We start from the raw sequence: 144,179 nt of genomic DNA, 5'->3' as shown, positions 1-144,179 counted from the left end.
AGGACAGGTCAGAAAGAGGAACAGCAGGTGAACTTGAAACATACAGCATAAATGACCAGGGTCAGGGCATGCACTTTATGCTGGAGCCTTGAGGAAGACAGGACAGACGGCTGACTGGATGAGGTCCTCTGGAGAGAGTGGTCTGCTTAGGGAATGGGGCAAGCACCATTTTGGATGTGGTGGGTTAGAGGGTCCCTAAGTTGTTAAGTGCATATGGCCAGTAGCAGCTGGCCATGGGGAAGAAGTCAGGGGAGCCCCCAGGCTGCAGAGACCCAGGAGAGCACAACTAGATGGGAATTGAGACCAGGGAGTAACTACTTTCACCCGGAGAGAGAACAGAGGTCAGGTCCTCAGGATACGCACACTGGGGAAAGAGGAACAGTGGGGCTCAGGACACCTGCATCAGAATCTACTGGGGGGGCTTGTGACAAATTGAACTCTGTGTATGGGGCCCCCAAATCTTCACTTATAACCAGCTCTTCAGGCAATTCGGATCTGATATGCTTGAGAATCACAGCCTTAGGGAAACTGAAAGGGCAGAGGAATGGAGTGGAGACAGTCAGTAAGTGAAGACCTAAAGACTTTTTTTTTCCCCAAAAAAGTTTGATGCAAAAAATTAAAAAGTGTGAAATTATCAAGTGTTGGTGAGGTTATGACACAAGAGGGACATTCAGGCAAGGATGGTGGGGGGTGTAAATTGATACAACCCTTCTGGAAAAGTTGGGCATACGTTTGGACAAGCCACTCTGCATATACACCCTAGAGAAACTCATGTCCCAGGGACACAAGGGAGATGTGTGCAAGAATGCTCAGCACGGTGTGGGTGCAACAGCACCAGAAACAACGCCACTGCCTATCAATGAGCACAAAGTAGAAGAGTCATAAAATGGAATTCAACACAGCAGTGAAAAAGAAGGAAACAGAGCTGCCCAATAAGGATGAATCTTTCAATGAGGGGGTGGGGAGGAGGCAAACCACAGAATATAAACCTCACATTTCCATGCACATGAAGCTTAAACACACCCCAAACTATATTTTACCTGTGTGTTTACTGCCTTGCCTTGCCCTGCTAGAACATGCAGGGATACATGCACATCTGGTAAAACTACACAGAAAACCATGGAACTGATTGACCGAATGCATTGCAATGATTGCCTCTGTGGGGAAGCAGTTGAGAGGGGGAGGGCCATGGGGGTCCCTAACATGTTGGTCACATTCTATATTCTACCGAGCCTGGGTCTGGTGATGCATGTTTTGTTTTATTGCTTTTCTTTCTACCTTACACACAGAAAATATTTGTAAGTTTAAAATATGAAGGAACTTCAAAAATCTCGTGGGAAGATATGTATTATTGTTTAATTCTATATTTCCATGAACTTTCTGAAGTACCCCTGGTTTTGTTTTGTTTTTTTAAGACAAATTTAGCAGTGTGTGGGGGGTTGTATACCAATTTTAGTGACAATGATGTTAATAAGTTCTGATAACCCACTACCATGGGACCAGCCTATTTTGTCTATTTTTGATTTGGGAAAGATCAACTATTTGCTAGAAGGAGATTTGGAGGTCACGGAAAAGGTTATTTTTGGTTTTGCTGTGCAAGATGAGAGGGATTGGAGCGTGCATGGAGGAGGCTGGATCAGATAGACAGGATAATCAAGGAGGCAGGGCCTGAAGGAAGGGCATGGGATGCAGGACTGGGACTAACGCTGACCACAGACAGGAAGAAGGCCATTTTATCATGGCACTAGCAGGAAAGCAGAAAAGGATGGACATGTTAGCAGATAAGGCTGTGGGAAGCGACATCTGGTGGTTTACATGTTCTCTGCAGGGTGGTGGTGAAGGCATCAGTGGTCCAGCCAGCAGCCTCTGATCAACACAGCAATGGGGGTGTAGGTAAGAAGAAATACATTTGATCTTTTTCCCCTTTCCAGGCACACAGCTCCTAAAACCTTTGGAATTTCCTGAGTGATGAGGAGTGGGTTTTTTTATTCTTTATGAGCCCCTTTCATCACACCAGAGTTTATGCTAATGAGATGACTCTCAGGAGCCCCTCACACAGTGTCAGGATGGGGTCTGGTCACCAGAAAGACCAAGGTGTGATTAGAGGGTTGGGACTTTCAGCCGTATTCCCTCCCCTCCCCTGCCCCAGGGAGGAGGGAGGGGCTGGAGATTAAGTTCATCGCCAGTGGCCAGTGCCTATATAATGAAGCCTCCGTAAAAAGCTCCAACAGTGGGGTTCAGAGAACTTCTGAGTTGCCGAACATGGGGAGGAGGGCGCCCGGAGAGGGCATGGAAGCTCTGCGCCCCTCTCCCATACCTTGCCCTATGCATCTCTTCCGTGTTCTATATAATAAACTGGCAAATGTAAAGTGTTTTCTTGAGTTCTGCAGTCATCTTAGCAAATAATTAGACCTAAAAATGGGGGTTGTGGAAGCCCCCAAATTTACATCCAGTGGTCGAAAGTCAGACTTGCGAGTGGCTCCTGAAGTGGGGGCAGTTTTGTGGGACTGAGCCCTTAACCTGTGGGATCTGTACTAACTACAGTTACTGTAAGAACTGAATTGTTGGACATCCAGCCAGTGTTGAGAACTTGTTGGTGCCAGAAAGAACTTCAGGGTGCTTTCTGCTGTTTAGGGTTCAGAGATACAACTAATGCCCTAGATCAGTTTCATCCTGAGATTCAAAGGCTTTCACAATCCTGTTGGGAATCTGACCACCATTTCCCCGCTTATTTCTGAGTTACAAACTCAGACCAAGCAAATTTCTGGAACATGACCATTTATCCTCTGCCAATTAAAGGACTTAAGGACCATGGACATCCTGTGTGCTGTGCCCCAGCACTTGCCTCTGGGCTCACCTGGATTTTGAGCCTGAATTTTCTGATGCCAGAGAAAGCTTTAAGTGTGTTCAGAGCTTGGATTTTGACACTGTTGTCCTCGTCATCCAGCATGTAGCCCACCAGCCTGATGTCATCAGTAGTACAAGCAGAGGCCTGGAGTGTGGGGACAGATGGAAGAGGCAGAAGAGGGTGTCCTGAGCCCACTGCGCCCATGTCACCAACAGCCCTCAGCATACCCCTCCCGCCATCAGCCAGAGAGATGGGATCAGCTGTAACCCCCAGGGGCCAGGCTGGCTAGGAGGGGCCTCCTGCTTCCCTTCCCTCACCTCGGCCTCCAGCAAGTACACACAGCGAGTGATACTGTGCAGGATCATGCTCTTGGCGTACTCATCCTGTTTGCTCTCCAAAGAGTTGAGGAGCCTCCGGATCTCACCTGAGTCCCGCCCGTGCCGCTCTCGCTCGATTGCCAGGCCTAGACAGCCATCCCAGCCCAGTTCAGACTGTGGACTCAGAAGTAATGAAAGAATGGGGTTGGGAAGAGGGGGAGAGGGACCTGGGGACAAGGCTTCCTTGCCTTTTCTGAGGAGGCCTTCTTACTATAGGCAGGACCACCATTTACAGGTGAATATGTGTTAATAACATTAATATTAGATATGGTACAAGGGCACCATATCTAATGTTGTATTGTCCATATCATATTGTCATAGATTTGTCTATTTAATAATCTTCCAGCATATGGCACTAACAAGTAGTGTTTTATCGTAGAGAATATGGCAACGATACTCCAGCAGATGGCAATAAAGAGTCTTGCAGAAGGGGTACCATCCCGCTCTGTAAAAAAAGTACCATTTGGACTAATGGAAGCTCTGAGCATGTAGGTCTCCCAATTTTCCCTTTCCTTAAAATCTTGGGTTCCTGGGGCAGGAAAGGGATGGGGAGAGCTGCTGATGCCATTTCTAAGAAGTGGAATTCTGGGAGCCAGGGTGAAAATGTAGGATTTGGAGACCTGCCAGACAAGTCTGAGGATCCACTTGAGTGAGATCCGGGAACCCTGAACTAGCATCAGGGCTTTGCTTAGGGTGCTGTAGGGTAGGCTTGAAGATGGAGAAGAGAAAGAAGAAGGAGAGAGGAACTTGGAGGCATCACCTTTGGGCCCTCCCACAGTGGAGGCCTCGGGAGCAGGTACCTCCTGGGGCAGAGCCCTCTCCCCAGGGCCCGCACACTCACGGGCGATGCAGATGGGAGAGTTGGTACACAGGGGCGGTTGGCATTTTATGCCAGCCTTGATGGCCTTGTAGAGCAGGTAGACGGCCCCAGCACCCATGGCCAGGCTCACTACACTTTTGCGGATGTCCAGTTGCCCCAGGCATCGGGGAATGCACTTGCCCATGTCTTCAGCAGTGCCTCGTGCCCGGGTGAGCTCGGCCCAAGGCACCTGGGAGGAACCTTCCGGAACCAGAACTCTGGCAGGGCCAAGAACCAAGGTACCAGATTCGGAATCCAGGCAACAAAGGAAACTGTAGAGATGGCCTGGAGGGTGGTGGTTGGGAAATGGGGCAGCCAGAGGTGCTTAAAAGGAGGTGCAGCTTTAGAGGCTGCAGGAGATGATGCCTGAGACTTTAAGGGACCAAAAATGCAGGGCAGGAGAGTCATTCACATCCCTTTTTATTTAGGGGAGCCAGGTTGGTGGGGCCCCAGCAGGCATCTCAATGCTGCCTTTCCTCCAGTAGAGGGCAGCAAAGGTTCATTCTCAGGAGGGGTGTTTGGGGTGTGCCCACTGGCGGCTCTGTTCCTTCACTTCTCTGGCCCTCCCACCTTTGATCTTTCCACCACAGACCTAGCCCTGGACTTCAGGCTGTTTCTTCAGGCAGGGACCTCTGCCCCACTGGAAGATGAAAAGGAGGGGAGCACCTTATAATGTTGTACAGAAGTCTTGAGGCAAATCCATAATTTTCCAGCATCTGCATGTTGTTCTGGAGTTTACCTGTCTCATGAAAAGCTCTTGAAGACAGTTGTCTTTGTGTCTCCAGCATCCAGCACGGAGTCCAGCACTTAATACTTAAGTCATCTTCTGTCATTTGAGAATTTGGGGACGGAACAATGACAGAGAGTCTGGAAACTGGGGCCCATCTAACCAGAGTGACCCAGGAGGGACTGGCCTTGCCTGGGTCTCATTTTCTGCATTGGTAACCCGAGGGCATCAAGATTCACCATTCTAAAACTCCAAGATTAAAATGTGGTTAGGTCTGTGTCTTTCAGCTATGGGAGGCCTAAATCTGGGAGTACCACCCCCCAGCCTCCCCACAGGGCAGATGAGGATTGAGACATCCTCTGGAGTCAGAAAATGCTACCACCCCAGAATATGGGAACCCACTTTCGGAGGCCTTGATCTCTACCACTAGGATGGGGCAGGTGAGACCAGACCCTTATCTCCTCCCCACTAGTCTCCCCACTCCCTCCGGCCTCACTCTCTGGTGAACAGGGAGATGGCAAGCCCCAAGCTAGAATCAGGCCCAGAGCCAGGGCTGAGCACAGTTGCACCAAAACAAGGCTTCATCTGCCTGGCTTTGAGCACCTGTTAGAGGAGAACTGGGACAGAAGGCTCTGGGTCCTTGGCTGCACCTGGGGTGGAGGGAGGTGGGGCAACAGGGCAGCACCATCTCCAAGGCCAGCCAGGCCTGCCACCTCAGAGCCTTGGCCCATCACACCCTCGGCTGCAGGCATGGAACTCCTGGGCGGCCATTCTCTTCCTGTCCTCTCTTCCATCCTCAGCCCTCCTCAAAGGTCATTCCTGGCACTCTACCCAGCCCCAAGGTGGGTGACCACATGGACTCTCTGAGATGAGGGATAAGTAGAGGTCCCCAGAAGCCTCCTCACTGCTATGGAATCACCCATCATGTCCCATGAACTCTGCGCAGGAAATGGCTGCCCTGTGGGGATTGTTGTTTTAGGTTCCAACACTACGTTGGTGAACCTAAGAACAGATCCCTCAGAAAAGGTCCGCACTCTGCCCTTCTCCAAAGTGAGGCCCATAGTTACTGCCCCCTCCATGCCATGGAAATGATTCTGAAACCCTCACATCCTTAACAAACATGATACTCACCTGTTCTTTAAAGACCTCCAAAGAGAGTTCTTTCTTGGCTGTAACCTAACTCCCTCCTGCTACACCTAAAGCCCTAGTTCTGCCCTCAAATGATGCAACAGGATTAGAGGCACTGTCATCCCCAGGGTGACACTTTCACTAGTCCATAGCACAATGAAAAAATAAAGACAAAGTAATGCCTGTTCATTGGTGTAAAGTCACCGATTGTCCTTCCTTGAGAATGACTGTTTTTGATTCAGGTGTTGTTCCTATTTTGAGAATGAAAATGTATTTTCTTTTGAAATGATGGTGATAACAGATGGTAGGTGTGTTTTGAATTTTCTCAGGGAGCATAAATTAAAAGCTGCAACTCTTTGTGGGAACTTGGCTTTTGTTTGTTTTGTTTTTTCTGTCAAACCCAGAAATCTGGAACCACTGGCTAGAGAGAAGTCTGAGAGTTAATATACACACAGCCAGCCATGAGTTTCTAACCTGCCCTCGCCAAGGAAAAGGACACACTTCTTTGCCATCTGTGCCAGCTTTTTACCTTCAAGCCTGACGTTCTCATCATTTTAAGTGCTGTTTAGTTTAGTGAATGAGTGAGTGTGGCCTTTAGCCAGACTGCTAGGGTTCAAAACCAGTTCAGCAAGTGACTTAGCTTTGTGCCTCATTTTCCCCACCTGTAAAATGAGAATAATAATAAAACCTACTTCATGGGGTTGTTTGTGAGGATTAAGTAAAGCACTTGAAAGCAGTGCCCAGGACACAGAGCTCAACAAATGCTGACTACAATGATCTGAGGGTACTTCAGAAAATTCATGGAAAAAATAAAATTGAAAGATAATACAAATCTGTCCGTGAACTTTTTGAAGTATGCTAATTATTATAAGCAGGTTTCACCTGGACAAAAATGTTGGGCATGGAAGGCAGTGAGAACACTGATGGTAGGACTCCACGCATCCTGGCCTGAAAAGCACATTATTCAACTGCTCTCACTCACCCACTACCCCTCACCCTGGTCTTTTTAAGGCTAATCAGTCTCAACTCCTGTGACCCATTAACTGCCTTGAGTGACACTGAAGCCCTTTTTGAAGCCTCCACAAATACCTAAATCAAGAGCTTCCTCCCTGCCCTTGCCCCCCACCAGCCCATTCCCCTGAGCTCCTAGTGTTTCTAAAAACCATTCAACCACCCGTGAAACCCTGAGGCTACTTCCTCGTTCTCTTTACCAGTATCCTGGCAGTGGATGTTTCAGACTAGTTAATTGGAGAAGCTCCAGCTGCTATCGGGGGCCTGCTATGAAAGACACCGCGCTAGGCCGTTACTGACGGTGACCGTTCCATGGCCCGGCGCGTGTGCGCACAAAAGCTAAGCGGAAATTACCCTACCGTACACTTCAATGAAAAGCCCTTTGGAGTCAGACGGGCTTGAGCTCATAATCCCAGCATTGTGGAGTCTGGACAAATTCCATAATCCGAGCCTCAGATTCCTCCTCCAGAATACAGTCTATTAATACCCATCTACTACCTGGAAGTGCCGCTGTCAGGAATGAATGAGAACGTGTGTTGTTACTCTCGGTGCACAGGGTACGCTCAACACGTGCGAGCCTCCCCCGGAGAAAGCGAGAAAGCCGAGAGATGAAAGGCTGGGGGCCGCCCGCGCCCTGACGTGGATGCCACACTCTCCGAGGCCATCCTCTCCCCAGCTAGCGCTCACCCCGGCCCTGGCACCCGATTCAGGCCTCTGGGTAGCTCGTTACTCCGACGAAGGCGTGGGGATCGGGAGAAACTGAGCGAAAGCACGGGGAGCGGAAGGGCCAGAGCCCCCAGAGGCGTTGGCGCCGGGGCTGAGCCCGCGCCTTTCCCCGCCCCGAGCCTCCCCACATCTTGCTCTCCCTCCCCGGACTACCTCCCCCCGCGCGCATCCGGCGGCGGGCACAGGATGTTCTTTCGCTCTGTCCTCCCCGCCCGCCCCCGCTCACTTTCTCCTCGCTCCCTTCCCCCACTCCCGCCGCGCCCGGCGCCGGCACCTTGTTTAACTCCTTCTCTCCCGAGCGCCTCTCGGGGGAGGGGGTGGCCCCAACCGCCCAGCCAGGACGCGGAGCGAGCCCGCGGGCTGCCCGGGAAGGGGTGGGCCTGGGCTGAGCCCCGGCCCGGGTTCAGGATCCTTCGGCCCGCCGGGGGTGCAGGGGTGGAGAGAGCTCCCTGGAACCGAGGCGGACCCCCGCTAGTTCACTAGTGCGCGGGGGGTGCCTGCACCCTAATGGGCCCCGCGACCAAGGGGGCGGCCCCGGTGGGCGTAGTTAGCTAGTCCGGGTCTGGCGGGGGGAGGGTTCACTCGAGGGCCCTCAACCCATGCTGCCCCAAGGTTCCCGTAAGGTGGGCCCCGGACTCTGGGGGAGCATGAGGGGCCACGCCCATGGTGCACGTCACTGTTTCCAAGGTAACTGGGGACAAGGGATGTGTGGGCTAGAGGAGCACAGGTAATGGAGGCTGCGGGACTCTCTGGGACCGGGTCGGGGTGGGGTGGGGGTGCGGGCTTTCTTTTTCTTTACTTTTTTTTTTGCATATTCATTATTACAAATCGTAATTCTTCTTTATTCCCCTTATCCGACCAATCACTTCCCCACCAAGGGGCGGGTTTTTCAATCTGCTTCTTCACTCGCTCAAGTCCAGGAAACCAAGTGAGGGACAGCTTCTGTTCACTCGTTCACTCAACAAACGTTTACTGAGCTTTGACTGTGCCTGGCGCCATGCTTGGGCGCTGGGATAACGTGCTCGGGATGGCCTGCTCTCACCGGTTATAGAGAACTTGGGTAGTGTGGCCACCCGTCCAGGGTGACGTCCCTGGAACCGGCGTTATTATTAATAGTGACCCTTTTCACGCTTAAAGTATCCCGGTATGGGCGGTAGTTAAGGAAGACCTTGTCCCCCAGTTCAGGAAAGGCCCCAACCGTGCCATGCCGGGAAGGAAGACAAACTGTATGCTCACCGTGCAACAGGCACTTTCCTGGCACTTTGGTTTCTCTGTAATTTTTGCCCCTCATTCTACATGGCAAGTATGACTAGTGCCTTTTACAAATTAAGAAACTGGTTCAGAGAGGCTCAGAGGTTTACTCAAGGCCAAACAGCTAAGGGTTGGAACAAGGATCTAGACCCAAATCTATGTGACCTCCAAAGTCTGAATGCCCTCCCTCATGCTTCCTTCTAGAACTAAATAGACGATATAAAGCAAATAAGAGACATTGTCCCTGCCATGAAGGAGCTTATAAGCTACGGGGAAAGGAGATGAAAATACTACAGAACATAACTAAGAAAAAAACTATAGAAAAGATGAAAGGCAACTCATAAGGCTCAGAGGGAAATTGATGACAAAACCATCAAAGTGGGGTGGAGATTATAAGAGCCTTCCTGCAGGAGGTAGACTTTGAGCTGGATCATGAAGTGGTGCTGGGGTCAGTATCACTGGGTATTTGTGTGTGTTGTGTGTAAGATGTGGTGTCAAGGAGGAGAACAGTCTAGGAATATAAGACCAGGGATCCAGGCAGGCTGGCATCTCCCAATGGCAAGATCCCTCTGTAAACCCCAAAGCCACTGGTTGTGCTACTCTCCTTTCTGCCTTCTACCCACCTCTGGCTTTGTCTCTTACTGGAGCAGAGGCTCCCAGCAGGCAGCTGCACTCATTCCACTCTGCACCCAAGGTCTTTGCAGTTTGTATTGGGAACAAACTCCCTGATGTTATCTGAAGATTTGGGGGAAATGAAAAATAGTGGCTCCTCAAAACAAGAGGGCCTGAGTGAGCATCAGGAAGCCAGTAGGCTTGGCAGGAATGGGGAGATCAAGTCAGGAGAGAGAACTGGAAAGATGAGAAGGGAACGTTACCAAATGGATGGGTTGGGGAACATTTGCTGCCCTCCTGCTGTGCAGCAGGCACTATGCTAGAATCTGGACACGCCATGAATGAATCTGGGTCTCTTCATACAGAACACACAGGCTAGCAGCTGGTGTACCCAGTGTGCTTGGTTGAGGAGTCTGAAGTTGATAACATGTACATAAATGGTGTTTGAGAAAGATTATTCCAGCAGGGTGTGTAGGAGGAAGGAAAAACCTGAGTCAGAAAGGACAGTGTGGCAGCTGCTGCGGGAATTTGGGCCAAAGGTGCAATCTATGGGGTTGGAGAAGAAGGTGTGAACAAGAAAAGTAATGAACAAACAATATTTTTAAATAAAAGCAACAAAGGGAAGAAATTGCAGAATTTCTTAACAGATCAGATATATAGGATGGTGAAGGAGAGAAAAGTTAAATATTAATCCACCTTCTTAGAAAGTTTGGAGGACTGGGAGGGTCACCGTGGGCAATGGAGAGGAGCTGATGTGAAGGGCACGAGGATGAGTTCAGTCACTTCTAGGCCATGTGAGGGCAGGTGTCCTGTGGGTGACTGGACTTGGAGATAGGGAAGTCCAGAAGGGCAGCAGGCTGCTTTTTGAGTGTCCCTGCACAGCTTCAGAGCAATCACTGACCTGGGACATCATGGACAGATTTCATGCATCACAAAGAAGGTTGGAGTAGATGACAGTGAAGGTGCTTCCTCACTGGGAGATTAGCTGAGCATTTGCTGGGTGAGAGCAAGTGTGGGAAGTGTGCTGTGTGGTGGGAAGGTGGTCCATGGCCCAGGCCTGCGTTGGCATCCATCTCCTTACCTTTGGCTACAGAAGGTGCCAGAGATGTCATCAGATGGGCCAGGGGGCATGAGGCCCAGGTGAGGCACTGCAGCAGCCTGGGGTCCCTCTCCCAGCCCCACCCTCGAAGGCCCTGGATCCCAGGCCCGTGCTGCCTGCCAGGGCCTTTCCGGGAACCAGGCAGAGGACAGAGCCCCTCCCTGCCTGCCCTGGCACTCTTCAGGCACAGCGAGTCCCTCAGGGCACCTTGCAGACACCCCAGGAGGCTGGGGCATGAGAGAGGTCCCCGCCCCGCAGGAAAAGCCCTGTTCTGCTGTCATCCTCACAGTGGCCCCACGACATCACAGAGGAGGAAGGGGAAACTATGCCGCTGGGTGGCAGGATTCATGGGTCTTTGCTGTGGCTTCGGTGGGAGGGTGGGTAAGGCAGAAAAGCAGGGTCTCAGGCTTCAAAGCATCACCCTACCTGCTTCACCCTCCCTCTGAGGAGGAAATCTTCAGGGGCCTAGTGGTTTTGAGGGGAGGGTACAGGAAGAGACTCAGAACTCCGGGTCAGATGAGGACAGAGATAGAGATCTTGCCCTATTATCCCATTTTTCCTAGGATCCTCTTCCTCTGCTCCCTACCCTGCCACCATCACCCCAGAACAAACTCTGTCTGCAACTAAGAACTATATTCCCCACACAAAGACCTCCAGAGGCGTCCCAGAGTGGTGGAATTTGGGGGAAACACGGCATGTACACAGCCGCTGTGTGCCCGGCCACACCAGTCGGGTGGGGGAGAGGAGAGCGCCCCTCCCAGGTGAGCGGAGCCTGCTCTGCCCAGGCTGGGAGCCAGGAGACGCTTTAACGGAGGGGCGAGAAGGCAGAGGGCTACGCAAACGGGCCACGTGGAGGTCCCGCGCGGCAGGCAGGCTGGGGCGCGAGCCGAGGAGCGGGCGGCGGTGCGCTCGCCCCTCCCGCTCCGGGGAGCCGCCGAGTGTCGGGTCGTCGCTGACCGCAGGCTGCAAGAGCAGTTGATCTGGTGAGCGAGCACACCCACTTACCCAGCTGCTGAGTCAGGCTGTTCTCCCTCGCGCCCGCCCGCTCGGGACATTGTGTTCCAGCCCCGGCGCGCTGGCAGCGGGCCCAGGCGCTCACACCGGCCTCCTCGCCCTGTTTGTGCTCGCGGCGCGGCCTCCGCGCCGCCGCAGCCCCACGAGTGCGCGGTGAGCGAGTGCGCGCTGGGGCGGAGGCTGGCGAGCGATCCCGGGGACGCGCGCCCCGGCAGGGTGGGCCCCTGCGGCCCTGCCCACTCACCAGCCTTGGAGCGCCCGGACCTATCCATCCCTCATCTGACCAAGCTTGGAGCCCCAGGTTTGAGAGAGGCCCGGACTGGCACATTGGGGAGGCGGGGACAGGTCGGGGATTCGACGAGGTAGAAGGAGCCACCCGGGCGGCCGCCCATGCCCAACAAACGCTCAGCCCAGGCGTCTGGAGGAGAGGAGCTGGCAGCAGGCTAGCCCTAGAGGAGAGACCTGGGATGCGGTCACGTGACAACGGAAGCCCGTGTTGAGGGGGCTAATTTAAGCGATCCCCAGGAGGAGCCTCCCCTTTCCTCGTCCCTTTCCCTGATGCTTCTCAGAAGACTGGAGCACGGAGACTTCAAGGATTCCCGGGCTGGCAAACCAAGCCCAGCCCCTTTGGACAGCTTGGGAAACCCCTGGCAGGACGCCGGGAGGAGGCAGAGCCCGGACGCTGGCGGGTGGGAGGGACGGCAGCGTGGAGGAAGGGCGGGATGAAGGAGGACGACCCCAAACTGCCCCTGAAGCCTGCCCCTTCCCTTTGTCCAGCCCCAAACTCTTTTATTCAGAGCCACGTTTTGCCCTTACCCATTCTTCTGCAGAAAGATATCTCTGAGTGCTGGTCCTGAAGGTCCCACCCTTTCCATATCAAGGAGGGGAAATGGATTTGCATACTGAGTCCCTACCACGTGGAAGGTTCTGTATTGGGTCCTGCTAAGGGTGTCGTTAAAAGCTTAAGACACAATTCCTAAAGTCCTTTGTTCTTCCGCCTTCCCACTTGCAGTTTGCTGTGCTCTTTCCCATCCCAGGAGTGCCTGTCCTCCGTGGCTTCCCGTCTCCCAAGCTCCAGCTCATAAAGCTTCCTAAAAGTGCCAGCCAAATCTGATTGCTCTCTTCTCTCAACGCCCAGCACACTCAGTTTGTACCTTTTTCAGGGCACAGCACATGGCCTGTCTCCTAGTTTAGTGATTTGTTTGCTGATCCTGTTCTTCTAACCAGATTAGAAAATTCTTGAGGCAGAAGCAAAGTCTGCTTCTTCTTTAGGCCTCTTCCCTGCCACTCCAACTCATCCCCCACAGGCCAAGCTTCACACCGGAGTTGTTCAATAAATATTGGGTGTACTGAAATTAGTTCCTGCCCTTGGGCAGTTTGCAGGCTAGTGGAAGAGACAAACACGCAGTGTGTGAGGTTAAATAATATCCTAAGCCAGCAGGTGGTGAGTACCCAATGTGTGTAACAGCTATAGGGACTCAGAATAAAGAAGGTGGTCATATGGGAGAAAGATCCCAGGAGGTTCTAGGCCTTGAGCTGTGTGCAGAGGAGACAGGAGGGGTGGAGGTGACTCATACCGGTTGACATCACCATAAAACAGCCTCCATGCATGCCACTTTACATGCATTATCTCTAATATTTAAGTGGGGGTTAGGTTTGGGAGGCTTGGAGGAGACAGTGCCCAAGCAAGGCCCACCCGGAGCCAACCAGAGCACAGAGGCAGCGTTGGGTCTGGGCTCTCCACCCTTAGTCCCTGGGCACTGCCTGTTCCCTGGCCTGCCACTCCTATACTACACCCAAGAGAGCTACCCAAGAGAACTACCCACTTCTGGATGCACTCTGGTCCCCACCCTGGTGAACAACTGGCTGTCTGACCTTGGGCAAGGCACTTCCTCACCATCATTTGTGCCTCCCTTGCAGCCCTGACAGACTGTGACTCTGTGAGTCAGTGTCCAAGTGATGCTTGCCGCCTCCCCTGATGTTACCTGGGCTGCTGCTGCTGCCTGTACCACCTCCTTCCCCACGCACACACACTCATTGCTCCCTCCCAGTTTGGAGCTACTGAGAGGAACACTGGGTACAGAGTGTGAGCAGGGATAGTAGGTTTCTTGTGGTTGCAAAAGGAGTATCAGGACTTTCCCTGCGGCGCCTGAGCTGTGGGAGAGAGAGGGCGGAGGAGGCAGGGCCAACCTCGAAGGAACTTCTGCTCTCTTCCCTCCCCTCCTCTGTGCTTCCAGCTCTCAAAAAGGCTGGTACAGTTTGTTACGCTGGGGCCGGAATGTACCGTGTGTTTCATATGGCCTCTGTCCAGTCCTACACCAGCGGCTTTATATTTATACTTCCTTCTCCAGCCGGGGCATCCCGCTGTCACTCACTGCTGCTCTCCTCTGACCACATCCCCCTGGCCCCCTGCGCCCCACCCCCAGTGGGTCAAGAAGTGAGTCTCCTGCCCCCTAGTACTTGGATTCTAAACTCTTGTGGGGTTTGGAGGGTGGGATGCAGAGAGGGAGCCCTAGAGGGGAGAAGCTGGACACCAGAAGAGTGAAGCCCCTAGTCCCTTTTGTCTCTTATCTCCCAGCCCTGCAACTGCCTCCAAAGCTAGGGAGTCTTCAACCTGGGTCTGAAAATTTTCTGGGCCTTTTTTGGTTGAGCCCACTCTTCTTGCCACCCTTATTTTCCAAGCACATCAGCAGTAATCTTGAAGCCAGCTAGGCAAGTGAAGGCTTTGTGTAAACTGACTCCAGAAACTTGGCAGACCTGGTAATCCATGATTCTCCCCCATCAGTCACAGAAACACGGGCTGAGGAGGGGGCCTGGCAGGGGTGGGGATCTACCCACCTTCTCATCCCCATGAGTCACATGTCCCTAATAGAAGCTGCAAAATGGAATTTGACACTTGGTGATTTCTTAATGATTTTCCGAGTTGTGACCAGTTTCATCTCCTCAAAGTGGCTTAGGTATTCAGAGATCAACATGTTTTGATCTGGCCTTCCTTCCCTAGGAATGTGTGAAGTTATCATTCACAATAATAGCTAATATTGGTTGCTTATGGGGGGGGCTCTCTCTGCTCTCTCCTTCCCCCACCCCCACAAGATTTTAGAACCAAAGGACTGTGGGGGCAGGAGACTACTAGGGACCAAGGCTTGGGCTCAGGGATGTATATACAGGAGCTCATTTACTCTTTGCAATAACTCCAAAGGGTGACTATTAAGGAACCTCAGGCTCAGAGAAGTGACGGAGCTGAGATTCACACCAGGTCTGTCTGGCGTCAAAGCCAGCACTTATGATCTGCTAGATTGCTTAGACCATGCACATAAAACGTAAATCTTCCATTTCTCAAGCCTCACAGTTTTACTCCCTTTAAGTGTTTCCAGGAACTCTGCCTCCTTGGAAGCCATGCATGCCTCCAGGTGTGATCTGATGGCTAGAAAATTGTTTTTAGCCCATTTGACAGGCTGAAGTCTGGAGGCTAGCAAGGCCCCAAAGAACACTCTCAGTAGTGGAGTGGGTGGGCAGGCCTGCTGGCTGTGGGCTCAGCTTGTCTCATGCCTGCTGCCCCTCACCCTTCACCCAGAAATAAACTGCCTTGTTGTATTGATTTGGCACTGGGGTCCAAAAACCAGGGGTTGAGCCTGTGTACCAGAGCTCTGGAGTCAGGTCTGTCTGCAGTACCCAATGACATGGTGACACGGCTTCTCTTAGAACTCATGCACGACAGGGCTTCTGGAGAAAACACCACCATTATATCAATCCCCAGCATTTGGATCAAGCCATATATGTTTCACTTACATATTTTAACTCAGTATGATTTTTTTTTTTTTTTTTGGCAGCTGGCCTGTACCTCTTACTTTAGAGGAACATTAAGATCATGCTGGTTAGGCTGGCCAGTTAACTCAGTTGGTTAGAGCGTGGTGCTGATAACACTAAGGCTCAGGGTTCGATCCCTGCACAGGACAGCAACCAGCTGCCAAAAAAAAATTAAGAGAAATAGTACCCACTTTCCTGCTGAGAGGTAACAGCAGCTAAGTTGCTTACCTAAGGGCAAGAAACTAGGTTTGCGATTGCTATCTGGGGTGCTTTGTTTCCTATCACAGGGCTTCTTCTGAGCTGAGAGAGGAAGAGATTCCCAAGATGTCCTGAAACCTCGTGACATGTGGCCTTTCAACCAGCCCTATCATCCTATGAAGGGATCACAGCACCACATTGCCCATGCCACCCTTACCTACCCCCCAGGGATGAAGTAAGGGCACCAGACATCCTGTATTCAGTTGTCTGTCCTGGTTTCTGGCTTCCTGTCCTCTATGGTTCTCATGGGCACATTTTGTCCCCTCTGGGCTTCTTCTTCCTCTGAGTTCTTTGTTCTTCCTCTTTTATTCTTCCTTCTCTCTTTCTCCTTGCTCACTATGAGTCTTGTTTATGTGTCTCCATTCAACTGTGTTTACTTTGTATTTTTGCTTTTTGTATTTCCAGTCTCCTGGGAAGTTTCCCATGGTCTCTTTTGCCTTCTTCCCTCTGACAACATCTTGTTTCCGAGGAAGCATCTTCCATCCCTACCCTCACCCCCCACTCCTCACCTTGTCCCAAGCTTCTGCCAGTGTCAGATTGCTTAGGTTCATGAGTTCAGTGGGCACTCACTGAGTACCTACTGTGTGCCCCAGGAATTGTGTCAATGTCCTGGGATCCAAAGCCCAAAAGCTGTGCCTGAGCATTTATTAAGCACCTACTATGTGCATCAGGCATTGTGCTTCAACCTAGGGACCCCAAAACTGGTCACTGCCCCCAAGATCCCTGGGACAGTTGGGAAAATGTACAAAAACAGATCCTTATAACATCCTGGGAAGGTGGGGATTGGGTGTGGCCAGAGCAAAGGGTTCAGGGAAGGCTCCTCCAAGAAGGCAAGTCTTCAAGTCTGAGAGGCACTGGTCAGGCAGATTAAGGGTGCAGGATGTTCCAGGTAGAAGGAACAGTGTTTACAAAGGCATGTGGGCGTGAAGCAGCCCTATGTTCTCCAGTGGGCACTCAGAATTGTTTGGTCTGGCTGGACATGGAGTGCAGGTTGGGGAGCCTGGGGAGAAGAGGCCAGAGGCAGGCAAGTCCAGATGGTGCAGAACCTAGTGTTCCAGCAAAAAGGTTGACCTTTATCCTGGAGCAGGCAGAAGCCCAGGCAGCCTATGGCTCTCTGCAGCCTGGTAGCTTTAGGACTGGACCTGAGCCAGGCCCAAAGTGCTTTCCTTTGAACCCCCATTAACTCACATTTACTCAGCAGGGCCTGCAGGAGAGTCAGACACTTAAATATAATGGTATTTCCAAAGCACATTCATTCATTCATTCATTCATTCATTCATTCATAAATGTTTAGCAAGCTCTGGTGTTTGCCAGGTGCTGCTCTGAGCACCTGGGATGGACCTTTGAACACCACAGAGGTCCCAGCTCTCAAGAAACTTACATCCTTGGCAGTTGGAGAGGGGGACAGACCATAAACAAACAAACAAATGAAACATATAAATTAGCAAGATTATTTTATTTTATTTTATTATTTTTTTTTTTAGAAGATGACCAGTAATGGGATCTTAACCCTTGGCTTGGTGTTGTCAGCACCACGCTCTCTGAGTGAGTTAACTGGCCATCCCTATATAGGGATCCGAACCCTTGGCATTGGTGTTATCAGCACCACACTCTCCCAAGTGAGCCGTGGGCCAGCCCTAGCAAGATAATTTTAGATCATGATAACTGCAAGGAAGAAAATAAAACAGTGATGTGATTGAGAGTGACAAGATGCGCTAACTAGTCAGGGAAGGTTGCTCAGAGGAAGGTTATGTTTGACCTGAGACTTGTGCAACAAGAACAAGCCAGTCATGTGAATATTTGGAGACTGAGGGTTGCAGACACAGGAAACAGCACATGCAAAGTCATGAAGGAGCCTAGTGTTTTTCCAGGTTAAAAAAATGGTTGAGTTCAAATCCATTACTCCCCAGCAATCCCATGCAAAGATTATTATGCCCATTTTGTAGAGATGGAAACTGAGGTTCAGAATGGTTAAGTTCCTTGGCCCAAATCAAAACCGGTAGTACAAATTTTGGCTCTAAAGCCACTGCTCTTTTTTCTACCCAGGTATCAAGTACAGCAAACCATGTGTGCTAAATCATCTAGGAAGGTCTGATTTCTAAGACTCTGTTTTTTTTTTCCCCCAGGACAGTCATTCTGGACATTTTATGTGTTCCAAATCATGACTGAGCCTGATTTTTGTCATGTACTACCAGTGGGATCCTAGACAAGAACTTCACCACTGTAAGCCTCAGTTTCTTCATCTGTAAACAGGGAGAGTAAATAATTCCAATATCAGGCTTGCTGGGAGGATTGAATGAGATCATCCACGTGAGGGTCAGCAGAGTGCCTGGAACATGGCACACAGTCAATTAATGGTGGTTCTTTATTGTTCCCTTGGAAAACGGAGGCCAACTGCAGATAATCCTGTGCCCAAGCCATTGAGGACCCAAGACATGCACAGAGAAAGAGAGACCAACACTTGAGGCCTCTGCTGCATGAGACGGATGGGAGAGTGGTGGCAGGAGAGTGGTGGCAAGAGAGAGCAGCTGGGAGGGACTCTTCCCTTCCCTTTGCTCAGCCTCTTACTCCTTTGCTGGGATCCCACATTGACACATCTTGTACTTCCCATTTCCAGGGAAATTCCTCGCCACTGGACCGCACCCGCTCTTGAGGACCTCCCAATCTCTTTGGGCAGAGCAGAAACCAGATAGAAATGGGGACTAGGAAGCAACAATCCCCAGCCCTGTGTGTACCAGGAGCCCGCAGGGGCAGGCGGCCACGCTGCAGGAAGGTAGCCCCCGACCCCCACACATACCCCTACAGGGAGTCTGGCGTGGGCTATGACAGAGCACTTCTTAGAGGAGATGGGGACCCCATGGAGTATGTGACTTCTGCCCTTCCAGCTGCACGCTCCAGTTAGCAGGACAGAGACCACTCCCCACCCATCCCTAGCCTTCCTCTGCTTCCTGCTGTGCTGCTAGGAGGCCCTGTCACCACACATGCACGTGCACGGACACACACACACACACACACCCCTCCTAGGCACCCCTGAGAAGACCAGCTGCAGCTGGGGCATGGGGTGGGGGTGCACTGGGTACTGACAGGATTCTCAGATCCCTAGCCTCATCTTCCCCCTCCCTCATCCCCAACTGCTGAGTTGCTTCTAGGTTTAGAGAAAAATACCACTCTGTCCTTCCTGCTGCTCAGTGGCAGCAGCACTGCCTGTGGTTATTTTTAGCAGGCATACAAGGAAGGCACATTTCTCCTTGACTTTTACTGGGGACAACCCCCACCCCCCAGCCAAGGCTTGCCTGGGGAGGCTGGTAAGAAACCCCCCCCTCCCAGAAAGGGGAAACTGGTGTGTTTTTTGTTACTTCAACTCACCAGAACAGGAGTAGCAGTCAAGCTTGGGGTTGCATTGCAGGGAAATTCTAGGTTCCAAAGCCCATGGGCTCCGCCTATGTCTGGTTTCTGTGTTCCCACAAATCTGGGAAGCAGGAGGCACATAGTGTCTGGAGTTGAGGTGCCCAGTAGGTGGGTGTTGGGGTCCCGGGGAAGCTGCTTGGTTATAGCCAGGCACTGTGGAGTACATGGGGACACCAGGCATTGTGGATAGTGGGTACACAGGTACTGGCTTTATAATTCGTTAAACTGAGCATGACCGTTCCATGTATTTTTCTGTGTTGATGAATTTCGACAAATGTATATGCCTGTGTAACCATCACTTAGATCAAGATTTCAGACATTTTCATCACCCCCAAGTTCCCTCATGCCCTTCCCAGTCAGTCCTCACCCCAGAGGCAACCACGATTCTGATTTCTATCATCATAGATTAGTTTTGTGTGTGTGTGTGTTTTACAAAGTTGAAAGAAATACAGCTGCTGTTATCATGGAAGAGGGAAATGAGCAGTAAAATTCTTAACATGAAAAGGGGACCTCAAAAAAGGAGAGTTATTTGAACTCAAAAAAACTAAGGAATCATTGGCCTGGGAAATAGGAGGTTTCAGAGCCAGCCCAAATCCTCAGGGTTGGGACCAGAGGGCCTGGGACACTTGTTGGAGCAAACAAGCTGTGAGTGGGGAGGGGGTGGTGAAGGAGAGGACCACTCAGGGTTTCTCCAGGTCCAGCGGCCCCGTGTTCTGCTAGAGGCCCCCGTGCCCCTCCTCCAGCCCCTCATCCACTGGCTGCAGACGTTTTCAGCAAAGCCAAGGCTTGTGAGGAAGGGCGCTCTCAAGGGCCTCTGCCCAGAGACAGGGAGATGTCAGGCCCTTGTGCAGTTAGGTTATTTGTCTTTCCTGCCTTCCCTTTCAAAGTCTTTATGATTCTGGGCCTCCTTCACCCTTTGTCCTGCCTGGGGAGGGGAGAGGCTGAGCCTCTCAAAGTACAGCGGTGGGGAAAGTCATGGAGCCCATCTTGCCCTTCCTTCCTGCCTTCAAAACACTTACTTGAGCACCTGACCTGTGCTGTAGCTTCTGCCAGGTGCTAGGAATAAGAGGATAACTAAGACAAATCTTAGCTCCTTATCGAGTCAGAGTTGGCACTCCCAGTTGTAGTGGATTGAATTATGTCCCCCCAAAACTCAATGAAGCTTAAATTGTATCCACAATGTTTTATGTCTTAGAAGCTTAGCCCCCACTGTGACTGTTGGGAGGGTGGGAAATCCTATTATGGTAATTGAAAGGTGGAGCCTTGAAGAAGTGATTGGATTGTAGGACTGTGCAGTAGTGAATGGATTAAAAATGGTGGTCAGGGTTGTGGTTCTGAGGGCTTTAAAAGAAGAGGAGAGTCTGTCTCTCTCTCTCTGCTTCTACCATCTTGCAATGTGAGAGCCCTAGGTCACTGTCACCACCACCAGATGGACTTTGGACTTCCCAGCCTCAGAAACTGTAAGCAATAAATGTTTTCTTTATAAATCACCCAGTCTCACATATTTTGTTATAAGCAACAAAACTGGACTAATACACCAGGTAAAGCCAGGCCTTATACCTCCTTCACGTTGGAGATAAGGGGACCAGAGAGGTGAAGTGGTTTATTCAGCATCACACAGTGAGCTTCAGGCAGGGGGAGGCAAAGAACAGGGACCCTAGATTCAGTTCTAGCTGGGGATAATAAAACAAAGGAAGCAAAATCAGCAGCCTTACTCCCCAGCTTTCTCCCTTGCAGGCTTTCTGGGGTAGCAGAAAGAGCCCGGCCCAAGAGTCAGACCTCATTTCTGCTGCTAGGTCTTAGAAGCACTTCCTCTCTCTGGCCCTCAGTTTTCTTCCATGAACATGAAGGAAGCAGCCTCCAGAGGACCTTTAAGGGTCCTTTTCACTCTAACTTTCTGGAGCATAGTCTGCATTTTCCTGCCTCAGTGCCTTTGATCAGGTGGTTTCTGTTGCCTGGAATGTCCCCCTTTCCCTCCCACTTCCTTCCTCTGACATTCTCCTAATCATTTAGGACCTAATTCAAATGCCACCCGCCCCAGGCCTCCAGTCTTTGGAGATCACCCAGATCTCCACTACCAGACCAGACAGAGCTTCCCCCAATTTGCAACCCTCCCATCCAAGGGCAGAGCCTCCCATGGAGAAGACATCTGTTTTGTCAGCCACTATTGGAGGAGTTTAAGTGAATTTTGCTCCCACTCCACAGTTGCACTGGCCCCTTTTCCCCTTTCAGAGACTGACCTCATCCTTTCTCAGGGCATCCAAGGCATTGTGCCTTCCTGCTGGGCAGGCCAGTTCAGGCCAGAGCATCAAAAGGGGTCACTTTTGGCAAAGGTGGATGCCCTGGCAGGTGACACCAGGAAAGATGAGAGGGACAGATTGGGCCTCAGCCAGCAGGATGGTTGCCCCACCTCACCTGTCCCATTCTCATTCACAAACACCTGGGCAGAAATTCTCCCTCCCAACAAACACATGGCTCCTGCTCCCACAACCACACCCAAACCCGGTCCTACCTACCTGCCACAAACAGACCAGCAAGTTTGCATAAATGTACCCCACTGCTCCCCTGCCCCTCCCCTGGGCAGGCATCACTCACACATGCATATTCATCAAACACAGAAAAACAGGCACACGCAGACACACATGGGCACATAATGGGCATGTATCCGCACAGGTGCTTACATGGGCATCACGAGCATACATGTGGGCATGCAGGTCCACACACACATGTGCACATTGAGGGCACAGTCACAGTGCATACACATGTGGGCACACAACTACACATGTACACACAGGAGTACACATGTGTGCACATTCCGCATGCAGGTCCACACACACGTGCACATTGAGGGCACAGTCACAGTGCATACACATGTGGGCACACAACTACACGTGTACACACAGGAGTACACATGTATGCACATTCCCACTCTCCCATGATAGGGGGCTCCTCTCTACCCTGCTCTGTCAGTGAGCTCAGCTCATGCTTGTGGAGCTGCGGATGCTATGGGGGAACATGCCATGAGGAGAGTGTCCAGTTGCTGGCTCTGGCTGCCTCTGGATTTATATCAGTTGGGAGTCTTTTCTATTAATTTTCCAGGCACTGTTCTGGCTGCCTTACACACACACACACACACACACACACACACACACACACACACACACACACACACATCCTAGCTTGTTTAATCTTCATGACAACCTTGACAGGTACTATCATTATCATCTCCATCTTATGTATGGGAAAACTGATACATGGAGACTTTAAGTGACTAATTTATCTAAGCAGACATGCCTAGTAAGTGGTGGAGAGGAATTTACACACAGCCAGTTTGGCTGAGGAGTCTGTGCAGTTAGCCCCTGCACTACAATGCCTCACTCCCTGTTATAGGTATTCGTCAACTTATATAGCTTTGAGCAACGAGAATCAGTTGATGTCTGAAGAATGAATGAATTGAACTCATTAAAATTTAATGGAGTAAAGAAATAAGGCTCATCTTCATTTATGTAAGATGTTGGCCATGCCAAAGCTATTTTATTTTTATAGAACACAGAATATTTTAAATATAAGCCTGGCCAGTTTCTCAGTTGGTTAGAGCACAGTGTTATAACACCAAGGTCAAGGGTTCAGATCCCCTTATCAGCCAGCCACCCCCCAAAAGTAAGTAAACAAACAGTAAATTTTGAGAGTAAAATCCCATACATCTTCCTGCCTTTTAAATGGAATTCATATGAATCTCCAAGCCCAAGTTTTTTAAGACAATGAAGAGAGATGTCCTCAAGAGCCCCTAACGACCTGTTTACTTATGGGCGGTGTCAGATGCATATTGAGCAATCCTTGTGGTTACGCCCCTAGGGAGACAGGCTCACCAGGAAGTGACCTAATGAAAGGTGAATTGTGACCAATGCTGAGACAGCATCACATCTCAGTGGGGCTGAGAACATTCATTCCAACCAGGGATGTCCATGAGGGCTTTCTGGAAGAAGTGAGATTTGGGCTGAGTCTGAAAAGATTTTGATAATCAGAGGGAAGGGAAAAGGGCAGGAAAGTCCTGATAATGTTTGGATCCCAGCGTTTGGTGGTAGAAAGGGCAGGGCAGGAAGGCAGAAGAGAGAGAGAGAGAGAGAAGATGCGAGGAGTGGTGAGACAGGTAACAGTCAGGCAACAGCTGCATGTTGGGGTGGCAGGGGCTGAAATCACCTTCACTTCCACCCTGGGTGGCTGTGCAGTTTTGGACAAGTGGCTGATTTTTCATACTCTCTGATACCCTTTATACAAATTGAGCATATAAGCTTGGGTAAAAGCTCAAATGTGAATTCCTGGAGCAGGAGATTTTGTTGATCCTCCAATCTAACATGGTTGGCCCCCCACCCAACCAGCTAGCCACTTCAGCCTCTCTACACTCGCTTTTGAGAGGCAGCTTGGCTTACAGGGTTCTAAGCCACAGTTCTGTCACTTGCTAGCTGGGTGGGTCATTTAGCCTTTCTTTGCCTTGATTTTCTTAATTGTCAAAGGGCGATAGCATCTACTCCATAAGGTTGTTGTTGAAGATTAAAGCAGTTAAGGCACACAAAGCATCTAGAACATGGTCCCGCTTCTAATTAGTACCCATTGACATAAGCTAATGATGGTCACTGTAACCAAGGATCTTGAAAACAAGGGAGAATTCCACGTGGCTATCCCTCTTCCAGGCCACAGGATTTAGCCTTTGCTACTGCCCCTCTCTAGTCCCATGGTTCTCCCCAAATGTGTAGTTCCTGTTGACCTGAGCAGTATCCTCTTCACCCACCAAGTGCCCCAGTCAGTCACCCCCTCTTTTTGCCCCTGCCCAGTTATGCTTGCTATTACCGATACTGGCTTCTTGGGATAAGATTAGTTTTGCTTTGTATCCACGGGGCCTGGACAGGAAAGCAAAGCTGCAGTGAAACCTGACAATCATTTTGGGGAGTATGCAGGCACATGGCCAACTTCAGCTGGAGGGTCAGCCAGGCTCCTGACATCAGAGCCGAGTCCCAGTTGAGTAGGCTCTGGTGCCTCAGCAGCTCTTTGGGGTAAGGGGTAGAGGGGAGCTTACACTTCTGCTTGTTGCCAGGCTGGGGAAATACTGTTGACTATTTGCATGACGGGGTGAGAGCAGCATCCACCTATGCCAGGATGGCCCCCAAATTGCTGAGAACTAAGCTGCGATAAGATACAACTCTGGCTCCTTGTAGTGAAGAGGCAGGTGGAAAGGGGATTGGCTTACAGAGCAGATTGGGTCTTTTCTCAGTGCCAGACCCAGCTAGCTGCTCCTTAGCAAACTGTGAGGGCCTGGATGATTTTCTTTGAACTACCAGGTTCACCTTCCCCCTCATTTTGCCCTTCTTACCCACTTCTGGGGCTTTCTCCTAACACCCACCATCCTGCAAAAGCCTTCTCTTAGATCCCCTGTAAAATGCAAATTAACATTTCTGTGACAAGGGCTGAGATGAGAAGACAGTCTCAAAAGTTAGACATTCTGAGTGACAGGCTTAATTCATCTTGGGGTAGGGGATAAAGGGAAAAAAGAAGTGACCAGGTGAGAAGTGATTATTTGGAAGCTACTTTCTAGAAAATAGAGGGAAGTGAGAGATAACGTGCCAGACTAGTGAGTGAGCACACAGTGTGTGTGTTTAGGATCAACTTTACAGAGGCATAATTTACATACAATTCAATGCACCCAGGGAAGTGTAAATTTTTATAAGTTTTGACAAATGTGTTTGCCTGTGTAACTTCTATCATAATATAGATCAGATCCTTCGCTCTAATAATTTTCTTGTTCCTTTTCGCAATCAATCCCCACCTGGCCCAAACAACCCCTAATCTGTTTTCTGTCACTACGGATTAAATTTGTATTTCCCAGAAATTCAGACAAATGGAATCACACACAGTATGTACTCTTTTGTATCTGGCTTCTTTTGCTCATAATGTAAATAAAACATAAAGTTTTGGAGATTTGTCCATGTTTTTGCATATATTAGTAGTTTATTCCTTTTTATAGCTGTATTGTGTTCTTCTGTGTGGCTATACCACAATAGATTTATCCATTCTCCTGTTGAGGGACATTACAGTTGTTTGTCATTTAGGGCTATTATGTAAAAGTTACTATGAACACTTTTGTACAACTCTTTCTGTGGACACATTTTTCTCTTGGGAGCAGACTTGCTAAGTTGTACAGTAAGTGTGTGTATGCTTAACTTCAAAAGAAATTACCAAACTGTATTCCCAAGTGGCTGTATGTTTCTACCAGCAAGTGAGAGACTTCCAATTGTTCCACATCCTGATCAGCTCTTGCTATTGTCGGTGTTTTTATTTTTAGCACTTCTGGTTAGGTGTGTAGTGATCTCTCACTGAAGCATACAGATTTCTGCTCCTCCAACATTTCTGGAGCTACTCTTCTTGCCCCATGTTTTATCACATTATCCTATTTGCCCCATGAGAACATCAGCTCCCTGAACAAAAGCATCTTATCTGTTTTGTTTACCTAGAACAGTGCCTGATAGATAGTAGGTGCTCAATACATATCATTGATGGATTTGCAAGTCCAAAGTATATGTTTAAGACATTGATCTTTTGAGGTCCTGGTAATTAAAGGGTATGTGTATCATCCAAACAGAAATATTTGAAGCACAAATTATTTTTATTGTCTGGGGTTGTTCTATTTTGCATGTAAATATCTTAGAAACTTAAAAATATAAAAAATGAGAAAGAAGGCTAAAATCAACCATAGTTTCATCAAATTATTATGGTTTAAAAATATAAATAATTTTTATTATTAAATACTTTCATTTTTTATTATTTTTAAGTTAGCTTTTGAGTAAGTAATATTTGCACCTAGCAAAAAATTTCAAGATATCCTTCCAGAAAAGTCTGCCCATATACAAACATAAATATCTGCCTATTAGCTTTTTTCCAAAAATAGTACTGTATACATTGCTGTATACTTTGCTTTTTTCATTTAACAACTAATCTTAGAAATCATTCCACATCATTACATGTATCAGTTAAGATTAGGTTCAGCTGCAAGTGACAGAAAATTCAGAATATAAGTACCTTGCAAAACCAGACATTGATTTCTCTCTCTAATGAAGTCCAGAGGTAAGTAGCCAGGCAATACTAGGACTCCACAATTATCAGGGACCCAGGTTCCTTCTGTCTTTTGTTATGCCATCCCCAACATAAGACCTCTACCTGATGGCCCAATATGGCTGTCTGAGCTCCTGCCATTACATCTGCATCAAGCCAGCAGAAAGGGGAAAGGAAAGAGAGGGATATGAGCTTCCTCCCCTTGTCATTCCTATAACATTTCTGCTCACTTCCTATTGGCCAGAACACAATGACACATCTAGCTGCAAGAGAGGCTAGAAAATTTATTCTTTATTTCAGATAGACAAGTACCCAAATCAAAAGTCAGAGGGGAAGAGGAAAATGGATATTGGGGGATGACTAACAATCTCTGCTACAGTATACATAGAATTGCCTTATTTAAAAAAAAAATGCTAAATGCAATTTTATTATATGAATGTACCACAATTCATTTAACTAATTGGCAGACCTTAAGTTATTTATATTCATTACAAATGATGCTGCAATGAAATATATCTTTATACTTATCTAATTCTTTGGCATATATGGGAGTATTTCTGTAGGATAAATTCCCAGAAGTGGAATTGCTAGGTCAAAGACTTTGTCAGTTATTGCCAAATTTCACACTGAAGAGGTTTCATCAATTTTGGCTCTTACCAATAATATTTTTTTCCCACACCCTGACCAACCCACTGTATTGCAAAACTTTAGCAGTCTCTTAGGGAATAAATAATTATCTCTTTCTGAAAAATGTAAAATCGTTTCAGTTTACATTTTCTTATTAAAAGTTAGGTTGATGGGAGAGGGGGATTAGAGAGAAATTGGGTAATGGACACAAAGAATAATTACATTTTGTAATGATGGACATGCTAATAATACTGATTTGATTATCACATATTATAAACAAATGCTGATAGACAACTCTGTACCCATAAATATGTACAATTAATTGTGTTTCAATTAAAAAAAAGTTAGGTCAAGTGTCTTTTCACACTCACAATAATTTAAATTATTAGAGTATGGAGGGCCAGTTAGTTCATTTTGTTAGAGCATGGTGCTGATAACAACAAGCTTTGGGGCTCGATCCTTGTATCCGACAGCCAAAATAAATAAATAAATACATTAATAAATTATGAGAATAATTCAAGTGTCTGGTAAAACATTCAAACAACATAAAGAATGCAATAAAAACCAGTCCTTCTTCCTACCCCAGATTCCCAGGTCCCATCTCTTTAGGAATAACCATCATTAAGAGTTTCCTGTATATTTTTCCATAAATTTCCATTGGAGTATACATTATACATAATTTTTAATTATATTCAATTATAAATAATTTTTTAAAGTAGAAGGGAGAGTATCCACTGTACTCTGTTCTACACTTTGCTTTTTCACCTAATATATTTTGTAGATCTTTCCATGTCAGAACATAGAGATATATCTTATTCTTTTAAATTGTTGCATATATGTTGTATGGAAAAAAACATAATTTATTAAGGAAATATTCTGCTACTGATGATTAAATTCAGTTTCTTGCTGTTACAAATACTGCAGTGAACACCCTTGTTCTCATAGCTTTACTGATATGTGAGAGTATAGCGATAGAATGAATTCCTAGAAGTGGAATATTGGGTTATTGAGTATGTGGGTTTTAAAATTTGATAAACATTGCTAAATTTCCTGCCAAAGAGGTTACACAATCATCACTCCCACAAATGAAAATGGCTGTGCCCTAATTCCCACATTCGTGCCTGCATTGCATGTTATTAAACTTTTAAATAATCAGACAGATGAAAATTGTATATCATTGTCTTAAATTGTACTATTTTTATAATGAGTGAGGTTACGTATTCTTTTGTGTATTTTTAAACCATCTGTTTTTCTTTCTGAGAACTGCCTATTCGTTATTTTCCCATTTTCTTTTGTGTTGTTGGTCCTTTCCTACTAATTTGTAAGAGCTCTTTATATATTAAGGAACTTGACCCTTTTTCATATGTATTATAAATATTTTCCAAGGTTTTAATTTGTCTTTCAACTTTGTTTATGGTGCATTACATTTTTAGACAGTCAAATTTATTGGTCTTTTTCTCTATGGACTGTTATGTCTTGCTTATGAAAGCCTTCCCCACTATAAGCTTTTAGAAGTAAACTCACCCTTTTTAAAAATATTATCTTTATATTATTTATCTTTTATTATATTTAAAAGTTTCATATTTTACCTTTAGATCTTTGATTCAACTGGACTATTTTTGATGTAAGAAATGAGGTTAAAAAAAAGGAAAGTAATAAGGTAAGGATCTAGCTTCCCCCTAATTTCCCTGCTCCCCAAATGGCTAATGAGTTTTTACAACAAAATTGGTGTGATATTATTTTTATACTATGTTACATTATTTATTGAATACAAATATTTCTCCACTGCTCTGATATGTCTATAGGTAGTTAGGCTATTTCTATATTTTATATTATTTCATTTATATAATTTCATTAAAATATATTTATATTTCAGATGCTGGAATGAAACTGTTTTTAGCAATAGTAGTTTTGTAGTATGTTTTGATATTTCTAGGTCTACATTGCTCAGCTTCTTTAGAATTTTCCTAGCAATCTTCACATGCTAATTTTTCCAAATGAATTTTAGAATCAGTTTATCAAGGCAAAAAAAAAATCATACTGCCATTGGGATTGCAAACTAAATATTTTTATGTCTCAGTCTACAAAAATATACAGTTCCCAAACAAAGGCCTATAGGTGATATATGACATCTACAAATCCCCAAAACATGCTGACATGCTATCAGCCCTCCTCCTGATGCTCTCAATGTCTTGGTATCTTAAGGAAGCTTCTGCAGTTGGGAGGTTGTCTCAGGAGCTAAATCTAGCTACCTAGATTATGCTCCTAGTTTTTTGAGCAATAAGGATGGGAAATTATTCTGTCCTCTTGAGGTATCACTGGGTCCTCAGGAATGGTACAACCAAGTGAAGATAGCAGGTGCTATGTTGGAGCTAAGCACCTCAGGAAGAAAAGGAAGAAGCAGCTTCAGATCTGGCAGGGATCACCCAGAAACCACAGCAGCCAACAGGCCTCGCTGGGACCCCAATTACTGGTCCTTGAACTCTAGACTTTGCGAGTCTGGAGAACATTTCTAGATTCCCCCCCCCCCCACACACACACACACACTCTAAAGAGGTGGAAACTGAGGTTCATAGAGGGGAGAGGAATTCTCAAGTTTGCACAGCTATTTAGCGAAAGATCAGAACCCAGAACCCAGGTGTATCATTAGTGGATCATAGCTGCAAACAACAGAATCTTTTCTGACTAGACTGAGCAGAAAGAAGGCTTATTTCAGGTTATTATGTAACTTACAGAATCATTGGGAGAGGTGAGAGAAACAGATTCCAAGCTACACTCCCAGGGGCAATGCCTAAAACCACATTGCAGAGAAAATGGTTGTTACCATCATTGTTGAACACTGGTGCCAAGAATTTGGCATTAGCATAGCCACTCCTGCTTCCAGCTCCAATGTCAAATTCTGCTTACTTGACTTTGTAACCCCTGAGAAACCACCTCTGTTGCCATTGTGATCACCAAGCCCCCTGATGTGCATGTCCAAACTGAAGTCTCCCTTAGGCGTGTGATTGGTAGAGCTAGGTCACATGTCTGTGTTCTAGCTGCAAGGGAGGCTGTTAATTTGAGTTTTGACTTCTAGTTTGAGAGGCAAAACTCATAATAGAGGAATTTCCTTGAGTACAAAAAGACCATTTAGAATTTGGACCAATCCTCCTGTCAAAGACAACTACATATGCTAGACAAATATTTTTAAATCTTAAAAGCATCAAAAACCTAATGAGATAGTGAGGATTACTGTATCAAGATACAGGAGTCCAGAGAGGTTAGAGCTGCCAGATAAAATATGGTACTCCCAGTTAAATTCTTATCTAAATTTCAGATAAGCAACAAATAATTTTTAGTGTATGTCCCAGTTAAATTTGAATTTCAGATAAACAACAAATTATTTTTTAGTGTAAGTATGCTCATGTAATATTTGTGACATAGTTATATGAAAAAGTATATGTTGCTTATCTGAAATCAAATTTAACTGTACATCCTGTATTTTTATTTATTAAATCTGGCAACCCTACCAGAGAGATGTACCCAGCACTTGGGGCTGCTTTTGCCCAGAGGCATTGCCAATCAGGAGGAGCCATCAGAGAGGTTGAGCTGTGCTTTTGAAAGCTTCTTGGGATTAAGGGTACAAAGTTGGAGTTTAGGGCCTACCAAGATTGGAGACCCTGGCAAACAACCCCTGTGGTAGCCTGTTTTTGCTTTCATGGCCCCAAATAAGCCAAGGCTATGGATAAAGGTGTACTCCCCTTGACTCTGGGCTGCCCATGTGACCGCTTTAATCAATGGAATATAGCAGAAGTGCTGGTGTGCCAGTCTGACTTAAGCCTTAAGAAGGCAGCTTATACATTTTGGCACTTGGGAAAGCCAATTGCCATGTAATAAGTCCAACTACCCCGAGAACTGGGACCTAACTAAGGAATTGGTAATGTGCACAGAACTGGACTTCAGAATTGCTATGGACTGTGGCTGCTATGTGCCTGCCATTTCCTCCTCTTTAGTGAGAATATTGTTATTTTCCTTTCCTTGCCTCATCATTGGGTGTGGGTAGCAGATAACTTGTCTCTTCAGTCCAAAGATCTTCAGATGAGAGGTGCATCACTTGAGAAGCCTTGTTCATCCCTGGACCTGATTTAGATAGGGAAATTATGGACTTTGAGCTCAATCCTGGTATGATAATGGGTTGAGACTTTGGGAGTCTTAAAGGGCAGTGAGTGTATTTTGCATGAGAACAAGTGAATCATTAGGAGACAGAGGGTGGACTGTGATAGATGGTTACTTTGGTGGCCCCAGTGAACCATGTGTCTGAGTAGTCACACCATTGTTAGTTTTCTCCCCTTGAACCTGGACTGGGCTGTGAACCTGCTTTAACCAATAGAATGTGGTGGAAGTGATACTGTGTCAGTTACAGGCCTAAACCGTAAGAAGGCCTGGGAGTCTCTACATTTGCCCATTGGGATTAGCCAGTCACCATGTTTAGAAGTCCAACTGCCCTGGGACCATCATGCTGTGAGAAACCCAACCTAACCTCATGGAGAGACCGTGTGCAGAAGAACTGAGGACCCTGGCCAACAACACAGCTGGGTTCCACTTGCCTTCCATGTGAGTGAGGCCATTTGGGAAGTAGATCATTCAGCCCTGGTCACTCCAGCTGATGCCACATGGGCTAGAAACCAGACATCTCTGTGGAATTCTGTCCAAACTGTGGAGTCATGAGCAAATAATTACAATAGCGATTATTTTAAGCCAAGAGTAAGCAAACTATGGCCCATGGCTAGCTGCTTGTTCTTTTGTTGTTTTGTTTTTTTTCAACCGCTTTATTGAGATATAATTTACATACCATACAATTCACTCATTTAAAGTATACAACTCAATTAACTCAGTGGTTTTTAGTATTCACAGATATGTACAAACAACCACCACCACAGTCAACTTTAAAACTTTGTATCACCTTAAAAAGAGATTCTGTATCCTTTCCTATCACGCTCCTATCCTCCCTTCCCCTAAACCCCTAATCCTAAACAATCACTAATCTACTTATTGTCTCCTGTCTTTTCTGTTACGGACATTTCATGTGAATGTAATCATATGAATTCTTTTGTGACTGGCTTCTTTCACTTAGTATAGTGTTTCCAGGGTTTATCCATGTTGGGCACTATTAGTACTTCATTTTTTTTTATGGTCAAACTATGTTCCGTTGTGTGAATATACCATTTTTTGTTTATCCATTTATCAGTTGATGGCCGTTTGGGTGGTTTCCACATTTTGGCTATTATGAATAATGCTGATATATACATTGGTGTACAAATATCTATTTGAGTCCCTGTTTTTAATTCTATTGGGTATATACTTACTAGTGAAATTGCTGGGGCAAAAGATTATTCTATATTTAACATTTTAGGAACTGCCAAACTGTTTTCTACAGAAGCCACACCATTTTACATTCCCACCAGCAGTACATGAAAATTCCATTTTCTCTACATACTCACCAACACTTGGCAGCCCTGTTGAAAATCAGTTGCCCACAGATGTGTGGGAATATTTCTGGAATCTTAATTCCATTCTTTGATCTATATGTCTATACTTGTGCCAGTACCACACTGTATATTGATCACTGTTGCTTTGCAGTAGGTTTTGAAATCAGGAAATGTGATTCCTCCTACTTTGTTTTTCTCTTTAAAGACGATTTTGGCTATTCTGGGTCCCTTCCAATTCCATACAAATTTTCAAATCAGCTATAAAGAAGTCATCTGGGATTCTGATGGGGACTGCATTGAATCCGAAGATCAGTTTGGGGCATATTGCCATCTCAACAATGTGAAGTCTTTTGAATTGTTTGTCCAATTACTTAAATTTTCTTTAATTTAGTTCAACAATGTTATATAGTTTTCAGAGTATAAGTTTTGCTCTTCTTTTGTTAATTTATTCCCAAGTATTTTATTCTTTTTGATGCTATCATAAAAGGATTTTTTAAATTTCATTTTTGGATTGTTCATTGCAAGTGTATAGAAATACAATTGATTTTTGTTAATGATCTTGTATCCTGCAACCTTGTTGAATGTGTTTATTGCTTTTAATAGTTTTTTAGTGAATTCCTTAGGATTTTCTATATACAAGATCGTTTATCGTGAAGAGATAGTTTTGCTTCATTTCTAACCTGAGTTCCTTTTATTTGTATTTCTTGCCTAATTGCTCTGGCTAGAACCACCAGTACAATATTGAACAGAACTGTATAGAGTGGGCATCCTTATCTTGTACTTGTCTTGTGTCCTGGGGAAAGTATTCAGTCTTTCACTGTGGAGTATGCATAAAGCAAATGTATTTCACAGGGCCTGGTTTTCCAAAGCCTTGCAGTTTCAAATACTGACCTTGAAAAGGACAAGAAATTTTCCCCAGGCTATAGTCGCTGTCATAAGATAAAGAATTGTAACATAGCAAGGTTGCTGGCTCAAAGACAGATGGGTTACTGATTGATATGTAAAGATACTGGGAAATTGCTGTAAGAAGAGAGTGTTTGCTAAAATCAAGCTTTTCTTAGTGGATCCACTAACTTAATTGCATTATAGAAGGTCACCTTGCTTGTCTTACTGAATGTGACCAGCTTCTATTGTTAAACTTGTTAAACTGTACTTAGAAAAAAACCCCACCTATGTTCTCTTCCTGTAACTTCCTCGTCTGGAGAATAAATGAGGGAAGAGAACCCCAATTCGTGGTTAATTTCCCAAATGAAAGGAATGCCTCGCTCTTGAGGGTTCCAGGAGATTAACCCCTTTTCAGGGCTTCTCAGTGCTCAGAAGAGATGGGCTTCGAGTAATCTTTGGTAGCTCCATTACCCAGGGGAAAAGGGGTGACAAATCAGTGGGAAGCAAAGCAACATTTCACCATTACATATGATGTTAGCTGTGGGTTTTTCATAGATGCCCTTTGTCAGGTTGAGGATGGCTGTCTGTTTTTGTAAATAAAATTTTATTGGAACACAGCTATGCCATTCATTTATGTATTGTTGATGGCTACATTGAGCTATAATGACAGAGTTGAATAGTTGTAACAGAGATCATATGACTTGCAAACCTAAAATATTTACTATCTGGCTCTTTAAGAAAAGTCTGCTGACATCTGTTTTAAGCCACTAAATTTGGGGATAGTTTGCTGTGGAGCAATACATGACTAAAAAAACTCCCAATCTTAGACTGGGACCCTAAAGAGTTGTACCATTATGAAAGGGAGAACCATAAATAAACAAACGCTTCCAGAGACTGTAGCCCAGCTTCAAGTCATCTGAGTGGCTCAGAAAATCTGGAGCCCTGAAATTGGGTGAAGATGATTCCAGACTGCTAGTGCCTCCAGATGCCTGGCAGAAGCAAATGGAAATTATTTCCAGAGGAAGATATTATCATCGTTACCTCACATGATTTTTTCAAATACAATATCTAAAACATAACCAGGTAAATGAGGAAATAAAACATGAGAAAGAACCAGTAGTAAAAACTGACAATGGAAGCAGACTTACAGGGAATGCAGATTGGAATGATCAGACACAGACCATAAAACAACTACATTTACTATGTTTAAGAACAGAAAAGCCAAGCCTAAAAATTATAGCAGAGCACTAGGAGAAAAAAGAAGTGGCATAGCATATTTGAAAAAGAACCAAATATAAATTCTGATAACTAAAAAATAGAATAACCAAATGGAGCTCAATGGATAGTTTAAGAGATTTCTTTTTTAAAGCTGAAAGGAGAATGAGTGAACTCAAGAATAGTCCAAAGAAACTTATTAGGACAAAGCATAGAAAGACAAAAGATAGAAAAAACAGAAGAAAGGGATGAAGTGAGAAGATCTAACATGCGTTTCAATTGGAGCACCAGAAAGAAAGCGGAAAAGGGACAGAAACAGAATTTGAATGTATAATGGCTGAGAATTGTTCAAAATGGCCAAAAAACTTTTCAAAAGGTGATAGGTAGCCACAAAATGACAGATACCTATTCTACCATGTATCCTGACTCTTAAAACAGCACATCTTTCATGTACAAAGCTGCCTGTGAAAGGATTCTGAAGCCAAGATGAAGGTAGCTCCATAGTGGGTGAAATAGGGTTTGGGTGTGCTGAGTTCAAGTACAAGTTCTGCCCTTTCTTAGCTGTGCCACCTGGAAGCTGCCACACTTCAGTTTTCTCAATTAATAAATGAGTATAAAAAGTAATATCAGCCTACCCCACGTTGCTATTGTGAGAATTAAGCATATAGTCCATGTAAACAAACCTAGTGAGTGCCAAATGCTTTAAAAATGAGATATGGTTTGAGCAGTATCATAAGCATGCCCAGGGACACTAATAGTGACAGGCAGGACTGACTATATAATTTGCAGGGCCCGGTGCAAAATGAAAATGTGAGGTCCCTTGCTGAAAAATTACCAAGAATTTCAAGATGGCGACATCAGAGCATTAAATAAAGCACAGGGCCCTTCTAAGTGTGGGGCCCTGTGTAACACACAGGTCACACACCCATGAAGCCAGCCTTGGTGACAGGTCCTGAAAAGAACTGCTCCTTACGTTAGTAAAGGGTTGCTCATCTCACACCCAGGTGTCTGCAGCCAGAGTTCACATCATCTTTGAATTCTGAAGGGCAGCAATGTTAGGGAAAATGCAAGCACACGTGTTTCCAAATGCCAAGGAGGGCAAGTGCACTGACCAGAGTGGTTTTCTGGGGGAGTGGGTGGGGCTAGCCAGGCTGCCATTGGAACTGTGGAACTGACTGTTCCTCACAGACTCTGGTCTAGGGAAGAAAAAAAAAAGCCTGCAGCTGTATCTACAGGGCCTGTTGTTGTTTGCTGCGGTGTGTTACAACACAGCCTGGCAGCCTCCCGGGCCTTTCTGTCTTCCTCCTGGAAGAGCCTAGCCCCAGAGCATGTGACACGTCCCTACAGCCCTGCAGATTTACCCACACTGCTCCTCACTATTCCCTCAATTACTAGGCTTTTCCAGGTCTGCATGCTTTTTGCTCATGCTATCCCCCCTGCCTGGGAGTCCTTTTCCTTCCTTATCCACACCCCTGAGCGTGGCAAACACCTACTCCATCTTTTAAGACTCAGCTCTAGTGTCACCTCTTCAATGAAGCCATCCTTGCCTCTCCCAGGGACAACTGATTCCTCCCTCCTTGGAGTCCTCCACTGTGCCCTACGCAGACATCTGTCACAACCCCTGCAACATGAGGAGCACTGACATGTTATGTGGATGTCCCCATCTCCTAGGCTGAAGCCCTTGAAGGCTGAGACAATGTCTTCTCACCTTTGTATACCCTGCACATGGCACAGTGCTTAATACCTGCTGTTATTAAGCATAGTAGGTGCTTAATTGTTGTTAGAGTAGTTTTGATCAATATTGTTTTGCTGAATTAATGCAGGAATAAATTGTTTCGGTGATTCTCCCTGGCAACTGGTAAAAAGGGAAGCTTCTAGGCACTGATAGACAAACGACTAAGATAGGGCCCCTGCCTTTGAGGAGGTTTCAAGGTTGGCTCTGTCTTTTCTGCTGACACCACCTCCTGAATGCAGGGAATGACTACAATAGTACTCAGCGTGGTGATTTGAAGAGGCTCTTCATAATACTTGAATGTGATATAGGGCAAAGAGAACAGATTTGGAGCCAGAAGACATGAGTTCTAATCTAGCTATGGGACGTTAGGTTTCCATAGGTAACTATATGTCCTGTGGGTAACTCGCTATGGGACTTCAGGTTTCTGTTTCCTCAAAATTGAGGGGATTGGTGGTCTGGCTGGTTAAAACGTGGTGTTGTAACATCAAGGTCAAGAGTTCTGATCCCCTTACTGGCCAGCTGCCAAAAAAAAAAAAAAGCTGAGTTTGCTAAGCAGCTAACTCTGTGGAGTTGGGGCCTTGGGGGCCCAACACAATCCTTTTTCAAGGCCCCTTCCTGTCTTAATCGCCTGGGATTTCATGTTTGAAATAAAGAAAGCCGTGGGAAAGCACTGTCTTCACAGTCACTGGGAGTCTAGAAGGAGGTGCTATGTGCTAAATTGGTTCTGGAGGTGGGATTGCCCCAGTCCTGACTGGGTATCTTTGAGTTCACGGAGTTGTTTCCTGAGGCTAACCTGGCCTGCCCCTCTCCAGCCTCAGGTCAGGGCCGGTGGACAGGCAGGAGAGGCAGAGCTTTAAGAGAGACGATGCAGATGTGAAGTCAAGCAGCTTCTTCAGGCATTAGTTTCTCTGGAGGTAAGGGATAATGAGAGGGTGTCGGTCAGTATCCTTCATCCCTCCTCTCCGGCCCCCACAAAGAGCAAGGGCCAAGACACGTGGGCTAGTGGGAAGGCGGAGAAGAAAACGAAGGGGGCGTGGCCTTATTAGCATGGACGGCGCGCGGCTACCAATCCGAACAGGCGGAGAGACAGCCCGCGCGCCTTTTGGGGGCGGACTGACAGCCACGGGGTCCTATGGAAGTCGGGTCCTGCGGCCGGCGGGGGCGGGACGGCGCCCGGCGCTGCCCCGGGCATTCGGACCGGCTCGCGGGCGCTGCCAGTCTCGGGAGGCGGTGTCCGGCGCGCGAGCGGCCTGCTGGGCGGGCTGAGGGGTGAGCGGCGCGCGGGCGAGGGGGAGAGGGACGGAGCCAGCGAGCCACCGTGGCGACAGGTACCGGCGCCATGGCCGTAGGGATGGGGCGGGCGGCCGCGGCGCCGCGGGAGCCCAATTCCCTCCTTCCCGGTCACCCCGCGTCCGCGCCGCCTCTCCGTCCCCTCAAGCGACTCCCTAGCTCGGGAGCGGCGCGTCTGGGCTAGCGGGGCCAGGGAAGCCTCGAGGTGAGCGCGCGGGAGGCCTCCACCCCAGAGCGCGGAGCCGGCGGACGCGGGAGACGCTCCCGCCCCCGCCACGCTCCCCCTCGCGGAGGCAAGGCCGGTCGCGCCCGCTCGTCCTCACTCAGCTTTTGTTTCCCGCCCGGGTGACAGGTCCCGCTCTGGCTCTCGTCGGCAGTCCCCGACTCGCCCGAGGCCCGGCGGGCCCGTGACCGCGGCCGCCCCGAGCAGGCGGCAGGACCCTCGGAGACACGGGCGGCGTCTGAGCAGCCACAGTCGCGGGCGCGAGCGAAACTTCACCTGGCGGGGCCCGAGGAGGGTGAGGATAACGGAGCGCCCCGCCGCTGCCTGCCGCGCTCGGGGGTGGCCGCCCGGTGGGTGTGGATGGGCGTTCACCGCCTTCACCTGCCGCCCTGGGACAAATGACTGGGAACAGCATCGCCGCTCTCGGCCACTTGTTGAAGGTGTCCGTGCAGCGCCGTTCTAACAGGTGATCTGTATTATAGTGCCAGAGGAAAGCCAGTTAAAAGTTGTTCCTCACTCAGTTCAGTCCTGGGACCTTCTAACTAACGCTTTGCGTCTGAAAAGGTGTGTCGGCGACAGTATATGAGTCAAAAACCAGTATTGCTAAAAAGTAATGTGAGGATCAAGGCGTTAGATTGCCTTTTTCCCATTAACAAGCCAGGAGGAACGTCTCAGTCTCATTTAAAACATCGGTTTCTGCAGTGGTGGCGAAAGCATGGTGAGGTACAAGTTGTAAGCGGAGAACGCAGAACTCTAGATAGCCTTCAGCGTAGCTCAGGACAGTGTGTACAGAGCTTGGCCGCCATTCAGTGAATTCTGCATGGAGCAGTTTCAGCTCGTGGTTTTGGATTTACTTTTCAGGAGTATGTTTTCCAGTGGAGTAAGACTTGGCGTTGAATGGTCGCTTTCTTTGCCTCTCTGAGGGGGTAGACGGGGCTGCTTATTTTCATTGTCCTCCCATTTTGTTAGATGGGGAAACAAGGGAAAACTTAAGGCAAATTGTGATTAAGTATTTTTTAATAGTCTTTGGGAGTTCTGTCCCCCTGTTTTACTTTAGGGAATGATAGTAGCGGCTTCTCTTGGTGTTTGAATCAAAATTCAAGGAACGACTTGAATAAATTCTTATTCTGGTGGGAAAGTTTTACTCTGTCATGCTTTCACTTACCATTACCTCTCTCCCAACTGACCTCCGCTTAGCAGTCTACAATTATGGCCCTGACCAATTCAGGGATTCCATAGAAATAATGTATTTTTAAAATATATTTTTTAAATGAGGGTTATTAATAACACTCATTTGTGAGAAGCACTTTAGTTTACTCAATTTTTTCTTTAAATGTGTCTTGTTTAATATTCGTATTGAGTATGATTTATACTTCAGAGATATAAGTTTAACTTCTTAAGAACAAAGTTACTAATTTTGATTTAATTATGCTAATTTGTTAGTGTTTCATTGAATGGTCATTTTGCTTATTTACCTAGCTAGAGTTAGCTAATAGCTAATAAGAGTTCACCACTGAAAGATAAACTCTTTAGTCAATAGTTGTGACTGCTTGAGATTTTTTTTAAAAATCAAAGATGGTCTTTATAAATTGTTTTATTTCTTTAAAACAATAAGCTTATATATTATGTAGTCTTGCAACATTTACAAAACAAGTATGTTTCCGAATCTTTAATTTTTTTTTGTTATGGGAATTTGGGGTGATTTTCCTTTTAAAAACATCATTTTAACCAGTTTAGCATAAAAAACTTAAAATATTAGATTAGGCAACTAATTAAATCTTCAATTTTCTGTTTATTCTTAGATTGGAAAAGAATGTATATTTTGATTTTGTTTTTTTTAGCTTCTCACTGAGGTTTCATTACAACATGTTTCTGTTAGAAGAAATAGGATTCTGAAAATGATTCAAGGTAGAACCGCTAGCAAGGAAACCCTGCTTTATTTTGTTATCTAATGCATGTCACCTAGGGAATGAGACTGATACCTAGCACTGCTTTCTGGGAATTGAAGGTGGTGATTATTCCTGTTAAAAGAGTCGCACACCTACAGTGTGCTATGTTTTGCACAGACATGTATATATAGTCTTTATTGTTCTGGAACTTACCAAAGAAAGAAGAGGAGGCAAACAAATCTGTTTTTCATTTTGGGTAGTGCTCTTTATCATAGGAAGAAAAGTTTAGTGCATCTAAATCTTGTAAACTATTCTTGATCGTCAGTAAGTGGTAAATCTAAGTGGTTAATCTGCTCCTGCTGTCTACTAATTTTAGCATTCTCATAGCCTCAGTAGTGTGATTTGATTTAAATTAAATCTGTTTAAATCATAGCATAAACAATGATAATTGTTAAAAAAAATTTAACTTTTTCCCTCATTTACTATTTTATGTAATTTTAAATATGCTGTTTTTACAATTTAGGATTAGTTATAATTTATGGATATTGGTTCATTTTTTAAAATCTGTCTTTTTTTGCATCCACATCAGAAAGTTCTTTATTTGGTTATTTACTAGAGTGGGAGATGTTTGAAGTAACTGGAGGGCTAACTATATACTTCAACAGATTAATCATTGGTATTTGAGATAAACATTTATTTTGCCTTTACTAATCAAAATCAAACATGTATATGGCCTATATATTTTTCAACAAAAATGTAAGTTCATTGAACAGAAAAGTGACAGGTCTAATCTCAATCAACATGGATGAAAGGACTAACTTTTTCCATTTAATGAACATGTTTATGTTCCTCTGAAACAACAGACTAGGCTTTTCTCCCTTTTATACACATTAAATTTCATTGGTCTATTGAGAATGAAGAAATCATTATTTGAGAAATATTTATCTGCTAGAATTTTGTTTTGTGTTGTCAGTCTTTACTGAAGATAGAATTTAAAAAATATCTGTAGCCATCCCTCTTTAGACTTTTTATTATGAATGTTTCACACACACACAGAACTGGAGAGAAGAGTATAATGAACCTCCATGTACCCGTTCCCCAGACTCATTAATTGTCAACATTTTAGTTAATGTGCATTTTAAAACTGTTAAATTCTCACAGATATTATAAAACAGTGGTAGTATTGGTGTGCCTGATTTTTCTCCCAATTTTTTTCAAAACTTGTTATAAATAGAGAAACTTAAAAAGCAGTGTGTTTTAGGTCAGAGATTTGATTTTGGGCAAGTGGCAATTATGAAACTATTTTTGTCTTGAGTTTCTTTCTGCCAGTTCATAGCCTGGAAAAGAAAGAAACATGAATTTTTAAGTTTTTCATTAGAATAAATTAGTACAAATACTTTATATCTATAGAATAAGGTACTATTCATCTGGAAAGTTAGTTTATCTTCAAAGTATAGTATCTGCAGAATGCAGTTGTCTAAATGTTCTTCTGTTACCTTCTCTTTCTCTGAAAACTCAATCATTGCAATGCTTTAACTGCCACCTCTTTTTAGGTCCCAAATCTATATAGCTGTCTAAACTTGAGGTCTAAATTTTCATCTGTATCTTGAAGTAAAATGTATTTAAATACCATCTCTTGTAGCAGTCGTACACCGACATCCCCTCTTTCCCTCACTTCAGCCAAACCACTTCTCTTCCTCATTTCCCCCTTTAGCTGTTAATGACTCCATTATTCTTACTGGTCATTTTTGACTCTTCCTTTACTTAAGCTCAGTGAGTCACTGAATCCCTTTGTTACTAACTTTCTTTTTATCTTTTTGTCCCTTTCATTTCTACTACACTTGTCCTAATTTGCTTAATATGTTAGAGCAGGAAGTTTATCCCTAATCTATAATGAACTTCACACATATCAAAATTAAGGTGTGTTCCAGAAGTAAAACAGGACATTTCTTCCCTTCCATAGAATGCTTCAGCCAGCCCGATAGGTAGACACATAATTTTTAAGGCCTATATAATAATTATATTTAAATGAAGGTGATGGAAGATTGCCAAGTCACTCGGCTCAGATAACCAGGTGAATGGTGACTGGCAAGGCCCACAGTTTTTCAAGGGGTTGAGCATCAGACTTTCTTAGACAACAGATATGGCCTAGGATGACTTCCTTCTGGCCGAGAATGTCTGCAAGTTTGCAGTAGGGGAAATGCTGAATTGAATGTATATAACACATTTTCAGGACTTTCTAGTGTTTTTATGGCTAAAAGTACAGGTCTCTGGGTTTACCTGAAGACTCTTCTCCTATTTCCTGCCAGCATAGTTCCCATTAAAAATCCACCTTTGCTGACAGTAACATGATACTCTATTTCATTATTTTGCCTTCTCTTTACAGGCTTCTGGAATTGAAGTTTGTCAGAAAAATAGGAGCTTGAGATTATTTGGGAGGATATAAAATAGAGAGGGGGAAAATAAGTGGTATTCATTGTATTTCCCACTAGTAGTTGTCTAGCCTCTAGGAGTTGTGGGCCTGATTCATTTCCAGATGGATTGTAGTTTATCAACTTGGCTTGTTTTTGGTCAGCTTTTGGGATCTTTCTTCTTTCTGCTCTTCTGGGAAGTGTTTGAATTTCCTCCTGGTAGGACATCAAGACCCAATTGAAGATTACTGATTTGGAGGATAAGAGAATGAAATACTATATTGTACCTGGTAACCCAGAATATCTGCTAATTTTCTTCTAAGGGCACTATGAATAATATGGTGATTCTGAAATGCTTATGCAGAAATTAATTTAATGGTTATTAAGGGTGGAAAAAGGAGAAAAATAGCCATCTCTAAGAAGCCTGATGTGGTAGTGTATTAGTCTCTTTGTGTTGCTTATAGCAAAATACCTGGAACTGGGTGATTTATAAAAAAATGAAATTATTGCTTACAATTTCAGAGGCTGGGAAGTCCAAAGTCCAGGGAGTACATCTGGTGAGTGTCTTCTTTGGTGGTGGCTTTACAGCAATGCAGGGGTCTCACATGGCAGAAAATGGCAGAGCAGGGAGAGACTTTCATGTGCTCTCCTTTTAAAGCCCTCAGAACCACACCCCTGACCACCATTATTAATGCTTTATGCCACGGTCCTACAATCTAAACATCTCATCAAGGCCCCACCTTTCAATTACCAGAATAGGATTTCCCACTCTCAACACTGTCACAGTGGGGGCCAAGTTTCCAATACCTGGAACTTTGGAGGACACAATTTAAGCTTCAGTGAGTTTGGTGGGGAGACATGCAATCCACAGCAGGTAGGAATAGACACGAGAATGAGATTGAGGAGTGTTGCTACCAAGTAGCTTTATGATCTTGGGCACCTTAAAATTACTTAACCTTTGTGAGCCTTACTTTAGTTGTAACATGGATGGGTTGTATTAGATAGGGTCTTAAGGTACCTTTGCACCTCTGGAATTCTAAGATGTATGGTTTCTCAGAAAAGAACTACTAATTTATATACTGTTCCTAGTTAATGATTTTTCAGTGGCTGTTTCACATACACATTTTTCTGTTTCCATTAGAGGTTAGGAAAAGAAATAATTAAAAGAGTCAGCATTCATAAAATAGATTAGATTTTAGTGTTTCATTTATCTACAACTTTCCACTGAATTTATTCTGTACCCTTACTTTCACCTTCTGTTTGTATCTACTTTCCTGTTCTTCTTGCTTTTTCTTCTTATCTTCACTTTACAATGTGACTTTCAGATCCTTCTTATCTCTGCTTCTTCTTGCTGCTGGTTTTTTCTAGTCCTTCATTACCAATATTTCGTTATGGACAAGGAATTCCTCAGATAGACCCTTGAGTCCAAGCTATTACTAATTTCAGTTCAGATGTCCCAATAGTTGTGAGGATTAATGGGACTCTTCTGTTCTATAATACAGCAGCTAGAGAAATGAGTCCTAGGGTAAAGGGAGTGGGCAAGTCTGAAGGGAGAAGGAATGGTGTGGAAGAGAATTTCCAAGAATTATTTTGATTTTGTTTCTAAAACATAAGTTAAAATCTTAAGCTTTGATGATGGTAACTGTGCCAGTGATGTCAAAGTTGGGTCCTAAAGTCTTAATGGACTGTGAGTTTCTTGAAGGCAGCAGCTGTACCTCCAATTCTAAGTCCTCAGCATTCAGTTATGTTGAAGTACTGATGCAAGTACTGATGTAAGTGCAAGTTGAACTGAATTGTTAGGACTGATTCTCTCTTCAAGGTGTTTTGTGGTAGGCTGGGGGCTAAGAATATAGCATAAAGTCTTAAGTAAGACTGTTGGGGCTTGAATCTTACCATTACCACTTTGTGATATTGGACAAGATATTTAGTTTATCTAAGCCTCAGTTTCTTCATCTATAATATGGAAGAGGGACAAGATTAATACCTACCTGAAAGTTGTTGTGAGGATTACATGAGATAATATGTGTAAAGCACTTAGCTCAGTGCCTGGTCTATGTCTTCAATAAATATTAAATATATTATAGTTTCATTAATGAGCACTGCTGTGTTCCAGATATTTATTAAGTTCTGTTAGGTTCTCAGTAGTGTTACAAAATAAGTAAGACACAGTCCTGCTCTCAGAAAAGATAGAACGTATGCACAAAAGATAAATAACCTAGCTCCCACGTTAAGTGGAAAATGAGTGGTTTATTTAAGGGCTTAAGAGGCAGGAATAATTGCTGAGCAGAGGAGAACTGCAGGAAGGTGACAGAATTTGACCTGTGCTTTGAAGGACTAATTAGCAAGTTGACAGGCTCCTTGGAGCCAGACTGCCTGTATTTGAATCGTAGCTCTGCTGTGGCGTAAGTGTAATCTTAATAAGCAAGTTACTTAACCTCCCTCCTAGGAGGCTGAGAGAATGAAATGAGTTAATACATGTAAAACACTTAGAATGGTGTCTCAAACATTGTTAGAACTTGATAAATTATTATTAATAAGTTGAGAAGGGAGAATGCATTTTAGATAGAGAGAACGTTGAGTGATCATGAAGGGGAGATACCTGAGGTTTGTTAGAAATTATAAAGCCAGATTGGCCAGAGGGATGGCCTGTTGGAAAATAGTGGGTGATCATGTTGGGGCAGAATTATGAATGATTAAGCTAGGGAGTATGTCATCTCTTCTATATATACCCACGGAACTTGGGAAGATTTCTTGGGTAGTCAAGGGCTCTTGTGTGTTATAGATTACATTTCTTAGTCTGCATCCCTAGCATTTCTCACTATCTTTCTTGATTTCAAAATAATTGAAACTTCTATTCAAACTAATTTTGGCAGTGAAGCTCATGATCTTCTATCCTAAAACCACTATGCCTCTTTAATTTGCCCATTTCTTTTTGTAAATGTGTTTTTTGCCCAACTTTTTCCCTCAATATTCTAGTTGTTTACATAATCGTATTCCTTTTCTCCAAAGTTTAGTGGGTTTCTGCTACTGTTTTTCTCTCTGTTCTCAAAACCCTAGTCTGTATCCTAAATCACAAAGCCATAAAGTAGAAAGAATCAGGGAGAGGAAGGAAGGAAGGGAAATATCTTTCTAGATTAACTATATTGTTTTACAGGTGAGGAAATTGAGGTCCAGAGGAAGAAAAGTCATACTGAAGATCCATATCTTGAGCAAGCCTGCACTTTTCAGGGCTATACTAGGGCATTTTTTTACTGTCATCTCAGTGTGATTCAGGCATCTGGGTGGGAATTATAGTAGGACCATCAATAATTTTAATGCCATAGCTATTAAACACCAAGATAAAAGTAATTTTACTACCAGGAACAGTATGATAATAATCCATCCTTATTAATGAGAAACTCATGATTATATTACTTGGAGAAGCAACACTATTCTTAAAGTGTTTAAAACCAAGACTCCAAAATCTGCCTTGAGAAGAAAAGGGTTTTTTCTTTCATTTTTAGAGTTGTAAATTATAAGTATAATAGCGTTGTAAACATAAATAGAATTCTCAAGAAAGTGGACTTTTTATTTCTATCATGGTGGAACATAGGTTCTTTTACAGAGCAGGATGTTGATAGGATGGTAATATTAGCACAAAAAGTTGAGAACCATTGTACTTTTGCCTCACAGCCCCTGACCCTGTACATCCACTATTGCAGTAGTCTCTAAGCTTACATCAGCTGTCTTGTCTCTTATATTTTAGTATATGTCATGCATAATGGTGAGAACCTTATTTAAGCATCGTTTTCATGTACGTTGTTTTCCTACCTAGATGCAATGTGATAGAATATAAAACCCTAAGCTTAGTGTCTGGCCACACCAGTTGCTCAATAAATATTCCCTTCCCTTTTTAAAGAGCAGTTAATTTTTTCTCATATATAAATAAGGTCATTTCCCAGTCACCAATTCATTATTACATCACTTTCTTTTCTTCTCGAAATGTATTGTTTTAACTGTGGCAGGATGCCCTCTCTGCATTTTAAACATTTGCATAGTGTACAAATACTTCTTAGTCACTAGAAGCATAATTTTATCGTGAAATTATTTTGTAACTGGTAATGTTTTCATGTTCTGTATTCTTTCCCATCATTAAAGAAAGAAAAAGTGGCCTGGGATACCTAACAATGCCCCAGACCTCTGCAAATTCTGCCACATTCCTTACAAAAAAATAATAATAATAATAATCAGGCTTCTGGACTAGATTAATCTTTACTGAAATACTAATTTTTAAAAATCACTTTTAAACACTGAAGTTGAATTGTACAATCCACACATCTATACAAAAAAATTTTTTCCATGTCTTCAGTGCCTTGTATCAGATCACTTATTTATATTTCTCATGGTTTGGTTTCTTTTTCCTGTCTTCAATTTTCTGAAGGGAGAAGGGATTTTTTTTTCCCTCTTCTGATCTGTGACTTGTTTTGTATTTGGATGATTACCCTTTATAACACATTTTGTCTTCTAATTGTGCTATTAAGAGGGAAGATAAATGTTTTAAAATTAGATTTTGGTTTATTTACTTTTTTTTTCTTTTTTTGAAGACTGAGCGTGTGTACGTAGGTTTCTCTTGGCTCCTTCATGTAATATATAGGAACTTCTGTTTCTATTTTTAAATTTTTTATGTTGAATTTTTTTTTTTTTTTTTTTTTTTTTTTTGACCAGTAAGGGGATTGCAACCCTCGGCACGGTGTGGTCTGCACCATGCTCAGCCAGTGCAGATATATATAGGATCTGCACTGGCCATCCATATATAGGATCCAAACCTGCGGCCTCGGCACTACCAGCGCCGCACTCTCCTGAGTGAGCCACGGGGCTGGCCCTATGTTGAATTATTTTATTGTTATTTTTTAAAAAATCTGTTAGACTATATTTATGGGTGGTTCCTAGCCTTTCCTTCTAAATTTATATAGTAATAAGTTTTGCTGTTAACTCATTCTTTGAATGTTGTTTGTAATTTAACTTCTTTAGATATTAGCCCTGCAATTCTCATACCTTGAGAGAGAAAGGGCGAATTGATTTTTGTCACTTTCTTTATATATATATATTATTTGGCTACCTGCTCCTTACATTTTATAGTTTTTGTGTCTTCTAAAAGGGGGGAGTTTTAATATTATGTTATACATTCTTATAGACAGATTATCACCTCTGTTATAAGATCTGTTCATTTTCCTATTTTTAATATGACTATATTCTAGATTTTCTTTGCATAATTCAGGATATATTTTTGTTTGGTTTTTGGCTAGATTTGTCAGTTCAGGTTGTAGTTTCTTTTCATCTTCATATTGTTCATTTAATTAATATCTCACTTTCATCTCCACTTAACAAACTTTTTGGTGTTACCATATACTAAACATTTTCATGTGTATGTGCATATTTATAATTTCTAAACAAGTGTGACTAAGTTTTTTCCCTTTTCTTAGATTTCTAGACTATTTTAATATTTTTATACCTGTTGTCTATTTTGCTTCTAAGGATGATGATAACAGTATATGGGAATTTAATACACTATACGTGAGTTCATTTTTTCTGACAATTATCTAGCTTTGCCAGACCAACATTAAAAAATTTCTACTCCTCCTAATCTAGTGATCCTAATTTACTAATTTAAATTTTGATTCTTATGTCATCTTATCATTCTTTTATTTTAAAAAATTGTCATTGGCTTTTCTAAAAGTGAATCATGAATTATGTAAAATAATTAACATTAAGAGAGGAAAATAAAGATACATTTTATTTTATTTTTTTGGTGCAAGTATGGGGATCTGAACCTTGACCTTGGTGTTAAAATACCAAGCTCTAACCAACTGAGTAACTGGCCAGCTGGTTAAAGATGTATTTTAGAACCTATATTTTATATAAATCGAATTAACAGGTTATGAAGTGATGTGGAGATATGAACTTTTAAGTCATTTAGTTTCTTTTAATGATATTAATTTCCTTTAATTATATTAATCTATTCATTGAAAAGGATTTGATAGTTTGTAATTAAAACAAAAAAGGCTAGGACCATTAAAAACAAAATCAGAAAATGAGCATAAATCATTTGAGAAATAATGAGTAGGATGAGGGAGTGGGAAGAAATCTTTACATCAGTAATCTGAGGCAAGATACTTTCTGTGTTTGAACGTTAAATTTAGCTCTGAGCTTCCTGGCAAGAAAGAGAAAAAAGGAAACAGGATGGATTTTATAGTTATTGTCTGATAAAGCTTATCATTTTTGCAGAAGAGAGAAACTTTTTCTGAGTCCTAAGTTAAAAAAGAAGTTTTTAATGTGAATTCTTATATAAGTAACATAATTTATATTTCCATTTTTGTAAATTATTAAACTTTTGCTGTTGCTGTCTTAATCACCATCTACTATTATATGCACTGTAATTATATTTGGTCATATTAAGTTTACATCCACTGTGTCGAAAGTGGAAATACCATGGCTATGGTGTGTTTATGTATTGCCTCTAGAGTTGTAGCCATTGACGAATAGGAAACTGAAAGCTAAAAGTTCAGGAAATGCATTGTGTTGAAACTGTATGGAAAAAATGTATATGATACTTTACTGAAATCCATGGCCATTTGAAGACTGAAATATTTATGTATTTAGTTAGAGATGAATATTCTTATAATAATGCTGTCAGATGTTTAAATATGATAATCGATACAGTATGTTCATTGTAGGCCAGGAACATTGTGCAATGCTAGGAAAAAATACAACAGATTATTATATGTGTGCAGCTATACTCTTTCAAGAAATAAAACAGCTGGCACATCAATTGAATTCTTCAAGGATGTCTTATTTTCAGAGAATTACAGAGTTTTAGTTTAGTTCAAAGGAAGGGGAGGTCCTTGTTTTACAAGATAGCCCATTTCACTCTTAGGAAGTTCTGATGGTTGCATTGTATTTTTTATATTAAATTGAACCTAGTTTTCCTGTAATTTATTAATATACTCTATAGTTTTCTTAGTATTGAGAGGATGATTGATCAAAACTTTTTAAAAAGTTAAATGTATCTCAAATGTTTTCTTAGGTATTGTGACATTTCAGATGCCTCATAAAATACTCCCTGTAGGAGTCTATTTTTTAAGTTATAAAAAATTTCTGTCAGGAGATGTGATTAATGTATATATATGGTAGACCTATATTTTCTTACCATTTCTATACTCAGCTATTTTAACAGGATGTAATTTATAAGATTTAACATTCTTATTCTTTGAGACAAGCATGTAGTTTTAATAGCTTCTTAGAAATGGAATTTTTCTAATATTGTATTTTTATTGCTGTTTCATTGTTGTATATTTTAAAAGAGGTAACTTATGACTGTTTCACTACCAGTGTTATGATTTGAAATTATCGTGACACAAAACATTTAAGAGCCTTATTAAATGAAAATTCTACTCATTACTAAGTTCTTTTTAGGAATTTTAGCTGTATTATGTCTCAGTAATTCTAATAATTGTAATAGCTTTATTAAAATTAGCTTGTCTTTGCAATTGTATGTGTAACTGCAAATACATATGCAAATTGATGTTAGACCTTTTTAAAAATGTTAAAAAAAAAAAGTAGTGTCTTTTTCAGATTGATTTTGGTTTGGATCTGTTAGGGTCATATATTGTGGTGGTGACCAAAGGTATAGAAAGCACTGGGTGGCAAAGACTGGAGACTGGGCTTAGCCTGGAAGGTGAGGAGCAGTGGTTTCCCAGAGCAAAGTCCCAGAATGTTGTTTCCAGCAGAAAGGGGGAGTGGGCTGTGGGCTGACAAAAACAAGGAATCTCAACAACGCCAGACCTTAATAAAGGACCTGGTACAGTGGGAAAAGGAGTTGCACTTTATGCGGTAGCTGATCTGTTGTTGCAATAGAGGGTTCTTTTCAAGAATAACTTTTACATTCTTCTTATTGTATTACACATTCATTGTAGAAAAATTTAGTAGAAAAATATAAATCAGTGAAGAAAATTTTGAATGTTCTTAGCTAATTTCCCTTAGAGGTCATTTAACACCTATGTTACTTTTTATTTGTTTATTTGAAAGGGTTCTTGTTGAATTGTTCTTTCCACAAATTATGCTTTTAATAACTTTAAAAATTAATTATGAAGGAAATAGGGGTTAATAATGATGGTATAATGATTCCATTAGTATCTATTTTATGGGAAGCCATAGGCATAATAGGCATAATGAGAACATAGACCTTAAGTCTTACAGGAGAAACAGGAAAACAGACCTGCAAGTCTTACAGGGGAAACAGGAAGCCATAGGCATAATAGGCATAATGAGAACACGGACCTATAAGTTTTACAGAGGAAACAGGAAAACTGGAGACTAAAGGCCTTCTATAAGCTCTTTGGGAGCAGGGACCAGGTCTTTCTTGTTCACCATTGTGTCAGTGTCATTAGGCACAATGCTTGACACGTAATAATTATTCCAGAAATAGTTGTTGAATGAATGGATGAATTTCTTATTAAGTGCTTTTAGTAGTTCATATTTCCTACACTGTGTATAAGCAAGTTCAATTATATTAATCTAAGGTTAAGAGCCTTTGCTTGTACTCAGCCTTTTCTTTATTAATGAAAACTTAATAAATGATTTTTTTAAAAAAGTATCTATGTATGTACACACACACCAAAAATTGGAAATTTCATGTTTTTTCCCCGTCCCATTCTCCAGAATCAGCTACTTTCTAGCCATTTTCTCTGCATTTACAAATGCATATGCATTTTCTTGACACAAATAGGAAAATTATTTACATTTTGTTCTATAAATTGCTTTTTTTCTGTCGTTTTAAAACATCTTTTCATATCAATTCACATATAGCTGCTACTTTGTTTTTAATTGCTGCATAATATTCTATTGTAGAGATGTATAATAACAGTCCATTAAGGAAATTTCCTATTTTTTTACTATTACAATAATACTGTGTTTAATAGCCTTCTGCAAATATTTTTGCTTGCTTCTGTGAGAATATCTATAGGTAATTTCCTGGAAGTGTTATTGCTGGGCTAAAGGATATTTGCACTCAAACTTTTTATAGATATTGGCAAATTCACCCTTAAAAACATTGTACCAAATTGCATTCTCACTAAAGATAGAAGTGTTATTTTCTGATAACTGTACACACTTTCATTTTGTGGATTAAATGGTTAAACTTTTGAAAATGAATCCTTATCATTGTAACTTGAGATGTTCAGAACACTGTAGATTAAGTAATAGATTTCCATTGCCTGATGTACTCAGTTGAAGTTAAGTGAAAGGTGGTGTATTGTGTCTTCTACAGACCTGTAGTATGCATTGCACTGATTCAGATGTGGAAGATCACGATGTTGGATTCCTAGGTTTTTATCTTCTTAAAATATTTGACATAAACCTTTACTAGTGGCATTCCAATGGGGTAGAAAGCCCTGAGTGACGGTTTGAGAAGTTTACATTTGTTGTACTGGGGAACTATTTAAAGTCTTTGAACTGGGGAGTGATATGGTTGAGAGAGGTTTCACTGGCAGTATGTATAGAATGAGCAGAATTGAATAGGCTGGAGGTAGGCAGGTCAGATGGAGAACTGTGGTAATTCACAAAGGGAATGAAGAAAACCCAGAATATGGTGACAGGGAGTTGGAAAGTGAGATAGTAGGAAACATAATGAATAGTTGGCAGGTCCTGTTGATTAAAAAGAGAGGAATTATATTAAAGTTGTAGACCTAGGAGAATGGCCAGATAATGCAAATAATGAAGTAAATAGAGAAGGGGTCAATTTTGAAAAAGTTAATTAAAAAGTGTATAGATATAAAAGGGTCCTGAGGTACCTATAGGAAAGGCAGTTAGAGAGCGGTCAAAGATTGGAGAAGGGGAGAGGAAGCAATTATGGCTAGATTTGGGAGTTATCCTAATTTAGGTAGTAGTTGAAATTAAGAGTGGATGAATTATGGGCTGAGGTGGTTGACGGGAAAAGCTGTTGATCAAGAACTGCATTTTGAAAGCACTCATGATAATGGGAGATACTATAAAAAAAAACAGGAAGAGAAGAAAATAATCTTAAGAGAAGGAAAAGAATCAAGAGAAATGTTTCATTCTTTTATTCTACATATGATACTATATTTACTGGATTTTTTCAGGTAAATACCATGTTCTTCCTTTGGGAATGATACCTTAGAAAATTTTTATTATTATTTTGAAGACACAATTAAGTTTTATTTCTGAAATTGAATATTATACATGAAAAACGTCTTGGAAAAGTAGTTTTGGAATCATGCTGTGTTCCTTCTACTTTATTTTATAAAATTTTCATCTTATTTGAATATCTGTGGGTCTAAGACAAAAAGAAATACAGCTAATTGTTGGATAAATAAAAATATAGATACCTGTGCATCTTAATTGATCATTTAAAAAATGTTTCCTGACTTTTAAAACTTGGCTAATAACAAACTACAAGAATCTGTATCTTTTTAGAAGGACATAGTGTGAATTCAGAGATTTTGTTATCTTAGTGCTTGTTAGCATGGATCCTATTCACAGGAAATTAGCCAGAGTCAGAGTCAAGGACCTGTGACACTACTAGAGAGTCAGTATGTGAAATGATTATAGTGCAGGCCCAGGAGTCATTCTACCTGATTCCACTGTTCACTAGCAATAAATACATGGATAAATTACTTAAACTCTCTGTCCCTTAATGCTGTCTGGAAATGGCAGTAATAACAATTCCAGTATCATAAAGTTATTGAGAGGATCTGTGGTGGAGCTTACATTCTAGTAAGGAGAGACAGGCAATATACAAATAAATATATGTGCCAGGTGTTGAGCAGAAGAAAAAAAGTAGTGGAGCTGATTACAGTAGTTTCTTGCTCTCTTATATCAGGTATCAGGGAAGGCCTCCCTGATAACAAAGTATTAGATCAGGGTCCTAAAGGAAGGGAGGGAGCAAGATATGCAACTGTCTGGGGGAAGAGTTCCAAGCAGAGGTAACTAGGGCAAAAGCCCCGACGAGGGGCATATTGGAGGGTACAGCAAGAAGGCCAGTGCAGCTAAATCAGAGGAAATGAGGGAAGAGTGATAAGAATAATTTCAGAGATAGCCAGTGATCAGCATGTAAGGTTTTAACATAAGAAGACTTTGGATTTAATTTTGCCTGAGATAGGAAGCCATTGGAGTGTTGCCAGAGTAATTTTTTTTAATGCCAGTCTGGTTATCACTTCTTTTCTTAAATGCTTTAGTTCCCTATTTCCTTTGGAATAAAGTTCAAATGCTTTATTCTGGCACACAAGGTACTTCACAGTCAGGCCTCTGCCTATTTATTTAGCATCATCTGCCTCTTTCCCACATACCCTCTGCTTTAGCCAAATTGGATCACATGCAGTTCCCTGGATGGGTCATGATGATTCATGTCTTCGTGTTTCTGCAGTTTGCCTTGTGAGAAACCCTCCTCCTCAGCTCACATGGTCACTGGCTCAGTTTTAGAGGGTCCTTGTTGTGCTCTTGTTCTCTCAGCATTCCCTCCCATAGCCACTTTGTACTCAAGCCACATGGTCTTGGGATGTGCTGTGTTCTTTTACCAGCCTTGATTTTACTCTTGCCACACCCTTGCCAGCTGAAATTATGCCTGTCCTTTAAGAACCAGCTGAAACACTGCCATCTTTTCCCTCCTTTGGACCCTTAACACTTTGTAGTTGTCTTATACCTAATCATAGTTCTCTTGAATTAAAATGTTTCTTTGACTTACTTCACAAAAAATCCCTGGCCTAACTTATTTTGGTTTTCTTTGTAGCCCCTAGTACAGGGTCTTATGTATATTGCATATCCAGTAAGTATTTATGGTGTGTAGGATTGGTGGGATAATTAGAAAACTATTGGCTTTCAAGCTGCTATGTGCCAAAAGCAGCAAAAAATGAATAAACCATTAAAGTGAGTGCCTATTAAAACAAATTTACTAAAATAAGATGTTGATGGTGGCATGGTAACCCTCATTCTCTCATATACTTACTCTGGCACCAAAAATTAGTGTACCCATTTTGAGATGTAGTTTGGTGAAATATATTCAGACACAAAAATGTTCATGGTTTTGACCCAATCATACCACTTCTGGAAATCATCTTAAGAAAATAATACAAACTAGAATGACAATTACAGTAGCTGCTACTGCTACTAATGTTGAAAGTTTGCCATGTGACAGGCACCATGCAAAGCCCTTTATGTGCATTACTTAATTTAATCCTCAGAATCCCAAAAGGTGTTAATAGTGCTCTTTTGTGACTGTCTCTTTTTTATTTAGCATAATGTCTTCAAGATTCGTCCATGTTGTAGCATGTTATCAGTTCTTCATTGCCAAATAATATTCTACTGTATGGATATGTCTGTCATATGTTGTTTATCCATTTATCAGTTAATGGACATTTGGGTTGTTTTCATTCTTTGGCTATTATAAATAATGCTAACATAATAATTATATGTTATAATTATATATAAAATAATATATAATATATAATTATATTATTATAATGCTACTATAAATAATAATGAACATTTGTGTAAGTTTCTAAGTGGGCATATGTTTTCATTTTTCTTTCTTTTATAAAGAAATGAAATTTATTTTGTACAGTTTTGGAGCCCACAGTACAGGGGACACATCTGGTGAGGGCCTTCTTCTATAGCAACACAGGGTGTATATACCTAGGAGTGGAATTATTGGGTCAAATGGTAACTGTTTACTTTTGAGGAAGTGGTACTGTTTTCCAAACTAGCTGCACCATTTTACATTTCCACAAGCAATGAATGAGGGTTTCACTTTCTTCACATCTTTGTCAATACATATTATCTGTCTTTTTGATAATAGGTATCCTATATGTGTGTAGTGATAACTCATTGTGGTTTTGATTTGTATCTCCCTAATGACTAATGATGTTGAACATCTTTTCATGTGCTTATGGCCATTCATACATCTTCTTTGGGGGCTGGCTGGTTAGCTCAGTTGGTTAGAGTGTGATGCTGGTAACACCAAGGTCCAGGTTTCAATTCCTGTATTGGCCAGCTGCCAAAAAACAAAAAACTTCCATCTTCTTTGGAAGAATGTCTATTCAAATCCTTAGCCCATTTAAAAATTTTGTCTTTTTATTGTTGAGTTGGAGGAATTCTTAATATATTTTAGATACAAATTTCATTATCAGATATATAATTTGCAAAACTTTCTTCCATTCTATGTGTTGTCTTTTCATTTTCTTGATGGTGTCCATTGAAGCACAAATCGTTGGTCCACCAGTGCAGACCTTCTGGAGAGCAAGCAGTTCAGCTGCAGATTCAGGCCTGGTGTAGTCTCCTGTCTAGAGAGAATGAGAAGAGAGCAATGCAGAAGGACACTGGCCCACTAATGACTTTACGTTGGTTTGGCTTTGGCTATGTAGCATTGGTTGCTTCTGGTGGGATAATTGGCTATGCAAAAGCAGGTAGCATGCTGTCTCTGGATGCCAGGCTCCTGTTTGGGGGGTTAGCAGGCCTGTATGCTTACCAGCTGTTTCAGGATCCAAAGAACATCTGGCTTTTCCTAGCTACATCTGGGATCTTGGCTGGCATTATGGGAATAAGATTCTATCACTCTGGAAAATTTATACTTGGAGGTTTAATTGCAGGTGCCTGTTTCCTGATGGTCGCCAAAGCTGGAATTAGTATGTTGAATAGACACCCCATCAGTAGTAATCATGTCCCAGCTTAGACTCATGAAGAATTAAAAATCTTCAAACTTCCACTATTTTAAATGAATTAAGAGAAATGAGTGCAGCATTTTAACATATTGTGACATTTTACTTAAAAAAAAAAAACAACAACCCAAAACCAAAAAATGTTACCGAACTTGGCAGGGGAAAAAATTAGTTGTTACCATTACAACCCTACAGAGGTGACAAGAGTATATAACACAAGAGCTTAATGATACCCTCATACAGTTTGATTCTTGTATATTGATGTTATCTCTTCTTTCTGTATCTGTAGGTAAGATCTCAAGAGGTAAAATGTTAGGTGTCAACATTGAGGGCCCTGAAACCCCATGCCCTGCTCAGAGGAACAGTGTGAAAGAAGCATCTTTATGAGATTTAGGATATCTGTTCTTTTGCTCATCTGAGACCACAGACCTTTGAAATTATGTTAAATGAAATATCAATGAAAATAAAGTTTACTATAAATTAAAAAACAAAAATTTTTAATTTTGATGAAGTCCAGTTTACCTATTTTTTTCTTTTGTTGCTTGTGCCTTCAGTTTCACATAGGAAACCATTCCCTAATCCAAGGTCAATGAACATTTACCCCTGTGTTTTCTTCTAAGAGTTTTATAGTTTTATATTTTACATTTAGGTCTTTTATCTGTGTTTTTGAGTTACTTTTTGTATATGGTATGAGTTAAGGTGTCCAACTTTGTAATCTTTTGTACATGGAGACCTAGTTGTCCCAGTACCATTTGTTGAAAACTGTTTTTCCTCCCTTAAATTGTCCTGGCACCCTTTTCGAAAATCAGTCAACCATCCATAAATGCCAGAGTTTATTCCTGACTCTCAGTCCCACTCTGTTGATCTATGTGTCTGTCCTTATGCCAGTATCATACTGTTTTGATTTCTGTAGCTTTGTACTGTTTTGAAACCATGAAGTGTGAGCTCTACAACTTTGTTCTTTTCAAAGTTGTTTTGGTTATTTTAGGTTTCTTACATTTCCATATGAATTTTAGAAGCTTGTTGATTTCTGCAACAAAGCCAGCTTAGATTTTGGCAGGGATTTTACTGACCAGTTTGGGGAGCATTCAGTAGAATATAATACAGTCATTTAAAATTATGGTTATGAAGAAAGCCGTAACATTTAAAAATGTATATAGTTTTAAGTTGAAAGAAGCAGAAATATAAACTATGTACACTGTGATTGCAACCATATGAAAAATGCATATTAAAAAAATGTTTAAAAGAACCCTTATCAAGAACATGAGAAGACAAGCCACAGACTAGGAGAAAATATTTGCAAAAGACGTATCTGATAAAGGACTGTTATCTAAAATACACAAAGAACTCTTAAAACTCAACAATAAGAAAACAAACAACCTGAAGAAAAAATGGGCAAAAGACCTGAACAGACATCTCACCAAAAAAGATATGCAGATGGCAAACAAACCAATGAAAAGATGCTTAAGATCATGTGTCATTAGGGAATTGCAAATTAAAATGAGATACCACTGCACACTTATTAGAATGGCTAAAGCCCAAAACACTGACAACACCAAATGCTGACGAGAATGAGATACCACTGCACACTTATTAGAATGGCTAAAGTCCAAAACACTGACAACACCAAATGCTGACGAAGATGCAGAGCAACAGGAACTCTCATTCACTGCTGGTGGGAATGCAGAATGGTATAGCTGCTTTGAAAGATTCTTACAAAACTAAATATACTCTTTGGCAGTCTCTTACAAAACTAAATATACTCTTGCCATTCAATCCAGCAATCATATTTCCTTGGTATTTACCCCAATGTGTTCAAAACGTATATTCACACAAAAATCTGCACACATATATTTATCGTAACTCTGTAATTGCCAAAACTTGGAAGCAACCAAGATGTCTTTCAGCAGGTGAATGGATAATCCGTGATACATCTAGACGATGGAATATTATTCAGCACTAAAAAGAAATGAGCTATCAAGCCATGAAAAAACATGGAGGAAACTTTAATGAATATTACTAAATGAAAGAAGCCAATCTGAAAAGGCTACATACTGTATGATTCCAACTATATAACATTTTGGTAAAGGAAAAACTATGGAAACAGGTTAGGGTAGAGGGAGGTGTTGAGTAGGCAGATCACAGAGGGTTTTTAGGGCAATGAAACTACTCTGTATAATACTATAATAGTGGATACATGTCATTGTGCATTTGTCCAAACCCATAGAATGTACAACACCAAGAGTGAACCCTAATGTAACTATGGACTTTGGGTAATAATGATGTAGGTTCGTGGATTGTAATGATTGTCTGTGTAGGTTCATTGGTTGTAACAAATGTCCCACTCTGATGCTGGATGTTGATAGTGGGGGAGGCTCGAGGCAGGCAGCAGGTATATGGAAACTCTCTGTACTCCTCACTTTTGCTGTGAATCTAAAATGCTCTAAAACAAAGTCTGTTTTTTTTTTTTTAAAGTACCCCTAAATTGTAGTATTTAGATTATGTTTAATTCTTTTTACCTTTCTTTATTTCCCAAACTTACTGTAATATGTAACTATGTTACATTCATAATTTTAAAATTTTAACTAAGTTTTGGCTAATAGAATAATTTTTTAACTTGAGATAAACTTTGTAGATAAAAACCAGAGTTACTTAACTTTCCAGGAAGAATGTGTGAAGCTGGGCTATAAGGTTATGGTAGAATGAGCCAGTACCAGATTTAATGCTTAGCTTTTTGAATTCTCCTTTCTGCAATCAGTTTCATTCATTTTCTCCTCTGCCTTCTTGCTCCCAATTAAAAGCCTCTCCCTCACACCCTAGCTTAGGGTTTTCTTCAGAACCTTTAGATGAAATTTTGGGAGTCTGACTAGTTTGTATAATTACCATTGATAAGTGGAATGAATGGTGGCAGAGTAGCATGAAGGCAAGGAGTCAGACAGTGTAGTCTGAGCCACAGAGACCACTTTTGATAGAAAGTGATTTGGGGAGTGGGGAAAGGAAGTTTTCCAAGCAGACCTCTTTACTGCCTTCTCTGCCCCTGTTTGTGTTCTACCAACTTCTTTTCATCTTTATTCATTTTCTTATGAAATTATATGCTCTTTAAGGGCAGAGAGCTGCAGATGGTGCTAGAAGTTGTTAAAAGTTTAAGTAGGCACACAGAGAAGCAAGCTATGTGGCTTGGTGACAGACTCCTGTTCACATGTTTTTAAGTGCCACTACAGAGTGTTTGTGTTCTAAATAGTTTGGGGAGTTTCTTACTAGTTTAAGCAGTATTAAAATCTCAGTATATTGAAATACTTAGGGTTTTGCATATAATGGGTGGGCATTTCAATTTTATTCCAGATCAAAAACAATATTTAAAGACTTCCTAAAGTCTATTAATATTGTCAACTGAAACAAATTTTTGTAGCATTATGACTTTGAAGTATTAAGATGATTTCCCCTGCTTATTTTTTAGTTGAATTAATCAAAAGAAGGAAAAAAATAGTGTTTAACTCATTTTTTGTTGTTTTGGAACTTATTTATTAATGGCCTTTTGAAATGTAAAATCACAGTTTTTCTTTTTTTCTTGGTAAGGTTTAAAACAACAGTTTTTACATAGATTGGAGAAACAAAATAAGATGGTACAAATATCCAGACTTTCAGAAATAAGCACAAAGCCATAGTTTTGACTACTGTTTTAAAACAAAGTACCTGCCACTTTAGGAGAAAGATTAATTTTTATCAGCTATAGGCTTTGACTTTCGTAGCATAATGGAAAAACTATACCCTTCAAATTTCAGACTGTCAAAATTTGTTCAAACAGTGTTTATTTTATAAGACACTTTTTTCCCTACTGAAACTCCACTCATGATACCTGTGTCTTTTACTGTGTTTCCCTTTTTCTGGATTAAAAATATACTCGTGGATTTGTGCTTCTGGCCAAGATGGAATAACACATTGGATTTACTATCCTGGCTGTAATCACAAAACAAACAAACAAAAACCTCAGACAAAATATATGAAGCTATGGTGTCAAACACCAACAGACAGCACAGAAACAAACAAGGTGGAGCCTATGATTATACTAGTTTACTGCTTGGGGAGAGTTCCAGGCTGCAGAGTAAGGAGGTGGGCAGAGCCCAGCAGTCTCCTTGAGTTGAAGAGATGGAGCTAGAGTCCAGGGAAGTTAAGGTAGCTAGAGTTTGGAGAGGAGAGAGCTGTACAAAGAGAGAGCTCCAGAGATCTTCAGAGGGTGCCTCTCAAGTCTTCAGATGAACACTATCAGTGAATGTGTTGTGTGGAAGCTACCCAGAGCTAGAGAAAGAACCATCCAAAAGGATTAGAGAGAACAATCCCTGGTTCTTTTTCAGAGTCAAGAATAGTTTATGTTCCCACCAACCAGACCAGAAAAACCTCATAAATCACAGGACATTGGGTAGAGTACTCCGAAGGGTTACCGCCATAGTGGGGCAAATGTAACCAGACCATAAAAACCTCATAAATCACAGGACATTGGGTAGAGTGCTCAGAAGGGTATTACCTCCATAGTGGGGCAAATGTAGCACTAGACTGAAGACTGCTCTGGTCCCCCCCTCAACAAATATTAAAAGCATGCCTCAGAAGGATCAAACTGTTTCCAAGTAACTTAACTGCGTCCTAGAACAAAGCTCAATATTTATAGGAATACAAAAATAGCACTCACCAAGGTAAAATTCACATTTTGTCCTCCAGTCAAAAATTACCAGGCTTGCAAAGAAGCGGGAAAAATACAACCCATAAGGATGAAAATCAATGAATAGAAACCGACCCAGAAATAACAAAAATGATGGAATTAGTAAACAAAGACATCAAAACAGTTATTTAAACTATATTCTCTACATTCAAGGAAGTGGAGGAAAGATTAAGAATGTTAAATACAGATATGAAAGTTATGATCCAAATTGGACATCTGGAGATGAAAATTACAATGTGTGAGACAAAAAATATACTGCATGATATTAACAGCAAATTAGACAGTGGAGAAGAAAAGACTTTAGAAAACGGGAAGCCATAGCAATATAATCTGTTCAAAATAAACTCAGAGAGGGGGGGGGAAAAAGACTGGAAAATGTGAATGGAGCATCAGTGAGCTGTGGGACAACTTCAAGTGGCCTAATATACATGTAATTGTAGTCTTGAAAAGAGAGTGTACAGAGAAAAATTTTAAAGAAACAATGGCCAAAATATTTCTAAATTTGATAATCATAAATCCAGAGTTCCAAGAAGAAAATAAAGAAGGGAAAAAGAACAGACATGATTAATAGAAAACAAATAGCAAGATGGCAGATTTATACCAAACCATATCATAATCATATTAAATATAAATGGTCTAAACACCCTGATGAAAGGCAGAGCTTAGTGAACTGGATAAAAGAGCCAGACCCACTACAGACTGTGTACAAGAAACCCACTGTAGTAATTTCAGACAAATGAGATTTTAGAGCAAAGAAAATTGCCAGGAATAAAGATCATTTAATGAGGATAAAGGGGCCAGCTCATCAACTGAAATTAATAGTTCTATGTGCATAATAACTTCAAAATACATGAATCAGAAACTGATAGAACCAAAAGGAAAAATAAATCCACAATGACAGTTGGAGACTTCACTACCTTATATCTCTCTCAATAATTGATAGAAGAATAAACAAAAATCAGTAGTGATTTAGAAGACTTGAACAACACTGTCAACCAACTGACCTAATTGACATTTATGTAAAATTCTACACAATACAAGCAGAATACATATTCTTTTCACACTGGATATTTACTAAGATTGACCACATTTTGTTCCAAAAAAGTGTCAGTAAATTTAAAATGACTTAAATCATACAGTATATACACTGACCAAAAGGGAATTAAATTAAAAGTCAGTAACAGATACCTGGAAAACTCCTAAATATTTAGAAACCAAAACACATTTCTAAGAAATGTCAAAGAAAAAAAGATGAATTTAGAAAATATTTTTTACTGAATGAAAATCATATCAAAAGTGTGGTTTGTAGTTAATGCAGATGCTCAGAGGAAAATTCATAGCACCGTATTGTAGAGAAGTGAAGTCACAAATCAGTGTCCTCAGCTTCCACTTAAGAAATTAGAAAAAGAAGAGAAAATTAAACCTGAAGTAAACAAAAGAAATGAGTTAAAGATAAAGGCCAAAACCAATGGAATAGAAAACAGGAAAATAGTAAAGTCAAGGAAATCTAAAGCTGGCTGTTTGAGAAGATCTATAAATTGATAAACCTGCAGCCTGATTGATCAGAAAAAAGAGAAAGAAGACACAAATTACCAGTATCAGGGATGAAAGAGTTAACAAAGCTACAGATCCTATAATTATTAAAAGGACAAATAAGAGAATAATATGAATTACTTTATACCAATACATGAGACACCTACATGAAATTGGCAAATTCCTTGAAAGATACAAAATACCAAAGCTCACTCAAGAAGAAATGAATAACCTGGAAAGTCCTATATCTAGTAAAGAAATTGAATTCCCACAAAGAAAACTCTAGGCATACATGGCTTCCCTGATAAATTCTACCAAACATTTTAGGAAATCATAATGCCAATTTTACACAAACTCCTTCATAAAATTGATGAGGAAGGAATACTTAACTCATTCTATGACACTGGCATTACGCTGATACCAAAGCCAGACAAATACATTGCAAAAAAAGAAAATTATATACCAATATCCTTCATGAACGTAGTTGCAAAATTCTAAACAAGATTTTACCAAATTGAACTCAACACCATATAAAAATGATAAAATACAATTACCAAAATTGGGTTTATCCTGGGAATGCAAAGTTGGTTTAACATTTGAAAACAATGTCATGTGCCATAATAACAAAGTAAAAAAAGAGGAACCATATGATCAATTCAGTATATGCAGGAAAAGCATTCAACAAAATCCAACATGCCTTACTAATGAAAACTTAGCAAACTAAGAAAAGAAGGGAGCTTCCTCAGTCTGATAAAAAAAAAAAAAAGAGCATTTATGAAAAAGACAGTAGTTGAAATACTGAATGCTTTTACTTTAAGATCAGGATCAAGGTAAGATGTTTACTATTACCACTTCTATTCAGTGTTGTACTGGAGGTTCTAGCCAGTGCAATAAGACAAGAAAAAGAAATGGCATCCAGATTGGAAAGGAAAAAGTCAAACTGTGTCTTTATTCACATATGATATGATTGCCTATGTTTCCTACAAAAATGCTGCTAGAACAGTTAAGTGTGCTTAGTAAAGTTGTGGGATACAAGATCAATGCAGAAAAGTCAATTGTATTTTTATATACTAACAAATGAACAATCAGAATTTGTAGTTTTAAAAGAATATCACAGTAAAACTGAGAATATTAAATATCTAAGGATAAATCTCATAAAAGATACACATGACTTCTACATTGAAAGTTATAAAACATTGCTGAGAAAAATTAAAGAAAACTGAAATAAATGGAGAGATACTGTGTTCAAGGATTGGAAGACTCAGTATTGTTCTCAGTTTTCCCCAAGAATATAGATTAATTTCGATCCCAGTAAAAAAAAATCCCAACTGGCAGTTTGTAGAAAGTGACAAGGTGGTTTTAAAATTTATATAGAAATGCAAAGGACCTAGAATAGCCAAAAACAATTCTGATAAAGAACAGAGGTGGAAGAATTAACACTGTTTGATTTCCAGAACTTATAGCTGTAGTAATCAAAACAAATAGATTCATGCAACAGAATAGAAGAGTTCAGAAAAAATATGGTCAATTGATTTTGAAGAAGTTATCAAGGCAGTTAAATAGAAAAAAGAGCATCTTTTCAAAAACAAAAGGCTTTGGAACGTTTGGTCTTTGTACTTTAAAAAATGAAATTTATCTATACCTTACATCATAATATAAAAGTTAACTCAAAATTGATCACAGACTTAAATTTAAAACCCACATGTATAAAATTTCTAGAAGAAAATTTTGGGACTTTGGATTTTGTAAAGATTTCTTACGTATGACACCAAAAGCATGGTTCATAAGAGAAAAAATGATAAATTGGACTAACTCAATATTAAGTATATGTCTTCAAAAGCCACTTTTAAGGGAATAAAAGGACAAGCCACAGATTGAGAGGAAATATTTGCAAATCACATCTGATAAAATACTTCTTTGTTCATTATCTTGATTGTGGAGATGACTTCATGGATGTGTGTGTGTGTGTGTGTGTGTGTGTGTGTGTGTGTGTGTGTGTGTATATCAGAACTTATCAAATTGTATACTTTAAATGTGTGCAGTTTATTGTAGGTAAATTATACCTCACAAAATCTGTAAAAAAAAAAAAAAAAAAAGTACTTGTGTGTGTTCAACATTTATAGCATGCTGCCCAAATTTCAGAGTCACATATGGGACTCAAGCTAATTTTATTGTGTTTTATTGTTTTATTTATTTATTGGTGGCTGGCCAGTACAGGGATACAAACCCTTGATTTTAGTGTTGTCAGGCTAATTTAAAAAATAATTTCTCAGTGATTGAGTTTGATGAGGTGGTAAAACACATGTATAGTGTATATCAAGTTTACTTATAATTTTAACTTATTACAAAGTTGAGAAACCAAATATGTGTTTTTCTGAAATTCTGAAGGAATTTTCAGAATAATATTAATCAAATGTTAGATTTTATTTTACTGTCAGGTTAGAACATTGTTATCCAACTGGATGATAAAGGGAAAGAAGGGAAAGAATGTTGTAAGAGCACTAAGTACAAAATGGAGGAAGTTAGTGGAATTCTAGGCTTGGGAGAAATTTTCATGATCTTTATTGGATGACTAGGTATCTATGGTAGGTAGAATAATGGCCCCTCAAAGATGTCCATATTCTAATCCCTGAAATTTGTAAATATGTTACCTTAACGGGACAGAGGGACTTTGCAGTTATAATGTTAAAGACTTTTCAGATGGGGTGGTTAGCCTGGTTTATCCAGGTGGGCCCAATTTAATCATAAGGGTTTTTAAAATTAGAAAAGCTTCCCTGGTCAGGGAGAGGAGTGAGAACAAAAGAATGATCAAAGAAATACAACATTGCTGATTTTGAAGATGGAGAAAGGACACTATCAACCAAGAAATTTGGACAGTCTCTACAATCTGGAAAAGGCTAGGAAATGGGTTCTCTCCTAGAGCCTCCAGTGAGACCCATTCTGGACTTCTAACCTACAGAACTATAAGATAATAAATCTGTATTATTTTAGCTACTAAATTTATGGTAATTTGTTACAGCAGCTATAGAAAACTAATACTGCATGTTTTGCCAGAGATTTACAGTGAAAAGTGAACTCTAACGCTAAAATAACTTTTTCCATTTCTTGGGAATTGTTTTCCCTTTCACATATCAAACCTCATTTTCCCATAAAGTAAAACATGTATTTATTCATTAAAAAGTAATTCTGAATATAAAATTTTGCAGTTGGAATAAACCTTAATCATTCTAGTCTAATCCACTGAAATTTACAGATGGAGAAACAGTGATGGCCTAAGATTCCATAGCTACTTACCAGCAGATCTAGTTTCCTGGCCTTTGTTCCTTCCATACTTTTATGGTGGGGATTTAAGGTGAACAAGATATTTGTTCTTTCTACGTAAGGGTTTGTTCACATACCCAAAATGCTATTCTTGTACAGTTTTTCTCTTGGACATATAGTGGACTTTAGAAAACATACAGTGAAACCATGTTTTAAATCTGCTTAATTTATATTATAGTGCTTTAATGAGACAATACTATGTTGTAAGAGGATATAATATTATACAACACTTTTATCCTAGGTTTCTTTCCTCTACATCCTAACTCTCTGAACTGTCTCTTCCTCCAGTTGCTAATTAATGTATACCCAGAGATTCACAGCTAGGTATGGTCCTCTGTTCTTGACTCTATGTGTTTAAACCACACTAATAAAATTAATGAGAAGATAAATCTGCTATGTATTGTGTATGCACAGATATATTCTTATAATGCACTTTAGAAATAGATTTTAATTATGCTTGAGTTTTCTTAATTACCACTTCTGATTAGAACAGAATCTTATTTTTACTTCTGTAATGGAACACTCAGTACAGTGTAATTCTCCAGATTAGATTTTTCAGATTAAATTTGCAGAAGAAATATAGTCAACTTGTAATGGTATTTCAGCACTGATTCTCTGTAGTGTCTGATATTTTACCATCTTCATATAGACTACTTTTGAAAATCACAGTTCATTTCACCCTTTATTGAGTACTGTTTATATGCCATTTACTTACACTAGGTGATGGGGGTACAAAAATGAATAGGACACATTCTCCGTATATTCAGTGTTTACAGACTTTTGTCATATATTATCATCATTGGACTTGGAACCAAACTACTTGGCCCTGATGAATCAACTCAATTTAATAATCTTCCACTGTGGCACAGGTAAAAATCTCATTTTTTAAATCAGAAACATGGGCAAGTAAGGCTTGCTCTTACTATCTTTACCCTTACCAATATGTATGTTCCATGGAGACAAATTGTTTTCTGTTTTTTACTGCTTTATCTTCACTGGAAGAGTACCTGACACATACTAGGTGCTCAATAGATATTTGTCAAATGAGTAGGTGAATGGCTCCTACTTATCCTTCAGCTTTCAACTCAGATATTCCCGTCTTAGAATGTTCTTCCCCTTGAGCTGGCCACTCCCTCCTTCGAGGATTTTTTTTTTTTTTTTGCTTATATCCCATTGGCCAGAATTTAGTCTCATTGCTACACTTAGCTGCAAGGGAGAAAACTGGGGCTTCATTCTGGGAAGCTTTGTGTCCAGTTAAAAAGTGCAGGTTTTGATACTAAGGAAGAAATGGAGAAAAGGATATTGAGAATTACCTGCAGTCTGCCACAACTTAACAGTGATGTCTATCAAATGTACCTTTCAGCTGTACTGTCCCATGACTTGGTGTGGAGCTGGATACAGCTTGTGAGAGATGAGACAATGCATCAAGTTAAGAAAGTACCAGAGAAAGATGCAAATGCTTGCCTCAGGAGGCAAAAGAGCAGTAAACAGTTTTATTTGAACAGTGGCATGGTATTGAACAGTCAGAGGAATAGTGCTACTTACTATACTTTTACTTACTTACTATATTCTTCCTATATGAATAGCACATTTCATATGCTTTCTAAGTGCTGTAGATCTTTTTAATCTATCATAGTTATATTCTCACTTCTTTAGTGATGGTTGGAGTTTAGAAACTGTTCAGCCAAGCTGCCACATATACAGTGATCAGAAGTGAGACTTGGATATTAAAAGTTTGAGAACCACAGTTTTATTTGTTTAGTAGTAACTGCAGCAATACTTTTAATTACCACGTAGAATCTGATGACTCTCCAATGTATAACTCACTCAGACTTCTCTCCAAGCTTAGGCCCTGTCTCTGATTGCCTTCTGTACATCTCACTAGGCACCCCTTGCTCAACATGCCCCAGTCAGAGTTCTCTTGCTTTCCGCAGAAGGTACTCCAAAATGTTTGAATCAAATTGAAGCAAAAGTATAAAAAATCCTGATGAGTGGAAACATGAATTGTTTTATCTTTGTCCCCTAAGTTCAAAAAGATCATGAAAGTAATATACGTTTACTGTTAAACTATTTAAATAATACAAAAATAAAATTTAAGAAGTGAAAATTTCTTCTTATCCCTGCTTCTCCCAAATCTCATTCTCTAGAGGTAACGCTCTTTTAATAGTGGATATCTGAGTACTGTATCCTTGAAAACTTCTTGTATATATAAGCAAATACAAGCAAGGGGTCTTGAAAAAGTTCATGGAAAATGCGTATTATGACAAGACTGCATGGATTGCAAAATTTTTTTGCACCAAAATAAGCTCATAGTAACTTATTATAACATGTCTGAACGAGATCTAGTTTGAAGCACTCAGAAGGATAAGACATCAGTTTGAAAAGAGCCACTATCAGAGCAACATGAATTCTGCTAAAATTTAAGAACAAACACCAAACTTACGGCAAAGTGTGGGTGGAACAATGGTGAAATCATTGATGTTTTACAAAAAGCTTATGGGGACAATGCCCCAGCGAAATCAGCAGTTTACAAACGGATACTTATTTTAAGAAAGAATGAGATGATGTTGAAGGTGAAGCCTGCAGCAACAAATCATCCACATCAGTTTGTGAGGAAAAAATTAATGTTGTTCATGCCTAATTGAAGAGAACCAACAATTAACAGCAGAAACAATAGCCAACACCGTAGGCATCTCAATTTGTTTAACTTACACAATTCTGACTGAAAAGTTACAGTTTATCACACTTTCTGCTTGGTAGATACCAAAACTGTTGCACCCAGATTAGCTGCAGACACGAGCAGAGCTTTCGATGGAAATTTTAAACAAGTGGTTTCAAGATCCTGAAGCATTTCTTTGAAGAATTGTAAAGCCAATACGATCCTGAAGAGAAAGCACAATCAAAGCAGTGGCTACCAAGAGGTGGAAGCAATCCAGTCAAAGCAAAAGTAGACTGATCAAAAGCAAACGTCATGGTAACAGTGTTTGGGATGCTCAAGGCATTTTGCTTGTTGACTTTCTGGAGAGCCAAAGAATGATAACATCCGCTCATTATGAGAGCGTTTTGAGAAAGTTAGCCAAAGCTTTAGCAAAAAACGCCAGAAGGTGTCACCAAGAGAGTCCTTCTCTACCACAATGCTCCTGCTTGTTCCTCTCATCAGATAAAGGCAATATTGTGAGATTTCAGTGGGAAACCATTAGGCATCTACCTTACAGTCCTGATTTGGCTTCTTCTGACTTCTTTTTCTCTAATCTTAACAAATCTTTAAAGAGCACCCATTTTTCTTCAGTTAGTAATGCAAAAAAGACTGCATTGATATGATTAAGTTCCCTCCTCAGTTTTTTAGGGATGGACTAAATGGCTGGTATCATTGCTTAGAAAAGTGTCCTGAACTCGATGGAACTTATGTTGGAGAAGTAAAGTTTATATTTTTTATTTTTATCTTTTAACTTCATTTTTCCACAAACTTTTTGAAATCTCCTTGTAAACATATATATACACTTTTTTCCTCCTAAAAACAGGATCATATTACACATTGTTCTGCATCTCACCATTCACATAATAGTATATTTTGGACATTTTTCCATCTTTTTATGTCAGTATTAGAAAATTATTTATCCGGAATGGCTAAGACCTCACCTGTTCCATATTAATGATATTTTCATAGTTTAGCTGGCTTAACTCTAAGGGAAAACAATGATGAAAAAGACATTTTGGTGTGTAATATGTAATATTTGAATAATTGTAATCTCATACTCTAAAATGATTGCAACCACCAAAATCCACAAACCACTGGAAACCATGGTTGGTTGCTGTAAGTAATTACGATATACCATGTTGTTTGTATCACCTGTATTATCCCATTGTGACATTGTCAACTGGCACCATGACAATACACTTCATTTTTACAATGGAAATCTTTTTTAATGGATGAACACTTACAAAATATTTTCCCAATTCAGGTGTTTAGATGTTTTGGTGTTTACACTCTTAACGAAATGATTTTCGGCTGTATAGATTTATCTCATCCTTTTCAAAGACCACATAATATTTTTTAGTATGCATTTGCCAAATTTTATTTAAACATTCCCATGACCATCGTCTTGAGGAAAAACTTTGAAATACTTTTATTTACTCATACAGTTAATTTAGTTGAAACATAAGCAATCTGTAAATGTTTAATTGATGAATATATCTGTGCCTGTGTTCTTCCTACTCTTGAATCATTACTTTTTCCTTTCCCCTTGACTCTTTTCCCTATGCATTTAAGTGCGTCTGGTTCTTTCCTCTTCTTAAGCTATTGCTCTCCATTCCCCTTTCACCCAAAGCATTTCATTTTTTCCCTTATCCCTTAGTGCAAGAATCAAACCTCTCATCTGTCACTTTTGCATCTTTATACACCCACCTTCTACTTAACTTAGCATTATTCACAATATTATACCTTTCTTTTATTTCCAGTTCTTCCTTCTCAACCTTTACCACTGCCTAGTGCCCTTAGGAGACTCTAGGAAATACACAAAATCAGCATTTTTTTTCCTTAAAAAAAATAACTTTTAGCCAAATATTTATTCATAGAAAATGTCCCATTTTAAGTGGTATCTTCAGAAAGATTTGAGAGGTAATTGCATCCACAAAATAAAGTTCTAAGAAAAATGAGCAATCGGATAATAAGAGTATGTACAAATGAAAAACATTACCAAATTTTAAAAAATCCCTTGACCAGACTAAACAATATTATGAACATAGCTGATGACTAAATGATGATCTAAAAATCCCTTCAAAGAAAATCTCTTAGAATATAGAGCAACAAGACAAAGATGGAAAACAAGAAAAGCCCAATTGTTCTCAGCCATATGTGGCTGCCCATTAAAATCATCTAACCTGATTTTTAAAAACACTGATGCCCTGGCCCCACCACAGACTAGTTAAATCCATACTCTCTGGGGGTGGGGTCCAGGCATCAGTACCTTATATCCTAATGGGTTTGAAGTGGTATCTCATTGTGGTTTTACTTCGCATTTCCCTAGTGACTAATGATGTTGAGTATATTTTCATGGGCCTATTGGACATTTTAAAAGAGGTTTCTTTCTTTTTAAAAGAGAAAAAATAAGTATATAGATGTGTATGGGAGTATTGTTCTTAATCTCCCTATTCCCTACTCCAGTATGGAGGAAAGAAATTTCCTGGGGAAAAGTAGTTGAATAAATGTAGTGCACAGGTTCATATAGATATACAATCTATATTTGGTCTTATTTCCTCTGTGTGCCTATTTATCTCTTTGTATGTATGTCTTTTTTTGAATCATAATTGAGTATACATATTTTGGGGATTCAGTATTGACATATGTTGATCAAATCAATATTACTAGTATGTATATTGTTACAAATTGCACTTATTCTTGATGCCTCTTGTCCAATCTCTCCCTATCCATCCCCCTCTCCCTCCCCACTCTCACCACTGATAACCCTAGATTTCTTCTCTCCCTCTGAGAGAGTAATCGTTACTCTGTTGATTTGTTGCCTAGATGATCTGTCCAATGCTGACAGGTATGTTCAGGTCCCCCAGAATTATCATAGAGCAGATGCTTCTTCTGTCACTCTGGAATGGTCTTTTTGTATGTAAGTCTTATCTATGAGTAGATAACTTCTCCTGACACTTCTGTGATACCAGACTTGAATGTTTGAAGGAGGCATGGGGTTGAAATTTACTTGAGGGCTTTCCAGTCCATCCTTACACAGATATTTTGAAAATTAAGGTCCACTTATATTGCATTCAATTACGAGGCTCAGGTATACCTCCTCCCTTGAGTTTTCTTTCTCTTTCTTTGTGTTTTAGTTACAGGAAGCTGAAAGTCTGTATGGCCCAGACATCTGTGGTACTTAGAAAGAATGCTGCTGTAATTTTCTGTGCTTCTAACAAAGTAGCCAGTTCCTATATTCTTTTGTCTTCTTCCTGAAAACTCTCCTGTTAGACAGTAGTATAATCTGATACAAGATACCTATATTCTAACAAAGAGAACAAAACAACACATTAAGTAGAAACATATATGGAAATTAGTGGGTAGGGCTTTAAAATGACCTCATTTGGGGGGATCTAATAATTTAGTTGTGTTAACTGAAGTTTTCAGTACATTGTTGATGAAATATTAAGCATATTCTTATTTTTCTGTTATGTCTCAGGTGTTTGCTCACTAGCACTTTGGAGAGTGCATGCTTATCTGGCACATCCATAGCAGAATGAACTGTGTGTTCTCTTTCCGAGATACTAGATAGCAATTTCCCCTTTTTGATCGGCACAGTAAGCTTTATCATATACTAATATCCCTAGCTACATAGTGATTTAAAATCCAGAATAAACCTAGGATGGGGGAAAGAAGAAAAGTCTGTCTTATAAAAACAGTGAAATTTTCTCAGTGTGTCTTGGAGGTTTTTAGGAATTGTCTGTTGTTACTGTGTTTTTCTTATAACAATCAAGGGAAAAGGTTTTTCTATTTGTTTTGTTTGTTTACAAAAACATACTCCTAATGGCTTAACTGGAATTAAGAGGAAATATTTGGAAAATTCAGTTTTTCTTTATCTGTGCAGATTATCTGCTTTTGAAAGTTCAGAAAAGTTTTTCTTGTTGTTTTTATCTTTGTGTTTTAATTATTCATGGTACTTCTCTTCATATGGAATCAGTACTGCTGACAAGAGCCATCCTTTGAGATTACTAAAATTACTTGCATCTCTTAAAAGTGTTGGAAACAAAAATGAGAAGCAAGTTTCTTTATCAAATGAGACTTATAAAGCTAGCAGATCTACTTATACAAGTTCCCTATTTATTTGAATGTAAGCAAGCCATTGTTTCCAAAGCAGCAAGGTTAGAACCAAAAGAAAACATTTCTTGATGGATAGTATTTTCATTTAAATATTTAGTTGAACTCCAAATGATGAGCATTCAAAAGAAAGCGTTACCTTTGGATATGTTGTAGTCATGTTTGCTCAAAACACACATACGTATCTCTCTGTCTCAGTGATTTGAAAGTGGCAGGCATTATGGTACCTTACCCCTAAATACTTCAGCATGTGTCTACTAAGAACAAGGATATTATTCTGCATAAAACCACAATACTATATCACACTCCAGAAAGCTAACATTATACAGTAATTATATGCTAATATAAGTCTGTTTTTCTAAATTTTTCTAATTCTCCCCAGAATGTTCTTTTATAACATTTTGTCCCCTTAACCCAAGATCCAGTCACGGGTCTCTTGGTTGTAGTATCTCTGTAGTCTGTCTTAATCTAACAGGCCTCCTGTCTCTCTCTTCTCTCTGTCCCCCCTCCCCCCTTTTTTGGTCGTTTATAACATTAACATTTTTGAGGAGTCTGGGCCAGTTGTCTTGTAGAATACTCCATAATATGATTTTGTCTTTTCTTCTTTATTAGTTTCCGGTTAAGCATTTTTGACAGGAATACCACATAGGTGATGTATGCTTCCCACTAGTACAAGACTACACTGTATCAGTTTGTCTCATTATTAGTGATGCAGTTTGGTTATGATGCAGATCACTTGTTAAGGGGATATTGGTCAGATCACTTAATCGGAAGGGTCCCTTTTTAATAATAAGTAATATGTGGGGTGGTACTTTGAGACTGTGTAGCTGTCCTTTCCTAGTAACCTTTGACCTGATGATTTTAATTTGTTCAGTGCTTTAAACCAGGGTTTCCTCAGGGGTGTATTGATGAATGTGAGTGTATCTGTGAAGTCCCAGGAAATTATTTTGCATGCATGGATTTTTCCAGGGATATAGTCTCTGACCCCAAAATATTTAAAAGATTTTTTCCCTGTATTGTTTAGGTGCCTTCTACAAGTTTCTTTGCATCAGAGAAGTGTTTTAAGTAGTGGGTTTCTAGAAGCTGGCAACCAACCCTCTTCATCTAATATTTCTGATTATCTAGCCCAGTATCATGTAGAGCTACGTACTTAATCTTTGTTGTTTGAGAATGATGTGTTCTGGCCTGTTGCTTATCTTGAGCCAAACATTTGGATCTTTTATGTTCGGTATAAACTGTACTAGAAAATAAAGCAAAAGGGGCTTAGCTCCTGGTTTTTGGTGTTCTTTTTGAAGATTTTTGGGCATAGCAGTTTGATTTGTGTCTTTGCTGACACTAAAGTAAACTTAGGTCATTTGGAAATGAGTGAAAACACTGCAATATATGTTTTAGTTGTCTAATTATTAGTTGTATCAATAAGACATTTTTCACAAGTTCAAATGACTATGTAGACAAAAGGGCCCAGGAGGTGACTTTAGGGAGCCTTAAGTCTGTTATTAGCCAACTGTGGAAAGCTTTAGAAGCGGTTAATTCTTGATTTTCCTTGCTCAACCAGGGAGCAGTGTGGAATTAATCATAGTGGTGGCCAGGTGTGTTTTGTTTAGCTTATTGATTAGCCTATTAGTAACATTTGTTTGCTTTGCATAAAAAAGTGTCAAAAATAAACTATTTTGTGGGAGAAACAAGTCACAAATCTTAACACAGACTATCTAGTAAGAATACTCCTTTTTTCTTGCAAGATTATAATCATAACTTAAATTGAAAGGAAATCTGAATTTTATCGGATAAAATAACATAGAAATCTCTAGGGCAGGAAACTGGCTGCCTTATCAATTATAAATTATAAGAAATTATAAATTATAAAAATTAAGCAAAAACATTTTGCATATGAAAAGAGCATTCCTTAGACCAAGCCCCAAAGCCAAAAGAAAAAAGTGTCTGTCAGGGGACTGACAATAAGAGCTAACATTTGATTAGTATATATTAAAAATATACATTATACCACTTAATCTAGAAGATCACCGTGTGAAAACTAGATACAAGGGTACTTCAGAAAGTTCACGGAAGAGGGCTGGTTGGTGGCTCACTTGGGAGAGCATGGTGCTGATAACACCAAAGTCAAGGGTTCGGATCCCCATATCAGCCAGCTACAAAAACAAAACAAAACAAAAGAAACCCAAAAAGTTTATGGAAGGATTCATATTATCTTTTAATTCTATTTTTCTGTGAACTTTTTGAAGTATCCTTATAGTCCATTCTAATTCCACAGGTAGGGAAAAAAGACTTAGAAAAGTTGAAGTAGCCAATAACGAACAGCTTGTAAGAAGCAGAGGAAGAACCCCCAAATTCTGTTTCAAATTCTTTGTTCTTACCATTCTAAAAGGTAGAGGCATTCTAGGGAATCTAAACATGAACTTGCTCTTAAAGATGTTTTAAATCTAACAGGTGCGTCTTCATATAAATATATTATAGACAGCAAATTGAGGGAAGAGCTGAGGAAGTACAGGAGAGGGCAAAGTGACCTCCAAATATAGGATCAAGGTTGGTTTGATGGAGGTAGGATTTGGGGTGGAAGAATATTTTGGGAAGAAGAGAATGACCAAAAGCATGGATATGAGAATGCACAGGGTTTGTTATAGGAGAGAGATTGGTCTACTTAGGCTAGAGCATGAGCTGCGTGAAAGAAAGAAAAAGGAAGTAGTAGAAGCTTGACCTGAAAGATAGATTAGGGCCAGGTTCTGAAGGGCCTTGAATGCCATAGGGACGAACTTTATTCTGCAGGTATTTTGAGCAGGAGATGAAAAACATGGCTCTACAGAAGACCCCATAATAATGATAAATGGTTACATTTTTAAGTTATGAGTCTGCTAATCTCTTAATATACATTATCTCATTACTACCTCACTGTAACTCTATGAACAGTGTACTGTGTCCATTGTACAGAGGAGAAACTAAAGCTCAGCAAGATTAAGTAAATTGCAAATGTCAGGAGCTGAAGCTAGCACTCAGACTCAGGTCTGTCAGATTCTAAAGCCTGTTCTGTTTGCCAATATGATTTATTGTCACTTCTTTGATCAGATCACCTAATAAGTTCCTAATTCTCTGTCAAGAATATGGCTATAGGAAAAGGACATTTTCAAAGTTCTGAGAAAACTGTTTCTCAACTGTGTAATCATGTTAAGGAATGATGTCACTACCAAACCTGACTTGTAGTGCTCTCTAATTTAGGACCAGAGATAGATGGGAAATTAAAGAATTGGATAATGTTTTATTTGTATACCTGTTATAACATCAATATGCACATATAGCAAGTGCTTTTGTTTTCATTTTCAGTGTCTAATGTTATTGGCCCTAAGTAAATCTTAGGTTAGGTAAAGCTCAGTTCCCAGGGGCATGTAAGATGCATGAAGAAGTGATATTTTTCCTAGCTAAAATATGTTTTCTTCTCAGCAGGTTTTCTACTTGTAAAAGACAATGACTACTGATGAAGGTGCCAAGAACAATGGAGAAAGTCCAGCAGCCACTGTTGCTGAACAGGGAGAGGATATTACCTCCAAAAAAGACAGAGGAGTATTAAAAGTGAGGCCACAAAGATAAGTGATATACAGGGAAATCTGCTATCTGGAAAGATTGTTTATAAAAACCTTTTTTTTTTTTTTTTTTTTTGAGGAAAGTTTGGGGGTAGATAGTGTTTTTGAGGCTTACTAAGTGCCAGACATATAGCTAGATTCTCATTTCATCTTCATAACTCTGAGATTTTTATTTTTAAATCCCGTATTATAGATGGTGACACCAAGGCTGGGCTAGGTAAATTAACCTGTCCAATATCATATATGTTAGTAAATGCAAATCCTGGGGTTGAGGTCCAAGTAATATTTGACTCCAAAAGGCTATGTCTCCCTGTCATCAGAGTATACAAATATATTACTATTTTAATATATCATTTTAGTATATTAAAGCTAGCTATTGAAAATTTTAAAGACTTTTTTAGAGAGAAGGAAAGTTAATTTGCAGAGTTCAAAAGGATTTATTTTTACATAAAAATAGTGTTCCTGTGTGCACTGAATATATTTTTTGAGGTTTCATCAGAAAATATATCTTACTTTTGAATTAGCTTTCCTACTTATTAAAACACTATATTTATTTTTTCACTCTGTAGTTAATCATTTTCACTTTTTTTATTTGTATCTCACAACTGTGTTGTGAAACACTCAAAGTGCCTCTTGATTCTTCCATTTTATAAGTGAATAAACTGAAGCTGAGAGGAGTTAAGTGGCTTTTGTCACATTAAGTAGTCTCCTACACGATTGTTATACAGACAAGTTTTGTACAGTTATGTTTTGCTTTGTTTTTCCTGAAAATATCTTACACATTCTAAATATTACCACTATGCACAGTTTTAATATCTTCTGTGTCAGCAGTAGCAAATAGGAATTTTTTAGTTTTTTTGTCTAATCTTGCTTATGTGAAATTCTTTCTTCTGTGCCTAGATCTCTTCTGAATATGCATGTATAACTACTAGCTTGCTATGTGCCAAGCCAAATTTTGGAAACTTGCAGCTATAGTAGAAGGGCTTTATGCCATAGATTTACATTATATCTTCTTTCAGGGGGCTTCTCAACTTTCTTGCTGTAATTATTCCCCCAAACTCCAGGATGCTCATAGAGACAGTGGAGATTCTTCAGGCCGTCCTAAGAATCTCCCTACCGCTATTTAAGACTCTCCCTTTCATCTTTTCAGAGTGCCCATACACAGAGAACACAGTCCTCAGACCTGTTTTGTTCTAGAAAGTAAATCCAATAACAAGATTTTTATAAGCTTATAAGAAACATTTGAGATTGGAAGCCCTTTATTTTATTTTGTGGCTTTATTTATCACTGTCTAGAGACTCAGGTTTCACCATGGGGCTTTTGGTTATGATTAAATAGATCTAGATCCCTATACTGGTCAGCCTCCAAAGTAAATAAATAAATAGATCTAGTAACTGTGTGACTGAGGGCAATTAACTTGACCTGTGATTTAGTTTTCTGTTTGTGAAATTAGAATAATAATACCACCAATCTCATAGACTTATCAGGATTAGGTAATGCACTCAGCACAGTGCCTGTCCTATACTAATCTCTCTCATTAACTATATATATATATATATATATATTTTTTTTTTTTTTTTTTTTTTTTTAACCCCTAAAGACCAAAGCAGGTCTGCAAAGTCAGTAACTATCCCAGGAAGATAAAATTTGGACTTATATTTTTAAAAATGAATTGAGACTAGATTTTATCCTTAAGGCAACTCCAGATTTAGGTACAAGTTCATCTTGCTGGGGAAACCAGAAGTGATACCACAGTATCACTTGCTGGTGTGGATGGCTGTCTGACTCCCTGGTAGCCATTCATCCCATTTGCCCAATTATTTGTTTATAGTCCTAAAAATGCAGATTCCCCCTCCATTTGAGGCTGGTGATTGGGCATAGGCTCCCAAATACCACATGCAGTTCATAAACATGAGCACTTTTAGAATATCATATGCTTTCTTTTAGATTTTAGATTAATTTTTTGAAACTTTTTCTTTTGAAGTCCTAGAAGAGCAGTAATGTTTCTTTTCCTTTAAGGAATGTTGAGGCTTTTAAGCTAAGAAAGTTATGGAATCTGAGTTCATAGTGTTTATATGGAGTGTTAGGGATACAATTCAAAGAAGAATTTAGGAGCAAATAATCAAATTCTTTAAACAAAAACTTAAACTTTTCACCCAAAAAGAGGTCCATTGGATGTCAGCTGCCATCATCTGTTATCTACTAAAAATGATTAATTTGGCATAGGTGATTGACAGAATGAATTACACCACCACATGCCTGGATTTGATTTTCTTTTCCCAGAACTGACCAACTGCATTAGCAACTTGCTTTGCCAAGAACAAAATAAATATACTGGATTTTACAATAGTTAAATGCTTTCAGCTTGGAGCTTTTTTGGTATTTCCTTTACTAGAAGACAAGTTATTCGGTATCGTATCAAACTGAGCAATGATACTAATGTTTTTTACAATTTGAATATTTTTGAAATAATAGGAAGTGTAACCTGTTATACCAGGAAATCTAGTGTGATGCTAATGTTTTTAGCAAACGAGGGAAGTAAATAAAATCACACCTTTGAAACTTTGCTTTAGACTCCTTTTTGAATGTTTTTAAAAGTCCACCAATCTTTTTGGTCTAATTCAATTTGTATATGGACTAGTTTACAAGTCTGTACTTTGAGAGATTTTAGTGTCAAACTCTGGGGCATTAAGCCAATGGAGCAGGATTTATTATTAGTTAATGCTTTTGAGGGAATAAATAGTGTGATCAGCAATAAAATTAAATATAACGTATAAGATTAGTAAAGGATAGTTTTCTAACACTGAGGGTTATTAAAAGAACTATGAAGAAAGCCTTTAAAAAGAACAGATAATAGCGTATTTGCAAATTTGCCTAGGTGACTTGGAATAGTGATCATATTCTCTGAATATAAGCAAAGAGTTTCACCTCCTTTTTCTTGATGTTTGCCTTTCTAGATTGTCAAAAGAGTGGGGAATAGTGAGGAAATGCCAATGATTGGAGACAAAGTTTATGTTCATTACAAAGGAAAATTGTCAAATGGAAAGAAATTTGATTCCAGCCATGATAGAAATGAACCATTTGTCTTTAGCCTTGGCAAAGGTAAGAGGTATTTTTTGAATTGTGTTTTGCTTAGATTTATAACTATTTGTATTATATAGGAGCAATGGATCCCATCCTTGCCAAATGTAAAAAGTAAAAATATTTTAGAGCAATAGTACTCAAAGTATGATCTGCAGATCCCTGGGGGTCCCTGAGTTCCTTTCGGGGGGTCCATAATGTCCATTATTCTTATAACAATACTAAGATGTTATTTGTCTTTTTACTGCACTGTTAACTTAAAAGCTGTAGTGGTAAAAACTGCTGGTTCCTTAACACAAATCAAAATATGAAAAGTTCATTGATGGCTTTCAGATTCCACATTGCAACTAATAACCTCTAAGAAACTTAACCACTTGTCCAGTTATGATGTAGTATCAGATGATTATATTCACAATTATCTGAAAAGGTTATTAAAGTGCTCCTACCTTTTCCAACTATCTATCTTTGTGGATTTGGATTTTTTCTATATCCCTCCACCAAAATTGCAACAGGTGATTGCAGAAGTAGATATGAAAATCCAGCCGTCTTGTATTAAGTCAGACATATTTTACACTTGTAAAATTATAAAACAATGCCACTCTCTCTTCTCACTGATTTTGTGTTTTGGAAAATATAATTTGGTTTTTTAAAATTACGTTATTTATGTTAACATGGGATTATTGTCTAGTTCATTCCTAGATAAAGTATGGGGGAAAAAAGAGGTAATCTCCCTATCCACCACCATGGTTCAGTGTTAACTATAGTTCCTTTCTCTTTCTGACTCTATACCTAGCTGAACTGCTAACTAAGCACAGATCTGGGAAAGGAAACAGAAAGTGAGGAACTAAGGAGTTAAACTCTTTCTGCCTTTCTGCCTTCCCTGGTACCCATGGTCATTTGTGTGTCGTGGTGACTGCTGCTTCCTGTCTAGCTATGCTCTTTCCAAGTTCTAGTGCTTGGCTGTGCCACTGCTCCCTTCACCTTTAGATCCTTAGTGAGTTAATGGCTTATGTGACATTAATCTTGTGTTTTAATGAGGTAGTAATATAAATCAAATACAGAGTCCCTTTCTTGACGTAGCAGATAATTATGAGTTATTTTAGAATTTTTTTCATTTTTGTTGATTTAGGGATGTGAACCTCCAGGGCTACCAGAATGGCTGTGGCATCTTTATTTAATTTAGATGACCTCAGAGTGACTGGCCTCATCAGACCTCCTTGGTCCTGCTGCCCCTCAAATCCTTGCTCTACCCTTGGAATTTGTCTTAAAGAAGTTGATTTAAAATAGATTGACTCTCAGCAGTTACCTTGGCAAGTAGAATTGCTGAGAATTTATACTGCCACCTGCTTTACCTAGATTTTCTCAGTAAAACACTGTGGTGAATGAATCTTTCTTGTTTCCTAGAATTTTGAGCAGAGTGAAAAGATTTTCTGAGTTCTTTTTTTAAAAATACAACTTGGGGGGCTGGCCAGTTAGCTCAGTTGGTTAGAGTGTGGTCCAGGGTTCGATCCTCGTACTGGTCAGCTGCCAAAAGAAAAAAAACAAAACACAAGTTGGGAGAGAAGGCAACTTTCAGCTGACATTGTACCTACGACATACCTGTCCAGAAAAGTGTGGTCTCATGGGAAGAGCACCCAGCAGGGTATTAGGAAGCCAGGGTTCCTGTCTTCACTATTCCCTGTGGTATAACATGAGTAAGCCACTTAACCTTCTCTGATCCTGTAAAAAGGAGGAGCATAGGCAGCAAAAGTAAAAATAGATGAACTGGACAAAATCAAAATTAAAAACTTCTTTGTATCAAAGGATACTGTAACAGAGTGAAAAGCAACCTATGGAATGGGAGAAAAAATTTTGCAAATCATATATCCAATAAGGGGTTAGTATCCAGAATTCATAAAGAACCCCTAAAACTCAACAAAAAACAACAAAATAATCAGATTAAAAGATGGACAAAGAACTTGAATAGACTTTTCTCCAAAGAATATATACAAATGGCCAACAAGCATCTGAAAAGATATTCAACAACACTAATCCTTAGGGAAGTGCAAATCAAAACCACAATGAGATATCATTTCACATCCGTTAGGTTCTATCAAAAAACAGAAAATAACAAGCGTTGATGAGGATGTGGAAAATTAGAACCTTTGCATACTGTTGGTGGGAATGTACAATGGTGCAGCTGCTGTGAAAAACAGTATGGCAGTTCCTCTAAAGATTAAAAATTAGAATTACCATATGATCCAGCAGTTCCACTTCTGGGTTTATATCCAAAAGAATTGAAAGCAGGGTCTTGAAGAGATATTTGTGCGCTCATGTTCATAGGAACATTATTCACAATAACCAAAAGATGGAAGCAACCCAAGTGTCCACTGAGAGATGAATGGTAAACAAAATGTGATACATACATACAACGGAATTTTATTCAGTCTTAAAAAAGAAAATTCTGACACATGCTACAACATGGATGAACTCTGAAGACATTATGCTAAGTGAAATAATACAGTCACAAAAAGACAAAAACTATGATTCCACTTATATGAGGTATCTAGAGTAGTCAAACGCACACAAACAAAAAGTGAAATAGTAGTTACCAGGGGATAGGGGGAGGAAGAAATAGAGACTTGTTTAAATGGGTATAAAGTTTCAGTTTTCAACATGAAAAAGTTCTGGAGATTGGTTGTACAACAATGTAAATATACTGAACTGTACACTTAAAAGTAGTTAAGTAAATTTTATGTGTATTTTATCACAATTAAACATTTTTAAATCAAAGACAAAAGTTATATAATTAGAATGTTCTAAAGTGGTCATTATAGTCTTTTATAAATGAAAGTGTTAAGGGATTAAATTAAAATGTTATAGTTTGAGAATTTCTTTGTGGTGGCCGGTCGTGGGGGGTGACCACCACTTTGCCCCCGGCAGGAGAGGCTGCCTCATTTACAGGCAACAGCTTTGAAGTGTGGAGCAGGAAAAGAACTGTTTCTTAGCTGCAAAAGCGAGTCTCGAAACAGGGAACACGGCGCCAGGGCTGCTGTGGATGCAGACAGGATCCCGGAGGCCGGGGCCGCGCTGAAGGAGGCCAGCTGCCCTATTCAGGATTCGAGGTTTCAGGCCGGCATTAAAGAAGATTCCTGGGAGCGCCCGAGCCGCGCCACGACTGAACAGCCCAAGGCGGCAGCGGCCGAGAACAGGGAAGGCGGCAAACCAGAGGCAGAGAGTGAGCGCCCGACCTGGCACAACCCTGTGAGTGACCCCTGGCACAGCCCTGTTTGGGGGGCTGACGCCCACCCGGCTCCCGCCTGCATCACCAGGCCACTCACCGCCCCGGGGCTGCCTCCATTTTCCCAGGTGCTGGCAGCTCCGCCCGGCTCAGCCGTCACTGAGCCTTCCCACTTGCTTGGCCCGGCGCGGGGCTTTCCAGAGCCTGCGGGCCGGCCTCCCCTCCCACTCCCTCCGCGGTTCTCTGGCGGGTTGGTGGCGTGGGGCGTCCCCGGCCAGTGTCGGGAGGGCAAGGAAGTACGGGCGGGCCGACTGTCATTCCACCATACCCTGGACTCCGGCCCCCGGTAAACTTCCTGTTACTGGGAGGCAGATACCATCTCTGCGGCCACCAGTTCGGAAAAAAGCCTAACAAATTTCTGGTTGGGAATAGTGTGGTAGGACAGTTCCCAGGTCCGCTTGAACCTGCCAGAGAGCTGGCTGCAGGCGGGTGCTAGACTCAGTTTATACTGGGGGGATACAAAGGTGAACAAGTCCCGAGAAAGATCTACACAGTGCTACAAAGGCACCCAGAGCGACCGGTCGTCTGTGCCTAGCAGAAACCTGGTAGACTTCCTGGGCGAGGCGGTGCCGAGCAGGGTCTTGAAAGCCCAGCTGATAGACGAGGGTTGCAGAAGACACGCCCCAGCCCAGCACAGGGCGCAGAGTGGGGAGACGTGCGGCCAGGGAGGCGGAGACTCGACAGAAACCACACACCCTGTGGGGTCGCCACTGCACGATCCAACAGCCTGGGCCAGAGCACACGGAACAGGGAGAAGTCCTGCACAGGAAGTGAAAGCTCAACAGCAATCACACACCCTGTGGTACGTGATCCACCAGCCCAGCAGAGTCCAAGCTGACCAGAAAGGTGGCTCCCCGGAGAAGCCCAAGACCCGAGGCAACCACACACACAAGGCACTAGAGGCCAACTGAGCAGCCATGGAGGTAGCCATACGAAATTGGCAACCACAGCAACATCCTAGTTATTCATTAGTCTCAAACCGGTGGACTGTGAAACCCCCTGCCACAATGAATAAATATCAAAAAAAAGGTACCAGAAATACAAAAAATCAAGAAAGTACACCACCAAAAGTTAATAAATCTCAAACTCTAGATCCTATAGAACAAGAAGCCCTTGAAATGACTGACAAGGAATTTCGAGTGATAATTCTAAGGCAACTGAATGAGATACAAGAAAACTCAGCTAGACATCATGATGAAATGAGGAAAAGTATACAGGATCTGAAAGAGGAAATGTGCAAAGATATCAATGTCCTGAAAAAAAAATGTAGCAGAACTTGCTGAACTGAAGAAGTTATTCAGCGAAATAAAAAACACAACGGAGAGTTTAACCAGCAGGCTTGTCGAAGTTGAAGAGAGAACCTCTGAACTTGAAGATGGGCTGTTTGAAATAACACAAGCAGACAAAAAGAAAGAAAAAAGAATCAAGGACATTGAAGAAAATCTGAGAGAGATATCAGACAACGTTAAGCGCTCAAATATCCGAGTCATGGGTATTCCAGAAGGGGAGGAAAATGGAGATTGCATTGAAAACATATTCAACAAAATAGTGGCAGAAAACTTCCCAGGTATAGGAAAAGTCACAGATCTTCAGATCCAGGAAGCTCAACAATCTCCAAACGTATTCAACCCAAAAAGGCCTTCTCCAAGACATGTCATAGTCAAATTGGCAAAACTCAGAGACAAAGAGAGAATCTTAAAAGCTGCAAGAGAGAAGCGTCAAATCACCTATAAGGGAGCCCCAATCAGGCTAACATCAGACTTTTCATCACAAACCCTAAAAGCTAGAAAGGAATGGGATGATATATTCAAAATACTAAAAGACAAAGATTGCCAGCCAAGAATACTCTACCCTGCAAGGCTATCCTTCCGAAATGAAGGGCAAATAGTATATTTCTCAGACAAACAAAAACTGCAGGAGTTCACTACCACACTACCACCCTTACAAGAAATCCTCAAGGGAGTACTGGGTTTGGTTACTGAAAAATAACTACCACTGCCATAAACACCCAAGAAAAATCAATACCCACTAGTATAATAAAAATGGCATTCATGAAGAGAAAACAAGCAAATAAAAACGCTATCTACAACCTAAGGAACCAACAAACACAGAAACCAAATAGTAAATCAGAAAGCAAGGAACAAAAGACACCTAAGACAACCAAACAACCAATAAAATGCTAGGAATAAATCAACACCTTTCAATAACAACTCTTAATGTAAAAGGCTTAAATTCCCCAATCAAAAGACACAGACTGGCTGACTGGATCAAAAAGGAGGACCCAACTATATGCTGCCTACAAGAGACCCACCTCACCCATAAAGATTCACACAGACTAAGAGTGAAAGGATGGAAAAAGATTTACCATGCAAACAGAAAAGAAAAACGAGCTGGAGTAGCTATTCTTATATCTGACAAAATAGACTTTAAACTAAAAACCATAAAAAGAGACAATGAGGGACACTACTTAATGATAAAAGGACTGATCCATCAAGAAGACATAACAATCATAAATATGTACGCACCCAATGTTGGAGCAGCCAGATTGATAAAACAAACTCTATTAGACCTAAAGAAGGAAATAGACACTAATACCATAATAGCAGGGGACCTGAACACCCCACTGTCAATATTAGACAGATCATCTAGGCAAAGAATCAGTAGAGAAACACAAGATCTAAACAAGACTCTAGACCAATTGGAATTGGCAGATATCTACAGAACATTCCACCCAACAACCTCAGAATATTCATTCTTCTCAGCAGCACATGGATCATTCTCCAGGATAGATCACATATTAGGTCACAAATCAAGTCTCAATAAATTCAAAAAAATTGGAATTATCCCATGTATCTTCTCAGACCACAATGGATTAAAACTAGAAATTAATAACAAACGAAACTCTGGAAACTATACAAACACATGGAAATTAAACAGCATTCTACTTAATGACATATGGGTCCAAGAAGAAATCAAGCAGGAAATCAAAAAATTTATTGAAACTAATGAAAACAATGATACATCATACCAAAACCTGTGGGATACTGCAAAAGCAGTTTTGAGGGGGAAATTTATTGCATTAAACGCTCACTTCAGAAGAATGGAAAGATGGCAAGTGAACAACCTAACACTTCACCTTAAAGAACTAGAAAAACAAGAACAATCCAAACCTAAAGTTAGCAGATGGAAAGAAATCATTAAGATCAGAGCAGAACTGAATGAAATTGAAAACCAAAAAACAATTGAAAAGATCAACGAATCAAAAAGTTGGTTTTTTGAAAAGATAAATAATATTGACAAACTATTAGCATGGCTAACAAAAAAAAGAAGAGAGAAGACTCAAATAACAAAAATTAGAAATGAAAAAGGCGAAATTACAACTGATTCATCTGAAATACAAGGAATCATTCGAGACTACTATAAACAACTATACGCCAACAAATTTGAAAATCTGGAGGAAATGGATAAATTTCTGGACACACACAAGCTCCCAAAACTGAACCATGAAGACGTAGAAAATTTGAACAGACCAATAACAATAAAGGAGATTGAAGCTGTTATCAGAAGGCTCCCAACAAAGAGAAGCCCAGGACCAGATGGATTCACAGCAGAATTTTACCAAACATTCAAAGAGGAATTGACACCGATTCTTTACAAACTATTCCAAAAGATTGAAACGGACGCAAATCTCCCAAACTCATTCTATGAAGCAAACATCATCCTGATACCAAAACCAGGTAAAGATATAACCAAAAAAGAAAACTACAGGCCGATATCCTTGATGAATATAGATGCAAAAATCCTCACTAAAATACTAGCAAACAGAATACAGCAACACATACATAAAATTATTCATCACGATCAAGTGGGATTCATCCCAGGGATGCAAGGTTGGTTCAACATACGCAAATCAATAAATGTGATACGCCATATTAATAAACTCAGACACAAGGACCATATGATCATCTCTATAGATGCTGAAAAAGCATTTGATAAAGTTCAGCACTCATTCATGACAAAGACCCTCTATAAGTTAGGTATAGAGGGAAAGTATCTCAACATAATTAAAGCCATATATGCCAAACCCACTGCCAATATCATCCTGAATGGGGAAAAGCTGAAAGCTTTTCCTTTAAGAACAGGAACTAGACAAGGATGCTCACTCTCACCACTCCTATTTAACATAGTGTTGGAAGTACTAGCCAGAGCAATCAGAGAAGAGAAGGAAATAAAGGGCATCCAGATTGGAAAAGATGAAGTCAAACTGTCCCTGTTTACAGATGACATGATCCTATATATCGAACAGCCTAAAACCTCTACAAAAAAACTGTTGGAATTGATAAATGATTTCAGCACAGTAGCAGGATACAAAATCAACACACAAAAATCAGTAGCATTTCTTTTCTCCAATAGTGAACATGCAGAATGAGAAATCAAGAAAGCCTTCCCATTTACAATAGCCACCGAAAAAATAAAATACTTAGGAATTGAGTTAACCAAGGAGGTGAAAAATCTCTATAATGAGAACTACAAACCACTGCTGAGAGAAATTAGAGAGGATACAAGAAGATGGAAAGATATCCCATGCTCTTGGATTGGAAGAATCAACATAGTGAAAATGTCCATACTACCCAAAGTGATATACAAATTCAATGCAATCCCCATCAAAATTCCAAAGACATTTTTCTCAGAAATGGAAAAAACTATCCAGACATTTATATGGAACAATAAAAGACCACGCATAGCCAAAGCAATGCTGAGCAAAAAAATAAAGCTGGAGGCATAACACTACCTGACTTTAAGCTATACTACAAAGCTATAATAACCAAAACAGTATGGTACTGGCATAAAAACAGACACACTGACCAATGGAATAGAATAGAGAATCCAGAAATCAACCCACACACTTACTGCCATCTGATCTTTGACAAAGGCACCAAGCCTATTCACTGGGGAAGGGACTGCCTCTTCAGCAAATGGTGCTGGGATAACTGGATATCCATATGCAGGAGAATGAAACTAGATCCATACCTCTCACCGTATACTAAAATCAACTCAAAATGGATTAAGGATTTAAATATACACCCTGAAACAATAAAACTTCTTAAAGAAAACATAGGAGAAACACTTCAGGAAATAGGACTGGGCACAGACTTCATGAATACGACCCCAAAAGCATGGGCAACCAAAGGAAAAATAAACAAATGGGATTATATCAAACTAAAAAGCTTCTGCACAGCAAAAGAAACAATTAACAGAGTTAAAAGACAACCAACAGAGTGGGAGAAAATATTTGCAAAATATACACCTGACAAGGGATTAATATCAAGAATATATAAGGAACTCAAACAACTTTACAAGAAGAAAACAAGCAACCCAATTAAAAAATGGGCAAAAGAGCTAAGTAGGCATTTCTCTAAGGAAGATATACAAATGGCGAACAGACATATGAAAAAATGCTCAACATCACTCAGCATCCGGGAAATGCAAATCAAAACCACATTGAGATACCATCTAACCCCAGTTAGGATGGCTAAAATCCAAAAGACTCTGAATGATAAATGCTGGCGAGGTTGCGGAGAAAAAGGAACTCTCATACATTGTTGGTGGGACTGCAAAATGGTGCAGCCTCTATGGAAAATGGTATGGAGGTTCCTCAAATAATTGCAGCTAGATCTACCATACGACCCAGCTATCCCACTGTTGGGAATATACCCAGAGGAATGGAAATCATCAAGTCGAAGGTATACCTGTTCCCCAGTGTTCATCACAGCACTCTTTACAATAGCCAAGAGTTGGAACCAGCCCAAATGTCCATCATCAGATGAGTGGATATGGAAAATGTGGTACATCTACACAATGGAATACTACTCAGCTATAAAAACGAATGAAATACTGCCATTTGCAACAACATGGATCGACCTTGAGAGAATCATATTAAGTGAAACAAGTCAGGCACAGAAAGAGAAATACCACATGTTCTCACTTATTGGTGGGAGCTAAAAATTAATATATAAATTCACACACACACACACACACACACACACACAACCGGGGGGGGGGAGAAGATATAACAACCACAATTACTTGAAGTTGATACGACAAGCAAACAGAAAGGACATTGTTGGGGGGGGGGGGAGGGAGAAGGGAGGGAGGTTTTGGTGATGGGGAGCAATAATCAGCCACAATGTATATCGACAAAATAAAATTAGAAAAAAAAACAAATTAAACAAAATGTGCTTTAAGCTCGTCTCAAATAAATAAATAAATAAATAAATAAATAAATAAATAAATAAAATGTTATAGTTTAACTTATATTATAAGGTTTTTTTAAATTAAAAATAAAACTACAGAAAGAAGAAAAAGTATAGTACATTGTTTTTATACTGGGCTTTGTATGCTTTTAAACTTTTTCAATTGCTTAGAGTTACATAGATATGAAAAGTAATTAAACTTAGGTTTGTTTATTGGCTACATTATACATTTGTATAAATATATGTTCTTATTTTATATTTTATTACACGTGGACTAGGACTCCTGAAATTGATAAAATTGTGTTTGAGGTAGTAAAATAGAAGTCCAGATCAAATGTGAGAAAAAATTGCCTCTCATATGTTCTTGGTATATTTTACCTATGACTAAAATCCTAAAGATCAAGAAGATTGAAAATGTTTATGCTTTTGACCCAGTAATTTTACTTCTAGGACTTTAACTGAAGGACATGTGGTAGAAGCTTGCCTAACCAACTTCAGATTGACTGATGTTCTCTGTTCTGTTTGTATTTACATAGTGATAATGAATATTTTCTTATTCTGTGATGCAGTTCCTTCCACACTCTGCTCCCACCAGCTGAATGGGCCTTGTCAATGCCTCCAGCCACAGACCACTAGAAACACACCTGTAGTTGAACAAGTCGGGTTCATGCCTTGTGAGGGAGGATTCACACCATGGGGGAAATGTGGAGTAACTGAGTAAAAGTGTTAGAAGGTCTCTTTGTAGGATTTGGGCTTGTGTTAGGTGATTTGGTGGAGTTTTAAGGAACCAGGGTTTTGCTCCGGATTGGATACTTTTAGGATGTGGGGTGATTCTGTTTAGGTATCTTGCTAAATCTTATTAGGAGGAGGGCTTACTAGGGTAGAATGAGACTAAAGCTATAACTGAAAGAGAAGCAGCAGTCACTCATTTTAGCCAGGAGAAGTGGATATTTGGAGTTTTGTAGGGTGCACAGTGACCTTGTTTTTGTCCAAATTTAGACAGAATTTTGAAATGTTCTTGTTTTGTCTCACTTTTTCATGGTCTCAGAGTGACCTTGTCTGATGTTGACATTTTGTGAGATTGTTTATGTCCAACAGGAGAAATATGGCCTCACTATGAGCCCCAAACCAGCCTCAAACAGTGCTGAGGCCTAGCTGTCAAGTGTCTGAGCAATTTCTAGGTGTCAGGGGCTACTTTTTTTTTCTGGTCATTGGCAAGCATGGGGATCCGAATGCTTTGACCTTGGTGTTAGAACACTATGCTCCAACCAAATGAGCCAACCAGCCAGTCCAGGGGCTACTTTTTTCTTTCTCAGACCCTTACTAAGAATCAGTTGAAACCTATTTATACAAGAGTACTTCAAAAAGTTCATGGAAAAATAAAATTAAAAGATAATACAAATCTTTCCATGAACTTTTTGAAGATCCCTCATGTCCTTTGTACTTTTGGGGATTATATAACTTCATTAGTTATTATATAGAACATTGAAATTAGTACAAAAAGAAAGAGGAATTGTTTCTATGAAATCCAGGTTGAATGTCTTGGAAAGACTTTTTAAGACAAAATGCTGAAAGCAGTTTTTAAATGGCTGTTGAATTAGGAAGTGGATAAGACATAGGCAAAATAAGTAGGCCACTCAGGACACATTTTTACTGGAAGGATTCTGCATACTGATTGCTCTACAACTGTCTTCTGGTTTTTGTGTCGTTTTTTTTTTTGTTTTTTTTTTTTTTGCCTTTTTCGTGACCGGCACTCAGCCAGTGAGTGCACCGGCCATTCCTATATAGGATCTGAATCCACGGCGGGAGCGTGCGCCACGGGCTCGGCCCTGCGTCGCTTTAAAGAAACCCGCATTGTAAGTTGCAAATAATATATTGTGATTGTGATTTACATAGTAAAGATGATGTGGAACTCTTATCGCTGGAGCCACACTCAAAGCCTTCTAACACACAGTAATATACTTTATATGTTTTAAGCTAGAAAAGAGCTTGAGGTATGTATATGTTGTTTTTTATGATTTCCTCACTTAAAGCAACATTTTAAATTAACCTACCAACTAGTCCTGATTAGAGGCTGTCAGGTTAAACCATACAAAAAAATTCATGCACAGATTTATGTGCACAGTTGTTTATTGAATCTTGATAATAGTAAAAAACAAAAATAGCCTAAATGTTTAACAATGGGAATAATGAAATTATGGTGTATTCAAAAGATGAAATAGTATATAATTATTAAATGCAATGTTTTCAGATATTATCTGTTAACAAGAAAATGTTCATATTATGTGAAATATAGAGTAGACTACAAGACCAAATGACCTGAATTTTATGAATGTGCATGTAAAAATTTAATATGCAACAAAAGTGTACATATGTAATTGGAAGGAAATGAACCAAAAAATTGACAGTAATTTCTCCAGATGCTGAGATTTCAGAGGGGTTTTTTAAATTGTATTCTCTGTGCTTTTCTGTGCTTTTCAGATGTTCTGTGAGTAGGTATCATTTTTTAAAAATCGGGGAAATGCTACTTAAGAAAGAGTCCCACTGTTGGCAATTTTAGAAACATACTTGTATTCATATCAGTCTGGCTCTTTGCTCAGTGTGTTTCATTTAGTATCTCCAAAAGAACCTTTAATGCTCCCAAACTAGAAGAAAAGCAAAGGCACAGGCATGATTTATTTAGCTTGAGGCTCCTTTGGATTTAATTGACAGGCTGATATTTCCAACTTGTAAGGCCTAGCATAGATATCACCTATGAATTAAGCTTTTGCTAACAGCCTCCACCTTCATCCCAAGGCAGAATTGATCACCCCTCCTTTGTGCCCCTTGTTTGTATTCTTAGTGCTTACCATATTTTGTTTTTAAAAAAAACCTCAAAAAACAGTGCGTGTATCTTTCTCCTCCACTAGCTATACTACATTGCACGTTCCTTGGAAAGAAGATGGAATGGTCTATCTTTGTATTCTTAGTACGTAGCACAGACCTTTGCTCCTTAGTAATTGACTAAATGTCTTGAACAAATGTACAATAGTATCCCACAATATACAGATTTCCTGAAGGAGTGTATAAGGTATTTATCTTAAGATGTCAGAGTTGATAATTAAAAAAAAAGTTCCCAGTGGCCCATGCTAAAACACAGCACAGTCTTTGAAGAGCATGTGTGACAGGAAAGCAGCCTGTCACCAACTGACATTAAATTTATTCTGATGATTCTGGACTATTGTCACAGTAGAACAACCATGTGTGGATGTCTTATAAATTGGTGTAGCCATTTCAGAAAGAAAGTTGGGCAATATCTATCAAATTTAAAGTGTATATCACCTTTGCATTTTGGGAATTTACCCTCCAATATACTTGGGCAAAGTAGGCAAACATATATTGACAAGTATCCTCATTAGAGTTCCTTTGGTAATATGTTTCTCAGTAGCAGGTTGTAATATTATTCAGCCATTAAGGATGAATTAAGCTGGTCCAATGGTAATGAGTTATCAGAACTTATTAACATTAATGTCACTAAAGTTGGTTTACAACCCCCACCCCCTGCTAAATTTGACTTACTTTAAAAAAAAAGAATGAGGTAGATCTCTTTGTATTTGTGATGATGATAATGATGGCTTTCCTTTCTTAAATATGCATTATATGCCAGGCACTGTGCCATACATTTGACACGTTTTATCTAATAACTCTTATAATAGCTAAATAGTAGGTATTGTTGTGATCTACATTTTGTGGAAGAGGAAACTGAAGCACAGAAGTTAAATAACTTGCACAAGTTCATACAGCTAGTAAAGGGCAGACTGGTATTCAAATCCAGGTAGTCTAAGGTTAGAGTAGGCTGTACTTTAACCTCTAAAGTGCAGATCCTCCTTTCTATTGATGGAAAAAGATCAAATACATATTAAATGAAAAAGCAGTTCAGAACTGAATGTATAGTATGCTGTCAACTGCATTTTAAATTTAAAAAAAAAGTGACAGCACATACTGGAAGGATATAAAAAATGTAACAGTGGCTTCTTACAAGGAAGGAATGAATGACCTTTTACCTTTCACATTATATTTTTCTCTCGTGTGTGTGTTAATAATAGGCATGCATTTCTTGTATAAATTTTTAACTAAAATTAATGTTGCTGATATTTTGAAAAGTTGTAATACGTAATGAAGACTAAGTTTAAGTCAAGAGTCACAAATGCTTAATCCATCCCTACTTATAGGCCGTGCCATTGTGTAGAGTCCCCCTTATCCTAATGTCCTCCTACTAGCTCTCTCTCAATCCAAGATAACAGTTCACTTCAACATTCACTTCCTCTGGGGTTCATTTCTTATCTGATCCCACTCTGAATACTGAAGTTTTGATTGACATAGCACCTCAAGTTAGTATTTTATCCTTTTAAGTTGCCTAAATTTTTTATTGTTTTGAAAAGGATTTGAGACTGCTTACAGTAAGATATAGTTAACGATGCTCATGACAGGAGCTATAAATATTGAGATTACAATTATATCACCAAATACAGTTCTACAGCTGAGCAGAAAATTTAATTTTTAGTTTCCTGGAAGTGGGCACACACAAAAAAATTCTAAGTTCTGTAGTTCTTGTGATTTGACAAAATGACACATACCTTTTTGCTTAAAGAAACATTTTTCTAAGAAGAAATTTGCATTATGCAATTTTATGGACCTTTTTATGCAACTTATACTTTTCTGGTTGTTTCTTGTTTTGATGTTTTTGTCTACCCAACTAAATTATAAGCTTCCTGGGGACAAACTTGATTTTCTATACTATTTTTGTTCCCTCTCTGCCTAGAAAACATGCACTTATTTAATCTATTTATAGAAATAAACATATTGAAATGATAAATTAAGCAATAATTGCAACATAGCCACATTTCGTGAATTATGTTATGGCCAGTTTTCAAAGACTTAATCTTTGTGTAGTTTAAGAATTAATACTATTTTCATCCCTCTCAGCAGGGAATCTTCTCTGATAGCCTTCAAAAAATTATGTAATATTTCATCGTGCATAGCTTTTGCTGAGTTCTGTCATCTTGTAGCTTATACTTTCGAGCTGGATATGTAGTCTGAAGAACTGGAAGTTTGTCTGAACTTTTGTTTTATGAAGATTAAATCTTTTTAAACATGGCCTATAGCTTTCAGCTACCTTTTCTTTTCTTTTAGGCCAAGTTATCAAGGCGTGGGACATTGGGGTGGCTACCATGAAGAAAGGAGAGATCTGCCATTTGCTGTGCAAACCAGAATATGCATATGGCTCAGCAGGCAGTCTTCCTAAAATTCCCTCAAATGCAACTCTCTTTTTTGAGGCAAGTATGTGTGTGATGTTGCCTTGTCATCATCTGCTGTACTATAGGGCTGGCTTTGAAGCAACAGGCAGTGGAACAAGGAATTAAGCTTGCTATTGAAAATCACATCCAACTTGTTTATTTTGGAGCTTGACTTCTTGAATTGTTTCCCACAAGCCCAAGGGTTCTATGCCAGTGCTTTCCTAGAAACGTGTCCCTGACACAAAAAAGTCATATCCAAATAAACATAAGACACTAGACTTATAAATAAAAGTTCTGGTCAGTGGTATGAGTATTACATGCTCAAAATTGACCAGGAGACAGAATGGAAATGTTGGAGATAAATGTTGAAATATGCCTGTACCAAGTTATGAGGTATTTTCATATTATAGAGGTTTGTAAATGTCACAGATCTCACCTCTTTATCAGAAGGAATAGGTACTGATAATGTTATTCATTGTGTTGAATTATACATATTTGGCAAAAGCTGATTTTAAGAACCATCCTAACTAGGTAAAACACACCTTTAGTCAGTTGTAGGCCAGATTCATAGGTTTTATTCTTACATTTTAAGAAGGGAACTCCATAAATCCAGAGTGGAAAAGTAGTGGACTCAGAGTCAGAGAAAATAGTTCTGCACCAGCACCTTGTAGCTCTGGCTTTTTGCCCACGAGGCAGTTTTCCTAGTATTTCCTGTCTGTCTTTGCACTGCAGCCCCACAGGATGTAGTCCTAGACATTATCATTACATGAAATTCTTTCCAACTATTGAAAAGTGCAGTGTTCTTTTTTTCTATTTTTCCAATAACTAAGATACATAGATAAATACATTTTTAAAACACAGAGTTTTATTTTGTAAAATGAAAGAATTGGTTGCCCTTGCCTTTACATGTTAAATTGGCTTTGTTTGGTCTTTTCTAAGCCAGATCCCTTTTTCTTTTCTAGATTGAGCTCCTTGATTTCAAAGGAGAGGATTTATTTGAAGATGGAGGGATTATCCGGAGAATCAAACGAAAAGGAGAGGGATACTCAAACCCAAATGAAGGAGCAACAGTAGAAAGTAAGTATTGCTGTGAGAGGGAACTAGTCCCTAAAAGTTGGGTTCCATTTATGAGGATGAAATGGAGATTTTTTTAAAAAATCTATTTACAGAAATAAACATATTGAACATATTTCAAGAATAGTTTTTGATTCAACATTTATTTAATAATGACTTCATTTAGTAAATATTAATTCAACATGTATGTGCCAAGCACCCTACCAGCTTCTACAAACTAAAAAATGAATAAAAGGTAATCACATCCATCAAGGAATTCTCAGTCTGTGGATTCCTTGATGTATCAACAACTATACTGGTTGCCTCACATATTTATTCATTTATTTCTCACAATAACCTTATGAGGTACAATTTATTGTCCCCAGGTGAGAAAAATGAGTTCATAGATGTTAAATAATTGTCCAAGGTTACAAAGTTACTAAACAGAGAAGTATATGGTAATCCCCTTCAGCACTGTCAAACCCATCTGATGGCTGTCATCAAGATAAAAAACAGTTCATCATTTAGATCAAAATTGGATAAGTGTTTATTCTATATCAGGAGAGCTGGGTTCAAGTTCTGCTTTGCCTTTTATTGAGCGATCTAAAGCTATTTTATTTCTTCATTTGCTAAGTGAGAGTAAGGACACCTTTGAGGACTAGGATAACTGATTACTCTTCTTCCCATGCTCCCAGAGCATGATAGTATACTACTGTGAACACTACTTGTCACTTTATACTGTAATCAGCATTTGACCATTTCTCTCGGTATACAGTGAGTGCTTGAGGACCAGAATCGTTCTTCATCTTTTTGTTTTCAGCATCACCGCAGTGCCTAACACACATTCGGGGTTCAGTAAAGGCTTTCTGCATGCATAAATCTTTGAGAGACGCCATTACTGAGCTGAAGTACTTCAAAACAGAGTTGCGAGAAATACTTTCATTAAGAAAAAAATCAGATCACTAAACAAGGATGGGAACATGAACTGCTATTATAAAAGGCCTATTTTAAAATAGTTTATTTAAAACAGTAAACTAGAATAGTTGAGTTTTTTATTTTTAATGTTGTATATACTACTTTAAACCCATATTTCATTTCCATGAGTCTGGCAAATCAGTTCATATTTAGTTGTGTTTTTTGTTTTGTTTTGTTTGGAAGGAGTTATAAATATTACTACTGTACTATTGCAGCTGAAGTGTTTAGATCATAGTCATTCATGATGTTTTTGAATAAATGAAGAAGAGCTGAGATACATATTCCTCTAGATTGAGGTTATGCATTTTGGGGAAAATACCATGTAAGTGATGATGTACCCTTCTCAGTTCACTGTTATCAAGAGGTGCATGATGCTGATGTCTCTCGTTACTCGTGATAGTAACTTAGATCATTTGGTTAAGGTAAGGTCTGCCATGTCTCTCTACTGTAAGATTACTGTTTTCTCATTAGGAGGGAAATATTATCTTGTGTTACATTATAACTTCATACACTCATTTTAGCATTTATTAATGATTTTTGCATGCAGTAGTTATTACTGTGGTATTTGACTAATGATAATTTTTCTATTTCCATTGTTCCTTGTATATTTATTAAGTGGAATTCTATTGTATATAAGGGAATTCTCCCCTGTATATTTATTCACTTCTTTATATCAGTATGGAACTATGGATATGTATTTTATTCTGTAAGTTATTATTCATTGCTTTTTTTTTTTTTTTTTTTTTTTTGCTCAAATTGTCCCAGATTTGACCACTGGAAACTCCTTCAACTTGGCTCTTGTGTCCTTTCAAAATACCCTCATTGTTTTTTTAAGCACTTCTTACTTTCTGGCAACACAAGATGTTCTAGGCTCATCTTAAAACTTCCCTGCACCAGGCCTGGAATCAACTGTTTCTCCAAGGAGCCCTGATGTCATTGCTTCTAGGATTTCTAGCAGACAGAGCTAGGAAATATACATACCTCAGTATACATACACACACATCTATATGTATTTCTATATCAGTCTGTACATATAATAAAAATCATGAGTACATACTGGTAGTTCCCTTTCCAATCTGATACCACAGGTTTGTTCTTCTCCCTTTGCTCATTTGAAACTCCTTTCTCTAACAGTGAGAAACTTCGCTCTCATTAGCCACAATATATTTACTTATTTGCTCAATCCTACTGTATATACAAGGAAGTTTCAGAATTGCTAACCCACACCCCTATGAAAAAAAGTTTTTCTAAGTAGGAAATATTTCTGTATAGTTCTTTTGACATTACATACATTCAAAATTTTGTCATTCATGTGCATTGAAAACACTGTTTTCCAACTTGAGTAGATTCTCTTTCTTCCTCACTCCCTTCAGTGTTGTGTTACTCAGTTGTAATATGGTTTGGTTCATTTGTTACTATCTGTATTCCATTTTGAGTTCCCCTCACACTCTGGTTGATTTTAATTATTTATTTGGGGGAGGGGAGTATGTGAAACCTTACCTCAATTCTAAACTATACAAAAAAGGTATACTCAGAAGCATTATTGCCCCTTCATGCCTGTTAACCTGCTGACCTGCTCCCATTTCCCCATTATTTCCACCCCATTCCAATCTCATTAGTTACATCATTAGGTCTTGGTGTTTTCTTCCTATATATATTTTTTATATATTTATATATATATATATAAATGAGCAGTTTTGTGTTTTTTTCCTATATTTCCTTCTCTTTTCCATAAAGAGTAACATACTGTGGTTGGAATTTTTACAATGTATTTGAATAATCCTTTATGTAATTTTATTTTTTCTGTTTCCGTTAAGGAAGAGCAATGACTAATGTTTTGTTTCTCATCTTATTACAATGTACTTTTCTGGGAAATTTTAGAGTAAATGGTTTATTTTTATGTTTTCTCCCAAAAGCCATTTTTGGTTTTCTGGAACAAATCCTTTTTATAGAAATTTATTGTATTGTATTTTCATTTATAAAAGTTAAAATGTCCTGCTTTCCCTCTTTCAAAGAAGTTAGCTATGTGGTTGAAGAGGACAGAGGTTGCTTTAAAGGTGGTCCTGTCCAAAACCAAGATCACCTTGTTCTTTTTGAAATCTTGTCTTTAACAGTTTGCCTTTCTTTGTAGCATCACCCATACACTTAGACTCAAAACCAGGTATAAAACCTAGAACTAAAGCCAGCTCTTGAGTGAAAGAGAACAATACTATAGACACTGGTCACTCATTATAATATGTCATTATAGATATATAAGAGTTACTAAGTTTCTGTCATCTCTGTGTAAAGATACAATGAAATAGTACACAGGCTTTGGAAGTGATGGACTTGAGTTTTGAATCTTGGGACTGCTGCCTGATATTTTTATGACTTTAGATAAGTTACTTAACCACCTTGAGCATCCAGTTTTCTTATCTATAAAACGGGAGTAATTTTTACCACCACAGGTTGTTGTGACAGTTAGGAAGAAGGTGCCTAGCACATAGTGGGCACAATTTCTTTTTTCCTACCCTCTATACTGTGTTTATATAATTTGTTTTTCTTCCTTTAAATGGATTTAAGGAAAGAAATCTTTGACTCCTCTCTTATGTCCTACATCTAAATCCATCAGCAAATCCTTTTGGCTCTACTGCAATTGACCTAGAACCCATGGTTAATTTATCTCTAATAACAGTCTCCAAATTAATTATAAAATTTCTTAATAGTAATTTTATCTAACTCATATTCTCTAGGTTTTTGGGTTTTTGTCTTTTCCGTGATCGGCACTCAGCCAGTGAGTGCACCAGCCATTCCTATATAGGATCCGAACCCGCGGCGGGAGCGTCGCTGCGCTCCCAGCGCCGCACTCTAGGTTTTTGGGTTTTTGGAGACTTAAATTAGGGACTGAATCAAAAGGCTTTTACTGAATTGTGATCTTTTAATTCCTTTCCATAATTCGTCTGTATATCGAAGAGAGAACTTGTGTTACTTTAACAGGATTTATTATTTCTCAAAGAAATTTTGATTTTTCTTTATATATGAGGATCCTAAGGTGAGCAAATCAATTTTTAGATTCTTCTTTTACATTCTTTTTCTTGTGTCAATTAAAATGATCATCTTGTAAGTTCAATGTTTTCCTTTTTCCATTAAAAAAAAGTCATGTTCTGAGGTACTCTAATTGACATGATTATGATTACTGATACTTTAGTCATCATATTTTAGTTTAATTGCCAGTAGTGGCTACATTGCTACTTTAAGCTTTAGCTTTCTCAGAAAAGTCAATCTGACTGACACAAGGCTCTAAATAGCTACCAGTTTCTCTTCCTTCAACTCCCAGTCTCACATTCTGATTTGTCAACTTCAGTAATTGGAATAGGCCCATCAAAATGCTGGCTGTATGTGGTTCTCTTGCCTCTCAGTGTTTTCAGCCACGTTTGAATGCGAAGAATGCAGACAGTTGGCAGTATTTTCAAATGTGAAAATTTCAACAGAGTGATCTGCAGATTTGAGTTGTTGTAGTACCTCCTTTCCCTCTCACCTTCTTTCCCTCTCCAAATACCACTGAAATGATAGATGGGAGAAGGGGGAAAGATTTTTCAAAGAAGAAGAAATCAGTAATAATGCTGGAAAATGGAAGAATACAAAAAGTGGATTAGAAATTATGAAGATTTTCTGGAATATGTAAAGTAAATGGAATTGAACTGATAGAAACTAGAGTCAGCATACCCAACCCAAAACAGGTGTAGAGACCTCTGCAGAGGTACATACTGTTCTTCTCAACAAGCTCAGGCAGAACTCCAAGCTCACAGTCAGCTGGTGCAAGGGAGCCAAAGCAGGCTATGCAGCAATCATCAGGATTGTTATAAAACAATATGAAACAGCTGGGCCAGTAAATTTGTAATGCAGTAGTTCTCAACTTCAGCTGAATTTAGAATTACCTGGGGAGCTTTTAAAAATCCTGATGCCCAGGCCAGTTAAATAAGTTAAGAATCTCAATTTTCCAGGTACAGGTATTTTTTAAAACACCCCACCCAGCAGATTCTAATTTGCAGCCAAGGACTGAATACTACTCTAGGGTCTGGCTGTGACTTTTGCTCACAAGCTAAAGCCAGTAAGGCCAGGTTCTAAAATAAAATAGGAATCTGCCTCAGAAGACTCCAAGTGTTAGGAGTTGGACTAGAGAATGAGAATGTAAAGTATTTTTTAACTTTTAAAGCAGATTTAAAGGGAAAAAAGTGAAAAGGCAGCTCTTCACAAAAGTAAATAATGCTAAAGTGTTCTCCTAAAGTAAAACTTTTCCATACATCAGCTGTGGGGAAGGGTGTCTCCAGTCTTCCTGTGCACTCATGCTCAGCTCATAGTAAATGCTCAGTTAATATTTATGGAATATTCACCCATAGGTCCCCACAATTGGCCCACCCTTTGGGGAAAAGGCCTGCCATGGAAACACCCAACTGCTTAGAAAAGTAGTGCTGAATAACTATAATCATTTGATCATCCTGAATCCTTCCTTCATAACATGTGCCATATAACAAAGAATCATCAGCAAATACGATGAGAAGAAACTAACATGGACTAACAGAAGGAATTGAAGAGAACTTTAAAAATACTATTCTTCTGAGATAGTTGTTAGGATATTAATCATAAGTCAAAAACCAACTTCTCTGAAAAAGGAAAGGGAGGACAAGAAAGTTTCTGAAAATTAAGAATATGATTATCAAAAAAAAAAAAAGAATATGATTATCAAAATTGAAACTCCAAGGAAGTGTTGAGGAGCAAAGTGGACAATCCCTGAAATATGAATTGGTTATCTGATAGTCAAGGATACCTCAGAACATAGAGAAAAAAGAAAGATTTGAAAGATGAAAGACATGGATGTAAATCTAGGAGAGACAATATGTATCTAATCAAACATGTAATAGAAAATTTCCTAGAGAAGATGGAAGAGTCTTAAGATTGAAAGGGCCAGTTGATAGTAAACAGGTATAAGGAATGGTTTTTCACCTAGCTACATCCATCCTGGTGAAATTTGTGAATTCCATAGCTTAAAAGAAAATTCTGAGCTCTTCCAGGGAGGAACAAGCTATGTGTAAAGAAATAAGAATCTTATTGTGACTCTCAATACTAAAATGCTCAATACTTTGAGCATTGTCTATAGCTATGGGTATTTTGAACATAGAATTCTGTACTCAGCCAAACTATCATTTAAGTATGAGAACAAAATTAAGTTTTTGGAATATGCAGACCATACCCTTTTTGAAAAAAAATTCTGTACGATATACTAAAACATAAAAAATAAAGCCAAGAAGTAACAACTCAAGGCATAAGAAACAGTAGTGAACAAAAAAGTTAATTCCCATATTGGATACATTTATCCTGAAAGATCCATGGAGTAGTAGAAATGTAATGTTAAAAGTAATATTTGACAGTCTGGACCTGTGTTATGGGTCATTTTAACAAAATGTGTTGAGAATAGGAAATGAAGAGTGGAGGCAAAATTGTCTAAAATTTTTTTGATTCCAGGGGAGATTATGCTAATTAGCTCTTAACATTGATAAATATATATACATACACATACCTTTAAGTGATTTGTTAAAATTTTAATGGAAAGTACTAGTAAGAATAGTATGTAGAACTTTCAGACCACCTGGTATGGAGTGAGGAAATAGAGAAACAAGGAAAACTTCATCAATCCAGCAAAAAAAATAAAGGAAAAATATCATGAAAACACTGTGCAGAAAACCTAAAGCAAGAATAAAACCATTCATATCAGTGATTACAAAAAATATGGGTGGTATAAAGTCACCTATTAAAGGCAAAAGGTCTCATAAAGTGAGAACAGCAACCACAACGAAATCTAGCTGTATGTTCTTTATAAATGAAACACCATAAACAAAAAGGAACAAAAATTGAAAATAGAAAAAAAGATTCCATGTATGCCCATGTTGAGATCTGATAAAGTTGTGAGGTTTTTTTGGTTTTGTTTGTTTTTTACATGCTTTTGAAATATTTATGAATGTTCTGGCAAATAAGTCCAGGAAGAGAGCAAATTCTTGAAACGATTTTATTATGTGTTTTCACAAAATAATGTAGTATAGTACTTGGCCTAAAATGGACAGTGTTTATTCTTTCAGATATTTTGGATTTATATAACTCCTTTCTTCTAAAAAGTTATCTATAAGACTTCAGGTGAAATAAAATTAAAGTGGAAAATAGTCTTTTATTGTTTCCAAACAAAAAAATCCAGCCAATGGATAGGATAGTAGTAAAAAACTAAAGCTCCATATCAGTAAAGGATTTGAATAGCCTCCTGGAATTTATTAAAATAGGAGTTCTGACTAAAAGATTCAAAAAGGGAAATTCCTATAAATTAGTGAAGATTACAACCCCTTAATGCCTTGTTTTCAGATTAGTCATTAAATAAGTATTTACTTTCTGGCCCTGAACTGTGCCAGGCACTATGAGATACAAAAGAAATAAAAGACACTGCCTTTGCCTGCTAGGAATTTTATTCATATTTTGACAGCTCTCTGTGTGGAGCCATTAAATGTTTTCTTATACAGAGTTCTTAAACATGTGTGATCTGGTACAATTTATCACTAATTACAGGAAAATAATCATAGGTAACATTTATTGAGTTCATCTCTGTATATCCATACTGAACATAATTTTCCATGGTAGACACCCTGACATGTGAATGAGTGAATGCCAGGTACTGGGCTGAAAGCTCTGTCTAATGTATTGCTTAATTTAATCCTTGCAACAATTATGAGTTAGATAATAGTATTGTCCCTATTCTATAGAGGAAGAAACTGAGCTTCAGATCATTTAAATTACCTTGCCCAAAGCCACAATTATTAAGTAGCAGAATGGGACTGATATCCAGATCTGACTCAAGTACTATATACTGGCGTGAAGGGAAGAGTGGTAAGCATTTGTGTTGGTGGAGAATTTATTGCTGGCAGTGTGCTTCCTGTTTAGACTAAGGTATAGAAATCCTTTGCATAAATGTTATTCTATTCCTGTTACCATGTTCCATGCTTGCCCTCAGCATTTGTCCCTCCATTCCTAAGCAATCTTACAGTGGTGTTTGTTCGTCTCAAATAGTACGAAATGCTACAGTGGAGGAAAGGAAGGCAGTTTGACCACCATGCCTGTTGAGAACTGTTTCTCTTGTAATCAATGATTAATATGCCCTCCTGCTTTTAGAAATTCATCTCTGCTTGCCTTTTCAGGGGGTTATTGAGATCCCATTCGTTCTTGGATGCCCTGCTCTATTAGGCAGGAGACACAGGCAGAAAAACGTATTTGACATGAATTAGGCAGCAGAGAAAATCCTTGCTGAGTGGGAGTAACCTGGTTTTCTCTGGCCAGATGACCAGTCTTGTCTAGTAGTAAGGCCATTACAACATTTCCATTCAGATCCCCATGACCCAGTAATTGTTTTGAGAATGAGTGCAAAGCTATCAGACACCAGCTACTATAATTAGAAAAGGGAAAAACAGACACTTACCAGAGCTAACGTCTTTAGGCTGGAGCGTTTACAGCACTTTTTTTTTAAGTTATAGAGGCTCTTTCTCAGTTTTACTTCCTAAAATACAAATTGTACAGTTTTGGGGTTCTTGAATTCCAGTTTTTGTCACTGCTATGCGTTCTTTTTCCTTTTTTCTCCCTATTTTAATCGGAGTACAAATTGCTGTCAGCACATCGAGTTCATGTGCCAGCTACATTCAGAACAGGGTGTTCTGTGCTCTTCAAAACAAAATTGCTCTAGGGCAGTAAGAGAACAATAAGTCAGAGCTCCAGTTTAAGTGATGTTTTGCAGCTCACTTGATGTGGTTACACTCAGATAGCACAGCTAAGCTTGGGTAATTTGGTTTGGTTTGACTTTGTGGGGTTTAGAGGACCTCCCCCCCTTTAAGTTACATACACTTTAAATGAAGAGAAAATGCTGTCTCTTTTTAACTTGTTTATTTCTTTCTGTACCGAAAAAGCCCTAAGTAGAAGCATCCTGTATGTACTTTTATTCTCTTTGGGCACGTCATAGATGATTTACTTCCCGTAAATCGTGCTGGTTGGGATTAGCAACAGACCTCCTGAGCCCTGGAGGCTGAGCTCCCAATGAGTCACGATGGTTATTATTAAATATTTATTAAGTGAGTATTTGCACTAAGAGATGCAAGGTCAAAAGCAATCACAGGTCTTCCACAGCCAGGGCTGCCATGGTTTTCTTTGGTAACAATTGTTAAGACAGTATAAAAAAGAATAACTGAATCTATAGGAACTAGGCACATCTGCATCTGTCACCTTGAGGGGGGCCTCTACTGTGGCAATCAGCAGTCTTTCTGTGGCTCCAAGTAGTATGTGAGTTTTCTTGTCAGCAGTCTTGTAGAAATTGTCACACCATTGTTCCAAGTTTAGAAGCCAGTAAACCAAGCAATAGCCTTTGCTACTTGCTGATATAATAAAATGAATGGGCTGTGTACATCTTGAGGCTGTGATACTTCCTCTTGCTCTGACATTCCAGATATAATTAGTATTAGAAAGTGGTGGTTTTATAGATACATATAAACTGGGGTGTATATCTGTGTATGCGTATCAGTTTAATATTTTATGCTGATAGTATTGATCTGATCATATCTTGGGCACAGGTACTGATGGTCAGCTCTGTGCCCCGTGAACATGTATAATCAATAAAAAATTTTAAAAATGTATTTTATGGTTCTGAAGGTAGCTCTTGTTCAGGTCAAATATTTTTATTTTTATTATTTTATTTTATTTTATTTTATTTTGTCTTTTTCATGACTGGCACCCAGCCAGTGAGTGCACCGGCCATCCCCATATAGGATCCGAACCCGTGGCGGGAGCGTCGCCGCGCTCCCAGCGCGGCACTCTCCCAAGTGCGCCACAGGCTGGGCCCATTCAGGTCCAATTTTGAAGAGTTAGATTTACCAGAAAAAAAGATCAGTCCACATATAAAGTAGTATTTTTAAGAGCTATCTCAAATTTACCTTCTAATTAGATGGCCACAAACATTGGTTCTATTATTTATTGTCTCTCTGAGAGATACTAGATGCAATGAAAGTTTTGCTTTCTTAATTATGCCTTCATTATAGTTTGACCTTTTTCTTTCTTACTTTTTTTTTTTTTTTTTTTCTGGCTTGCTTGCTTTATTTACCTTTCCCAACATATTTATTTGTAATCAATCTTTTTTCCTTCTAATGATGGGTTATCATATCTAAAGAGAAAAAAATTACTTACATAATTTTAATATGAAGTACATACATCAAGCTGAAAACCAGCCTAGGAAAATGACACACAGGCAGGAATCCTTTGCAGTCTTGGATTTCCTGTTATGAAAACACATTCAAACTTGATCAACCAAAAGCCATGATAATTTCCTCCCCCACAAAATGTACTACTCTCCTTTAGGGAGGAGGATGATACTTCTAACAAAACTCAGACAAAAAGATCTGTTAATGAAGTTGTGAGCTACTATGATAATAAATCTCAATACTTGAGACATTCCACAATATTTGGGCTGAAATTCACTTTGCTCAACAAATCTTTTTGTTTTCATGAAAGTGTCATCCATTAGTCTAAATTAAATTTCTTGGGCAGATTGTAAAATGTTTAGGAACACAAACTTTTACGAACTCTCAACCCCTTTGGAAACATCATTTTTACTCTAGTAAAAATATCTTAAGCCTTAGACTCCCTGTGGAATCTTCTCTAGTATACATGTATTTGAAAATAATAAAGTTGAATTTATTTTTATAATATTTTCCAATTCAGAAGAACTTTCAGTTTGTTGCAAGTTAAGTTTTTATTTATCTAGAGCAATCCAAACATGAGTATAACAGAGGGAATCATCTGCGTTTATGAGTATGGTACATAAAACAAAATGCCATATAACAGCTCCACCCTGAGGACCAGTCTAGCTCTAGCCCTTGTTTGGAGAAGCTGACTCAAGAGTCAGGCTCTCTCTAGTTTGGCCCAAGTTTCCTAGACTCCATCCTAATGTCCGAGATGGGAACAAATTCAGATGTTATTAAATCCTAGTGAATTAGAAAAGGGTAGAGCACTTTAAAGCATAAATGTCCAGGTGAAATTTTTAGCCCCTAGTGTCTGCACTACTGCTGTTTGCTCTTCAGAGTTCGTTTCATTTCTCAGGGCTGGGGTAAAGGTAATCTGATCAAATGATTAACTACAGGAATTAGCTTTGAAGCTGGTTTCTGGCCTATATTGAGAGTTATATTACAGGGTCATAGAATCATAGAATTTTAGAGCTTTAAGGAACCTTTGAGATCATCTAGTTAAAAAGTAGAGTAAGTTGGAATTTAATTTGAATTTGGAAAATAACAATTGGCTTATTGGACTTGGAATGAGTATAACAGAACAAGTGATTTTTAGTCTCTCTAAAGTAAGTTATTGATCTAAAGTAAATCAACCAATCTTAGAAAACAAGCATTTTAGGATATCACTAGACTTGAATATAGGCCATGGTGTTGCAGAAGTAGAAATAAAGAAGTTTCTTATGAAAGATAAATTATTATATTGCTTGATGACTGTTATGCTGTTATTAAAACGACCCATTTTTCTTACTGAGTCAAAGACTTAAATGGAAGGGTATAAATATCCTTAATATTAAAAGGAATTAGAAAGTCCCAGAGAGGGCCAAGCCCGTGGCGCACTCGGGAGAGTGCGGCGCTGGGAGAGCGGCGACGCTCCCGCCGCGGGTTCGGATCCTATATAGGAATGGCCGGTGCACTCACTGGCTGAGTGCCAGTCACGAAAAAGACAAAAAAAAAAAAAAAAAAAGAAAAGAAAGTCCCAGAGAAATACCACATGTTCTCACTTATTTGTGGGAGCTAAAATTTAATTAATAAATAAGTAAACACACAAACAAAGGGTAGGGGGAAGAAGACAGAGTAACCACAAAAATTCCTTGAACTATTTAAGTCAAGTGCACAGATAGGATAAGGGGGGAGGGGAGAAGGTGGAGAGAACTGGGTAAAGGGGCATGAAAATCAAGTACAATGTATTTTGAGAAGTAAAATAAAATAAAATTTAAAAAGAAAAAAAAGAAAGTTTCAGAGGATTGTTTTTCCTAGAAAAAAGAGTCTAACTGATCAAGGAAGCAATATGTATCTATGTATTTTTCCTGTCTTATCTTCAAATAAGATAAAAGCCTCTCATCTAATATGAAATTACCGTGGGAATGAGCTGAGTGAGTTTGGGTGGAATAAGGAATTAGGCCCCAAGAAATTGACCTCCTCCCTTAACATTTCAGGGGAGGTTATTAAGTAATTTGATTTGTGAAACTATAGGAGACTATAGATGTCACACTTTACATTTATTACTTTTAATAGCATAAGAGATGCAGCTAACTTAGTTATTAATGTTGTTACTTTGAATTTTCCTTTTTTCCCCCAAATATATTTGTGAATAAGATTAGGATTCCTAAAGAAAGAGTTTCTGTATTCAGTAAACCTTTGTATATTATTGGGGAAATAGCCACTCAGCTTTGTCTTTTTTCCCGAGAATCTGAAGCCAAGATGCATTTACAGATGTTTATGCCGTTGTACTCCTAAATTTGATATTAAATTTGTGGAATTTTGATAATTATTCTATTAAATAATCCAATATTTCTTGACCTTGTGTTGTAGATGAAATATAGTCTGTCATATGGCAAGCTTAGATTACACCTATATTTCCAGTTTGTTTCATTACCTACTAAGCTATCTTATTGAAACAGTTATCAGTAATTTTAACTTAGAAATATGATTGCTCTTAAACTTTCAGACAGGGTGGACTAAGCTTCTAGACAAAACACGCCATGTGTGTTTCTTGATGAAATGAGAAAGGGGAAATGATATTGCTACATTGTTGACCACTCATTTATCACTTCACTGAATTAGCCAGTCCTTTAGAGCAGCTTTGTTGACTGTCCTATCTCCTTTCCCTCAGTCCACCTGGAAGGCTGCTGTGGTGGAAAGATGTTTGATTGCAGAGATGTGGTATTCATTGTTGGTGAAGGAGAAGACCACGACATTCCCATTGGAATTGACAAAGCCCTAGAGAAAATGCAGCGGGAAGAACAATGTATTTTATATCTCGGACCACGGTAAGCAGCATACCAGTTCAGTATACAGTGAAGTTAGCTAAAGAACATATACTTGCCTTTTTGTACAGTGTTTTGGCATTTTCAGTGACGTTAGTACAACAGTGGAAACAATTAATTAAATCAGGCTACAGTTAGCCATCAAGTAAGTTAACGGGCCTTACAATATCACAAAGGTTTGTGAGCATGTTTACTTGATCAATGTGTGTTAAGGATAGGATTGAAATTTTAAAAACATTTAAAAAATCGATTTAAAATAAAAAGGATAGAACTGATAGGCAAGTTTTGCTTTTTTGTTAATTTGTTTTGCCTGCCATCTTGCCAAGGCAGGTATTGACCCTTCTCATATGTGGTTCTCTTGCCCCCTCTTCCCTTTTCTCTCAATGCGGCAGGAGGCAGTAGAACATGTGGGAGTTGGGAGTCAAAGAAGTGTCTGGATGATTTACTACCACTTGAATTTGTGTCACCTGTTCTTATACGGAGTCCCTGAAAAAAAGTGTGTTCTTCCTGGATCTAAAGGCAGCGGAGATGACTCATTTTTGCCTAAATATTTCCCATCATAAGGATATCCATTAGTACTTCCAAGCTTAGAACTATCAGACACTGACAGTCTCTCTTGTGAAAACATGTTTGGTATTATTTTTAGATCTAAAATTATGCCATGAATCCAACCTTTCTATCTTGAGAAATGGACCCTTGAGAGAAACCAGAGTGTTTTGATTGTTTGCATGAAAGTGCATCTGCTTAGCTATTGTATCCTCTCTCTGGCTCCATGGATTTCAGACTTAAGATTTTGAGTTACTTAGAATCTTGATGACCTGCACTTAGGTAATAGGTAAAATTGTGCATTTTGTACATTCTTTTGCCTTTGTGTAGCCTCTGTGGTAATCCAATGACATATTTACCTTTGCCATAACATTTGATCCATAATTATATTTCTCAGTTGATGTTCTAGCCATGCCACTGCCACTTGACAATCCTTCCAAAATGCTGTACCTTGAACGCTTTAAAGCCTTCACTGAGGTACCTTTTATATAATACCTTCTTTTTCTCTACCCTATTCCTTTTCCCACCACTATAGTCCCACTATAGTTTTATTTCTATTTACTCCATATTTGTAGTTCACTCTTAGGTGGAACTATTTCTCTGTTTCTAGAAGGAACTTTTTTTAGTCAAGTAGAGCATAGAGAAGTCTCTCTCCTCCATATCCAAATAATTGCTAATTACCTTTAATCTAGCATTCCAAAATTATACTAGTTCTAAACTCAGAAAGAGTGTGTGGTTTTTATCTAATGTTATGTTTTCAAATGTAAGCTCCTTGAGGATAAGTTCTATATGTGTTGGGAGCATATAATATTATATGAATCAGTTTATTACATTTTAACCTAGCTGACAAGGCAATTGTAGAGGCAGATGTCTTAAGATTAATGGTAAAGAGGAACAGAAATTGTCTTTATATTTTTATGCAAATAGTTCCTTGCAAGTTTAAACTTGTATCATTAGTGGTTAAACTTGGCTCTGCAGCTTACCAGTTGTGTGCACTTGGGCGAGTCACTTAACTGTCCTAACCCTCAGTTTCCCCTTCTGTAAATGAGGATAATGGTATCTATCACATAAAGTTGTGGATAACTAATGCAATAATGCACTTGAAGCACTTAGCAAAGTGCCTGGCGCATAAAAGCCCTCAGTATGTTAGCTGTTATTGCTGTTGTAATGGCTATCTCTCCCCTCCATTTTACCCTCAGACCACAAGAAAGAGGAAATCCTGTTTTAAAACATGGTAGATTTTTCAGATCTTTGCTAAGAGGCATAAAATTGTTTGACAAGTTTTTGGTTGGTATGTTGAGGAGATGTGTAAAGTGTATTCTCTGAAATATGAGACTGTCTTCACATGCATTGTATGATACTATGTATGTATGTAGAGAGTCCCCTACACACCAAGCATGTTTTCAGTACATGCAGCAAATTTACTTATTTTATTCAGATTCCTACTTTCCATGAACATTGCATCTGAATGTGGCTATAAATATGGCTGTTGCAAATATATGCTCTTAGTCTCATCTATATTTCATTCTCCAAAAAATTTCCAAGGCATACCTTTTCTTTGATTCTAATAGATTCCTTGGCAGAATGTTTTCATAATAATAAACTCATAAAACACTTCCAAAAAACCTATTTTTCTCTCTTCTCATTGGGACAATATCTACCCTTTATATTGCTGTTTTAAGTATTGTGACTGATTAATCTTTTTTGTTTAGATAAAGTATGGATAGTTTTAACTTTTTTCTTTCTCCTTCCTTTCCTTATGTTTCTATCCTGCACCAACCCCAAACAAAAACATAGACTGCCAAGAGCAATAGTGTCTAATTATGAGGCAGTGTAGGCCAAAAAACTGAACAATTTTCTGGGGACACACAGGGTCTGAATTCCTGTGTCCTGGCTCTGCCACTGCCTCTTTGTGTGACTTCTCAGAAAGTACTTCTCTGAGCCTCAGTTTCTTCATCTATAAAAAGGGAGCAAATGGTAAGAACTTGTAGTACATGTGCTTCTTGTGTGCACATAAAGAATTAATGGTCATTAATAGTCATTATTTGTATCTCTACTCTCTAAAGGCAACTATTAATCCAAGGACATTAATTAAATTCTTTCTGTTACTATATAGCCCAGATTATCTTTTCGTTAAGTCCTGGAATTCCATTTGTAGTGTTTTATTTTTCGGTCAGATGAATTGTGTGCCCTGAGTCTGTCTTTGCCCAGGCTGATTAGCATAAGTCAGATAACTTTCTGTATAATATGGGAGTCAGGATAGGTGCTCCCACATAGTTTGGTGTGAGCTTATGCCTCCCCAAGATGATGATCTCCACAAACATCTTGACAGAATCACTTCATTTTAGCCCAGGAGAGATTGTAGAAATAATATCCTTTTTCAGGCTTGTTTAATCCCATTGATAATAGCCAGGACACTTTGGTGCCTCCCTCTACCCAACCCCGACACACTCCATCCCAAGCCATGGGGTCCCTTTTCGTGAGTTCCTCTAAGGCAGGTTTTCTCATCCTCAGCACTACTGACATTTTGGGCCAGATAGTTCTTGGTTGGGGCAGGCTGTCGTGTACATTATAGGATGTTCAGCAATGTTTCTCTAGCCTCTACATACTATAGATACCACTAGCACTCCCATAGTTGTGACAACCCAAAATGTCTATAGACATGCCAAATATCCCCCAGGATGAGGAAGGGTTAAAATCACCCCAGTTGAGAACCACTGGTCTAAGGCAAGTGCCACATCATCTGTTGCATTTGTACCTGCTTAGGACAGGACTCCAAATATAATATGCTCTCAGTAAACATGTACTTAGTAAGGAGGACTCACCTACCTACCTAGTTTCCAGAAGTTAAGGAATGTTCTTTATTTACCAGATGGCAGAAACAAAATAGGAGATATATAGATCTAAGAGCTCAAAGTAGAAAACTATGCACCAATTCCTAAAATTGGCCACCAGTAATTAGGTCTTTTTAAAAATTTCTTTGTTTAAGATACTCTTTGCCCTGCTATTAAAACCACCACACCCCATTCCTGCCAGCTCTCATTATATGTCCATGCTTCTCTCTGGCTCCAGCTTCCATTTTCTTGTGTAACAATGGAGGTGAGTGAGTAAGCTCTTTTTTTTCCTGGAAAATTCAGTCAAGGAGTGAGGTGATACAAACAACAAGACATGAGTATTTCCACTCTAGTCCTTTTGCCCCAAAGAAAATTGGAGGTATTAGCATCGACCTGGTTTTGACATTTTTTAACCCATAGCCTGAAAGTTTGGGGTTAGTAAGTTTTTTGTAATATTTTATATACTAATGAAATATTACAACAGATGGGGAAAAAATGTATTGTAGTGAATACTTTACTAATATGCTGGGTATTGTTGTAAATGCTGGGAAACCATTGAACCAGATGGACAGAAATTTACTAGAGTTTCCATTCTAGTATATATATGCTTCTTGAATACATTTAATTTGTTGAAGATCTTAAATGATCCTAAAAAACAAATTTATATATTCCCAGTTATTTTATTCAGTAAGTTTTGGCTAAAAAGTATAGCATTTTACGATATGATAGCTACAGAGTTGTAAGAGTATTTCTTTTGACAAGGTATTAAAGCTTGCTAGGACTGCTATTTTTGATCATATATTTGTTATATTATTTTTGTTTCCTAGTGTGCTTTTTTAAAATCTTAAAGAAATACTAGGAGAAGGTATTTTTTCTTAATATACAAGCCTTTCCTCTTGTCCCCCCATTTATCTGACTGGAAGTGGTACTATAGGAGGGTGACAATACTTTAAAGCTTATTAAAACATACCTGTAATGAACACCACTATAACAATTACAGTGACTGTGTCCGCTCTGTCCTTCTTGCTGATAAAAGCTTAGAGGGAATGTCCTAATAGCCAAATATTGGCTGTTTTATAAAAAGAACTAGATATAAAAACAAGCAGAGAAAAAGGCGGTGATATTTAAAATCACATTAAGCAAGCTGTCCCAAGGAGTACAGGTGTTGCATTATATATGAATGTAAAGGAGAAGAGAAAACTAACACTAGCCTGGTTTCTAAGAAAACCGCAACAGTGATACTTGGCACTATACCTTCTGATCAACATCTGGTTTGTTTTCATGGTCTCTGATGCATATAGCTTGCAAATGATAGCTCTGTGCTAATATGATGCCTCAAAATACTGAAGGGAGTGCCTGGAAATACACCAATTCTTTCAAAGTTTTATTTTTTACTCTCCATTTCAGATATGGTTTTGGAGAGGCAGGGAAGCCTAAATTTGGCATTGAACCTAATGCTGAGCTTATATATGAAGTTACACTTAAGAGCTTCGAAAAGGTGAGAAAATACCAACTTCTCTAAAGTCATGGTAGATTTCTTCTCCATCCACTTCTTATAAATCAGTATCTTATATTATCAGGTGGTGTAGATAGATGGTGTTTATTTGTATATTGTGCTTTTCATTATCAAGTTTGTCTCTTGTCTCCAACACTGTTTCTAGAGTATGAGACAACTGACATAGCACAGCTGATATACAACCAAGGAGCTCAGTGTTATTTTGTTCCTATGTGTCAGCTCTTTTTTTTTTTTTTAAACTTTTTTGGGTAGAATCCAAGACTTGTTCCCTTATTTGTTCCTAGACTTGTTCTTTTTGTACTTTTTTTCCTGGGTTAAGGACAAAAAGGTTCATGTCCTGCCAAGCAGCTCCTTGGGGGAGTGGGGCGCAGCTTTTCAGTACTGAACGGATTGTACCCTTCACAGGAGTCACGAAGAGGCCTGCTCTGTGGCTTCACGTTATTATCCAAATTGCAAGGCCTTGGGGGCCATCAGGCTCTGTGACCAGGGACACAAGAAAGAAACCTGCTAACCCTAGGTATTTTCTTTTCATACCCATCCAAATGAAGAAGAAAGAATTTGTCAAGTTGCCTCTGGTCCCAGAAACGGTATGCCTCCTTGAACATATTTTCATTTTGTCCCCCTCTGGAGGCTCCTAGCAGCCGTTTAATGGGATAAACACACAGCATATGCCTGAACTAGGTATGCTATCGTCGTCAACTACATCCTCCTTGCATTTCCAAAGCCCCACCTTTCCCAGAGCTCCTCAAGGACTGCATTTTGTATTGCTTTTTAACTCCCACACAGTGCTACCTCTAAGTTGTATTCATTAAACATTTGACTAGAAACGTGACTGTTTATATTTTGTTAGACTCAGAAAGGAAACCATTGTGCTGTGGGCCTGTACCTTTGGGCTAAGAAAATGAGGGGTGGACTTCTTTGAAATTCTCACCCAACAGCAATGTTCCTCATCATACCCTTCCTACTTCATGTTCCCCAAAACAAACATATGCTCTTGTCGTGACCATCACTTATTGGCAGGTGACCTCTACTGAATGCCTGCTGGCTCAGCACTGATCCTTCAATGCTGTCTTCATAGCACATTGTGTTTTTTATTGTTAAAAACAGAGAAAATCTTTAGCATGTTATTATTTAGACCTTTGACTCTCCTATTTCCATTTTTATAAAGTAACCTCTTTCCCCCTACCACCCATGGCCCAGTGGACGCTGCCTATTTAGGAGCATCCTCACTGTGGTATGCCACAACGAGCGTATGCTGTGGTCTTGTTCCACGACTATATTCATGCACCATTGCTTGGTATATTTGAAACCATGTGAAGGTATGTGATGTTGGAGACAGTGTGATTTAATTCTCTGCCTTGTGGTATTAGGATTACATTTATACTCCGTGGAGACTGAAGCCAATGTAAAAAATGCAAAGGGCCCTTGTTAACTAGGTTTTTAAATAATTGAGCTGAATTGTTACAAAGCAACATGGGTTACCAGAAAGATTAGTAACCCTCTAATTATTCACTTTAAAAAACAGGGGTTGGGGGAACCGTGATATCAGGAACACATACTAATTGTCTTTTGAATAAAGATGATTTTACAGTTACCCCCTTAAACTTCATAATTCATGTGCAGTAAATACCACTGACCATGCCTATTGTCACTTTCCCTAAAGGATCCTAGATTGTTCTCTTGACTCTTTATGATCCTTCTAAATTCAACTGTTCCTAAGGAAAGTGCAGTTACTTCTGGATTTCTATCTAAATAGTGGAGAATAGCAATACACATAATACAAATAGCAGATGATAATGAAATCATTTGTGGCTCTGAAGTGATATTTTTGCATGAGCTTTACCCTCCCAATTATGTTTTACTTGAAATTCCCCGAGTGTACGTGTGCGAGTTGATAGAGTTTAGAGGCTTTAGTATATCTGGTTGTTTTAGAGTGACAAGACAACTACCTGACCTGGAATTTTGAAAATTCTGTATGAATACAACTGACTTGACTACAGTAGTGTTCCCATTTTAGAGTTGAAAAACTGAGGCTTGAGAGAAACAACTTAGTGGAGAGGTTTGTAAGAGGGAAATAAGGGGCCCTAGCTTTGTGTAGCCTCATCTTATAATTCTAAAGATGCACTTTTTAACAGTGCTCAACAACTTATGTTCCTTATTGTGCTTTTACGTGCTCCTCCCTCTTGAGCAACATGTGTTAAGCTATAGCTTGGTCATCATAGAAAGTGAGTTCTTAAAGCACTATAAAGAGCACTAGCCTAGCAGTAAGTTGGCAGTGGCACACAGTGTCATCAGCCAGCATGTTCTGAGTTTTGGGTATCCTCTAGAAGTAGCTACTATTTGTTCCTACTAATGGCCATCAACTGATGCTTTTCTTTCTCTGTTCATCTAACCATTGTCACAAATTTACACACAGGCCAAAGAATCCTGGGAGATGGATACCAAAGAAAAATTGGAGCAGGCTGCCATTGTCAAAGAGAAAGGAACTGTATACTTCAAGGTGTGTGAGTCCGTGTACAATCCTTTCCATCTCAAAGAATTTACTCAAGTGTCAATGAATTGTGCTGGTATTCCCTACTCTGAATTCTATCAATACCCTTCTTGGCAAGAATAAGCCTGAATTTTTACAAGTCTGTCATTTTCAGTAAAAGAAATGGTGAGAGAAGAATGAATTAATGTGAAAAAAAGAATACAAATACCTCTTTTACACATTCTGCTCTAGATTGTAACCTTCCACAAAGGCAAATGAGGTCCGGCTTGCCTACCCACAACTGTATCGCTGAAGGCCTAAAACTTTGTGCTTGGTACATAGTTGGCACTCAAGAAGTGTTTGTGAAATGAAAAAGGCATAAATAGAATAATTGTTAGCAAGTAGTAGAATTCATAAGGATGATTTTCACATTATTTTCTTTTTCACTGTCTTGGTGAAGTCACTAGGGCACATAACAGAAGAAAAGAGAACATGCATAGATTTCAAAAGAAACTGACAGGAGGAGAGTATTAATTGCCTCTTATGGCCAAGATGATTTCTGCACACTCACTTCTGTAAAGAATCTGGAGAAATTCTTGAATGATATTCATCATAGATTGCTTCTCAAAAACCCTTTCTTGTAGCATCTAGGAGTGTGATATTTTCTCACTTAGATCTTAAACTCCCAGGAATAAGAAAAAAAGAAACAGCACTTTGTTAGATTGCAGTCAGAGTGTTCTACCCATTGCTTCCCCACCCCCAAATATATGCCTTCTCCATGTCAAGGAGAAAGGGCTTAGTGCTGAGAATTAGAGAGATAATGGGAGTTTTGTCAAGTCTTCTTCCTTTTTTTTTTTCACCCTTTTTTGCTGCTGCAATCCATGAACAGAAATTAGATGATGTTTTTCAATAGTATAAAATAATTATGCTTAAATATACTTGAATAAGTCTTTATGGAGCATCTGCTACAAGACATGCTATTGAATTTACAACCTTGACTGGAGGGAAGGGAGGTAATGTTAACCCAAATGAAACAGCTAGAGAATTATGTAAGAATGTATAATCAACCCAAAATTAACACAGCCAGAGAGCAACATGTATGGTTTTGTTTTTCAAACTTTGAGCTGAGACACACTATTGGATCATGAAATCAATTTATTGGAAGTGTATTAGAATATGTAATAAGGGTAAGTTTTGTTGTATAACGACTTTTGTTTAGTTGTGTATGAGTATCGGATTGCAATTCAAAACATATATCTTACTGTGGGTTTTGGTCAAATAAACTTGAAATATAATAAGCTTAGATAATATATGATTATTTACATATATTTATTTATTTACAATTATTTATTATATATACTGAAATAACGTGTGGGTTACCAGAAAGCATTGGGATATGGTGCGGTGAGCTCTGAGTTGGGAGTTGGAAAACTGGGCTTTATGGCTCTTCAAATGATTTAAAGTCACTTAAGGTCCAAAGAAGTTGTTTTCTGGTGAAAAGTAAGGTAATTAGACTAGATGATCTCCGAGTTTATTTCCAGCACTAAACTTCTGTGAGTTTCTAAATTCTTGAGAGCAAGTTTGATTTTTTAGAAAATACTAATTCAGATATGTTGGATACCTCTAAACTATTCAAGGAAGATTCAAATGGGTTATTTGTAAATCCAATACACAATACACTAGAATAAAAAAGAAAATTTTCTGTAAAATCCCTTAAGACTGTAAGTCCTGGATTGTGTTTTCTATATTCCTGGAGTTCATAAAGTCTTTAACTATATTTTATATATTTCCCAAACTTCTAAATAGAATATTAAGTTTGGGAAGGTTTGAGGCTTTTGATATTTGACTAGAATCATATCAACTCAATGTAGTAAAACAGCTCAGCTGTTTAGAAGCTCTAATTGGTTGCTAATGATATAGAACTTCGGAAAACATTCTTGGTAACAAAATAATGTCATGAAGTCATGTGTTATATAGCTGTGTCCTGAATATATACAGAGAGATGACCAGAATTAGTGATCAGTAGCAGAAAGTGGTCAGAAAGAAAGTAGCAGTCTTTACAATTATTTAACTTTGTTGCTTATTAGCATCACAACTGCAACAGTGATTTGTGTATTTCATAATATCACAAACCTTCTTAAAATTACTGATCTTTGAATAAAATCTGGAACAGCAGTCACACATATGGAACAAATTATTTTTAACATGCAATTTGATAGACAAAACCTTTCAAAACATTAGTGCGTTGGGGGGAAATTAGTGAAAGGTTCAAAACTACTGACCTAAGACTTTTCTCCCAGAATGTCTCTGAACATTTTGTACCACTAAAAACTTCCCTGGAGGCATCTTCATAATTATAGGTAAAAGATCCCAGAAGTGATCTTAGCTTTAGCTGTAAGACTTCAAAATGGTTGGTAGATAGTTTCCTGTACACATTCCCTTCCCTTTTCAACTTTCAGGGCAGGTTTCAATCTGCCATACCGTCCTCCTGGGCCTCATCTTTTCAGGGTATTTGACTTGGCACGTTGTGTACATACACAGTCCAGATGTGTGGGTGAGAGCAGCGATGGTCTGAGCTAAAAAATCTCTATTTCATGCCATCTGTGTAGTGGAGCCCCGTTTCCATTGACCTGTTGGTTTGGTTTATACCTAGGTGGGTAAGTCTCTCCCCTTAGTAGGATTGAATTGTACTCAGCTTTTAAATGGGAATGATTTTGCTGTTTAGATTGTAAAATCCTCATTTCAACCTCTGAACACTAATGAGAAGAAAAGTAGGAAAGAACTATCTTCATTTGGCTATGAAAATAATTATGAAACACAGGTAACAATATATTATGCTAGACATTGTTGTGCAAGCCAGTTAAACAGACATGAGTTTTGCCCTCATAGCTGATAGTATTCTGCAGGGCAAGAGCATTAACTGTCACACCTGGTTCGTGTTTCTCTTTTTTCTGTCTTGGCAGTAGAGTGGTGTGAAGTTTGAGAACACTCTAGTGACGTGGGGTTCTTGCACCCCCTTGTGCTCATCTTGGGAAGAAAGCATTCCTAAAGCAAGCTAGTTAAGGATAATCATTCAACCACTGAACCCTTTTCAGACAAACCAGGCTTTGCTGTGTTTTGACTGCTCTTGCTGAACCAAGATACCAATAATGTGATCTAGAAACAAGTCATCTGTGACTTAGGACTTTGGGTTAAAAAAAAAAATTCTGAAGAAGAATCCACCCTGTCTTTTTTCCTCCTTCTTTCATTCTTTTAGTGCAGGATTTTTCAACCTCAACACTACTGATATTTGCTGCCAGATAATTCTTTGTTATGGGGGCTGTCCTGAGCATTGTAGGATGTTTAGCGGCATCCCTGGCCTCTGCCCACTAGATGCCAGTAGCACCACCTCCTAGCTGTGACAACTAAAAAGTGTCTCAAAACATTACCAAATGTCCCCTGGGAGGCAAAAATCACCCCCAGTTGAAAACTTGTTTCAGTTCTTCAGAAGCAGTAATACTGCAAAACAAAGACCTTGGCTCATTGGAAGTTGAAGTCTAAATAAAGTTAAATATGATATATGTATGGAAGAGCTTTCAAAAAATTTAAATGTTCTGTAAATGCAAAGGAACTATCAAGAAGTCTGTTTGTTTATTTAGAAACCATAGCCTTCTACCATTCTGATTATTCACAGCCTACTGAAGTGATGTGTTAAAATCTAGGTCTTTGTCCTCCCTGGCTCTTCTTTTCTTTCCCTGTAGCAGTATATTAGGCGATAGTCGGAAAAGTTAATAGATACATTAAAGGTGAAGGAAGGAGAGAAAGAATTATTTTACAAATTAGGCATGTCAGGGGAAATGTCTATCCTTTACTAATCTAAATGAAAAGACACCTTTTGTTTCGACCCACACTTCTGTTTTTGCCAATGATAGAAAAAATTTTGGTTCCATAGTTATATTCCTTTGACTTTAATGTTTAGTCAGCAAACCTTTATTAAGGGCTTCTTTGGTCTAAACCCTGGATATTCCAAAAGGATAGGACATACTGCCTGTCTTCTAAGAGCTTACAATCTAGTGAGAGAAAACACAGTGACAGAAAGAAAAAGTCAACTCTTGAAACTGAGTGAAGACTTTATTCTTATTTTTTTGTAGTTCCCAAAAAAGGAGTTGTAGGCCTAAAGCTATGACAAAATGTGAGTATTGTCTTAGTCAGCTTGGTCTGCCATAAGAAAATACTATAGACTGGTTGGCTTAAACAACAGGAATTTATTTCTCACAGTTCTGGAGGCTAGAAGTCCAAGATCAAGGTGCTAACAGGGTCAGTGTCTGGTGAGGGCAGTCTCCTTGGGTTGCTTATAGCTCCCTTCACATGGCCTTTCCTCAGGTGCATGTGGGTAGAGAGAGAATCAAGCTTTCTTACGTCTCTTCTGTAAGGACTCTAATCATATCATGAGGGCCCCACACTCATGACCTCATCTAAATCTAATTCCCTACCATAGGCCCCATCTCCAAATATTATCACATAGGGGGGGTTAGGGTTTCAACATATGAATTTGGAGTGCGGGACACACTGCAGTCCATAGCGAGTATAATTTCCTCAAAAATTTGAGCATTTATAATAAAAGGGCCTGGTTTCATATTCCTATAAATAACCTGTATCTCAGATTTCTGAAACAGAAAGGGTAACAGTCTTTGATTGTAATGCCTTTCTCCTTCATAACGTCTCAGAATCCTTTTGTACTGCCTTCCTACAGCAAAACTTTTGATCTCTGAGTCTTCCCTTCCCTAAGCAAGTGGCTTGTAAGGAAGGATGTTCAGGAGATGTAGCATAGCCCTCATTCAGACCCAGTCCCTCCAGCTAGAACAGGTCTACCCCCTCCTCATCCCCAGAAAATCGACATCAGGGCTTCCTTTCTACAGGCAGAGCTCACTTCTTATGCCATCCACTTGAAGTCCTTTATAACAAAAACATTCTCTTATACTTGCTCTGTTATTTTTCTCTTCTTACTCAAAGTTGTTGGGTGAGGGTTGGAGTATATGTGGAGAGAGACAACTGCGGTGAGATGTAGTCAGTCCTTTGACCATGGCAAGTACTAGTGACATGGTCTTAACATTGTTCATTGTCAGACATTGAATTAATGTCCTAATAGGTCTTGATGCTTTTCTACCATCCAATAGGCTGTGCTATCTGTGTTTTTGAGATTATAATAATCTCTTGCTAAGGAGAGCCCTCACCTATACTACGATCTTATTTGTGTATTTACCAGTTATCACTTTTTCATTCATCTTAAAATGACACTAAACACATTGTCTCAGCCCCAAAGTTTCTTGTATGTATATATCTGTACGCACACGCACACGCACACATGCACACATGAGGGTACTTCAAAAAGGTCATGGAAAGATAAAAGATAATATAAATAGATCCTTCCATGAACTTTTTGAAGTACTCTCATGTAATTAATTCATGTGATCATTTACATTTGTTAGAATTCTACTAATAAGGCAAGAGCAAAAATATGAGTAGGAAAGGGCCAGTCCATGGCTTACTTGGGAGAGTGTGGTGCTGATAACACCAAGGCCGCGGGTTCAGATCCATATATAGGGATGGCCGGTTGGCTCACTTGGAGAGTGTGGTGCTGACAACACCAAGTCAAGGGTTAGGATCACCTTACCAGTCATCTTTTTTTTTTTAAAAAAAAAAAAAATTATATATGTATATATATATGAGTTGGAAAAAGATTTTTCTCATGTAGTTAGTTGGCTGACACTTATGTGATTTTGGTTTGCTATGGTTTCAATGTGTCCCCCAAAGTTCATGTTGTTGGAAACTTAATCCCTAATGTGGCAGTGTTGAGCAGGGGGACCTTTAAGAGGTGATTAGGTCATGAGGGCTCTTCCCTCATGAATGCCTTAATGTCATTATTGAGGGGAGTAGGTTATTGCAAGAGTAGGTTTGTTATAAAAGCAAGTTGGGCCCACTCTTGCTGTCTCTGTCTTGTGTGTGCTTTCTTGCTCTTCTGTCTTCCATCATGGGATAGTGCAGCAAGAAGGCTCTTGACAGATGTGTGCCCTTCGAACTTAGAATTTCCAGCCTCTAGAACTGTAAGAAATAAATCTCTGTTCCTTATAAATTATCCAGTGTCAGGTGTTCTGTTATAGCAACGCAAAACAGACTAAAACAATGTTGCTTTGGGCCGAGCCCGTGGCGCACTTGGTAGAGTGCTGCGCTGGGAGCGTGGCGACGCTCCCGCCGCGGGTTCGGATCCTATATAGGACTGACCGGTGCACTCACTGGCTGAGTGCCGGTCACGAAAAAACGACAAAAAAAAAAAAAAAAAACAATGTTGCTTTATAGTTATTTATGTTGGGTGCTGCTATTCAACTACATATACTCCCCTTGCTTACATATCAGGAGTCAGCAAACAGCCTGTGAGCCAAATCTGGCTCACTGCCTATTTTTGTAAATAAAGTTTTACTAAGACACAGCTACAGCCTTTTATTTGTATATTGTCTATAGCTGCTTTTGAACTACAAATGACACCTTTGTGTAGTTGCAGCAGCAATTGGCCTAGATAACAGATTTGCTGTGTTTGGGACTGGCGCTTGCCATAATGTAGCATTTACTGTGCAGTGCTGAAAGTCAAGAGAAAAGACAGAAGTCACTTGCCCTTCGTGTTAACTACTGGTGCAGTCTAAAACTGTTCACCATCCTTTTGAAAGGCTGATGAATATTAGCACCAAAGAATGTAACCCAGAAGACTTGGTGCCCATCTGCTGAAAGGACAAGATGAAACTGCTGGAGAACAGCATTATATAGTGCTAGTGCATCGTCCTGAGCCAACTCATAGGCCACTGGGGCTTCCAAAGGATGGGAAAAGGTGCCTGTAGAGCTGCCCCCTGAAGACAGAAACAATCCATACCAGGGCTTGCATGAGGGGCTGTGTTTAGGGGATTCGGTTTTCTGAGGGAGGGCTGTGCTTACGCTTCTTTTGTACCCCATCAGAGCTGAGTACAGGTAATTAATTACTAACTTTTTCCTCCTAGGGAGGCAAATATATGCAGGCGGTGATTCAGTATGGGAAGATAGTATCCTGGTTAGAGATGGAATATGGTTTATCAGAAAAGGAATCGAAAGCTTCTGAATCATTTCTCCTCGCTGCCTTTCTGAACCTGGCCATGTGCTACCTGAAGCTTAGAGAATACACCAAAGCTGTCGAATTTTGTGATAAGGTAAGAGTGTCTCATGTGAAATGGACTTCAGGTATTCCAGATCTTTTTCTCCATCTCCATACTTAGTCTTCTTTTACTTCCTTTTAGCCAAAGTATAGAGGGTTTTTCATTTGCTTTGTCTTATTTATTTGTATGTTTGTGGTTATTTGTTTCTCTGTATTAACTGGGAAATTGAGAAAGATTTTGATTATCAGAAAAGTAGATGATTTATTGTAATATATTATATGTAAAAGTTCTGATAAAATTAAACAATTTTCATCTGTGACCTTATATCTATGGTATTTGTATCAGATTAGACATTTAACTCCTCAAGATCAGTTTAATAAGAGCAGATTTAGTTTTAATTTCAGGACTTTACTATATCAGACCACACTGCTCATATAAAGGATATATAATTTCACTTTTTATTATAATCACATTTACTCACTGATTAAAAATACATAAATAACTTGAAAGACCTACAAGGCATCAGCAGCCCTCTCCATTTTTACGTTTGTATTATTAGTACTGCTTCTGGGGCTGGCCTGTTAGCTCAGTTGGTTACAGTGCAGTCTTATATAACACCAAGGTCCAGGGCTCAGATCCACCTAACGGCCAGCCACCAAAAAAAAAAAAAAAAAGATTTGTGAATCACACAGCCTTCTGAACCAGAGCAGGTTCAGAGAACCCCAACCAATAACATGATCCGACAGTATTTCTAGGAAACAGAACACAGCTTTACTGGTTATAATTTAATTGCTTAATGAGCCTCCTACAATTAACTAAAGCTCAGCTACTGTAGTTAAACTCTATATTAGTTTGGTCTGTTAGGCTTAGTGCAAATCAATGGCCTCCCACAAATTTTATTTAACAATATTATCATTGAATATTATAAGTGTTTTTCTTTTTTGTCAATATTAATGGCTACAAAAAATTCTTTTTTGTTTTTATTTCTTGGTTACTAATGGAGTTACACGTTCTTTCTCTGTTAGCCATTTGTATTTCTTCTGTGAATTGTCCATTCATATCCTGTGACCAAATTATTTGTCTATCTTCTATTGTTTGAAACAGTTGTATGTTATCACATTAACCCTGTCTAACAATAGGGAGGCTATTTTCCTCACTAGTTTGTCTTTTAACGTTGTTAATTGTATCTCTCTGTAAAGAAAGTTTTAATATTTACTTAGTCAAATTTGTCCTTTCCATTCTAGTTAGAAAGTTCTTCCACCCTAAGATTATATGACAGTACTTCAAAAAGTTCGTGGAAAGATTCGTATTATCTTTCAATTCCATTTTTCCATGAACTTTTTGAAGTACCTTCCTAAAAAGAAGGTATATTATATTTTTATGAGTTTTGGGGGGTTTGTATGTGATATCTGTTGAAATCTGATCCCCAATGTGGCGATGTTGGGAGGTGTTTGGGTCATGGGAGAGGATCCCTCATGAATGGATTAATGCCCTCCCTACAGGTGGGGGAGTTAGTGAGTGACTTCTCATTCCTTTAGTTCCCATGGCAGCTGGTTGTTTAAAGGACACTGGCACCTCCCCTCCCTTTCTCTCTTGCTTCCTCTCGCCATGTGATCTGCTTGTGCCCACCGGCTGCCCTGCCATTTTCTGCCATGAGTAGAAGCAGCCTGAGGCCTGTGCCAGGGGCAACTATTCCAAAGTCATGAGTCAAATAAACCTCTTTTCTTTACAAACTGTTTTAATTTCAGTCATTTTATAGTACATCTTTTTCTTTAGTAGGACAAATCGCTTTTATTACTTTCTCTTTCCCAAAATTTCAGCCATTCTTGGGCACTTACTTGTTCCAATGAACTTTAAAATGAACTTCTCAAGAGCTCCCTCCCAAATTTCCTTAAGATTTTTCTAGAAATTACATAATTACAGTAAATACAGAAATTAATTTTTGTAGTATATTTTGATCAATAGTGTGTAATTATCTTGAGCCTCATTTTTTCTTTTTTTGCGGTTGGCCGGTATGGGGATCCAAACCCTTGACCTTGGTTTTATAATACCACAATAACCAACTGAGCTAACCGGTCAGCCTGAGCCTTATTTTTTCAATATGGCTTTTCCATCTCCCTTGGCCAGAGAGCTTTGGTAAGCTGTTTAATTACTGAATTTCTTACTGAAATTCCCACATGTGAGAAGGGTTATGTTCATCTTTTCTAAAATATAGACCATCTGTTCCTAGGCCCTTGGACTAGACAGTGCCAATGAGAAAGGCTTATACAGGAGGGGTGAAGCCCAGCTGCTCATGAACGAGTTTGAGTCAGCCAGGGGCGACTTTGAGAAAGTGTTGGAAGTAAATCCCCAGAATAAGGCTGCAAGACTGCAGATCTCCATGTGCCAGAAAAAGGCTAAGGAGCACAATGAGAGGGACCGCAGGATATATGCCAACATGTTCAAGAAGTTTGCAGAGCAGGATGCGAAGGTATGTCCAGAGCCCACTTGCCTTCAGGTAGATCAAGAACTGACCTTGCCCCTTTGGTTTTTGTTCTAAGATGTTAAATATAATGGACAGGGACAGGTAGACCACCGGAGAAGCACAAGAATAGAGAAAATGATTTCCAATCTGATCTGAGGCTGGTTTGGATACAGAGGTTGAGTAGGCTGTTTCACTTAACAGAGGCACAAGTTGTGAGGCCTTGGCATGTCCACACAAGAGATGAGGAAAATAAATACCCTTCAAATGTACTAAAGCTTTTGTTATTAAAATAAAATTATAAGTTTATTAGGGGTTTTTTTCAAGTAATACTTCCTTGTTGAAACTTCCGATTTTCCCAGGAAACATGCTATTATAGGAGCCCCACCTGGCAAACGTGATAGGAGAGGACTGTGTGGAGAGAGAGGCTGGCCTCCCTGACAGCATAGTTGTGCCCTGGTCCTGAGTGCATCCTCCACTCCCCAGCCCACTTATCACACGGCCCTCGCTGTTCAACAGCCGTCCATCAGCAAGCTAGTCATTTAACCAAAGAAAAGCGAAAACTCCCATTCTACCTATTGGTAGCACAGCCCTAACTTACCCAGCAGGGCAACCTAAATAAAATTATTGTATTACACTCTTGTTTTGGACCTGATAAACAGTCTGGAGGAACCAGGAATTTATTTCACTTCTTTTTTCTCTAACCCTCTTGATTTCTTATTTCTTCCTCAGGAAGAAGCCAGTAAAGCAATGGGCAAGCAGACTTTAGAAGGGGCCACCAACGAAAAAGGAATACAAAGTCAAGCAATGGAAGAAGAGAAACCTAAAGGCCATGTATGACGCCACGCCAAGGAGGGAAGAGAGTCCTAATGAACTCGGCCCCTCCTCAGTGGGCCTCTACCCAACTCAGGACTGAACAGTGTTTAATGTAAAGTTTGTTATTCTCTATGTGATTCTGGAAGCAAATGGCAAAACCAAATAGCTTCCAAAAAATAACCACCCTGCTGCTACCCAGTGGGTTCATTGAGGGGGTGGCAAGGGACCACTCCAGGTGGAACAAAACAGAAATGACTGTTGGTGTGGAGAGATTAAGCCAACAGCTTAAGTCCAGCTCATTTCAGTTTATGTCAAGTTTCAGTATCCAATTCAGGGTCCCTTGAGATAATCCTCACAATTTTGGTCTGTCTGTTAGGTTTTACATATGAAGAAACCTTTAAAAAAAAAAACTGCTCAGTGAATTTCTCCTTTCCTACAGGTGGGTGGGGTGGGGGAAGGAGGATGAGGTTTTGTTTTTTAAATGACTGAAGTGCTCTGAATGCAACCTGTTGCATTTTTAACCAACAGAACCCACAATAGAGGGTCTTATATTCCCCTTAGTTCCACAGCAGTATCACAGACTTGAAAGCCAGAACCTCAGAGGTCACCTGCTTGCTGACTTAGCCACCTCCCACGCTCCCTCCGTAGCCTTGTGGGAGTGGATTTCTCCCACACTCAGCTTGTCCCTGGAGGAGTAATTCTGTCATTCCTAAAACACCCTTCACAATGAAAATGAGCAGATGGGAATTTCTGGATTAGCTTTTCCTGCTTTGGATGTAATTCTGAGATGCTGAAATGTGAAAAGTGCAATCAGAATTATGGTGTTTTTTTTTTCCTTCCCTCCTCTATTTCTTTTTGGAACTAATGTTGAATATACAGTACTTCCTGTTAGCATCGCTACCGTTCAGCTCCTTATTTCCATTCTAATCCTTGACATTAGAAGTTTTAGACTTGTTCTTATTATATCCTTGACCTGGAGTGGATTTATTTATGTATCCATTTAGGATTGATGCAGCTTTTTTTTTTTTTTGTCTTTCTTAAATCACTGGCTCATAAACATATGTATACTGGTTTATGGAACTTTATTTACACTTTATCATACAAAAATTTTTTTGACTTTTTATTACCAAGTAGCTTAATTTTTAAAAACAAAATCTGTGGGGTTGACAAATAAGTAGTTGCTCTTCTACAGTAAGGGTTTTACCTGCGGGTTTGACGTGCAATTGCCTTCTTTTCCTGCACTGATAGCTTCTTTGTTCTGGTGTGAGTTGTGAAAGAGTTGAAAACAGCTTTCCATGCAGGTACATATGAACCTAAATCTCCAATAATTAGGCATTGAATTAGGGCAAGTCTTAAAATATGTATATGTAGTTGAAATTTAGTCCTTATGGATAACAGAATTGAGCATGGCTTTCCATTCCCACAGCCTGAGAAAAACTCGTGGGAATGCATTTGGCAATCCAAAGAGCCATTCGCTTAAGCCTGGAACATCTCACTTTGTAAATCCTAAAGAACACTGGCAGTTATAGTTTAGATTAGTTTTTATTTTTATGGTGGTTTTAACAAAACACTTTCTCTGTTAGGTTAGAATCCACCTTTAAACCTAAAAATCAAGTCATTTTATACCAGTTTTCTTCTCCATGGAACAAATAGAATTAAATTGTGAGTGATTTTACTTTAATGATAACTAAAACCCTTCTAATTTCTCATTTATGCTTCTGTCTTTTCTTATGAAATATTTCTTTGAAAGGCCCCAGTCTCACCTAGGAAATATGAAAAACGAAAGTTGATTTTGCTTATTTGCTTAACTGTTTGATATTTGTAGCTCTGTTGACTAGAGCATGATTCCAGTGAGGCCAAGATTAAAATTTGATCCTAAGAAGGCCAGTTAGCTTTTTGCAGATAAAAAAACTATTCCGAAAATCCAGTGATCCCAGCCAGCTTCTCCCAAGTGTATGTTATGGGTCACCAGGGGGAGCTGGTGAGAGTAGGTATGGTGGGGAAAGGGTGTGCGAGTGGTTCTGAGCAAACGAGTGCAAGGTGCCATCACCACTCGAGAAGAATCTTCACATAATCTCGTATCGAATTCAGTAATCTCAAACAATTTGTATAGAAATCAGCAGATGTCTGTGAATCAACTTTTAGACTGCATAATGGAGTGGTGGGTCAGCATATAATGAACTAAAAACTAATTTTTTTTTCTTAAATATTTAGATGCACTTTTTTGTGTTCCTTAAATAAATTTTTTTTTTAAATGTGATTTCCCATTGCTCTTGATTTTTGGAAAACTATGGTGGCGGCCAACTTGAAGAAATGAGACATCAGAAAATTGGCAGGAGACGATGTCTTGCTCTTTGCTCTATTGTACAATCTGAAATTAACATTGGGGTAAAGGCAATGGAATGATGCATCTTTGTTAAAATGAACCAAATAATCAGAAAAATAAGAAGGTTTTGTTTTTTCGTTAACCAGTGGATATTCCACCTTTTTAACTGATTTTAAGGTAGGTTCAGTTTGGAAAATGATATTTAATTGTGTCCTCTAATAAACATATAAAACTTAAGTAAGCATATCTTAGGCAGTGTTCTGTATTGAGCACACTTTTCCTTTATTAAGTTGCATATTTCATCGGATAGTTATGGTTACATACTCTGAAAGCCTAAGGAAATGATGTCACATATACTGCAAGTCATAATTTTCCTGCTGCAAAAAGAGGTGGTGTGGTGCTGGAATAGTGGTACACCTTTCTCTGACAGTACCTCTGAGGTCTACATATAGGTCAATGCAGGTTCCAAACACCATTTATTCCCTCTGAATTCTTTGCCTCATTTCTAGATTTGAATTTTTTTTTTTAGAACACACAGACAAGTAACTTTATTTTTCCATAGCCACAGTTTTAATAGTAAAAAATTAGAAACTAAATATCTGTCAAAGTATTTTTCAGTCTTTAATATTTTGTGTGTGTGTGTGTGTGTGTGCATATCTGGATTTGAATTATACTGCTCTCTTTGCTGTTAAATTATTTGGTAATAATTCTTTTTACTTGCATATTTTTTTTCTAAGTAAATAATCACACTAGGGATCTTGAGAATGAGGCAGAGAGAGAAAGAGTCCTGGCTGTAAATTTGTGATCTCAGTAATTCAGAAGCGGCGTGCACGCCTTGTAAGGTATGAAGAGTATCAGTGAAGAGCTTCGCCATACTTATCTGGTCTTCCTAGCAGCACTCTGAACCCCCCTTTTAGCATGGCACGTTAGAACCCTGTACTTTCTGAGATTGGCACCCCGGGAGACTGTTGCCAACATTGGTGACAAAATTCATTGAATTTGAGCTGGTTAGTCAATATCCCAAAACTCAGAATTCCCCAACCTAGCTGCATATTTTTTCCATCAGCTGGCTACGTATGCATTTGAACGCAATGACTGACAAAATTGTGCATAAAAGGACGTTGCTTAATGGCTTGAAAAAGTTTGGGGAGACCTTCAGTGCTTCTCTTCAGATTTTTCTCTCCTACATTTCTGACATAGAGATATCTGTGGGAGGTAGGGGAAGGACACAAAGGCACAAGAATTTTGACCCCACCATTTGCATAGTTTCTCTGTAATTGCCTATATCTTCCTACATGTGTGACCTTAATAACCCATTGCAAGAAAGGGACATTACTGAATGTAACTCCTAAGAAGACCTTTCACAGCAGCCTGTTGTGGATAACTGCTACCTATAGATGGGACATCTCAAGCCGTCCATAATGCAGGGACTGTTTGTCTTCTAGAGATGACCTTGGAGGATCAAAAACAGCTGGCCGGTTAGTTCAGCTGGTTAGAGCACGGTGCTGATAACAGCAAAGTTAAGGGTTTGGATCTCCTTACTGGCCAACCACCAAAAAAGGGGGGGGGGGCGGATCCAGAATAGTGGTGCAACCAGCCCACAGTCATCTAGGTCACCTAATACCTGACACAATTCCTAAACATGTCTTTTTCTAGTCCGAGGCATGATTCCATTGGCATATGGAATAGATTGTATACTTAGAAAAACCAAGCATTTGGTGGAATTAAAATGGCAGCAGAGCCACAGGCCTCATATTCTCTTATTTTTTTTATTGAGTCATAACTGATTATACATATCTTTGGGGTTCAACATTGACATATGTTGGTCAAATCAATATTATTAGCATACATATTATTACAAATCACACCTATTCTTTATGCCCCTTATCCAATCTCTCCCCATACCCATCTCCCTCCTCCCACCTCTGATAACCCTAGATTTCTTCTCTCCTTCTGAAAGAGTAATGGTTACTCTGTTGATTTGTTGCCTAGATGATCTGTCCAGTGCTGAGAGAGGTGTGCTCGGGTCCCCCACTATTAGCATAGCGTAGATGCTGCTTCTGTCACTCTAGAGTGGGCTTTGTGGAGAGAGACAGCCTCTTCTTTGGTCTCTGCTGGTGACTCTCCTTTTGTCAATGCACTCGACTGGCTGGTGGGCCATCTGCATAGCGGTTGTGGCATCTAGCCACTTTTGCAGTGGCCGTGGCTATTGTGATGGCTGGCGTGCTCCTTGCCTGGAAGTGCTGTTTTTGGCATGCTCCTTGCCTGGTTGCGGAAAGAGGGGTCTGTCCCTGGATGCAACCCCCAGGACCCCGGGTGGGTCCTCATATTCTATTCTACATTGGAATACAGCTAATGTGGGGAACTCACCAGTATGTTAACGATAGGTGTCTGTTTGGCTTTTTAAAGCGTGCTCTGGATTAAGAAACTTCAGTGTTTGGGTGCTTGTCTTTTCAGATACTTTTCTCTAGATTTTTACCACACATCACCTTGGAATCTGGTTGGAACAAGAAAAGGTGAAAAGTTTTCCTCTGTGCTATGCTAATTTTGAGCAGCAACTTAAATATCCATGCTGGAAAGAACCCCAGTTTTTTCTTAACATAAACTCAAGGGCTAGTAGTTAATCTTCAGTGATCTGTGCTATACAGCCAGGCATTGACAAGGGTAGGGTAGGTATCAGCTATGAAGAACAGTGAATTTTTTAATTTACTTTATTTTTTTTCGTGGCTGGCCATTATGGGGATCTGAACCCTTGACCTTGGTGTTACAACACTGTGCTCTAACCTAGCTAACCAGCCAGCCCTAAAAAAAAGTTGAGGGGTGGGGTTTTTTTCTTAGACCTCTTCAAATTACTCAGGACAGGAGGTTTTGTCATTCTCAACAGGTTTGGGAAGTTTTCAGAGCCAGGAGATTGTAATGTATCATCTATTGGCTTTGCATGATACGTTTATCCTAGTGAACCTATTGGAGAAATAAACATTCAGCCAAAGGAAAGAGAATAAATTCTAATATAGCTGTGTAAGTCCCCAGGGAAAACTTCCCTACAAAGTGTCCTTTTTAAGCACTTACTCATTGATTTGTTTATTGGAGGAGGGTGTATTTGTTTCTCTTTTTGAGTTAAAGGTTAATTCTGAATTAAATGAAATTTCTTAACTAATGGGAAAGGAGGAGAGAAGCTGTCTTGCAGCCATAGAACAAAAGTGGTCATAACCACCATGTATCGAGTGCTTCTTATGTGCCAGGCATTGACCTCTTTCCACTGACCTCCCAAGTATAAACAGAATGTAGCTGGCGCAACATTTCTACCTTTGAAATCTCACACAAGGTCATGTGGTCCTTGCTAACACAGAACTATACAGGGAGGGAATTCTGGGGCATGAATTCCCAACTTAGTTTAGTTGACGCATTACAAATACATCCAGTGTCTAAGCCTTTCTACAGGTATTAAATACTTCTGGCCTACGTCTGCTTTGAGATAACAGGCTCTCATAAGATATCTCCTTGCTGTAGGCATTATGACTTGGCTTAAAGTTATCTCCTCAAAGTTTCTGACCAAGGAAATAAGGTGGGAAGAACAAGTAGCTAATTAGTATTTGGGGATGTGATGACTAGTTCTAGTTACTCTAATCCTACTAAATGATTTGATGATTGTATTATATCTGCTCCCAACCATGTTTCCAAACTGAGAACTCCCGATTTTTTTCAGTCTAAAAGCTTAAACACATGTATACTATCATCCTCTGTAGATATCAAAGTCTTCCTAAAGATGACACCAGCCTCTACATGTTGTTAGTAAAATGTGACTCCCCTGCCCCCACTGAGGGATCCCAGAACTCATTCATTGCTCTACTCATCCCCATCCCCAGCACCAACCTAGTAGTACATGATAGATGCTCAATAAATTGGCTTCCTGTCCTTCCTTGTAAGGCAGCCTCTGTGCCTCAGTGGCCCTTCCTTCCTGTTACTTTTCTTGAGGTATGGAGTCCAAAACCATGATGTTCTAGCTATCCTTGTAGCCTGACTGTGTGTCTTGAATTCCTTTCCAAAAGATGAACCAGCAGCAATTTGACTTTTGAGGGGCCATAACTATAAAACTGGTCCACGGTCTTCAGGCTACATTGATCTTAAATCTATTTCCAGTCAAATGTGAAGAAGTTTCTAGATCCACTCTCCTGGTCCTAGTGCCCTTGTCAGCCAGCCAGCCTGCCCCCAAATGTTTATGGTCCATTTGTTGTAAACCAGGCACTGTTCCACTGAGGTGAAGTTTAGGGCCTCTTGTGCTTTATAAAGCAGCTCACAGACATGTGAAAAATGAGGCATGCAGATGGCTACTCCCCTGCAGAGCATCTGCCATCCACTATTGTTACTACAAAACTTGGGGAACAGCAGGAAACTTGATTCTGCCCCCTCCATGATCCTCTCCTGGCATCTGGGCTGCAAAAAGTGCCCTGATGTTGAATGCCCCGAGCCCCACCCTTAGCTACACTGGCCCTCTTGCCCTGGGCCCAGCCTGGTTGGTTTCTCCTGGTGGAAGAATCTTCATCACGTTGGAGCAGTGCTATGTTCTTACATCTATTTTTCAGTTATCTGCCCACTGGACTGCAGCTGCAAAAAACCCAGAGTTTCCTTTATTTACAAAGTAACTGGACAGATATACCCTGCCTAATTTTGTTCACTGCATGGTCACTAAGAAGTATTGAGTTTTAAGAAAACATGTTTTTCATGTCTTAATTAGAACTACCCCCTTAGAAAGGTGTCATTGTTTCCTGACTGTTCTGAGGAGCACCACCCCTTTGCTGCCAACATGCCCTCTTCAGAATAAGCTGCTCCATTTGAGTGGGTTGCAGAGTGTTTCTTCTCTCCCTCTCTGTCTCTGTCTCTGTCTCTGTCTCTGTCTCTCTCTCTCTCTGTCTCTTTCTCTCTCTCTCTCTCTCTCTCTCACACACACACACACACACACACACACACACACACACAGTCATTCAAGGGTTTCTGTGTGGGTTTTTAAGCTTTCTCTGAACCCAGCTGTCTTGTTGACAAGGGGCAGGTTGCAATAACCCTGTATAATGAGGTTTTGCACCCTGCAGTTATCGAATGTGACATTAAACATAAACCATGCCACTTTCAGGTTGTGAGTCTGGGCCTCAGAATCAAGTTACTGTGGGACAATCTGAGTTGGCTGGGTTATGGCCGAGACCAGACTTCCTGCAAACAGTGCTACACATCTCTGAGATGTGATTTTTCTATTGCCAACTCCAAAACAAGGCTCCAGAAGGTCCTTATCAGGATCTCATCAATCTGAGAAATCTGAAGTCCTCTGATGTTTGATGAGAGGACTGGGTTAGGTCCAGCTCTGTGTTGACAGGAAGTGGTTTTGGTCAAATCACTTCCTCCTCTTGGGATCTCAGTTTCCTCACCTGTAAAATAATAATAGCTAATATTTATTTAACTTTTAAACTTCAATTGTGGTAAAAAAAAAAAAAAAAAAAAAACCACATAACATAAAATTTACCATCTTAATTATTTTCTTCTTTCATATGAACAAACATATTAGCCATTTTTAATGTACAGTTCAGTATTAAGTGTATTCACATGTGCAGCCAATTTTCAAAACTTTTTCATCTTGCACAACTGAAACTCTGTACAATAAACAATAACTCTCCATTCCACCTCCTCCCCACCAGCCTCTGGCAACAACCATTCTACTGTCTCTATGAATTAGATACCTCATTAAGTGGAATCATTCAATATTTGTCTTTTTGTGACTAGATTATTTCACTTAGCACAATGTCCTCAATCCATGTGATAGCAGGTGTCAGAATTTCCTTTTTTAAGGGTGAGTAATCCATTGTACGTACAAATGGTCTTCAACAAGTTCATGGTCAGATTCATATTGTCTCTCAGTTCCATTTTTCCACGAACTTTTTGGAGCACCCTTGTATATCACATTTTGTTTATCCATTATTCTGTCAATGGTCAGTGGGTTGTTTCCACCTTCTGGTTATTGTGAATAATGCTCCTTTGAACATGAGTGCACAAATATCTCTTCCAGATCCTGCTTTCAATTCTTTTGGATATAAACACAGAAGTGGAACTGCTGGATCAAATGGTAATTCTATTTTTAATTCTTCGAGGAACTGCCATACTGTTTTTACAGCGACTGCACCATTTTACATTCCCACCAACAGTGCACAAGTGTTCCAATTTCTCCACATCCTCATCAGCACTTGTTATTCTCTGGGTTATTGCTTTTTTATAGTAACCATCCTAATAGATGTGAGGTGATATCTCATGTGGTTCTGATTTGCATTTCCCTGATGATTAGTGATATTGAGCATCTTTTCGTATACTTGTTGACCATTTGTGTATCATCTCTGAAGAAATGTCTGTTCAAGTCCTTTGCCCATTTTTTAATCGAGTTTTTTTTTTTTTTTCTGTCACTGAGTAATAATAGTAAGTTTTTATTAAGATCACATTATATCCCAGATAGTACGCTCAGGACCAAATGAGACACTTGGTAACCCTGGCAGCTCATAATTTGATATTCTTTCAAGCCTATATTCTTTTAAATATTTGCTAAACATTTATGGGGGAAGGAGAGATGAGGAGAAACTGATTTCCTGTTATTAAAAATTATATATCAAAACAGACTAATTCACTTCTGGCCACAGTAGAGTCAATGTCTGAACAAAAGCTGTTTTTGGCAAAACCTTTCCCACTATTCTGAGATTCTTATTCTCTCTTCAGTTTTTGTCTCTGGTTTTCAAGCCAGATAACTTCTTGGGAAGCATATCAAGGGGCTTAGAATTTCGATAATGAAATGAATCACACCTTCCTGGTAAACACCACTAGGCCAAGCATTACTCAGTCTCACATCTGCAGCCGAGTCCCCTGCCAACTTTCAGCTGATGAGCTGAGTGCTGGGAAGACAGGTGGGTGCTAGCAAGCAAAGCTTTCCACTTCCTCTTGTGGGCACAGGATTAACTTACATTTCAACAGTTACATAAGGAGACACCTGCAGAGACCTGAGTTACCTGGCACATCCGAGGACCTTTGATTTATTGAAATGACTTTTTTTTGCACTTGAAGTTAGAAAAATATTTCTAACATACAGATAAATATAGAAAATGATGAAAGATGTTAATATTTTTGCCATTTTGCTTCAGAGGTTTCATTTTTAAGAAATAAAATGTTACAGATACAACTAAAGTCCCACATCCCACATCTCTTCCCCTACCCTTTCAGAGGTACCTCTTCTCCTGGAGTTAGTGTGCATTATTCCCATAAATGATTTTGGGCTTTTACTACCTGTGTATCTAACCACAAACAATCTAGTCTGTTGCTTTGGGTTATCTGTAAGTTTTACATAAATGATAGCTATGTGGCCATTTGTCATTCATTTGGCTGATCAGTATCTGAGGACCCTTCCACCATAAAGGCTGAAAGTCCATCTACCTGCCCACCCTTGCCACCAGGGACAGGCATGGGACCTAGGCTCTGCCAGTTGGACCCACGACCTCTACTTGGCATCCAGGACTAGTGTTGCAGAGAAGCAGGGGCTGCCTGAGGCAGAAGCAGTTGTGAAAAGAGGATTTCCAGGGTAGCAGAAGCAGTATCCAGAGGCAGTGTCCACTGTCGCTGTCCAGAGCCGACAAGCAATGGCTGTGCCAGCCCGAGGCCTGGGGCTTGGCCACAGCCACGTGCTTTAGTCTTGGGTCTTGATTCTTCAGTTCTCCCGGTGATTCTGTGAACTACCTGATATCCTCCCAATGAACTCCTTTTCTGCTTACATCAGAAGCATTTTCTGTTGCTTACAGCTAAGGACCTGGTTGAAAAGTCTGAGATGTTTGCAACTCACTTTTTTCATTCAACACTTTGGTTTTTTAGATTCACATGGATATATGTAGTTCATTTATTCTAACTGTTCATACTATTCCATGGTGTAGAGTATATTCATTCCATTTTGGGGACACAGGTTGTTTCCATGCTTTTGCTATTACAAACAGTGCCACAATACACCTCCTGTATGCCTGTCTCCTTGTGTCTGTGTGTTAAAATTCATAAGGGGTACGAGCACTGCCAACTTTACTCTGTATTGACAAATTTCCAAGTGGTTTACCCACCCACCAGTGTGTGTAAACGTTCAGGTTTCCTACATATTTACCAATATTTGGTTTCAATCTATTTTTTCTAATCTTATGGGACATTATATCTCACTGTTGTTTTGATTTGCATGAGGCTGAGCATCATTATTGTGCTAAATGGAAGTCTCTGTGGCTCTTTCTGCTTGAGCTGGTCCATTTCCCCAAAGATGAATTGTCCTGCTTCCTGCCTGGGGAGTGGAAGCCTGGCCGTCCCATTCTCAGAGCTGCGGTAGGGAAGGGTCCTGGGGGTGTCAGCATTCACTCAATGCCCCTCTTTTCAGGCTGTTATCACCCTCCATCCTCAGCTGAGCCTGAGCTTGCCAAGGTCACTGAGTCCAGAGCGTATATGGCACAACCTGGCCAGAGCAGAGGAGTCCAGTTTTCTGCTTAGAGTGGGGAGGGGCATCTGCCTGGCTGCTGGGATGGGGAGGGGTCTCTTGACCTTCAGCAAATCCTTCTCTTTCAATGCCATCCTGAACTGCCCCTTCAGAAACACCTGCCCATTGGGCTGGCCAGTTAGCTCCGTTGGTTAGAGTGCAGCTTTGTAACACCGAGGTCAAGAGTTTGGTTCCCCTACTGGCCAGCCACCAAAAAACAAAAAAAGAAAAAGAAACACTTGCCGCCTGCCCTGCTTCTGCATTGCAGACCTGGTTCCCTCTAGCTGGCTTCAGCCACCGCACGCTTAGGTGCTGCATCTCTCTGCTACGGACTCAGGTATCATTCCACCCTCCACTTTCCAGCTCCCCAAATTCTGTCATCCCTTGTGTGCTGCTCTCTCCTCACCTGCTCGTTCTCTTGATCCTTTTGGGCTATGCTTTTTTAATTCCTTTACTATCCTTTTAGAGGGGCCTCTTGAACTTCAAGTCAGTGATAAGTTATGATAAGAAAAAAACAGAGCGGGGGGCCGGCCGTGGCTCACTTGGACCAAGGCCATGGGTTCGGATCCCATTTAGGGATGGCCGGTTAGCTCAATGGGTGAGCGTGGTGCTGACAACACCACATCAAGGGTTAAGATCCCCTTACCAGTCATCTTTAAAAAAAAAAACAGAGGGGTTTTGGAGGGGAGGAGAGTGTGTGCTCGGTCCTCCATTTTTAAATATACGCTATGTAGGCATCTAATCCTAGGATGTATTTGTATGGTGGAAGCTAAGGATCTAATACTAGTGCCTGCAGCACTGCTGCTCGTTTAGTCCCTCCTTTCTCTCGTGGCTTGTTATGCCACCTCCGTCATAGCAGACTCCCGTATGTGCTGGATTACTTTCTAGGCTGCCAATTCTGTTCCATAGGGCTGGAGGGATACCTACATACATACAGACAGACAACCCTGAGTCAAGACCTTGGTTTTGATCACCACAGCTTGATATAGTGTCAAAGGACAAAAATACAACAGTTTAAAGATCTTCATTGGCTTTATTTGCAATTCTAGAATAAGGCAATGTGTCATTCCATAAAATACAATTAAGTGTTCCAATGAGCCAAGCAGAGAAGCTTGGTTTTATACACAGAGAATGGCTGAAGAAAGCAGAAACAAAGAACAAAAAGGGGATTGGTCATTTCAAAGTTACTTTCCTTATAAGATGGGAACAAGGAAACAGAACAATAGAGAAATAACTGATCGATGAACATCAAGTTACTTCAGGTTCCTTTTTTGGTAAGGATTAAAGCAGAGGGATCTTTATTATCATGTCAATTGAAACTGGCCTATTTGGGAAATTTAGCTGTTGTCTGCCTCCCCTGATTTTTCACAAGGCCAGTTAACAACTCAATTTCAGTTTGGTGACATGGAACCTCAGCCTGAGTGACTCCATTTTGGTTTTGAGTTTGATCTGTTAGGATGTAGTGCAGGAGTTCAGTCCACAACAGTGGCCTCCTGTGATTTTTATTTAACAATATAAGTCTTGATAGCTGGTGGAGCAAGCTTATACTTATTCAAAAAAATCTTTTAACTAAATTTTTTTTTTGGTGGCTGGCCGGCAAGGTGATCTGGACCATTGACCTTAGCACTATACTAAAAATTGTTTTGTTGGACTTCTGGTTTGTATATGGTAAAATGAAATTAGTATTTTCCTTCCTCTCAAAAATCACCCAGAAGCAGCATGGAAAAGGAGAGACAGAAACATAACGTCCATTTCCAACGAACCTAGGAGCTACGTGAAATCCTGAGCTACAAAATAGGTGGGATTACCTTAAGCAGCAGAGATCGAGCAGAGGGATCAAAGGAAGACAGCAGAGGGTGCCTGTGGCTGCAGAGAATCATAGCAACAGCCACAGCAAATACTTACATAGCATTTACAATGAAGCTGGGGCTCAGAAAGATTGACTGCCCGAGGTCACACCGTTAGTAGGTGGCAAAGGCAGAATTCAACCCAGGCCATCTGAGTCTGCACTCGTGATCTCTCTGTTCTGTGCTGCCTCGTTTTCCATCCCCCTACAGATACACACTCTCATAAGTACACACAAACACACACATTCACAAGTGTGAGAAATAGCAGAGTGCATGTCTCGAAGGTGAGGGGCATGCCCTAATGTACAAAAACAAAATCTCTTTTGCAGCAACTTCAATAGATGCAGAAACATCCCTGCATCTGCTTAGGTCCTCGCTTTGTGACATGTTTTGATCATAGACTGTGTCAGAAGTGATGCTATGTGACTTTCAAGGCTGGTCTTTAAGAGATCTGCAGCTTTCACTACTTGAAACACTCCTTTGGAACCCAATTGCCACGTCATGAGGAAGCCCAAGATAACGCAAGGAAAGGCCCACATTCGAGAGAGTGGTAGCCTAGGTTAACCATCAACACCAGCTGCCAGCCCTGGGAATGGGCTGTCTTGGAAGTTCCAGCCCCGGTTGAGCTTCTGGATGATGCAATCTCAGCCACATGTTCCTGGGGCTGAGTTATCTGAAATACAGAATTTTGAGCAAATAAGTGGTTGCTGCTGTTTTAAGCCACTAAGTTTGGGGGCGTTTTGTCATGCAGCAATGAATAACTGAAATCAGACTGTGTGATGGGAGGAGAGTAGCTTTGCACTGTCAGTTTTTTTTTTTGGTGGGGGGCAGGTACAGAGATGGAACCCAGGACGTTAGTGATATCAGCACCATGCTCTAACCAACTGAGTTAACTGGCCAGCCCAAAGTTAGATTCTAACAAAAGATTTAGAGAAAGGAGCATTTTTATTGTTTAGGATTGCCAGCCCAAGGCTTTACAATAAAAAGCAGACAAGTCAATCCGTTGTGTTATTGTTTTAAAACTCTCTACAGACCAGGTACCCCTTATTGCCAGCCCCTGGGGCTGACCTGCCCACTGCCCTGCCCTAAGTACCCCCTGGTAAACCATTAAGATTCAGATCACCTTTTCAGGTGATGAGATCTCTCAGCTAGGAGTTAACATTGTAGAAAATCAGACACAATATGAGGTGTGGGGAAGGAAGAGGTGGAGGTATCCTAAGGCTAGGGAGCAGGATGGAGTGAAATGGGGTCAGGGGGTGACTGGGGAAGGAGGGCTGGTTGGGGTAGGGCAGACACTGGAGCCAGGTGAAGAGGAGGGGTATTGCTAAGGCTAGGGCCCACAGACTCTTCAAACTTGACCCTTCAAACCTGCTGTACAGATTGGGTCATAGACCCCTCACATGCCAGGCTGGGTCACCAGACCCCCTACATACTAGGCTTGGTTACCAGACCCCCCCCCCCACAGGTCCACAAGCTAGGTAATTGAGAAAGATCCCAGGAGCTGTTGGCAAACACCTCAAGCTCAGTCCTCAGTTTTCTCAGCAGAAATTTACAGCAGCCTCCAGCAGATCTAGCAGCAGCAGTAGAGGCCTCCCTGTGGCACCCCCAGGGCATCCTGGAGGCAGGGGGTCCTGTGGCTCAGAGCCACTCATCCTTTATATTTAAGTGCAATAACCCAGGACACCTGGGTGGGGTGTGAGTTAGACAACCCATGACACCTGGGTGCACGTGCACAATTACATTAGACAATAACCAAGGAACACCTGGGTGCACATGCATATTTACATCAGATGCTCGGCAAGATTCTGAACATCTGAGGGGCCCTGACCATTTTCCTGTATTTTCCCAACAGGAGACCTGGGACGGTTGTGAGGAGGACACCCTTGCTTCCTTCGGGGCTGGAGATTGGGCTGTGCAACTCCCAGCAGGAAAAGGCTCCCCTACCCCACCCTGCAGGGGGAGGAAGAGAGAAGCGAATAGTTCAGGCAGGCAGGTGACTGAATAAAGACTTGCCTGATGGCTAGAACCAGATAATGACAGTGCACAAGAGAAACAGGTGGGTCCTCGGCTCCTCTTCCTCCTCTTCTTCTTCCTCTTCCCCATCTCTCACTTCACACCCTCCTCTTGCCCCAGGCCACCACCGGAATCTCCCCAGTCCTCTAGCCTCCTGCCCTAGTTCCTGACCCTGGAACTCACCTGCTCCAGATCTGAAGCTGTGAGGCAGAGAGGTGAGTGGGAGAATACTCTTGTTTGGAGGTAATGCCCTCTGGGTCAGGTACAGATGGTGAAGAAAGGTGTCTCACTGGGTGCACCTGGGACCCATGCAGGAGCAAGCATCAGAACCCAGAAGACCCTGGAACTGAAAGCAACCGTGAATAAGGACATGAGGGTCATGCCCAGTAGGGAAATAAGACACCACCAGAGAAGGCAGAACAGGACCTTAGATGGACAAGCCTGAAAAGAGTCCACCTGTTGGGGGAGGCTAGTGGTTTGCTCACAGGCCTCAGAATACAGCCAAGAAACTACACAGAACTACCCGGCCTGACAGCCCAGGAGACCACGGTTGTTTTAGATCCAGAATCTCTGGTTTTCATGAGGCTCCCTGGGAGCCTGTAATTTTATACCTTACTGGGAATTGGTACATTCGCCATCTTCTTCCAGGGACATTTCTTTTCCATAAAGAGTAGAAATTTTCAAGTGACTGAACAACAAGCTCTTCAGAAATCTTTTTTTTAGTAATAAATTATGAACAGAAGAGCAAAGCAGCTATGATATATTTTGAAGAAACCAATCTACAAAAGGATTATTTATCTGAAGAAGTGCTTTAAAACACAATCAGAAGGACATGAATCAAACATGAGGGAAAATCTGCCTGTTACTTGCAGGAAATGAGAAAGAAGAGGATGTAAAAGAAGATAGGGAAAGCCACTCCTTTCTGAGAAGATTACAGGTTCTAACAAGGGATTTAGTAAAACTTTAGGAAGGAAAAGCAAAGCCCTCAATGAAACGAAACCAAGCAGAGAGAAGATGAAGTCTGAACACCATCGAATGCAAGAGAACAAAACACAGCAGACTTAAGAGCGGTTGCTACAGGAAGCAGAAGACGAGTGAGCAACATTCCAAGCCCTCCTACGTCTCCAGAAGGCTCCACGCGGGAGTTCTCCTCACTGGCTACACGTTGGAATCATGTTGGAATTAAAAACACCAGTGCTGGGCCCCACCCCCAGCCAGAGGTCCTTGTTTAAGTGGTTTGAGGTGCGGCCTAATCACTGGGATTTTAAAAGCTCCCCATGTGATTCTAATGCGCAACCAGGACTGACAACTGGAAGGAAGGAAAGAAGGAAGGAAAACAAGGGAGAGAACATTTCCATCTTCTGCTTCTTTCCAGCCAGTTCCCAGCTCTACTACCCAAAGTCTGGAAAGAAGCTGACTGTGGTGGTTACACAGGTGTATACGATGGTCAAAACTCATCAAATGGAACTCTGAATATCTGTATTTCATTATGTGCAAATTACACTCAATTAAAAAAAAGAATACTGTACTTGAAAAAGAGACCATTTTAGTCCAAACTGAGTGATGAGGCGTGAGCTGGGCAAGAGCTGGACCAACCCATAAAGCATCCTGCCACAGTGGTAGTGGGGAAGGAATGCAGAGCCTTGCAGCAGAGCAGAGACCCTGAAGTCTGGCATCTGCAGAGAAGGGAACTCTGCACAAGAAGCTGACTCAAGAGAGAAGGCAGAAGCTCTTGGCTGCAAAGGAAGCAAAAAGCTAGGCAGAGAATTCCAGAACAGGAAAGTGAATGACAGGATGGAGAAAGAGAGATGGGTCTAATAAAACCTAGATTGTTCTTCATGATCAGAGAGTCCATGACAATACAAGCACTGCTGTTATTGCCAAAAGAGCTCTTGCTGGAGGGAAGCAGCAAGCTGCCAGCCTGGGACAGAAGTTAATGTAAGTAAAAAAGAAGACGGTGATGCTTTAAACACCAGTGACTATAAAAACAATTCCAGAAAAACAGGATCATGAAATCCTACTGCAGAGAAGTCCTCTAAGCCAGGGATCAGCAAACGTCTTCCTGTAAAGAGCCAGATGGTACTTTAGGCTGTACGGTCTCTGACACAAATAGCCAACACTACCATCATAGCATGAAAGCAACTATGGACAATACATAAACAAATGAGTGTGCCTATATTTCAGTAAAACTGTGCAAAAAGAGATGGTTCAATGTTGCAAGTCAGGCTAAGAGGGCTGACTCCATTCCAGTCAAAAGAGAGAGGGAAAAGGAGGATAGGCCAGCACAACTTGGAGTTGTACACCTCACTTTCACAGTCCGTGGCTAGAACTTTATTTTTTAGCCATATCAAGCTGCAAGAGAGGCTGGAAGTGTGATCTATACTATGAGCAGTCATATGCATGTCGAAAATCAAGCATCTGTTACACACTCAAAAACCTATTAGAGCTAATAAATGAATTTAGCAAAGTTGCACAATACAAGATTAATATATAAAAATCAGTTGAATTTCTATACACTAGCAATGGATAATCCAAAATGAAAATTAAGGAAACACCAGCCAGCCACAAAAAGAAAAAAAAGAAATTTAGAAAACAATTCCATTCACAATAGCATCAAACAGGATAAAATACTTAAGAGTAAATTTAACAAAAGAAATGTAAGATGAGTACTGAAAACTACAAAATACGAGTATCATGCAAAGAAATTAAAGAAGACTTAATTAAATGGAAAGACATCTTGTGTTCATGGATTGGCAGACAATATTTTTGGGGGGCAGCTGGCTGATAAGACTTAATATTGTTAAGATGTCAATATTCCCCAAATTAGTCTATTATTCAATGCAATCCCTATTGAAATTTCAGCTGCTTTTTTTGTGAAAATGATCAATCTGATTCTAAAATTCATATGGACTTGCAAGGGACCCTGAATAGCCAAACAATCATAAGAAAGAACAAAGTTGAAGGACCCACATCTCTGCTTTCAAAACTTCTTTTTCTTTCTTTCTTTTTTTTTTTTTTTTTTTGGCATTTGGCCAGACATGGATCTAAACCCATGATCTGCTTTCAAAACACTACAAAGCAACAGTAATCATGACTAAGTGGTACTGACATAAGGATAGAAATATAGATCAAATAGAACGGACAGTCCAGAAATAACCCATATATCTATGGTCAATTGACTTTTGACAATAGTGCCAAGACCATTTAATGGGGAAAATACAGATTTTTCAACAAATGGTGCTGGGATTACAGGATATTCACATGCAAAAGAATGAAGTTGGACCCCTATCTCATACCGTATGCAAAAATTAACTCAAAATATATCAAAGACCTAAATGTGAGAGCTAAAACTATAAAACTATTAGAAGAAAACATAGGAGGAAATCTTCATGACCTTGCATTAAGCAATAAACACACATATTTAAATAATTTGAACACCGCTGTAGGATAAGTCTAATAAGAGTGGCTGCTTCTGAGGAGGGAAACTGGATAGCTGGGGGATGGTGAGGGAGAATTACATTCATTTTTACCTATTGAATGTTCTACCATATGCATATAATACCTATTCAAAAAATAAAATTTAAATTAAAAGAAAAAGTAGCTGGCAGGCCAGATTTGGCCCAAGGGCTATAATTTGCCTATCCCTGCTCTAAGACAAAATGGGTCCTTTGGCCCACCACTGAAATTGGCAGGGTGCTCCACTCCAATAATGATGAATCTATTGCTCTAGAATGTTGTGTTAATTAGGTCAGGCCAGCTTTGTCTCCCACCCTCTGGCTTGCTTGGGCCTTACTAAGGAATCTAAATTCCTTGCTACTACCTGCTCGTCAGCTCCAATCAGAACAGTATCATTAATGTAGCGATGTTCTGTGAGATAGTAAAATGACTAATATCTTTGCAGACCAGATAAAGAGAGAACAGGAGGGTTGTCAGCCTTGAGGCAAGACTGTGAAGGTATAGTGCTGGGCATCCCAGGTGAAATTAAATTGCTTTCGGTAAT

General features: G+C 39.8%; 3 protein-coding genes across 12 annotated transcripts in view; 2 read left to right on the top strand and 1 right to left on the bottom strand.

Moving 5' to 3' along the window:
- The window catches only part of ARMC12 (armadillo repeat containing 12), a 16,987-nt gene extending 4,774 nt beyond the window's left edge, over nucleotides 1–12,213 (bottom strand). For 2 of the 3 annotated variants that reach the window (XM_063097280.1, XM_063097281.1), the window contains exons 1-3: nucleotides 11,644–12,213; nucleotides 3,166–3,311; nucleotides 2,858–2,992 (exon numbers count right to left, since the gene is read on the bottom strand). In XM_063097280.1, the coding sequence (XP_062953350.1) occupies nucleotides 2,858–2,992; nucleotides 3,166–3,311; nucleotides 11,644–11,980 (618 nt within the window). In that variant the 5' untranslated portion in view covers nucleotides 11,981–12,213. Of the gene's footprint in view, nucleotides 1–2,857; nucleotides 2,993–3,165; nucleotides 3,312–3,985; nucleotides 7,752–11,643 lie in introns of those variants that run through there. The other variant, XM_063097282.1, reaches the window with a different exon arrangement.
- Nucleotides 12,214–37,368: 25,155 nt separating this feature from the next.
- On the top strand, nucleotides 37,369–127,732 carry FKBP5 (FKBP prolyl isomerase 5). Of its 8 annotated transcripts, none has more exons than XM_063098445.1 (12): nucleotides 37,384–37,487; nucleotides 37,802–37,967; nucleotides 75,514–75,639; nucleotides 78,608–78,752; nucleotides 93,438–93,580; nucleotides 94,504–94,618; nucleotides 107,519–107,675; nucleotides 112,460–112,550; nucleotides 114,985–115,068; nucleotides 122,064–122,249; nucleotides 124,426–124,665; nucleotides 125,389–127,732. In XM_063098445.1, exons 3-12 carry the CDS (start codon nucleotides 75,535–75,537, stop codon nucleotides 125,494–125,496), a joined length of 1,374 nt encoding a protein of 457 aa, XP_062954515.1. In that variant the 5' UTR covers nucleotides 37,384–37,487; nucleotides 37,802–37,967; nucleotides 75,514–75,534; the 3' UTR covers nucleotides 125,497–127,732. The 8 variants fall into 8 exon arrangements, with proteins under 8 accessions (XP_062954518.1, XP_062954515.1, XP_062954517.1 ...); XM_063098447.1 differs by having other exon boundaries at nucleotides 75,511–75,639; XM_063098442.1 differs by having other exon boundaries at nucleotides 37,802–38,138.
- LOC134378819 (transmembrane protein 14C-like) lies at nucleotides 55,327–55,801 on the top strand. Its single transcript, XM_063098123.1, has 2 exons — nucleotides 55,327–55,426; nucleotides 55,529–55,801. Exons 1-2 carry the CDS (start codon nucleotides 55,327–55,329, stop codon nucleotides 55,690–55,692), a joined length of 264 nt encoding a protein of 87 aa, XP_062954193.1. The 3' UTR covers nucleotides 55,693–55,801.
- Nucleotides 127,733–144,179: the final 16,447 nt, after the last annotated feature.

This window comes from Cynocephalus volans, chromosome 5 (genome assembly GCF_027409185.1).
Source record: "Cynocephalus volans isolate mCynVol1 chromosome 5, mCynVol1.pri, whole genome shotgun sequence".
NCBI lineage: Eukaryota > Metazoa > Chordata > Mammalia > Dermoptera > Cynocephalidae > Cynocephalus > Cynocephalus volans.
Note: the sequence above shows the minus strand (reverse complement) of the source record. Positions and strands in the feature narration are given on the sequence as shown.

Bases quoted from the DNA above. Each gene is read 5' to 3' on its own strand.
- FKBP5 (XM_063098448.1), top strand. From the start codon at position 75,535: ATGACTACTGATGAAGGTGCCAAGAACAATGGAGAAAGTCCAGCAGCC. The intron at 75,640-78,607 runs GTGAGGCCACAA...TTGCCTTTCTAG, and splicing joins AAGACAGAGGAGTATTAAAA to ATTGTCAAAAGAGTGGGGAA. The intron at 93,581-94,503 runs GCAAGTATGTGT...TTTCTTTTCTAG, and splicing joins ATGCAACTCTCTTTTTTGAG to ATTGAGCTCCTTGATTTCAA.
- LOC134378819 (XM_063098123.1), top strand. From the start codon at position 55,327: ATGCAGAAGGACACTGGCCCACTAATGACTTTACGTTGGTTTGGCTTT. The intron at 55,427-55,528 runs GTAGCATGCTGT...GGCTTTTCCTAG, and splicing joins AATTGGCTATGCAAAAGCAG to CTACATCTGGGATCTTGGCT.